At 41.2% G+C, this 131328-nt stretch overlaps 10 protein-coding genes and 1 long non-coding RNA gene across 21 annotated transcripts; 6 read left to right on the forward strand and 5 right to left on the reverse strand.

Moving 5' to 3' along the window:
- Window positions 1–8110: 8110 nt before the first annotated feature.
- LOC135671466 (gibberellin 3-beta-dioxygenase 1-like) lies at window positions 8111–9462 on the forward strand. The gene is made up of 2 exons (XM_065179611.1): window positions 8111–8583; window positions 8684–9462. Exons 1-2 carry the CDS (start codon window positions 8147–8149, stop codon window positions 9318–9320), a joined length of 1074 nt encoding a protein of 357 aa, XP_065035683.1. The 5' UTR covers window positions 8111–8146; the 3' UTR covers window positions 9321–9462.
- LOC135671467 (uncharacterized) lies at window positions 9343–28957 on the reverse strand. 8 transcript variants are annotated; one of them, XR_010512751.1, is made up of 15 exons: window positions 28750–28906; window positions 27549–27686; window positions 20498–20614; window positions 20213–20326; window positions 18894–19046; window positions 18509–18588; window positions 16895–16934; window positions 16694–16801; window positions 15723–15803; window positions 11527–11649; window positions 11307–11377; window positions 11033–11196; window positions 10498–10714; window positions 9643–10419; window positions 9343–9481 (listed from the first exon to the last, which is right to left on the reverse strand). XR_010512751.1 is itself a non-coding variant. In XM_065179616.1 (12 exons), coding segments are annotated over exons 2-12 (978 nt in total). In that variant the 5' UTR covers window positions 27639–27686; window positions 28750–28957; the 3' UTR covers window positions 10794–11187. The 8 variants fall into 8 exon arrangements, 6 of the variants coding, with proteins under 6 accessions (XP_065035688.1, XP_065035684.1, XP_065035685.1 ...); XR_010512752.1 differs by lacking the exon at window positions 9343–9481 and having other exon boundaries at window positions 9522–10419; XM_065179616.1 differs by lacking the exons at window positions 9343–9481; window positions 9643–10419; window positions 10498–10714 and having other exon boundaries at window positions 10794–11188; window positions 28750–28957.
- Window positions 28958–29143: 186 nt separating this feature from the next.
- On the forward strand, window positions 29144–36329 carry LOC135671468 (uncharacterized). 2 transcript variants are annotated; one of them, XR_010512754.1, is made up of 5 exons: window positions 29144–29734; window positions 33756–33875; window positions 33960–35427; window positions 35511–35611; window positions 36192–36329. It is a non-coding gene; the product is annotated as an uncharacterized LOC135671468 (long non-coding RNA). The 2 variants fall into 2 exon arrangements; XR_010512753.1 differs by having other exon boundaries at window positions 33771–33875.
- Window positions 30322–37683, reverse strand: LOC103973062 (ABC transporter G family member 39). Its single transcript, XM_009387529.3, has 24 exons — window positions 37014–37683; window positions 36797–36917; window positions 36615–36703; window positions 36457–36541; window positions 36159–36318; window positions 35992–36068; window positions 35682–35732; window positions 35481–35571; window positions 35096–35397; window positions 34685–34966; window positions 34289–34605; window positions 34026–34186; window positions 33761–33864; window positions 33478–33637; window positions 33266–33391; window positions 33059–33186; window positions 32647–32979; window positions 32266–32556; window positions 32091–32174; window positions 31856–31989; window positions 31523–31750; window positions 31245–31416; window positions 30918–31172; window positions 30322–30825 (listed from the first exon to the last, which is right to left on the reverse strand). Exons 1-24 carry the CDS (start codon window positions 37376–37378, stop codon window positions 30568–30570), a joined length of 4374 nt encoding a protein of 1457 aa, XP_009385804.2. The 5' UTR covers window positions 37379–37683; the 3' UTR covers window positions 30322–30567.
- Window positions 37684–43308: 5625 nt separating this feature from the next.
- Window positions 43309–46578, reverse strand: LOC135671475 (root phototropism protein 3-like). Its single transcript, XM_065179626.1, has 2 exons — window positions 45718–46578; window positions 43309–43924 (listed from the first exon to the last, which is right to left on the reverse strand). Exons 1-2 carry the CDS (start codon window positions 46483–46485, stop codon window positions 43382–43384), a joined length of 1311 nt encoding a protein of 436 aa, XP_065035698.1. The 5' UTR covers window positions 46486–46578; the 3' UTR covers window positions 43309–43381.
- Window positions 46579–47090: 512 nt separating this feature from the next.
- On the reverse strand, window positions 47091–51174 carry LOC135671486 (pentatricopeptide repeat-containing protein At1g31430-like). The gene is made up of 2 exons (XM_065179647.1): window positions 48564–51174; window positions 47091–47803 (listed from the first exon to the last, which is right to left on the reverse strand). The coding sequence occupies exon 1, from the start codon at window positions 51034–51036 to the stop codon at window positions 49093–49095; it is 1944 nt and encodes a 647-aa protein (XP_065035719.1). The 5' UTR covers window positions 51037–51174; the 3' UTR covers window positions 47091–47803; window positions 48564–49092.
- A 54-nt stretch (window positions 51175–51228) lies between these two features.
- On the forward strand, window positions 51229–54921 carry LOC135671489 (uncharacterized). 2 transcript variants are annotated; one of them, XM_065179650.1, is made up of 5 exons: window positions 51229–51471; window positions 51545–51849; window positions 53496–53706; window positions 54076–54553; window positions 54615–54921. In XM_065179650.1, exons 1-5 carry the CDS (start codon window positions 51229–51231, stop codon window positions 54662–54664), a joined length of 1287 nt encoding a protein of 428 aa, XP_065035722.1. In that variant the 3' UTR covers window positions 54665–54921. The 2 variants fall into 2 exon arrangements, with proteins under 2 accessions (XP_065035722.1, XP_065035723.1); XM_065179651.1 differs by lacking the exon at window positions 54615–54921 and adding an exon at window positions 53890–53980 and having other exon boundaries at window positions 54076–54252.
- Window positions 54922–55775: 854 nt separating this feature from the next.
- Window positions 55776–58466, forward strand: LOC135671488 (3-ketoacyl-CoA synthase 11-like). Of its 2 annotated transcripts, none has more exons than XM_065179648.1 (2): window positions 55776–56043; window positions 56560–58466. In XM_065179648.1, exon 2 carries the CDS (start codon window positions 56685–56687, stop codon window positions 58215–58217), a length of 1533 nt encoding a protein of 510 aa, XP_065035720.1. In that variant the 5' UTR covers window positions 55776–56043; window positions 56560–56684; the 3' UTR covers window positions 58218–58466. The 2 variants fall into 2 exon arrangements, with proteins under 2 accessions (XP_065035720.1, XP_065035721.1); XM_065179649.1 differs by lacking the exon at window positions 55776–56043 and adding an exon at window positions 56076–56419.
- Window positions 58467–103818: 45352 nt separating this feature from the next.
- Window positions 103819–108098, forward strand: LOC135671478 (calcium-dependent mitochondrial ATP-magnesium/phosphate carrier protein 2-like). The gene is made up of 4 exons (XM_065179630.1): window positions 103819–105000; window positions 106624–107409; window positions 107502–107592; window positions 107684–108098. Exons 1-4 carry the CDS (start codon window positions 104523–104525, stop codon window positions 107874–107876), a joined length of 1548 nt encoding a protein of 515 aa, XP_065035702.1. The 5' UTR covers window positions 103819–104522; the 3' UTR covers window positions 107877–108098.
- A 2356-nt stretch (window positions 108099–110454) lies between these two features.
- On the forward strand, window positions 110455–113187 carry LOC135671479 (glucan endo-1,3-beta-glucosidase 14-like). The gene is made up of 3 exons (XM_065179631.1): window positions 110455–110944; window positions 111588–112627; window positions 112824–113187. Exons 1-3 carry the CDS (start codon window positions 110743–110745, stop codon window positions 112905–112907), a joined length of 1326 nt encoding a protein of 441 aa, XP_065035703.1. The 5' UTR covers window positions 110455–110742; the 3' UTR covers window positions 112908–113187.
- A 16320-nt stretch (window positions 113188–129507) lies between these two features.
- On the reverse strand, window positions 129508–130041 carry LOC135671409 (uncharacterized). Its single transcript, XM_065179513.1, has one exon. It carries the CDS (start codon window positions 130039–130041, stop codon window positions 129508–129510), a length of 534 nt encoding a protein of 177 aa, XP_065035585.1.
- Between the last annotated feature and the right edge of the window lie 1287 nt (window positions 130042–131328).

The raw sequence follows: 131328 nt of genomic DNA on the forward strand, positions 1-131328 counted from the left end.
TTGCACAAATCCTTGGATATCACAATATATGTATACAACAAGCAATATAAAGTGAAAAAATATCATAATAATAATAAGTAAAAAAACTGCATATTATGTCATACGTGCAATCACTCACGTGATTGGCTTGCAAGGCACCTATGACTAGTACAAATGTGATTGAGTCATAGACCTCAAAGGTAATATTTTAAGCACCTCTATCTTATTTTGGCCTCATATTCTTTACTAACCTAATAACTCATGACACTTTCTCTCTTTTTTTAGCTATTCTCTTAGTTTTTCTCATGAAAGTTAGAAAACCCCAGCTCTAAGGAAGGTTGAGGTAAGAAAAATCTGATTCTTCCCTTGATATAACTAGGAATTTGGTTTTACATATTATAAACTATTTATTTTTTACCTGCTTTTGAGTAACCTAGATTTCAAATAACATTTAACTTTTGGATTTATTTTGTATAAATTTATTATAGTTCTAAGGTCTTTAGTATGACCTTAATTTGAGATCGGTGTATATAGTTATGAATGTCCTAATCTAGATACTTAAATCCTTTATTTTTTTAAGAAAAAAATTATTAGAATTGAATTAACCCTCTTAGGAATAGATTAGGCTTTGCTTTTTTGATATATTTTAAAAGATTCTATTAGAGTTCCATGAGATTTAGATTTGAGTAAATACTACCTCTATGAACTAAGATATAAAATTTATAAATTCAAATAGTCCTAACCTATTTTAAGTAGAATATAATAGGTGTTAGTAGTGAATTAAGAGGGTTGTTTAGCCTCAAATGATTCTGTTTTAAGCTAAAAATTAGTGTATATTTAGTTCTACATATCTCCTAGCTTCCTACAAATTTTCATGATAGTTTAAAATCATCTAGTCAATTAAAATGGTGAAGTAAATTTTTTTCACAAAATTATGTAATAGTTTGAGTGATACTAACTACTTCATTTGATTAGAAGAGTGAATTATTAAAAAATTAATGGTGAAATTTTAATAAATTTTTAGATTGAGTATAGTCTAATTTATTAGCAATTTTATCAAAAAATTTCTATGAATTATTATAATGAGTTATTATAAATCAACAATTCAAGATATAAGATTCTTAATTAAGGTGTTTCATGACTCTATTGCTCCCAATTTGATAGGTGTACCACTCCATAGCAATCATTAAAAAACATAATATTTCATTGTTATCTTCATTTTTGAGTTAATTCAAATAATTATCACTTTAATTTATTATAAAATAGTGGTCGTATGAATTATCATATTTATAATGCATTTCATAAAGCATGTTTTGAATAATATAATTGTCATGAGCTAAATATGAATGTATATATTTTATAAGTATAAAAATATATGAATTATGATAAAAATATCTTATATACATATTGTTAGGATCAAGAGCACTAAGAGGGGGGGGGGGTGAATTAGTATAGCGAAAAACTTTTGACGTTTAAAACTGCGTTCGTACGATGTAATCGTTTCCGACGTAAAACCGTTTTTGGAAACTTAACTTGAAAGCGAGTTCGTAAAGGAGTGCAGCAAAAGTAAAGAGGAAGTAAAACACATATGGAGGTTTGCAGTAAGGTAAGCAGCAAGAATAAATGCAAACCAGAGAGCATCGTAATTTTAGAGTGGTTCGATCAATCTTGACTTACATTCACTTTTGGCTTCCTCCTCCGACGAGGTCACCGACGTCCACTAGAGGCCTTCCTTCAATAAGCGAAGGCCAACCACCCTTTTACAGTTTCACTCCTTTTGACGGGTTAGGAGACAACCCTTACAGAATTTTCTTTCCTCTTTTGACAGATCAAAACTTGGAAGAAAAGAGGAAGGAGAACTTTAAACTCATACAATAATTTTGAGCTCTAAAAATCATAGAGTAAGATTAGATTTTCGGTGCCCTTTCATGCAGGAAAGGGTGGGGTATATATAGGCCCCAAACTGGTTTGAATTTGGAGCTCAAAAATATCATTTCCTGGATTTTCGGGGTCTTGGCGGTGCTACCTCCTGACTGGGGCGGTACAACCGCTTGGCAGCTCGGAGACTGAGCCTCTGGGCGGTGCCACCGCCTGACAGGGGCGGTTGCACCGCCCAGTCTCCCTCGGAGACTGAGCCCAGGCAGTGCCACCGCCTGATTGGGGCGGTTGCACCGCTTGGCAGAGCTCGGAGACCGAGCTCAAGCGGTTCCACCGCTTGTCAGGGGCGGTTGCACCGCCCAGCCTAGCTCGGAGACTGAGCCCTGGGTGGTGCCACCGCTGGCCAAGAAATCTGGGTCCGAATGGGCTGTTCCATTCGGCCCAATTTGGGTCTGTCAAGGGCCCAATTGCCCCAAGATTAAGTTAATGGGATCACCTCCCATTTCTAACTTAATCATTGTGCTAACTACGATATTTCTTAAGACATTTACTGCAACTTGCTCCGGTGCGTCAATCGCTTCTTTCGGTGAGCTTTCGGCGAACTTCCGTCGATCATCCAATGAACCCTCGGTGATGCTCCTGCGGACTTCCGACAAACTCCTGGACTTGTGACGATCCACTTGGCGAGTTCCGACGAGCTTCTTTTGGCAAGCTCCTAGACTTCTCGGATTTGTTCCCGCAGAACCTCCGACGACCGTCCGGACTTCCGTCGAACTCTCGAACTCCCAATGTGATCATAGTCTTGACTCCGGTGTAACTCCTGCTGCATGTCTTACTTTCATCGTAGTTAATCCTGCACACTTATCTCAACATATGGATTAGATAACAAATGACAATTGACTTCATCATCAAAATATGAGATTCAACACATATAAATATGATGACATGTGATGTAGGAGTGTACATATTTTCTATGATGTGCGGTGTGAGTGCACGGATATGTTATGACGTGCAATGCACTTGTATACTATGACGTGCAGTGTGGGCATATACATATGTATTATAACGTGTGGTATGAGAGTGTACATATATATTTTGATATGTAGTGTGGGAGTGCATATATATATTATGATGTGTAGTGTGAGATTGTATGTATGTATTGTGACATATGATATTGGAGTATATATATATATTATGATATGAGATGTAGAAGTTTATGAATTTACTATGTTTTCTATATGTGCGTATAAGCATTTTGAATTATTTCGATATAGAATTTTACTTTTTTATTTTGCATATGCTATGTTATAGGGTTATGCTTGCTAAAGAAGTCATATGATGAGGGGTTTACTATTAAATGTCTTATGCTAATGATTTTGAAATATTATATACATGACATAATACATACTTAATTATATAAATTTATAAAGGCTTATGCTTAATGAGTGATTACTCACCCTATTTTATAAGTAAAGATACTATCCTACCTAAGTAATTGGGCATGGAAGTGAGCACGTGCAAATCTATACTAGTGTAGATATAGATGATGACCTATGGATATTTGTATATATATATAAATTTTATATATATTGTGTAGGTGTATTTTTCTTTTGGTTAGATATTATAGTTATGTACAAGTGTCAAAATCACCGTATAGCCAAATTCCATCATTTTTTTTAGCAAATTATCATATTTTATTTTTAAGATCGTCTATTTTTTTCACTATACTCCTATTAATCATAATAAAAAAGTTAAAAATAATATCCTATTTTAATCATGTATGTAGGGTTTGGATGTGACTATGAGTAGAGTGTTATATATTCTGAGTTTATGAAAGAAATTATATGCTTAAATCAAGCACATAAAACTTGATATAGTCAAGTAGATGCATGAAGCACATGGATATGAAAAATATTTATACAAGTATATTTAATTTAAAAAATGAAACGATAGGAAGGATATTAATTATTTTTATTAAGGATAATTAGTAGAGATATTAATTTTTACTAAAAAAATATTTGAAGTGCATTGTAGATGTATGAAAATTTGTTTAAGTTGACTTGACATATGCCAATAATAAAGTTGCACTGACCATAAACCTGAGGAGCTGATCACAAATGTAAGATTTTTCGTATCTACATCTCCTCCAAGGTATTGTTGATGTATGAAAATTTGTTTAAGTTGACTTGACATACCCCAATAATAAAGATGCAATGAACATAAACCTGAGGAGCCAAATAAATATGTCAGATTATTTTTATCTACATCTCCTCCAAAGTATTGTTGATGTACGAAAATTTGTTTAAATTGACTTGATATATGCTAATAATAAAGATGCATTGAACACAAACCTGAGGAGCCAAGTACATCTATAAGATTCTTCCGAACTAAACCTTCTCCAAGGGAACCCACTTTAAGTGAATCTTGCATGAAAATTTATATAAAAAAAAGAAAAAAAGAGCAATCATTTGAGTTTATGAAAAAAGGCTTTCAAAACAAATTATTTGGTTCAAACCAAGCACCTAAAGCTTGGTACAGTCACATACATGCATATCTTAAAGCACACAAATTTGAAAATTTTTTTTTGTTTTAAAACATGGAGAGACAAAAAGGATATTAATTATATTTATTGAAGATAATTAGTAAAGATATTATTCTTACTGAGAAATATTTTAAATGTATTGTAGATGCATAAAAATTTGTTCTAGTTGACTTTCACATATGCTGATAATAAAAATACAAATGAATAATAACGTAAGGGTAATTATAGATTATCCCCTATAGTTAACTATGATTAGTATCCCGATTTCTATCATTTAAAAAGTAGCATTAGGGTTCCTGCACTTATGAAAGTGAAACATTTAACCTTAATTCTTTTTACGTTATTAACTACGTCAAAGGAAAAAATCGCATGTATTGTCACATGCAAAAATAGCATGAGAAAAAGGATAAAAATATAATTTTATTATTTTTAAATTATTAAATTTATATCACCTTCTCGTCCTAACCGATTTTCTCTTCCTCTCCTCTTTCCAACCTACTCTCATTTGCCACACTCGCTTAATCGTCGCACCTGCACTACTCGACTGCTGCACTCACTTGATTGCAGTTCGTCCGTTGCACGTGCTTGCCTACCGCTCGTCCGCCGCACTTGCTCAACCACCGCACCTACTCGCCCATTGCTCGCCCGCTGCACCCTACTCGCTCGCCCCTCGATCGTAGCACTTTATCGCCCATCGAACCCTCGCTCGCCCACCGCTCACCCGTTGCACCTATTCCAACCTACTCATCATCGCTTCGTCATCCCTGCCCTGGCCAATGGTGGCCTCGTCATCGTTAGAGAAGCTTGCTGCCTATGCGTCTCCACTTCTATCGTGATGCTCCTACTATTCACCAAGATCGACGAGTTCTTGGACCTCGTTGGGTACAACACGACGAGAATCAAGGATCGGAGGATTGCAATGGCCCCAAGCAACAACAATAGTACTAGGTACTACCATGAGAAGAGTGAGAATGAGACATAAAGGTCAAGATCCTATTATTAAATTATCAAATGATAAAACCTTTAGTAAATATTTAAATTTTTTTTTTATTTTGAGTCAATATTGAATGCATATTTATTGAATCATAATATATCTCCGGCTTTCACAAGTGGCTAAGAGATGAGAAGCTTATTTACCAAAAAGACAAAGTTGGGTTGTGCTAAAAGGCTGCCTGATGACCAATTTGATATTTTCTTAATCATCCATTGAACTATACGTAATGATCAGAAATGAACAGTCTTCTGTCGGCAGAGTGATGGATGCTTATGATGTTATTTTTATGGATCTATACTTGCATACTGCACTAATTTTTTTTATTATTATGAAGCTTTCCTAAAAATAGACAAATTCATCAATCTCCTTCATGTAGTGAAAGCTCCAAAATTATCAGAATTAAGTGAAATGTTCTCAATATATTCTGTTATGTGATTTGGAATAATAAATAAAATGTTTTTGGCAGATTATTAGGTTTCTCGATACGCAGTTTGCATGCTTGTAGTCGAATGGTTGACACTCTCACGGAGTTGGCGGGCAGCTGCGTGTTGGGTAACTCGAGGAATATCTCTTTCCCCACAGCGTAGAGTGGTTCTTCGCGATAGAAGATAAGATTTCCTCAACTGGAAATCTTTCTATTCTGTTGAGAAAAATCCTCTAAGAAAAGCTGAGAAAAGCGAAGCTTTGCCCTTGTCGTATTGATGTATTTTTTACTTCTTCAATAAAATTTTTACAATAATTGTTCTTATCTTTTAGGCCGTGGGTTGAATCCCTAGAAACACTGACAAGCAGGTTGCAATGGGGGCCATGGCTGCTGCACTATTGGCTGGTCATAGCATTTTTATTAAAGCATGATTTCAATATGATAGTTCCTGGACGCATGAATGTAAATGAAATTGACAATATAACACATTATGGGTCCATTTATTTTATAGTTGGCAGCTATCCAAGCATACATAATGAGTGCAAGTAGGGGTGGAGTTGGGTTCGGTGCGAGGAGTAGTAGGCATCGGCAGGCATCGGCGGAGGAGGACAAGGAAGCCTTGGATTGGAGAGAGGAGGGATCCATGGAGGATGGGGATCAAAGTGTGGGTGGGATTATACCGAGTTCCATCTGCTAGGGTTTTCTCTCCTACTCTTCCTTCTTGTCGATCAAGGAAGACGGTGAAGCAAGACCACAGTTATTTGTTAAGATAAGGTTGAGCGGGTGACAACATGTGAGATTTTTTCATCGATAAAGTTAACGACATAAGAAGAATTGAGATTATACGTTTCACCTTCGTATGTGTAGGAATCTCAATACTACTTTGTAAAGTATAGAGATAGAAATGTTAATCATAGTTAAATATGAGAGGTAATATATAATTACCCCAATAACCTAAGGAGTTAAGTACTCTATCTTTTTCATGGAACCCACTTTAAGTGAATCTTGCATCAAATATTACAAGAAAAAGGTTTAAATTGAACAATCATTTGAGTTTATATAAAAAGTCCATGAAAAAGATATATATATATATATATATATATATATATATATATATATATATATATATATATATATATATATAGTCACATGGATGCATATCAGGAAGCACACAGATTTGAAAAATGTTTATCTGAGCATATTTTATTTTAAAACATGGAGAGACATTAATTATCTATTTATATATGAATGATTTAATTTTTACTAGTAATGGTATGATGATACATGAGTTATAATTTTTCATGAATAATTCGAAATGATTCATTTCAATTTGTTGAGATATTATCAAGTCAATTTGAACAACAGGATGCATAAATTTTTATTTTACAGAAAAAGCATATATAGAGTTGGCTTGGTAAGCAGATACATAAAGAACTCAATAGAAATTTTTATGTCATTTGAACAGAACTTGGGATTTTGATGTATTTTATAGTATGAAAAATTGTTATTTAGTTAGGCTGACCGATAGTGATTATGCATATGATGTTGTGGAAGGAGACATATCGATATACTTTCTTCTTAAAAAGATGGAGCAATATCATGATCTTGCAAGAAGCAATCAAATATATCATTGCCAACAATATATGTTGAATTTATGGTAGCATGAAAGTGTGTATCAAAAGTTATTTGGTTTAACACTTTACTAGAAACCTTTGGATTTTTTCAATAATTCAAGATTTATCCAAGAATTCAGTCAAGCATGATAAAACTAAAATTAGAAGTATATTCATGTGAGATATCCTTCTCTAAACATCAAATAAATTTAAAAAAAAGAGAGATAAGTATTATAGAAATAGAGATCATAAAGATCTTCCTATAAAAATCTTCAAAGAACCATTGAAGGCATTTGGAAATCGATGAACTTTGCTTAGCATCCCAAAGATTTAGACTAAGGGAGGAGAATGTTTCGAAATAACTTTGATATTGAATTGTTAAGTGACACTATTCCAAGTATATTAGGAAAGCATTTGGTGAGGATATACTGTGAAAACAACATTTCCTTTTTTTTCCATGATTGACATTCGATGGTTCTCTCTTTCTAAACCGAAATGCATGGTTGTAGAAAAAACACAGATACATTCGACCGAGAGAACCATCCTCATCTATTATCTTTGTTTTTTTGTCTCCATTCTAATAGCCTTTAAGGTTTTCAAAAGCTTATATAGTTTCTTTTAGAGTTATTATATATATATATATATATATATACACACACACACACATAGGGAGTCACCCTCGCTCCCCTCAACCATCTCTAACACAAAGCCAAGCCATGGCGTCTCTCACCGCCCGACCCCTCCACCAGTTGGAGTTGAATACCCTATCCCATGTCCCGGACGCTTATGCATGGTCCGCCCTGAACGACCTTCCTTACGGAGACGACGTCGTCCCCGTCGTCGACCTCGCGAGTCCCGACACCGTCGGTCTCATCGGCCGGGCATGCGAGGAGTGGGGCGCGTTCCAGATCACCGGGCACGGCATCCCGCTCCATCTGCTGGACCGCGTCGAGGCACAGACGCGCCTCCTCTTCTCCCTCCCCACCGCCCAGAAGCTCAAGGCCGCTCGAGGCCCCGGTAGCCTCAGCGGCTACGGCCTCGCCAACACCTCCTCCTTCTACTCCAATATCTTCTGGTCCGAGGGCTTCACCATCATAGGATCTCCCTACGACGACGCCCGCAAGCTCTGGCCCGAAGACTACGAAGAGTACTGGTACGTCCATCCCCCACGCGTGCGTGCGTGCGTGCGTGCGTGCATGCAGGCTTTCTAATTCATACGCGGATGGCTGATCACATCGTGCTGTTTCATGCAGTTGCGTGATGGAAGAATACAACAGGCTGATAAAGCTTCTGAGCGGGAGGCTGCTGCGGTCGATGATGCTTTCGTTGGGCCTCCACGAGGAAGACATGGACTGGGCCGGACTTCTTAGCAAGGCCGATCCTGTGCTCCAGCTAAACTACTACCCGGTCTGCCCCGAGCCCGACAGGGCCATCGGCATCGCCCACCACACCGACTCCAGCTTCATCACCATCCTCTACCAGAGCAGCGGCGAGAGCGGGCTTCAGCTCGTGCACCGGGAAGACGCAGCGGGCCCCGCTCGGTGGGTGACGGTGCCGCCGCGTCGTGGAGCCCTGGTCGTGAACGTCGGAGATCTGTGTGAGATCGTATTCAACGGCCGGATCCGAAGCGTGATGCACCGGGCCATCGTCAACCGTTCCCAGACTCGCGTCTCGGTGGCGTACTTTTGTGGGCCTCCGCGCCAGTTCAATGTTGCGCCCATCGGGAAGCTGGTTGGCCCAAACGAGCGCCCGGCATATCGAGCCATGTCGTGGCCCGAGTTCCTGAGCTTGAAGAGGAAACTCTACAACAAGACGCTGGAATACTTGAGATCGCCGGAGGAGGAAGCGGAGGATCACAAGAACACCTCCGAGATGGCCAATCAGAAGTAATCAAGGATGATGAAAGGGGAAGCAAAGGTGGCAGTTTGGTCTTATGAACGAGGGGTTTTTCGTGTCAAAGTCCTCAGGTGTTCCCCGGAAAGCGTGCAAATAAAGCTAATCCTCGTCGTACAAGATATAAACTATGAAGACGTGTCTGCATTGTCCCGTCCCTGCAGAAATCAGACAAACATTTCTGAAACGAAAAAAAGAGAAGAAAAATAATAATAATAATAATAATAGAGAGATACTGGAATTATTAGTCAATAAGCCAAACGAGTAGTGGAAAGAAAGTAGAGGAGAACCCAGAAAACAAAAACAAAAAAAATCGTACCATTCCCGGCCTCGCCTCGGAGATGCTTCCTTCCTTATTAGATCCAACTGGTACCGTTTTGATCACGAAGAAGGGACGTAACTCGGGCGATGCACTGCGACGGTCTTGTGACTGACATGGTGATGCATACAAGGACGGCCATGATCACCGAGTGGGTCGCATGTCGAAGGCGATGGCACGGCCGCGGTTGGTGCGCAGGACTAGTTTGTCCTCGAGTCGCGTGACAGTCGCTGCTGCATGCAGCCAATTAAGTCGAATTGGTGGTCTCTTTCTTCTCCGGACATGCAACCAGTGCACCGCTCGTATCCATGTCTCCTCCATCTCTCCTGTCCTCCAAAGGCCATATACGACCGTGAAGCTTCGTCTACCCAATGGGCGTCGAATCGCCCTTCTCTCTCAAGACGACAAGGGGTGCCCATGAACCACCAACCAGTCCGCCAACGACCACCACGGGGTCCCAACCATCAGTTCAGATCATGTTGATGAGCTTACCGTCCCAGATGTCATCGTCGTCGTCTCCTCGATCGGGCAATTTATGGTCCCTTCCTCCGCTCCTGCATCACGTTAAGAGATGCGATGCATCGAATCGACAAGAACATCGTGTTCAGATCACACGCGATACGAGCAGGCGTCATCTTAGCCAATAGCCCCCTCTCCTCTCCTCTCCTCTCCTCTCACGAGAACATCGCAACCTTACCGCTCCCCGTCTTTCTTCTTCTTTCCATCCATCCCCTCGTGTGACTCCAAGCCTTTCGAATCGTAATCCTCCGATTGGCTCTGCGGTCACAACATGGATAGACGTAAGATGCACCGCAGGCTACGGGGAGACAGATAATAAAGAAAATGAAATCGAACCAAATCGTGCAGTGGCCGATGCAGATTCTTCTCCCAACATACCGACGACCACATTAACTATTCGTTATGCAATCAATCAAAAGTTCATTCAAAGAACATAAGAAAGCAACATCATCATACACCTATGCCAAACCCTTGAAAGATGTCTCCAAAGAGAGATTCAAATTATAGTCCATCGCGTGCCTCCCTCACCACGACCGGAAAGTCCACCTAATCACTGCAATTAGACAATAAATCACATCTCCAGCTCAGTCCTACACCTGGAATATGCATAAATGAACATAATGAAGCATTCAGGCAGGCAACACGAGACAAGTTTCTCTATTGTAGTAGTGACGGGTTTCCTTTAGGTGAAAATGAACTGGATGGGGAATATTCGTAATACACACATGTACGCCGGATGATGCCTCAGTCAATCTATGACTTAATCATGCGACAGGACCACGAAACTCACTCTTATGGTCTCCACAAACACATCAAATGATACTATTGATTTATTGCCGGTTGGTCTGCCTGAAAAACAAATTGCACCTACCTGCAATCAGTTTGGAGGACACCAGAACCTTTCCTTTAAACAAACCTCAGACAGATTTTGAGACTGGTGCAGTTCCATCTTTATCACATCTGATGAAGCACCGGGATGGGCTTACCACGGAGTCAGAAACATATCCTAGCCCCGGTTCAAAGATTTCTGCAAATCTATACGTCAGTAACAGAGAAATCACCTTGATTAGACCATGGGCATGAAGCATTAAATGCTGCAGTGCAGAAAGAATGGAGAAAAAAGAAGAATCTAATTGAAAAGGTACCAGAGGGATGCACTTGATGACATGCGATTTTGAACTAACTGGCTGAGCCTTTCATTTTTTGTGCACTCATCCTGTGACACCACATATTTCAGGAAATCTTTATGGTCAGAAACATGGAATCCTGTCTATTTGCAAGTCTAGGATATAAGAAGGCTGCACTAGGCAGAGGAACAACATACCGGAAAGAGTTTGCAAGGTAATTACTGAATGTGGTGCTTACCTGGAAAGCCTTTAGAAGCGATGAAAAATGCCGCTGGTCTGCTATAGCTGCTGTGTACTTCTCCCTCAGAAAGTCAGAATGTTTCTTTTCAGCCAGTAGCCTAAGCTGTACCTTTTCCAGTTTCTGAAAGAAAAAAAATTAGTAAAAAGGTGTGATTGTGTATGACCTAAAGACTCGGTAACTTCCAGCAAATTCTCCTGACTAAGAACAAGCAAAACTGATTTAAGTAGTACCTGATTGCAAACAGACCTCGAAAAAAGAGAACACTTGATTAATCAGATAATAAAGTGATGTTTCTAACGCATTATGCTGTATGACAACTCAACAGACACAAGATGCTCTACCGTTCCAAGAATCCAACCGGCTGAAAAAGCCACTTGAAAATAAACATCTCTTGCCAACTTATGAGTTATGTAATGACAACCCTTAATGCTGAAAATAACATACTATGTATAAGTTTTCAGTTTCATGGCTCGAGGTGTGAAGGTCATCAGTCTGCATGTATATATGTCAGTTGGTTCAAGTCAAATTGGCTCCATCAGCAAAATCGGGAGCAACACTAGGGTAAATAGTACATCAGCTTACCCCAAGCATTGCATGGAACCACTTGTCAGGACTGGCATAGCTGGCATGTACAGGCCATGATATTAAGAGAGATAAAACAGGTACCATCATTCTGCTCTCACCTACAACAAAAATTGCAGTGATTTAGATCACCCCAAGTAAGAGACACTAGCATTCTTGATCCTGTGGTATCCTTTTTTATTCTCCAATGCAGCACACAATACTGAGGACTTTTTTCCTTAGAAAAACCACCTAAAAATGATTTAGCATAGTTTGAACTATTTGAAAAAAAAAAAGTTTTGCCCTTTTGTCCATCCACATGTCTCATCAAACTCTAAGCACCAAATGCCCCCTTTTCACTCTCTTCTTAGACAGTAGATCTTTGGCCAAAAGTCTTCTCCAGCAGTGGAGATTGTATGAAAGTAAGGTCCACTCACAATCGACTTCAACAACACCAACAACAAAAGTATAAAGCAGGGTTTACCATACCGACTTGTATCACTCGGTACGGGCGGTATATACCGAGGGGGGACGCGGACTGTCCTCTATCGGGTGGTACCATAACTTGACCCTATATCGAGCAATACAGGATCTGTATTGAACGGTAACGATCGAAATCCAACCGTTAGCGACTTGTACCGGGCGATAACGGTCAAATTTCGACCATTACCGATCAAGGGCTTAGACCACCCTATTTCAAACAATCAAATTGATCATTTGAACCATACTCTTTCAACTCATATCACTCTCTCAATCTCTTCAACTCTTTCAAACCCATTCTCACTCATATCTCTCTCTCATTCTCGCATTTTCACTCTCCTAAACTCAACAAAGCTACGATTTGTAGATTGGATCAAATTTGGGAGGATTAAGAGGAAGATCCCCCTCAGTTAAAACATGGCGGAAGGAGTCGAGCAACATCGAGTCAGACTGCTCGAGGAACTAGAAACACCCAACCATCATAGTCCTCCACCCAGTGTGCAAAGGCAATGGGGAAGGCAATAGCATCAGTCACACCGTTGGAAAGAATCGAGTCGGGCGACGAAACACCTTCTCAATCGTACTCAACAACTTGCTCAATCCAGAGACATGGAAGCGATGTTGACAACAATGCCTCAATAGATAATGGTGGCGACGTTGGAGAGTCGATAGTCCTATCTATACAATTTGAGGGTGGTGCATGGATCGAGAAGCAATATTTTACACGTCACTCAATATTCGGATCATAGAACTCGACGAGGTACTAATCAAATTTATACAAAGAAAGGGAAGGGGCAAATAGTGAATGATTTTGAGCAGATATGACAAAGCCTACACGATGTAAACACAGAGCAAAGCTCATCGTATTCACAGACATCCTATCATGAAGAATCTTATTGCCAACAATAGTACGGTGATAGTTGGTCATACTTCTCTGAGTAGTAATACGATGATCGATTTTATGATACAAAACAACAGATCAGTGGCGAAAGTAGAAGTTCTGACATTCTCCATACTCTGCACCAATATATGCTACAATCGTACTTGCCTCAAGAGCCGCCTACTACGACCATCACTATATTGATGCACTAATAGCATACAGTGTATCAGTATACTATGTCGTGGGATCAATTTTACGATTGAGTCCGACAAATATATCAAATTGATACATATATACATAGAATCGAGGACCCCAATCCATCGCTCGTGGAGTCCTATTATTCTTTTTGGTGGTAGAACCAAGTATATTCATCGATCAATTACTTGATTCATTTGAATTTTAAAGTTTAAGTTGTTTAAGAAAAAATCTAACAATCTAAATAATTTCTTTGTAGATAATTCAATATTAATGGAAGGATGATTCAAAACATACCACAAAGTTACTCCTCAAAGCTCGAAAAAGATATCTATCACTGTTCTTTCCTAATTTAGATTCTTTTCACTAAAACTATACTAAATTTATATTTATTTTCAACTTAAAAACCCTAATCTATTTTTTTTTATTTTTAAAAAAATTTTAGAGCTATTTTTGATTTTTTTGGGCATACCGTCGGGATGCCTTAGTGTATCATCAATACACCTTGGTATGTACCATACCGATCATTTGTCAATACATCGGTACAGACCAAAATTATGAACCTTGCCGTAAAGTATCAACTATTTTAGATCAGCCACATAGATCTCTTGCCACCATTGATCTATGAAAAAAGGCATATCCATTAGTTAGAGTATCAAAGTTAAGAGTATCACTTCAAATTATGGTAGATATTCCTTTAATATTTGATCTCATTTCACCCCTTGGTCATTCTGACCACACCTTCCTAGTAGTTGTTTTCTCTAACAGGATGAACCACCTCAAATAAATGCTTGATTGGTTATCATAAAAGAATAACCTTGAACTTCGTTGTGTGTTTATTTATATTCTTCTCTTCAAATTCCTACAATGTAGTTTCTATAGACAAGGAGAATGACACGAAATGGAGTCTGAATATTGAAAAATAGTAAATGGAGTCTGAATATTGAAAAATAGTAGTTATTAGCAAAACTTCTTTTGGAACTGGTACTGCAGTGGGACATCAGTTGGATTCCTTGCTAAGTTTAATAGCATTCCATATTGGTGGCCTATAATTTTCTTTTGCATCTAGACCATTTTTCTCCTTGATCATAATGGAATATTTGTTTAAAGTTAAAACGATCTCAGAGCCATTTCTATGCTAGCTTAAGGTTCTGGATTATGTGTAAAAGAATCAATATATGCAATTATTTACACCCAATAAGTAGGTGAAGATAGCATAGACAGCACATATATATGTCTATGACCCATGGCCTAATGACTCCAAAATAATGGAGGACTTGAATCAACAGTCAGAGTGAAGATCTAAGCTCTCCAGCTCCAGAAATGGTGTGAAGTCTATGGATGCATCAGAAGGCCCTTAAGCAAAAGTTTGTTTCATTAATATCTTGCTATTCTACTAAATGACTTCAAGATGCTATCATGTTTTTCTCTTATTATCCTTTCACATGCCTTTTCCTCAGTGTTAAATGCTTTAGCATCACTGAAAGAGCTCCTTTTTATTCATTTCCTCCTAACTAGAACAATTATTAATATCTTGCTATTCTACAATAATGACTTCAAAATGCTGTCATATTTCATCCTTCTACATAACTTTATTTCTTGTCGAATGTTCTTAGCATCATTGAAAGAAAATCTATTTTTTCTTGACTTTATTTTGCTAAGCATGGTTCTATTTATTTCTCTACTTTATTTTGCTAAGCATGGTTTTTATTTATTTCTAAATTGGTGGAAGTCGAGCAACCCTTACAATATATATGTGAAACATAAGATGCATCTTAATTCCTATTGGTACTGACCAAAGAAGAAATCATGTGTGATTGTTGAGGTAAAAGGCCTTAGTAGATGAGAAGCAGCATATTTTTAGTCTCTCATTTTCCCGCCGTGGTAAATAATGAGAGAAGATAATTTTCAATGTAAATCAGCAGTGTCCAAGTTAACTTCAGGAATCTTAAAGCCATCACTTTCCACTCAAATGATAAGTTTAGTGGGGCCATCAATACTTCATAAATGTTGTTACCACCTGCTTATAGAACATGTATATCATATCATCTAAGAAGGGAGAGGTAATAATGCTTACTTGTTGAGCTCCCTTCACTATAACCTCCATGGAGTCCACGAGTTTAGAAGAACCAATGCTGCTAGTCAAGGCATCTTGAAGCTAACAAAGTGAAATAAAAAAGCTGAAGATTATTGTTATAGATCAAAAACAATACTAATACTATACAGGAATGTATCATAGAACTCCACAATATATGAACTCATGCAGATATGGTAACATTTTAAAAACAAAAAAAGAAGAAAAAAAAGATAAAGAGTAATATGGCTAACTGGAAATCAACAAAATAAATCGAGGCTATCTAAACTCTAATGAGTATCTTACACTAACTCCATTACTCATCATCATTTAACATCTTAAATACATGTGTGTATATATATAAGATGCAAAATCTTTTTTTTTTATGTCATTTTACTGTTCACAAGGCATAATAAAATTTGGTATACCATGGGCAAAACACATCATAACCACCGCAAAGAGTCTAGACTATTGATTGTGCTACTTATCCTATATGAGAACTAATAGATTTGGTTCATTAATGAAGATGAAGAATAACTTTTTTAAGAGACAAAGTTACCTGCATGATCAATTGATGCATTTGTGTATGTGCCCCAAAAGTTAATTGTACAATATATGTCTAAACTTATAATATTTCAATCACTTTTCTCAGTGTGAACAACAAATTTACTTGTTCTATGATCAATCTTTTGACCTGCGAAATAACAAGTTAGCCAAATTGTAAAATTATATTTTAAGGCTAAATTGTAAAATTAGATTTTAAGCTCACACATACAAACCTACAAAAATACCTGTCTGTATTCATCTACACAAAAAGATTGGTCCATTGTAGTCAAATAAAATTTTTGCCGAGAAACTAGTTTGACAAATCAATTCTACAAGAATTTATAGCACAAATAAATTTAATGTAAACCAATTAGTAATTTGACAGATATCCAAAATACTGGCTGATAATAGCATGATTTTAAACTGACCTGCGAATTTATTGAGTTCAACAGGGATGTTTCTTTTAGCATCAGTTCCTTTATCTCCAATAGTGCATTATAAGTATCATAGTATTTAGAAGTTTGTCTATGCTTTTCCTGCAAACAATCAATCCAAGTCACACTCAGACCATTTAAAGTATCTCATCCAAAACCTTCATCTTTCACAACTCACTGCAAATAATTTCATACCTGAATCTGGGAATAAAGTTCTGAAAATCGCCGTTCATATCTAATGAATTCAAAATAAACAACTGAGTCTTTTAATAGCACTCTTAGACACAATTAACAATATTGAAGAAAAAGCAAATTTCTCCATGTACAACTGTACATAATCTTGGTGTATCTATCCAAAAAACATACGATATTTGTAAAAGCAAAAGAATGTACAACTTAGTCTATGTCAAATTTAGACTAATTGTTTCAATCAGGGATTAAAATTTCGTACCATACCGATGTATCGAGTTTTGCTCGGTATGATATGGTACGACGTATTGAGCAGTACACCTAAAAAAAAATATATATATATATATATATATAATTAATATATAAATATATATATATTTTATATAAAAATATAAAAATCAATATATAAAAATATAAAAATAATATTAAAAAATTTAAAAAAAAGGCGTACGCAGCCTTGACGATGTCGCCTCCTCCTCTTCTCGTTGCCTCGTCTACGGCATTTGACAAAGAAAGCGACGAAGACGTTGAAGGCCGCAGACGTCTACGACCTTCAGCAAAGAATGCGACGAAGAAGAAGACCGCAGACGAGGCGATGAAGGAGACTGCCTCTTCCGCTGCTCTAGCCACCGCCTCCCTTGATCCCCACGCCTCCAGATCCTCTTTACAATTCTCCTCGCCGTTACCTCCTGGATTGGGATCGTCAAGGGAGAGCGGCACCAAATCGGGATCAAGAAAGGGCGTGGAAACAAGTTCGCGCCGAGGTTCTCCTTATTCTCCCTCTTCATTAAACGCCCTCTCCTTCTTCCTTCTTTGATGCTTCTCTCTCAGCCTTGCCATAGCTAGGCCGCAGCTAGGCTGATACTGTCTGGCAACAGACGGTAACAGTCGAAATTTCAACCGTTATCACCCGAAACAGTTCCCTATCGTCCGATACGGGCTATAGCGAGTGGATTGCCCAATAGCAGGTGGTTTGCATACCGATTCACGGGCAGACCGACACGAGCGGTACGATTCGAAATCGGAAACCTTGGTTTCAATAACATTTTCAAAATCACATCTTCAAGTCATATTAGATGACCTGATCTGGTTAGAGCATTTTTGTTTCGTTCTCATTCTCCTTTGTTTCCCATTCCACCCTACAAAAACTAAGTAATCATTCCATCGTCAATTCCACGAACAAAATGTTTCCATAAAATTGCTAAAAACCTCTGTTTTTCCACCCTTAAAAACTAACAAAATGTTTCCAGAACAAAGACACCCTAAAAGTAAAACAAAATAATATTTGCCACGACATATAAATGTGTATATTACAATATTTTTACCACTGTTTTGTAGCTGTACCATACTTTTTTCCATAAATATCTGATGTACTATTAGTAGAAAAGTTTTGTGGCTGCTTCAATCACTTAGTCTCAAGTTATCCATGGAAAACAATTGCAGAAATTAGGATCAAAGTTTCCGATTGCACACTTAAGATCCTTAGTTCACTTTTCTATTTGGCTAAAGGCTTTGAGACACATACTTGGAACAGCTGTCATTTGAAATTGACAGGAAAAATAACTAGATAATTATGAGGAAACAACATATAGTACTAGTCTACAGAATAAAGAAACATACTGAATCAGCTCGACTTGTGTGGGCACATCACCAATCTTTCGTTTTACTGACAAAATTGCCCTTAATTTAGCAGCAAATTCCTAAACATATCACATACAAAGAGAGTATCAACGTTCTTCTCGACAAAACCAAGTATAACATATAATGTAGAGATCCACCAAAATAAAAGTAGTTTTATCTTTTATGGAACATGGAAAAAAAGATTTCAACATCTTTTTAATGTCTCTAACTGTCTTCAGCTTTTGAACTATGCTGATACCAACTATAAACTCAAGAAAGTATGTGAGGCACAATAAGTGCTAAATAAGTGACTCAAATTATCGCATGGATAACTTGACCAAATATTCCATTTCAAGAAAGAACAGCATTGATAAATTGAGCATACCCTTTTAGCTGAAGTAAGTTTCTCCATTGATTGGCTCAGTGCTTCATCAAATTCAGCAAACTCCAGTTGTCCTCCATAGGTAAATGATTCTTTCACATCCGCATGTATTAGTTTACATGAAGACAACAGATCAGATTCTTTCCTTTCAAGATCCTACAGAGTTCATTCACTTTAAAATCAAGTTTGACTTCTCTGTTGTATGTTATGAAACCTTATATGGATCTAAGTCCAGTGGTAACAAATAAATCGATTAATATAAAATTTTACATAAACTCAAAATACACAGGAAATAAATATACATGGATTATACATTCTTAATTAAGTTATTAAAAACTGCAGAATCTTATCAATGATGTTTTTATGCCATTCTCCCTGGAGTCAGCATAGGTAGTTGGCTTGATTTCTTCCAATTTAGTACTACAAATACAGAAAATATGATATTCAAGAGAGTGCAAATTTGTCCATCCAAGGATTGTTTACTGTGTTTAACATAACCACCTAGAGACTAGCATTCACAAGTGTGACTACTCACTCAGGGATGGAACTGGTAGGATGGGTTTTTTGTTCTATGATCATTTTAGTCTCCCTAATTATCAGTTGCAAGGGGTCTGAATCTGAACTAATGACTCTCCTATGTAAGCTGTGAGTAAAGCTAAGAAGCCTAATTAAAGTGAAGAATAAAGGAAACATGAACATATTGTTTGAGATAATTATGAATTTGCCAGAGACTACAAATAGAAGTGCATAAGCCCATTCATTACCTTGCTGATTTTTACTAGCTGAAGTTAAACAAATTGACTCAAAATAACTGAATTTCAGATTTGCAATCGTAACATAGGCACTTATTCATATATGCAATGATCATTTAAGTATGTTTTACTGCAAATTGATCTTCCACACGGGTTGGTACATGTAGGTGATGATGAAAAAGAACATATTTGATATAGAAAGTAACTTTTTAGTTTTATTAAAGAGCTTGCCACAAGTTACGAGAATATTATGTGTGTTCCAACTTTCGAATATTCTATCAATGCTTGCTCAAGCTATTACCAATTTCTGCTTTTCCCGACAAACTCCTTTTTGTCCCCTCAATCACTGCTCTATCTAGATAGCAACTTCCCTGGAGAAGGTTTTTCTTTAGTTCATTTAGGACTAATGGTTTCCTTGATGCACCCTGAACATATTGTCAATGAAATGTAAGACGATAATGAATATTCATTCTTATCAATTTATAGATAGCATACTACAGTAACCATGTCAAGATAAAATTACCAAAAGATGGAGCTATCTTCCTAAGATTATTCTGAAAAATCATATACCTTAACTATTTTCAACATTCTGATCATATCCTGGACAGCATCACCCCAGTTTCTTTCATCAATCCTCTGATGCAGCAGCTTTGTTTCATTTAGAACATCTGTCTTTCTCTTGTCCTGGAGAAGTGACATGAAAACAGTAAGAAACCACATATTCAAGCAAGGCACAAAGAACAGCAAAACATAAATCCATAACGAAGCAAGGCAAACAAAAACTAACTGAAAATTACTAGGACTTTGAGCATTATACATAATGGTTATTAGTAAGCATATCAGATATTTACTAACCAACTCACTCATTTGACAGGACAGCATCTTAATAGAATTTTCCACCTTGCCATGTTCAGTCTGAAGCTGTTGAACATTATTCTTAGACTCTTTAATCTCAAGAAGAAGATAAGCAACCTATTCAGGATATCAATTTAAGAAAAACATAAATCAGGTAAGTGAGCACAAACATATATGCTTGCAATAATCAAGTGATGTTTCCATTAATAGCTCGGACCATTTTTGTGAAAGTAACATTATCAGCATAGAGAATGTTAATCAATATAAATACAAAAAATTCTGTCACAACTTTGTCGAGAATCAAAACACAAAATAGTTCAACTGACACCAAGCAAGAATTGCAGAACATATGGTGTGATGCTATTTCAAAATGAGAATTAAGATTGAGGGTCACTTACAAAAATAGAACAAAAGAAGTTTGCATCCATGAACAAATAGTAGTATCAGATTCAGAATAAAATAATGAGAAGAAGTTTAAGATTGTTCAGATCAAGGTTTGTCATATTGCATCATATTGCCAAGTTTAAGATTGTTCAGATCAAGGTTTGTCATACCGCATCATACTGCCCGATATGGGCGGTATGTATTGGTCCGACAAGGGACTGGTATGGGTGGTACATACTGGTCTGTCAGTATGCCCCACCATACCATGTGTTGGTATGTCAGTACATCGGTACGGATTGGTATGTACCATACTGATGGTCGATCAGTATACCAGTACGGACCGATAAGACGAACCATGGTTCAAATACCTCTAAAAGCATCATATAAATGCAGTGGTCAGATATGTTAATTTAATTTAGACTAATGGTTGGAGGAAAGATAAAGGACAAGTTAAAAGGATGCTGCCAGGAAATTAAAAGTACTCTGATGTTCCTTAAGATGAACATTGATATTGTCCTCAATAAAGTCCAGGCCTGCAAAGTTACCATCCATGTAACTAATCCAAAATGGTACAAAACTAAAACTTGCCAATGTTGTATTTGAAATTCATATAGGAACTAGCTTGTCTTTCTTTACAACCCTGAGATAAAAGAAAAACATGAGTCAACCAATAAACATAAACTGCCTCCAACAGCTGGTGCTAGTGCATCATATTCCATGTGAATGGACCTGAGATTAAAGAAATAACAACTGCCTACAACAGCTGATGCTAGTGCATCATCTTCTGTGTGATTGGACTCAAAACTATTTTAAACAAAGAAGGACCTAATGTAGTATGAAAAAAGAACCTTTAGAATTCATCATCTGGTTCTTATCTAAGATACACTGTGCCCTCTTTTGTTCTTGATACTTATAGTCAAAACGGCTCAGTTTGAAACTTCAGACCATGGTATGCAATTTTGAATGATACCGCCTGGTACAGGTGGTATGTACCGGTCCGACGATATACCGGTACGCGGACCGCCCGCTACCGGACGGAACGTGCTACAGTGCTATAGTAAGAGGAAAAAATATTTAAAACCACTCGGTACGCCCTGGTGACACGGACTTAGCTGGTTTTGCCTAAGTCGTGCGGCACCCTTGCGTGTCCGTCCGCAAGGGTCAGCCTCCCCGAAGACTCCCATTGTCCCTTAGGACCAACAAAAGAGAGAACGGGCAAGAGAGAACGCCTCAATCGGGATCCACAAGCAAACATCTCCGAAAAACACTTCATAGACAATGCAAATTACAAACAGACTTTACAAGCTCTGAACAGTGGCACAACAAAGGGTAAAATGGTCCATTACAGACCGAGAAGCTCTCGCACGTGTCCACATGACACGACCTTTATTTACAAGCCTAAAGAGGCCACCAACCCAACTAAAATGGGACTATTAAGCCTTCGGCCGCCCCTTTACATTCTGTACAAGGCATAAACATGCCAACAGACACGGACAGATATAAGCATTACATCAAACACCTTGTTTAGAAGTTTGTCCGTGACATTCTCCCCCACTTATCCCTTCGACGTCCTCGTCGAAGCCTTTGTGAACACTGCAACTCTTCGCCTTTGCTGAGTCTTCAATCTTCTGCTCCAGCTGCAATGCGCCTCCTGGCTCCCAGCTGCTCTCCGCTGCTGTTTTTGAGTAGTCGAACTTTAATCCGCCATGCTGCTTCAACTCACCAATGACTCTGACTCTGGTGTGGGGTTGGCTGAGTTGTATTGATCCTCGTTGATTCTTGCGGATCCACCAAATGAAGGAAAAGACCATTCTTACTGCGCCAGTTTCTCAAAATTTTCACATGCTGCTTGAACTGGGTGGATGCTTGTTGGAGCTTTAACGAGCATCGCCTCGCAAACTTCTGAAGTTTTGGGTCCTTCCTCCACAAAATCTGCTCATTGACTCTTCTTTCAGTTAGTTGTCACATCCAAGTAGGTTCGCATCACTTCCGCTTTCGATTGGCATTTCGTTGGGAAATGAAGCGGACAATCTACTCTCAGTAGCACTGATCACCGTTGGTGAGGATTTGACAACTATTGTCTTCCTTTATCTTCGAAGGGTCTTTGAACTTGTGCAGAGCTCCTCTGTTGGATAGATAAGAGAACTGGGGTACTCGGTTTCGCCCATTCTCTTAAGAGTTGAGAAGGCAAAGGTTACTTGACTTCGCCCGCCTCCTCGAGGTTGTACTTCATGCATCGAGCTGGTTACTGGCCTTCGCCTACTCTTTGCTCACACTTCTGAAGCACTTGAAGTGTTTGCACTCCTTGCGTTGAGTTAGCTACTGTGATTCACCTTCTCAATGCCATTGAACTTCTGGAATGCAGGAAGTTTTCACCCCAACTTGGAGTAATTCTCTGATAGATGAGGTCGCCTCTGGGATTGTACCGTCTTCTCCATCAACCCTGCCGCCTACTCCACTAAGTAGCGAAGGTACAGCACCGCGTACTGCCTGCTTCGTTCCTTGGTCGTGCACTCTTGCATGACCCGAAGTCCTTCACTTACGGCTATCTTGATGAGAAACTTGTTGACACCGGTCTTACGAAGTTTCTTGGCCTCTGCCCTTCAGCCTTGTCTCGGTACTTGGAGATTGCCTCTGCATGCTCCACCTCCTCGGCCCCTTTCACGACCAAGCGCTCTCCCTCCGTGAGAGCAAGGGATCAATGACTTTGACGGAAGTCCCGCCTCTACGGTACCATGGCGCTGCCATGCCCATGGCCCTACTATCCGTCGCCTCGCATCTACATCCCTTTTCTTCACGATCAGTAGATATGTCTCCGTGGCACTCCTCTGAGTCCACCTCCATTCTAACTGATGCTTGATTTTGGGTAGCTAAGTCCCTCTGGACTCGTCGTCGCTTCCTCGCCCCTTTCGACCCCCTGCTTCAACACCTCTGTGTTCTCCAAGCAGTCTGTTTGGTCGATGGAAAGAAAGACTGCAACTCCCATGCATGGCCTCTGCCATCGCGTTGTAGGGTTTGCACCAATTCTGTTCTCCTTAGCTTCCTTGGTAGCAACGTTCGCTTACTCGACCTTGTCCTCTGACTTGTCGGGCTCCCTTAAGCGAATATGAGCTCTGGAGCAGTCCAACTCTCCAGCTGCTTCGATCATACCTCTGCATGATCAAGTTCCTCCCATGGAACTCACTGGTACTTGCATTCGAACTTTTCCCTTGGTGGAACCCAGCCCCCATATGCTGATGACCAAGGTTTTCATCCGATGCAAAATTCGGTGCACGCCCGGAAGACCCGCCTCTGCGGTACCATGGCCTTCACTCCTTGAATCCATAGCCCTTCTTGCCGTCGTGTTGTTCACCAAAGCGGAGCTCCCAGTATCTCCCGATCATACCTCCATATGATCTCATCCCTCACGGGACCCAGTCGTGTGTATCGCATTGCCACGAACTGTTCCACCACGATCCGCTGCACCATGTCGCCTCCTGGTGACATCTCCATTGCATTCTGATCCTTGGGGAATAAACTCGAATTGTGAACCCTCCATGTGTGGCCTCTGCCAATACATCGCCGAGTCTCTTCCACCTTCGATTTTGTTCGCTCCTTTTGCTATCGACCTTCATCCACCCACTCTTGGGTCACACCTAGATGAAGCACCGCTCTAGGACAGTCCGTCGCCTAGTAGCTCCCGAAGTCCACCGACTTCACTGTAATTTGTGCACCATTGTCTGGATCCTGGGTCTCTGCCCCTACCAGCACAATCTCCGCTGCACACCGCTTCCTTCATAGCAACTCGAATGGCAACACTGTGGCATATTCTTCAAGAGTACCCGCCTCTGCGTCCTCTTGCCCCGTGCTAAGGCCTTCTGAACCCAACTTCGCCTCCGCAAATTGAGTCGCCTTAGTTCCTCCATCAAATGCTTCTCCGAGATAAGGTGCATGTGCCCCGAAGCTCCCTTCGTCTTTGGCACCATGCAAGATGAGTCCACTCCGTCAGAATGAAGGACCCATGGAACAACATGATCCTGCTCTTGCCTCTGCAAGAGCTCATGTCCTTGACCTCTGTCTAAGAAAAGCACTGTGCCTCTGCTCCATGTTCCAACTTCTCTGCTGGCTCCCTTCATGCGGCTTGGGTACTTCACCAAGTTACACCCAAGTTGCTCCGCTCCTCGTTTTTGCATTGAGTCGATGGTGGCCCTCGTGCCCACCATTCCACGGGTCAGCCCTCCCTTGAGTCCGATCTTATATCGACTCCAAGTGTGCCTTCATTTAAGTTGCTTTAGGTCGCTCCCCCACTTGATCTCGCAATGCATCCACCAATGCATTCTCTCGGGCGAGATCATACGGCAACTCCTCGCTGCTTGCTCGGTCCATTGAGCTTCGTGGAGTTGTTGTTTGTGAGGTACTCCTCCACAACATGTGAAGTCCGTCTCACATGATTCTCCCTCTGGAGTGCCAAGACTTATCCCTCCTGGATAACTATCCCGTTGGAGCAACATCTCTCTTCGTTTCGGAGACCACCATCCCCTTGGACTACTCCGATCTGCTGAACAAACTGTGCATTGTTCTGTCTCTTGCAAACGCACTTGCTAGATTGCGCCTCCACGTCAATACAGCCACCGCTGCACCCCTCAAGGCCTAGCAACATGCTGAACTCGTTGCACACTTCAGCCTCCTCCGGACGTATCCTTCGCATGCCGAAGAGAAAGTTTCAATGCTCCATGGCGCCGAGTCTCGACCGCCTTGGGATGGCCACGAACATTCCATCGTCCGCATACAAGCCCATGCATGAGTACCAAATTCTTCGAGTTAGCAATTCCCCTCACCTTTGTGAGCTTTGCATAACTCTTTTGATCGCTGAACAACTAATTCCACCTTGCATGGTCTCATTCTTGCCAAGCGCCTCGCTTGCCTAGAGCACCATCAAGTATAGTTGTCAACGTTGAGCCGTAGCTCAAACTCAGCCATCCCAACCTTTGTGCGCTCCAAATTCTTCCAAGCTTGCCTGTTCTCGTGGTGCCTCTTGCGCGAAGGGTTGGCCATTCCTCTAAATGCCAATCTCAGATGCCCGCTCCTCTGAGCGACTCTTTTCCCTACATCTCCATGCCCGTTTTCCCTCAAACGGTCGCGCGTGTGCTGACTGCCCTCAACGCAGCCCCGCTAGGTCCCCCACGTTTGCATGTCAAGTGTTTCTATGAGTACTTGTCCCGCTCTGATACCATATGACACGGACTTAGCTGGTTTTGCCTAAGTCGTGCGGCACCCTTGCGTGTCCGTCCGCAAGGGTCAGCCTCCCCGAAGACTCCCATTATCCCTTAGGACCAACAAAAGAGAGAACGGGCAAGAGAGAACGCCTCAATCGGGATCCACAAGCAAACATCTCCGAAAAACACTTCATAGACAATGCAAATTACAAACAGACTTTACAAGCTCTGAACAGTGGCACAACAAAGGGTAAAATGGTCCATTACAGACCGAGAAGCTCTCGCACGTGTCCACATGACACGACCTTTATTTACAAGCCTAAAGAGGCCACCAACCCAACTAAAATGGGACTATTAAGCCTTCGGCCGCCCCTTTACATTCTGTACAAGGCATGAACATGCCAACAGACACGGACAGATATAAGCATTACATCAAACACCTTGTTTAGAAGTTTGTCCGTGACACTGGTGTACCACTCGGTACGCCCTGGTGTACCACTCGGTACGCCCTGATGTACCACTCGGTACATGGTACCGTATTGTACCGAGCCAATCTCGAAACACCGATACGGTACGGTATTGCATACCTTGCTTCAGACCACCCTGATCTATGAAGAAAGGGCTAAGATTTCTTATCAAGGAATTGTTTGAAACTTCATACATACCACTCTGATCTATAAGGCTACAATTTCTTATGGAGGAATTGTTTTTCATTAAATAGGTTGGAGATTGATCTCCACTTGTAATGTTTCTGGCTTTGCAATAGTTGCAAAGATGCAGTCCAGATAAATGTTTTTCTTTGACAAATGGGTGAATCTAGTGCATTAGACTCCCGCCAGTGCAGGGTTTAGAGAGGGTCAATGTATGCAGCCTTATCTCTATATTTAAAGAACTGTTACTGAAACATGAACCTTAATCTCTCATGTTATTAAGAAGAAACCTTATCATTTTACCGAGGTCCACCCACTACTTTCTTCAATCCTCAAATATAGTAACGTAAAAGAAAAACAGGATATTTAGTTTATGACCAGGTCTATTTGCACTTGGTAATACCTTATTGAACAGTTTGCATGCCATTAATATAAGCCCCTTAACTTCAGAAAAAATATATAGTTTTGCTTTTAATCCCTATGGTGGAACATTTTAATAAATCAACTTTAACTCATCTCAGCATTGCTGTATTACTTAACTAGCCATCATAAATACACCCTTGGTTTTCTGATAACTATAGGCAAGAAGTAGATGATTTTTCTGGTACCACCACCAGAAACAGTATGATGTCATAAAATTGCAAGATGACAAAAGTTAAAATGCTCGAGTGATGATTATAAAACACCAAAGTAATCAAAATTGCAGCATTCATACATCTGTAAATGAAAACAGACACTTATATAATATAATATTTAGTTCAATAAAAAAATCAAACACTAATGTATTCTAGGAAGAAAAATACAAATATCTTAGATGAGCACCTTCTTTTGCAACTGATTTTCTTCCTCGAGATTTAGAGGAAGAAGCTTATCAGCTAATTCGGATGGTGACTCAACAACCAATTTGTCCATATACTGCTGGATAGTATGCTTTGTCACTGTTTATCCAATTCCAGAAACCTAAGAGGGAAAAAAGGTACAGCAGGAAAATAATAAATGAAAATTGACTAAATTATAAATGACTGAAGAGAGTGTAAACTTCTTAAATGTAACTAAAAGCTTATGGAACTTAAAATAAATAACAGACAAGAAAAAAGACAACACCATTGTCAATGTCTAGAAGCACTTCAATAATCTTGCTTGAACTTCTGATGACATCAAGAATGGTTCACTGGTCAAATGTTACGACGATACGTCATCAAGAATGGGCTAGCTACAACCAGTTTCCATATTATGTATCCTTACTATGCATCTTTGTTCATCCTGTCTAATCTAGTTGAAATTCATGCTTTCAAGAAGTTTAACCAATTATAGGGATGCCATCTCTATAACTATAACCTACAAGAACCAACTCAAAATAGGCATGGTGGAGTGGTCAGTGCAAGAAGGCAACTGTCACCAAAATCACGCCATTACATCACCCAATGATACATAGAGATTTAACAATTTTGTTAGAACAATTATACGTTGCTATTTATTACATGATTGGAAGTGGACAGTTTTCGTTGCTTTGAACGCACCAGATCTTCAAGAGTCAAATCAAGCTCACAACCGACGCATGCAAAGCAAGGCACCTGAATCGAAGTCTAAGTGCGGCGAAGAAACCATATAGGCTTCGCAGGGCGTTCATTTGAATAAATCGAAACACTGGATGATCATGATATATACAAAAGACCGAATTCTCTGATAAATGGAGGAACGGGTATCATATCTTCTGTGGCCATTACTGGATTTGCCTATTGCAAGATGTTGAGACAATAACTTCAAATTTTGGAATCTGTTAATCAGAAACCCTAAACTGGAGTATAAAATAAGAATTGAAAGCCAGATTCATCTGACGAACCGCTCGATCGGTATTCTAAAGGATATACAAGCATCGATCGATTGGTAATCACCTACTTGCATCGTTCGATTCCGTGGTCTAAGTGAAATTTGCTAAAGAAAGATGGCCACAATCGACGAAAATAACAGGCAGCAGCAGCAGCAGAGAAGATGAGGGAGGCAGAGACGCCAAGAAACTTACTGAAAATGCGACGATTTAGGAGAAACGCAAGCCCTCGCGGAGAGAAAGGGACCGGCCGTATCCTGGACTGCCACCGAGTAACGCTAGCCGTAAGCATTGGCCTGAAATGATACCGCCATGGGCGAGGGATTCCGTTACGACGACGACTCGCGAGGGATTCAAGCCAAACCCGCCTGCCCAATTTGGCACGAACCAGAGCCAACTCGATTAAGTAAAACTGCTCGGCTTCGGATCAGAGGGACCTCATCGCATCATGCTGGGCTCAGCCTTGTAGCGGCGTTGGATGAGATGATGGATCTCGCAGTAAAACTTAGATGTTGAAATCCAAAGAACCTAGTCGACGCCCCGTGCCTTCTTCTCCCTCGTCCAAAAGGTCCCTTTCCTTTGTACTACAACCATCTCTCAGGCTCTCAACATCGTCGACATCCGACGCCCCATGGCATCGTCAACGTTGGCACCACCATTCTCGTGATATTGCCTCCCGGACGCTCGTACGCCGTCCAGCGATCGGATACCACAGCCTCATCATGGCGCCGCGCCCAGCCCAAGCAATATCTTCTCCCAGCTCATCCTTTTTATCACCGCTCGTGAATTCTCGAGCATCGTGGCCTCCTCCTCCTCCAAAGAAGGTGCTCCTCCACTTCCTACCTATGTTGCGGAGAGGCTCAATATCCGTAGCAAGGAAGAAAGTCTCACTGAGGGCGTCGTCGAGCCGCATGGTCATCGGATGGTTATCATTTGGGGCCTGAGCCGAGCCGAGCCGACCAATAACTGCGTTTAATATCGGTCCATTACCAGCATATCAAAGACGCCAGCGACAGCGCTGAGGCCTTGGCGCTTACGGCGTCGAGAAGGGTGGTGGCTGCCGGAGCGAACTGGAACTACTCCCACTTCAACCATCACGCTTAGTGCTTTCGATCCATCCATTCTGCTCCGATGTCACATCTCTGGCCGCAGGCTACTGCTTCTTCGCCTCAACTCTCGAGTGAGTCTTCTGTTCTTTCCTTTCAGTGTATGCCGAATATTGACTTTGCCTTTTCTTTCTTCCCCACGCTTCGAAGGTTTACCTCTTTGTTGTTGTTGTTGATGATGTTGCTATTGTTATGCTAAAAATCCAAGCTTTGACTGCGTGGGCATCGACACAACAAGTACCTTACAATAGTTATACATGTGACTGTGTTACACATTTGTAGTATTTGGGTTAATCAACCTTTGTGTGGACTAACCTAGTACAAATTGGTCATTATGTTAATTCATGGCAGATATAATTTTGTAGGTCCGTGAAGCTCATCCTGGCATGTTTATAGAGTTATATTGTTAGCCATTGGCTTCACTTATTGCTTCAGAGATTTATGATTGTGAGTCGTCCACCTTAAGGAGTTGGTAGTAAAACTATCATCTCATTAGTAATTATCGTTTTCTATACAACTTCCCTTTTTCTTTTCCATTTAATCTTTCTTTCAGTTTGTATACAAGTTAGCAATTTTGCTCTAGGATTTAGGTTCTTAAGGCATGTTCTAAATTGATCATATTTCCTTGAGACAATGAAGACATGTTATCGACTCCGATTAGTAGGAAACAACAGAATCTGAAATTTTGTTGATAAGAAAAGTTACAAGATTAGGACTTAGCTGCTCCTTCACAGACCAAGTAGCCTAGCACAAGATATCTAATGGACAAAGAAAGGGAACATATAGAAAGAATAATGGCCCTGTGCACTACTATACAGAAGACGTGCATACAAATTATTTAATATCGATCTCATAATATAGACATTTTTTAGCATCCTTGGGATCAAAAAATTGCTTTGTATCCTTCTCATCTTCTTTGGAAGTTGAACACCCTGATTGAAAAGGCGAAGACGAAAGCAAATAACACAGTGAACCCGACCACTGCAACAGCTACAACACCCAAGAAGTCATGCCGGAACCCAAAGAATCTCCTGATGAAGTCCTGCACGGTCTCATCGTTGTCCATCTTATATGTGTAGTCACCAAACTGAGAAGCAACCAGTCCGTACAATGTCCACGCCACCGGGCAAGCCCAAGAATACCATCTCCACCACACAGGAATTTTCTGTAACAAGCAAACGACAGTTTTAGCACCTCAGTTCTTGAGAGGACATTTAGCCAACCGATTTTGATAGCATAGAGTTCAGTATAACTTACAGGTCGAGGAACTAGAAAACCAGCAAATATGTTCCAGATTGCATAGAATGCTGTTGAGACTATGGCCGCAATGTCACTGTTTGGTGTCATGGCAACTGCCATCATCCCATAGTATGTGAAGTACATGAAAGTGAAGAACATGAAGAAAAGATACCAAAAGAACTTTTCTACTGTCCAGTCGAAACCAATCAGGCTGTAGACTATGAGTCCATAGATTACAGTCTGTAGGAAGATGTGTGGAATCTCAATCAGAACCTGCATGGATTGGATTAAGGTTAAAAGTGAACCTAGGAAGGCATGTTGGAGTTCATTTAAGAAGAACCATACCTGTGAAAATGCATAAGGAAGAGCAGAATACATTCCGGCAGCCTTTTCTCTGTAGAAGACAGTTCGCTCTACATCAACAATTGGTTGCACGGTTTGGCCATTCTGTATTCCAATGAAGAGAACTGCAGCGTACATGGAGCCCAAGGAGTTGAATAGGTCCTGGCTTGTTGTCCTGCACAATTTTTAGCCATCAAGAAGGGCTCTTGTATTGTTAAATCCAACAACATAAATATAAATCTATGTAGGATTCTACACCTAAACTTGTGCTGATGACTTACACTTTTTTTCCGAGTCTCCAAAAGATTGTTCCAAATATGAATGCAATGACGGTGGTAAAGAAAATTCTAGTGGCAGTATAAGATGGATTTCGCCAGTATGACTTGTGCTGCTTCCACAAGCAAGCCATGCACTGTGTGAGGAAAGATTGCGAGTACTTGGTGGGGAAGAATAGGTCATTTGAACCAGGAGGAGGTGCACTAAGCTCACTGATCAAAGTTTTGTTTCTCCTGCAGCAAGTTGGACGAGGGAGTAAGCACTACAAGTACCACAGCATGACAGTGCTAAATACTAATTACTTTTTGCTTCAGTTTAGGTATGTAGGTTAGGTCTACCTGTACAAGTCAGAGTGTCTGTATATTTCAGCAAAATCAACACCTAAAATTTCCTCCTGTGCCAGGGTGGTGACCTCCAACATCCATGTTGCAGGATTATAACCATCTCTTATTTTTCTTACTCCCTCGATTCCCTAGATAAGATAAAACAACATCGCCATGAGTGTTAATGATGCAGAAGATCATAAAGAAAGCAGCTGCTTTGTTCACTATGGTTAGATTAAGCAGGTCTCACCTCAAAGTACTTGATTAGATGACATGAGTTACATCCCAAGGGACCAACATATATCTCTTCTCCTCCTCTTTTCATCAAGAAGAGCTGCAATTTTATGAAAAAGAGATGTCAACTTTCACACACAAACATATGGAGAACTTTGACTGAAATGCAGTTGATTTCAGTTATATCGCACCTCATCAAAAGCTTCAAAAATATCAATGCTAGGCTGGTGAATGGTGCACACGACCGTCCTTCCTGTATCCACAGTATTCCTCACTGTTCTCATCACAATGGCTGCTGCCCTTGCATCTAGCCCAGAAGTTGGCTCATCCATAAATATGATAGAAGGGTTGGCAACAAGCTCAACGGCAATTGTAAGCCTCTTGCGTTGTTCAGTCGATAGGCCATTAACTCCAGGCAGTCCAACCAGTGCGCCCCTCAGTGAAGTCAGCTCTACCAATTCCATGACCTCCTCGATGAACATCTGTACCAGAATTTTTTTTTTTTTACCATCCGAGAATTCAGTGAGGAACAGAAGCAGACAAATGGATTATTGTAAGACAGAGGCACCAACCTTTCTTGTTTCGGAGTCTACTTCAGGAGGCAACCGAAGCCAGGCAGAGTAGAGAAGAGATTCATAGACTGTAACATGCGGAGAGTGAATGTCATTCTGTTCACAGTAGCCTGAGATTCGAGCAAATGTTTCTTGTTTCTTGGGGTAGCCAGATATGCAGATGTTTCCATCAATGTATCCACCAGTTTTTCTGCCAGCCAGCACATCCATGAGAGTTGTTTTTCCTGCTCCGCTTACACCCATCAGTGCTGTAAGAACTCCTGGCCTAAATGCTCCACTAACACCCTTCAGTAGCACTAAACGATCATCTTCGATGCCCTTATCTTTCATTTCCTGTGAGGATAAATATTTAGGTCCGGTTGCGTTTGCATGAATATGTTTACAGGATTTGCATAATTGGAAGAAAATCAACCTGTGGCATGTCAACAGAGTATCTGACATTGTCAAAGGTGATCGAAAGAGGAGCAAAAGGAAGCATCATTCCCTTCCTTTTGTTCTGTGTGGAAATTTCATTTTGTCTGGCCCTTCCACCCTCTCTTCCTGCATTGAGAGATTGATTTTAGAACATTAATTGCCATTCTTGCTTGATGAGCCATTCAATCAATAGCTTGTGACTGACCTTTGGTGGTTCCATGCTTCGGAGAGTTAGTTCCTGCGAGCGACGGCTCAACACCTTCACCTGTCCTGTTTGCTTGTTTCTCTCTTAGGGCCTCTTCAGAGATGACTGCCTGACCTTTCCCTAATGCTGGAGACATCAAGTTAGGAATAAGTATGATAAAAATTGTTTTGAGTTGAAGCAAGTTGAATCTGTTTTAGCTTATTAATACTCACGGTCAAGCCAGTCAAGAAAGAAAACAAAGAGGATGTTGAACATGAAGATGTAGCCAAGCAATGCACCCACACCAATCCAGTACCAGTTTGAGTCAACAAATATTCCACGTTTTTTGAGGATTTGGACTCCTAGAGTATCATTGCTTCCTGTTGGAATAACCTGTGCCAAATAGAAAATTTGATTTGAAGGAATTACCTAGACGAGTGATGAAAATTGTTGTTTAATTCATAAATAACACTGTTTTTATCATGCACAACAAGAATAAAAGAGTTGTCAGATTACTTTTTGCCAGCTATGCCCTAGGAATTCATTCACTGCGATGGCATTTTGAGCATACATCAGAGGAGATGACCAGTAGCCCCAGATCCACCATTTCTTGATATTCTCTGTAAGGAAGGTGAGAAATAGTTTAGTAATATTGTTGTCAAATCGAGACTGAGATATTGTATTGTCAAATTGGAATTAATAATTTTATTGTCAGATCGGAACCGAGGTATTGTCATTGTGCTGATGAGGCTGTCTGGCTTTGGTATGGGAAGTTATATACCTCGAGAAATTAGGAATCCACCGAGAATCAAAAGAACGAGCTGTGCAAAGGAACCAAAAGTATCTGCGACAACCATCTCCCTCCCAACAGCAGCAAGGAGCCGGAAGAGTCCAGATGCCATCTGACTGATCAAGACTAGCAGCAGGTAATGCCGAAAAAACCTGCACGATGATAATGTCTGTGGTTACTTTTCCGATGATATGAGGAGATGCAGCAAAGAAATTCCTGGAGAAAATGTGCAGATTTGTTTCAAGCCCTCTAACCTTTCAATGTTTGGATCGAAACCAATGACATAATATGTCATGCCTATCCAGACCGCACACTCCAGAAAGGATATGGGAATTTTCAGAATCCATGTTGGCAGTGCGTATGCCCATGATGGATAGAAGCGAAGGTCTCTTTGTTTGTAAAATATGGGAAGCTTCGCGATGCTCATAGCAAGCTCAGCAAACCCATTGAACAGATGAGTTACTAGCCCGAGAAACATGGCACCTAGGAAGATCACTCCATCCTCCACCGAATTCCGATGCATCTTTGTGCGAAGGAAGACCGTCATTGCAATGGCCCCAAGAATTATAAGCTGATAATGTGCCAAAAAGGATCATGTAAGGCATCATCATATTAGAATTGTCGTGTCAAGAGAGCTGCGGTTTACTCACTTGGACAACTTTGAAGATGTAAACAAAGGAATTCCGCTTCATCAGCAACCACTCCCTTGAAATGCAAGCTTTCAACAATTCCATCTTGCTAATCCCGTACGTTGTGGTGGTCAATGCAGCAGGATGATTCCGTCTCCTATCAAATGGAATGCTGAGCTCTTCTCCTAGTTTACAGCCAGCATGGAACGACTGGAAGGCTTCTGCAAACTCATTGACTGAAATATACCTATATGGCTCATCTTTGTTTGCCCAATATTGGTGCTGATCCTTCCTTGATGTAACCTATTCATGCATAGAGATGACAGTATCGAGTTATGGAAGCATTCACAAACAAAAGAATCCATGCAAGAGACAGGAAAAGGATTTTCATGTGCAATCGCAAAAGATGTTTCATTCATCTTTGACACTTACTTCTTGCAAGAAGTCCGCAGCACCTTTCCTTTCAGGACACTTGAAACCCATTGCTTCGAAGAATTGTAGAACATTCTCTCGTGGACCCTGATAGACAATTTGCCCATCTGAGAGTAGAACAATGTCATCGAACAGCTCATATGTCTCTGGAGCTGGCTGAAGCAATGCAATGAGTGCAGTTCCACCGAGGATATGGACCGATTGACGAAGGGAATTGACAATCTGGTAGGTTGTGGAGCTGTCAAGTCCCGTAGAGATTTCATCCATGAAAAGTGCCTTAGCTGGCCCAACAAGCATCTCACCTGCATAGAACCATGGGATGCTTTCAACAGGTATAGTGACGTGCTTTCTCTTAGTCATGTTTAATTCTTTTAATTATAATTACCTGTCGTAACGCGCTTCTTCTGTCCACCAGATATCCCCCTTATCATTGCGTCTCCTACCATTGTATCAGCACATATGTCCAGACCCAAGATCTGCGAAAGAAGAAATTAACAATTGTCATTTGTCTCGATGGTAATTTTTTTTATTTGCACTTTGCAACAATTTTATCGTATTTTCTCTTGTTTTTCATGGCTGAACTTACCTTCAGAATGTAATCCGTAACCACACTTTCCTGGCCTTCTACGGATATTGCCTGTAGGTGTACCATAAGGGAGAAAAGGTTTTAACTATTAGTATAAAACAGTTCTTCTTGTTAGAAAATCCGAAATGATGCCTAGTAAAGAAAAGATTTGATGTTGCAAATTATGTTTCAAAAAATCTCTGGCAAAATGAAACGACGCTGATCTAATTTCTAAACAGATGTAGATTTTTAATTTTTCTTTTTTTCTGTCACCATTTCAGGATTATCTTCCCATAGTCATAATGCAAAAAAGTTAGAGCAGGTTCGATACCTTCATGTAGACATCTATGTCAGGGTCTGGCTTGATATTTGCTTCCTTTTCTCTTCTCGATAGCTCCGTCAGCATATCTGCATCGCATCGCATAACTTGTGAATTCTCTGAGCTTTAGATTTATTTTAGCTAAAATTTATTTGTGAAATAATTCCTTCTCGACCTACCATAACGTGTTCCGACTCCTTGGCATCTTGCAGAGAAAGCCAAAGTCTCTCTCACTGTCATTTCCCCGATGTGAAGATCATGCTGCCCGATATAAGCCGAGGTCCTCTGAGGGACGAACTCATCCATGTCATGACCATTGTAAGTCACTCTTCCGGATACCTGACATCGATAGATAGATAGATGCTTTTCTATTTAATACTCGTCCATATCACCATATCCATTTGCAATTTTGCTTCACTTTTATGAGGAAATCAAACCATAAAGCATCAGACAGAAAACATGGTTTTGCTATGTTACCTTGAGGGTTGAGTCGAGCTTTCCTGCTAAGGCTAGCAGTAAGGTGGTTTTCCCAGAGCCTGGGGGCCCTAGAAGCAGTGTCATTCTGCATTGTGGGGAAGCAAATCAGACTTCTGTCAAGCTGTAGGAAAACCATAAGCCTTTCTTTTTTACCCTACCTGCATGGTCTAATGATCCCACTAATGTCATGAAGGATGGATAGGGGTTGCTTTCCGCTCGGAAGGATGTGAAGGTAGCTCAGCACACCCTGGATCACATCAACAATAGAAAACACGGCTTAGTCAAGGTTTTGCTCCCCCCACCTCCGAGAGTTGGGAGTCGAATGTTGAACGTGAATTACCATGATCTTGTTGTAGAAGAAATTGACAAAGGTGGGAACTCCACGATTCCCGACATAAGCTTCTGCATCGACGTTCAGGTGCTCGAACCTGACCTCGATGGTTGGGTTGTCGATTCCGACCCTGCAGGAGATGAGTTGTGTTGAGCTTAGCACCACCCAGTAGGCTGGCTGATAGAGGAGGAGGGGTAGAGTAAAACCGAAGCAGACGGAAGCACACCGTTCCATTCGATTCCTTAGTTTCAGAAGAAACCTCTCGTTGTCCTCCTCGGCGGTCTTCACCAACCTTACCAACAATTTCTTCCTGTCCTGAATGCCCAGGTCCTGAATGTCCACTTCCTGTCTTTCCCCGGCTTCTCCCGTCGTCATCATCCCTTTCCTCATGCGGTCGTAGGTGGGCAGTTTCTCGAGGGCAGCCCACTTCAACGCCTCCTCATCGTCTTCTTCTCGACCGGATCTACCGAAGACGTCGGTGGAAGAAGCCCGCCACGACGAAACCGTCCGTCGAATGCTTCCTCGCATGCTCCCTCCGAAGCTTTCGCGGGTGCTTCCCCGGACGCTTCCCAATCTGTAGCTACTATCCATTCTTCTGGCCGCCGAAGCCGGAGCTCGATCTCCTTGTTCCTTCTTCTCCGGGGAGAGAATTTGATGAATGCAGATGGGTCGATGAGTGAAGACTTTGGCCGTGGGGATGGGTGTTTATATACTGGTGTCGTCGTTATAGCGATTCTGAGAGGAAGGGTTCGCCCTTTGCTGTGACATGCCTTTGTTGACCGTCGGGGTTTTGGGCTCCGTAGGGAGAACTCCGGGTGGTGCGACCGGTAGCGTGGGAGAGCCGCGACGACTACAGCAGCCATTTATCCTAAACTTCCCTTAATAAGCTCATTCTACTCTCTCCATGACTCCAAAGTTGACTTGGTGTTCGAGGCCGGTCGACGTGCCTCCTACTCCGAAACGTAGCTGTCGATGACGGCCATCGAAATCCAATCTGTGACTCGCTTTACCCGCTTCTGCACGTCCGATGTGAGCGATGGGTCTTCTCTCCCTCGAAACTCCGGAAGTCAAGTCGCGGGAAGCTTTTGACTTGATCACATGCATCCGATCCAAAACAGACGGCTCTAATTGCGTCCTTCGAATGGACGCACCGAGACTTGGGTGTCCACGTGATCACAGTCATCTTGACTTGGTCCGAAGCCGACAAATTCGGTCTGCGTTGACTTCGTTTAAGTGAAAATAAAGAAAGCGCATCTTCCGCCCACCATAATGACTCGTGGAAGCCAGCTAACAAAGCCTGCGTTGACTTCGTTGTGAGGGATGGCTAATGACATATTGCTTACTTATTAGGTATTGTACTTTGATCCTATTAACTTAGGATTTCAAAAATTATATTAAAATTTTTATATTTTTAAATAATTATATTTATCCTAATGTCATCAGTTATATCGATGAAAAATATGTATGTAGCAAGCTATACTTGTGCTTTAAACAGAGAGAAACTTATAAAATTCTTTAGGAATAATAAGAAAAGATAAAGGATAAAACCAAAAGAAAAACTAAAAATCAGAATTACATATAATATATTTGTTAAGATTTAAAATATTATCTTTCAAAGGATTTTAATATTTTTATCTTTTATCTTTTAAATAAATTGAATAGATAGAATTTTATAGATAAGAGTCTCTTAGTTCAAACTATTATTCTACACCTATAAATAGATAACATTTATATGTATAAATCCATCCAAGTTTCAAGTGTTTAGGGCTTTGTTTTTTTTTTTTTTTTTTTTGAGAAGTTTAATATAGTTTTTCATTTTTTTTACTTCTGTCTTGGTTTCTTCTTTTTCTAATTGGTTTAATCTTGGACTAGTAGTACCTTGGTACTATTATTTGATAAAGAGTTACACTTCTATGTTTTAATATTTCTTTGGTGAAAAAGATAATCTCTTTCAACTATTGATTATAATAGTCATGTTGATGGGTTTGATATTAAACTTCTCAATCAATCTAACTACAAGATCTAGAATACTCATTTGAAATAATATCTCATTGGGGAAGAACTAGAGGATGTAGTTGGTGGTAATACAATAACGATACCAAATGTTATAGCAATGTCATAAAAAGATGAAGAATATTAAATGCAAAAGTTAATTTGTGTCAAAAAGATCTCTCTTAGGATCTCTTTGAACACATTATTGATTACAAATTAACTTCAGATATTTTAATTACTCTTAATGTATTACTTAATAAAAATAATATAGTTCGACTTTAATGTTTAAAGAATGATTTGACAAATATTATCCAAAATGATCTCTCAATTTTTTAGCATTTTTTAAAATTAAAAATTTATGTTTAGAGATATCACTCTTAGATCGAAATGAGTCTATTTTTTATGCATGAATTAAATATAATATTATTCATAGTCTTCCAAAAAGAATATATTCCTTATGTTACGTTTATTCAAGGATGAGTTCAATAACCATTCTTAGTAGGGCTGAAAAATCTTTTTCCGAATCCCTAGCTCAACAAATGGTGAAAGTTTCCACTTTAAGAGAGATAAAAATATCTTTTTTATAAATATGAAAAAAGATAATGATAAAGATAAAGAGAAAAAGATGATACTAATAGTAAGCTAGAGTCTTCTTCAAATAATGGTATAAATCGAAAGAAGATAAAGTGTTATTGGTGTGGCAAGTTAGGTCATATAAAGAAAAATTATCGTATGAAAATTAAAGAAGGAAATATTACAAATCAAGAAGATTATTCCAAGCTATTGATAAAGATTGTGATATATGTTTTATGGCTAAAACTGCTATAGTAGAGGCTATAAAATCGATTAACTTTGATTGGATAGTTGATTCAGGATGTCCTCATCATCTCACTAGTGATGGTCTCAAATTCATCGATCTTCATCGATACGAAGGTAATGATATAATTATCATGGTAAATAACATCGTTCATCAAGTGAAAAAGAAAAAACACTCATAATCTCAAATAAAGATAATGATCCTATTATATTGAAGAGTGTATATTATATTCAAAGTATGTAGAAAAATATTTTTTTATTACAAATATCGTTGATGCTAAAAATTATGTTCTCTTTGGTCTTAAGGAAGTCAATCAAATACATATGTAATACATATTGGTAAAAGAGTAATTTATATATTTTGTCAGCATCTAACTTTCATGTTGATAGGATGAGTATAAATAATAGTGTATCAATCTGGCATATTGGATTTGGTCATATAAAGTTTCTCAAATTAAAGATTATGATATAGAAAAATCTAGTTAATGATTTTCCTAATTACTAGTTTTAATAGCAATAAAGTTCTTAAAGATTATCAATATGGCAAAACACACAAGCAACATTTTGATAAATCGCTTTTAAAGAACAAATTTCTCTTGGAGCTTATTACATAAAAAGAGATGAACTAGGTGAATAATCTTGATCCATAACATAGAAGCTTAAATTTTTAGGTTAAATTATATTTGACATGAATTTGACTCAAATTTATCACTATAAGATTTTAGATATGCTATTAGAGCTAGTTGAATAAATTTGATTTGAATGAATAAAAAATAAAAAATAAAAATAAAAAAAGATTGAGGTAATGAAGTTACACTTTGACTAAATAAAGATGAGCAATAATGTGATAAGACAAGTAAACGTAGATGAGTGAACGGTTAGGATCAAGAGCGGGGTCGACACTAAGAGGGAGCATAAATACTATTAATTGGTTTCATCATCAAAATCCGAGATTTAACATGAACCATCCTATAGCATAAAAAAAGATATGAAGTATGAAAAAGTTTAAACCTTCAAGAGTAATAGAGGAAGACGTTAAAAATATGTGAGATAAAAAAAAAAAAAGATAGACTCAGACAATAGTTCCATATGACTAAAGACTAAAAGAGTCAGACTACATATAATAGTTTTAGCTCATAATCTAGAAATTCAAGCTTTTGTGTTGAATTAGTGTATGACCTAATATATGTTAACCCTAATCAATTGGGCTCATACTCTTCATTACAAGATTTCTCATAAAAAAGATCAATTTCATTGATAATCAATAATAACTTTAATATCATGAATATGATTGTACATAGACATCATCTTTTTACAATTTGGTTGAATAAATATAATTGTGGGACCTCTTGTGAAATAGTTTTGTCAATTTTAATCAAGTTTCTAAAGATGATGGACATAATAGAAATTCGTCAATATATCTAAAAAGATCGTAACAAAAAGCTTGCTTGAGGCATAATTAGAGGGTAGCATTTAAAGTAATGTGGTGGGTCTTAAGAAGGAATCAAAACAACAAGAGCATTTTATGAGATTTCTTCCGTCATGACAAAGAATAAACCAAAGCAAATAATGAAAAATAGAAAAAGAGAGATGAATAAAACTCATAGGAGTGTTGAATGCTCTTAAGTTCCAAGTTAATAAATTTTAAGAAAATAGTTTATATCTTGAGATAATTATACAAAATTCAAAACTAATGCATCATGATGTTCTTCAATCTTTGAAGAAGGAGATCTTACTTACTTGGGTCATTTTGAAATAAGAATGTTTTCCAACAGGAATTTACAATAAACTTAAAGAGAAAGTAAATTGGTCTCAATCAAATTCTCAAGAGAATTAATGATAATACTTACAAAATTGAACTTTCTCCTAATGTTCATACTCACTCCACATTTATAACCTTCAAGATTTGTTAGTTTACCATGACAATAACAATAACTCATGGACAAGTTATTTCTCCCATGGAGGTGTAGTGCATGGTGAGCATTGAATGCTTCTAAGTTCCAAGATAATAAATTTAAGCTTAATCTTATCAAATTTTAAGAAACTGATTCATATTTATGATATAATTATAAAAAATTTAAAACCACTCAAGTATAATGTACCATGAAATTAATATATATTATAATTTATACTTGACTTCAATGTATAAGGGATCCATAAAAAGGGGAGAAAGGAAGATTGGTGAGGTATTTTTTTTTTTCTGAAACCTTATCAAATTTTTATATTTGAGGTATTAGCTCTTACAGAGTTCTTTTTTTGTTTTTCCCATATCTTACTTTTTTTTTTTTTTTCTATCCTCTTCTTTTCTCTTCATCTTATTTCATATCAAGTATTAAGGCTTATGTTATTATGAACGATCTAAAATAATATGAAATACTTATGGAGAATAAAAAAATTACTATTCACTCATGTATTTTATTTTACATGACCATACACTTATATACATTAAAATAAATAACAAAAGATAAAAATCTATAAAATAACAAGTATATTATACATGATAAAATACATGGGTTGAGTACAATAATAAAGATTCACATATCAATACGTAAATGATCTATTATAATATCGAAAAATATCTATTTACATGATTTCTTTAGACATGATTTATGTTGACAATAGTTACAAGATTGAATTTCCTCCTAATGTTGGTACTCACTTAACAGTTAATATTCAAAATTTATCGGTTTACCATGACAATAATGATGCTAACTCATGGATGAGAGATTGCATGCATGAGCATTTAATGCTCTCAAGTTTTAAGATAATAAATTTTAAGCTCAACCTTATCAAATTTTAAGAAAATATTTCATATTTCTGAGATAATTATGAAAAATTTAAAACCACCAAAGTAGAATGCATCATGAATTTAATATGTACTATAGTTTATGCTTCATCTTTAGTAAATTATGTTTCATTAATTAGGTGGTTGAGAGATTTAATGGATAAAGGATCTATAAAAAGGGGAGGAAGGAAGATGAGTGAAGTATTCTTATTTTTGAAACCTTATCAAACTTTTTATATTTTGAGCTACTAGTTCTTAGTTATATCTCGAAAAGGATAAAGTTCTTTTTTTTTCTCCCATATCTCACTTTTTTTTCTCATCATGTTTTTCTTTCTCCATCTTATTTTATACTAAGCATTTAGGCTTATTATATCGTGAAAGATCTAAAATAATATAAAATACTTACGGAGAATACAAAAATGGCTATTTACTCATGTATTTTATGTTGCATGACCATACACTTATGTAGGCATTAAAATAAATAATAAAAGATAAAATAAATAGAAATAACTAGTATATTATACATGATAAAATACATGGGTTGATTACATCCATAAAGAATCACATATTAATATGTGAATGTTTATATGATTTTCTTTGGATATGATTTAACTTGATCAAACATCTTTTAAATTTCTAACCAATATTTTGTTATTTAAAGGTATATGTTTCTTCATAGGCTCAACGTTTTAAATCTAAACTCTGGAATCCGAGTATGCGATAGTCGATGATGATGATGATGATGATGATGATTGAACTCTGGAATCCGAGTATGCGATAGTCGATGATGATGATGATAATGATTGAACTCTGGAATCCGAGTATGCGATGATGATGATGATGATGATGCTAGTGGACATGGATACGATACATATTAGCATCTATCTGCGCTCACTCCAATCATGAGATCATCAACATATATGACGCATTTAAGTTGGAAAGTGGTGCAGACAACCGACATTACAAGACATTAATCGTGCGTCGAGGCCATGATGCCATCCTCAAGACAAGGAGTTGCGCCACTTGGCCGGCGTGCCCTTGCCCTGCGCCAACCTCCCCTTCTTGGTGCGCATGGGCGTCGGCCGCTCGGCGCCCAGCTCGTACTCCTCCACCTTCTCCACGACATCAGAAGTAGTCCTAAACAACAACAAGAAAGAAGCCCACCGGAAGAACCCCCTCTTTTTCTTCACACAAGTGAGCTTATCGATTTGAGCTTGCAAGGCATGGCAGTGCACTTGGAGCCTGGCAACGTCATCTCGTAGTCGACGCATCTCCTGCTGCTGGACCAAGACCTCCCTCTTGGACGGGCACCGCCCCGGCGGCTCAAGCGCCGCAGGGTTGGGGCTCCTGGATCCACTGAAAGACCCGCTCCAGTCGGTCAAGCGATTAACCTTGGTGTGCTCGGAGAAGAGGACTTGAATCACCGATCGGACGGGCAGGCGCTCGTTCTGGGCGGCATGGAGGGAGGCCTCTGCTGATAGTTTCCGAGCGTCGATGAGCCTGCACAGGGTCTTCCTCTCTTGCTTGCTGGTGCTCGGATGGGCCTGGGTGTACATATATATACGTCGGAACCAACATATATGATTAGGCTCATGTGACCACATATTTCAAATCTGAACTGGCAATATGCATGCATAGATAGCTCTGATGAGATCGTAGTGTGGTCCGCTATTAAATGAAGTCATCCGTGTGCATGAGGCACTCGGTCGATGGAAACTCCAGTGCAAGCTCGCTGGTCCCTTCCCTCGTGAGTTTTCACCTCTACCTGCTCACGAGCTCACAGTAATTCTTAGGCTGAGAGGCCAGGAGGACGGTCACCGAGGGTTCCCTGCCCTACATGCCCAACCTCTCTCTATCTACATTCGTGCACTATAATCTCCCCTCGCGCAACAAAAGGACAAACGATAAAAGACAATCGTTCCCGTGGTCGTCACGGAGTGAAACGTTCGGAACAAGGATGACCGGTCAAGGGTTATCGCTTCGAGGAGTACGGACGACGGCAAGCAGAGATGAGGAACGGAGTCCGTCCTCTCTACGGTTGGATCCACATAATTTATAGCTTAAGTACCTAAACACTGATTACAACTACTCGAGAGCTTAAACACGACGACAAAGATGGGCCCAAAAAGGATGACCTAATGCAAACACGAAAGCTCCACGCGGTGGCCTTCATGAAACTCGGAAGCAATCAGACAGCGGCGAGAATATACATGGAGATGAAATCCGTATCCCTTCTGGCTTTGCTTGTCGGGGGTGTCGTCACGGGAGGGAGGGAGGGAGGGAGGGAGACACAACGGAAGCCTCTCTATCTAGCGCAGGTTGGTAGGTGGGAATGTGAAGAAAATGATGGCTCTGTACATGTCTCTTGGAATGGTTCTGCAGAATTAATGGCTACCTCAACAGTTATGCTTTCCCCTCCGCTCGTTCGATACCAATCGCATACCGCTTTAAGACCATTAACTTCGGCGGATTCTTGCTCTAAAGCTTAGTAAATAGATTTGTGTTTGATATATATACACGAAAGAACACCGCTTCCACTAAACCTAATTTGATCTCCCACGTAAACAAACATCGTCCTAATGCAAGATGTTAGAACCGCCTGAGATGAGAGATCATACCAAGCACCCGACCCAAGGAAGATGCTGGCTGTAAAGAAAGCCTGATCCGTTAAATTGCTCCTCTGTGCAAAGCAGGAACACATCACATGCACCGGTGGCCCGCCTTTGCCTAAAAGCCGAAATAGAAAGGTCAACAGAGGGGTACCTCCTCTGCCACTGCATGCATGAGCATGGCGGAGAGGCAGGTACCAACAGAGGCGATGGTTTCGGAGTGATAATAGTTGGGAAGTTAACAGCATTTCTTGACTCCATCCTTTTGCTGTTTTTGGGCCGAACTCTTTGACTCTCGACTCCCACATTAAACACCTAGAAAGTGCAAGACGCTGATGGTTAAAGGAGCGATCTGTCGCTCTTTCACAGACGCACGAGTAATTGATCGATGGACGTCCTCGCAAGAATTTTCCTTGTAATTTTGAGTGATCGAATCATATGGAAGACATGATGGTCCAGTGCACCTAACCAGCTTTTTTCCGATGAGGGTACGTCAAACATATGGCCCGGCCGCTATGGGTGGGAACAGAGACACACACCAAGCCGTGGATCTCGAGTGATACTGTGTGGTCGACCTAGCTACTCGCATTTTGATCATCAGGTCGGTGAGATGAAGGACAAAGTGAAGACAGAGGTTTCGTGTGATATGGTCGGATGATTTATCCTGAGTGGCGTCGATGGCTTAACTCGTCATCGCTAGAATGCGAAGTTGGAGGGAAGCCACTAACCTTGATGTATGTGTCGATGGCCCGATAGAGCCCATCGTCCATGGCGCGCGCGTGGGCCGGCAGCGAGCTTGCGAGCTCCTCGAACTCAGCGACGGTGAGCCCAGCGTCGAGAGCGACCTCTGCCAGGTACGAGTCCACCAGCTTCGCCACCCTCGCAAGGGCGGCGCCACTCTTCGCCGCCGCACCGCCGTCGTCAGTCCCTGCGAACCTCTGTACCAGTCTCAGCACCAGGCCGACGTCCAGAAGCGTACCGCACGTGTGGCTGAAGGCGGGAATCATCAGCTCCTTGAGCGAGGCTTCGTCCAGCTGAGCGGCGGCACGCGCCTCGAGCTCCCGCACGCACGACGGCTCCGCGCCGACCATGCTCGCCGTGCGTAGCAGCTTCAGCAGAAAATCGCATGGGATGGAGCCCTTCTCGGTTGGGAGGACGGAGGCCAGGGTCTCGATGAAGAAGCGCTTCTTTAGCCAGGCAGCGGTGGGGCTCTCCGGCGTGGGGCCCGCGGATGCGCGGCCAAAAAGCTCCGGGAGCCAGCGGGAGGCGTAGTGGGAGAGAATGGAGCCGAGGAGCTCGGGGCGGACGCCTTTGGCTTTGATGCCGGTGAGGGTCTTGGCGAAGTGGTCCAGGTCTTGGACGCAGGAGTTGTCAAGCCAACTTAGTTCGCCCGGGGCCGAATGGTGGCTGTGGCGGTCGTCGTGAGACGGCGGCGGAGGCAGGGGTGACGGAAGTTTCTCCTTCCTGCTGCTGCAGTTGGGAGAGGCTGAAGACATTGTTATCGTTTTGGTTTGGAGGGAGAGAAGGAGGTGGTGCTGGTGGTGGAACTGGAACGCTACTAGCTTCTTGTAGGGTGGTGGTATGGGCTCCGTTCGTGAGGAGGGAACAGTGTTCAGGATTCACGAGAGGTACTATATATATGTATATATCGTAGAAAGTGGAGATGAGTGCGACCTTCGATGCTTCGCCTGTCTAAATGATAAGCTGGTTCTGTAAAGGTGAAAGAAGTTGCATCAAAGACTACCTTCACATTTCGTGATTTCTGCTCGTTACCATTTCCAAAACTCTACTTTATCTTCACCCGATGACCGCTCCCCCGCTCGTACATGTAGCTAAAGAAAAAGGCACTGCTCGAGATGAATTCATAGGCGAACCGTATGCTTTTTGTGTTCTAACTGGTCGGGAAGAAATCCATCGGTTAAGGCAGAAGTGTGATGCCGTCGACTATTTTGGTACAGAACCAACAGGAACATGCTGATAGTATAGTTTGGCAGAGTGAGTACATACACTTAATAATTCAAGTGTTGTCCGGGACAGGGCATCTATGCTAAGCAGTAGTTCTCCCAAAAAGAATATTTTTCTTACGGTACAGCTCGGAATCTTAAAAATGGCTCACCAATTCCATGACCGATACGTGAATTACAGAGTCTCCACAGGCCAACAGGCTACCGATTGTTTTATACTGTTGGAAATATAACATGCAAATAAAGATCAGCATACGAACAGACGGGGACCGAAAAGGTTTGTTTGCAGGTGGGACAGATGATAGAAGACGACAAATGAGGACCAATTTACGCAGTATTACCTTTGTGTACGAAAACACATTTACAAGGTTAACGATGACCACAGGCAAAGGATATGCGGCAATGCTACGTCTCTAACACTCACACGGTCACTGGGCTTCTCCCCTTCCCTCCGCCCTGTTTTACGCAACTTGGGACTTGAATGTTCCTTCAGCTCAAACCAACCAAGTGGAGCGGATCAACATTCCGATACCTGAGCTGGACTTCCAAGTACAGATGTGCAGAAGCTACAGAAGTCATGTTAGCTGATTCCCTTCATAATTAGATAGAGAAGGCCAAATAGCGACTGAAATTTTGGAAGTTGTTCACCTCATCATGCATCATGAAATGCCCATGTCTTGGCTTCGATGCGGACTCAATGTTTCAGCTCACAGTGCAGGCCGGAGTAATTTGATACAGAAACGCACCGCCTCGAGAGAAATCTACTGAATTATTGTGTATCTTGTCAAACTCTTCTATTCGCCGCATGCCCGAAGTAGATAATTTCCAACTGCGCATCCTCTATATTTACCTGCAGAAGAAGAAGATAGGCTGTGAAAGAAAAATTCATTTGCATTCACGCTTGTTCCAGCACCACAGCAAATATGCTTTCAGGGACCACGGAAACCCCAAGAAGCCCCACATCACTTTGGAAAGGAAGGGAAAAGTCGTGCTCACCGAAACGAACATATTGTTTGGATGCCAAAGACATCAAAACTGTGAAAAAATACTACCAGTTCTAACGAATGAAGTTCTAACCGATTGTATCTGCAACAGAACAAGCTGATATTTTACCAAATAAAGAAGCTAACTTTACAGCTCAAATTACATTTTAACCAAAAATCATTTGAAACCAAAAATCATTTGAAACCAAAAACCATGGAGCTCAATCCGAGTGCCTTAAAGAAGCACAGAGGCTTGCTAGATTGTTGAAAGGAAATCATTCTGCAAACACATTTGGAAGACAAATAAAGAAAAACAAAATTAGAGTGAGCTCTCTTATTAATAAAACCTAAACAAGCTTCTTCGCCCACGAAGAGGATCGTCAAAATTTGTTAACTGCCTAATAACATATTCCAATATAATATATTTAAAGCATAATTATTAAAAATATACAGTATCTGCATAAGAAGAAATTCTTCTTCTCCTCCTCGACATTAAGGTAATACTAGAAGATAAAGGAAACTAGAGCTTGTCAGAGAACTGAACTGATGAATATAAGCTTTGTAACCACTTTCCTGAACTAATGAAAGAATATGCATGATAGGACAACAAAATGGTTGGGAATTAACCTAGTTTATCATGGCGCAGATAAGGCATCCAATAAAGTTTTCAATGTTGGCCAGCATCCAACACCCAGCTGCATAATCCACTTGCAGGAAGATTATTATGTATAACAGCTGAACAAGTCGCTGTGGCTTGTACTCCATTTAATAGTTCAACAGGTACAGATGGAACCGACATGGTTTTACTAACTTGCCTACACCACATCCGATCTGATCTCATCCGCCACCAAACTAGGCTGATAATATTATCTTCAAAAATGACAAGGACAAAGTTTGCTTCCATGATTACTTGGTTGTCAGGGACTTAGTTCTCTGACAGCCTCCCTGAAATGAGCAAGAAATACCATAGATGCCTTTCCATAGGAATATTCGATCAGGAGTCCACTAACCTTCTCATCGTTCCTATGAAATGTATCCATAAAATGGTAAATCATGAGTTACCTAGGACAATCAGCATATGGGATCAAATTATCTATCTCAACTTTTTTTTTTCCAGATCCATCAATCTGCTTATACTGTGCAATGCCAAGTAAATCTACCCAGTTTCAGGGAACGAAGAATCACCAACAAGAAACTCATGTGTAGCACCAGTCACCTCAACTGAGCTGCACCCTGGTGTCTTCTTGATGCCCCAATCCTTCATCTTCCTTCTTATCTTTTTCACATCCTCCCACCTTTCTGCAGCCGCATATATATTCGCAATTAATGCATGTGCACCAGAGTTTCTAGATTCCAGTTCAAGCATCTGTTTGGCTAGCCGATCTCCCATCTCAACATTGCCATGGATTCTACAAGCCCCTAGCAAAGAACCCCACAAGGGTAGGACATCTTTAACATTGCCTTTAGGTATATTTCGTATTAACCCCTCTGCTTCATCCAACAAACCAGCTCGACCAAGAAGGTCAATAAAACAACCATAATGTTCCAATTTAGGTTCCATTCGATACATCTCTTTCATGGCATGGAAGAATCGACGACCCTCGTTCACCAATCCTCCGTGACTGCAAGCACTCAAAACACTGATGAATGTGATGTCATCTGGTTTTGCTCCAGCTCTCCTCATCTCCGAGAATAACTCAAGTGCTTTGCCACTTTCACCATTCGTCGCTAAACCATAGATGATCGAAGTCCATATCGTTGTGTCTCGTCTCTCCACAATGCTAAATACTTCCAAGGACTTATCTATGCATCCACATTTCGCATACATGTCTATCAGTGCTGTGCCAACCACTGCATCCAGTTGTATCCTGTTATCTTGAATATATCCATGGATCAATCTCCCTTGCTCTAATGCTCCCAATCTAGCGCAGGCAGTCAGAAGAGACACAACCATGAACTTATCAGGCTTGATTCCTTTCGATTGCATCTCTCTGAACGTAGCCAGAGCTTCATCGAAACGATTACACTGCACATATCCATTAATCAAAGCAGTCCAGAGAACCACATCCCTCCCAGGGCTTCGATCAAACAGCTGCCTAGCTTTATCCAATTCACCACATTTCACATAGCCTGAGACCATGCTAGTCCAAGAAACCACATTCTTAGTGGGCATGCTGTCAAAGAACCTCCGAGCCACGTCTACAGGTCCACATTTGGTGTACATGTCCAACAAAGCATTCCCAAGAGTAACGCTGAACCAAAGTTCCTTGTGCATGCGAACGTGAAGTTTTGTCCCCAACTCCAAATTCCCCAATGCGTTGCAAGCAGAAACAGTGCTTACAAGGGTAGCTTCGTCGGGCTTGACGCCCTCCCGCACCATTTTCTGGTAAACGGAAATGGCATCTTCAAACTTGCGGCACTTGACATACGCACCGATCATAACATTCCAAGAAATCACGCACATCTCTGGCGTTTCGTCGAACAAAGTCCGTGACATCTCGACGTGGCCCATCTCGGAGTACACGTCCATGAGGGAAATTCTCGTGAAGCGATCAAACACGAATCCGGATTTGACGATGAGCACGTGAGTCTTTTGCACATCAGAGGCCATGCTCAGGCCAGCCATGGACTTGAGAACGAGCGGGTAGGTGAAGTTGTCCGGGGAGACGTCTTGGCTCCGCATTCTGTAGAACAACATTAGGGCATAATCGAAACGATTCTTCTTAGTAAATGCTTTGATCATCAGGTTGTATAGGAAAAGAGACGGATCGCCCTCGAGGTTTTCGAAGACCATCGCGGCGTAGTTGAGGTCGCCGGAATCGGGGTGGGTGCAAAAGACGAGAAGGTCTTCCACGACGTCTCTGCTTCGGTGGAGGGATGTGGCCAGCATTTGGCAGTGAACTTGTTTCAGCTGTTTCATGGAGCTGCAGCGTTGGAGGAGAGAGAAGCATGATTTCTTGGTCAGTCTTCTCGTATGAGTTGAGGTGGAGGTGAAGGAGGTCAAGGAATGGCGGGCGAGCTTTGAGAGGACGGGAGTAGCCACCAGCCGTTTTTGAGTCTTGTGCAGCATGTGGGAAGAGTCCGGGGGTCCTCTTGACATCGGAGGCAAGGGGAGACTCCCACTGGATAACGGCCCACGAGTCCGGCTCAGGAGTGATGGGTCTTTTATAAGGCCTTCTTTTTCGCCAACCTAATGGGCGGACGGATGGACGGAGCGAGAGAGAGAGAGAGAGAGAGAGAGAGAGATAGCATCAGTTGAGCTCGTGTGGGCTCGATCCGTGGAAAGGCAATAATGGGGGCAAAGAAACCAGTGGCTGTGGTGGTAGGCGGGAGCATAGCGGGGCTATCGTGCGCTCACGCCCTCATCTCTGCCGGCTGGCGAGCCACCGTCATCGAGAAGAGCGCTGGTCCGCAGTCCGGGAGCCCCACCGGCGCCGGCCTCGGCCTCGATCCGCAGTCCCTTCGCCTCGTCTGCCGCTGGACCTCCGACCCCAACTTCCTCCATGCCGCCACCGTCCCCCTGTCCATCGATATCGTATGCACACTCCTCTCTTCCTTTCCCCTCACATCCTCCTTCCCGTCCTCTCTAATTTACTTGTTCGATACAGAATCGCGTAACGGATAGCAAGAGGAAGGTCAGCCGGACGCTGACGAGGGATGAGGGTTTCAACTTCAGAGCAGCCCATTGGGCGGATCTCCACTCCATTTTACTCCAGGCGTTGCCGCCGGGGACCGTCGTATGGGGTCACCAATTCCTGTCCTTCGATGTGTCAAACGACAAATCGTTTGTTGTTACCAAATCCAGAGTGCTGCTCACGGATGAGGTCGTCGAGATTGCTGGCGATCTGCTTGTCGCCGCCGATGGATGCCTGTCCTCAATCCGTCGTCATTTCCTTCCTGACTTCAAATTAAGGTATGTGAAGCAAACAATTGATTTCCCTACTGTAGGTCACGTTGCCTGTCGAATAGTCTTTTTGGTATTTGCTTCTACCTCCGAGTTGCATTACCTGTTAACAATTAAGTGATTGCTTGGAGGATCAAATCTTTCTGTTATATGTAGTGGTTTCTCAGTTCTTGAATGCATAAGATAAAATGAACTTGTTGTAACAAAGTGACAGGGGAAATATGACATTGCCGGCATATCACCCCTATCCCACACACCATCTCTGCTTAGCCGACATGCTGACCCATTCGGCTGACATATCATGTAGGGCTTGATTCTATGAGACAGATAGAGCGATGCCAGTAAGGATTTTGGCTCAGCTCCAGGTGGTTGGCCATGTAGCATCAACGGAAAGCTGAGTTGTGTAGCCATTACTCCATGTCCTCAAGTTCGACACAACGCAACTCCATGACCCCATTTAGGGCTGGACGGTGCGCATAACCACGTTCTCGCGAGAACCACCACCTCAACCTAAACCTAACTGTCGCTTTTCACACTATAAGAAGGCCCCAGATATATTGATGGCTTCTCTGGCTTTCTCTGTCTCCTTCGAATTAATTGTCTTGTAGACACGGTAGTTGGTTGAACAATTCAAACTAACTTAAGCATCGGAGGGATCATATACCCCTAAAACAGTTCTGATAAGGTCTTAGCCCGGATCATTCTCTCTTCTGACACCGCAACTTGTGACGGATTCGAAAGTGGACTTCGGCTGGCTTCAAATTTCTTCCATGTTGGTCAATCCAAAATATGTCATAACACAAGGGCCCTTGATTTATTTGCAAGTCTAAGTATGAAAATAGAAATCATGGAGTAACATTTTACTGCGAGAGTATCAATTTGCTTTTATGGTTTCCATCAGATATAAGCTAGCTGGGTATATCATTTCTTTAAATAGTAGCCTGAGTTTTTTTATATTAAAAGATGCAAAATTGCAAATTGGTTCACATACAAACGTTTTGAAAGATGGGCACAAAGTTTCTTACCTGCTAAAGATTATTGGAATATTCTCATGATATTTTCCCCATAATTTGAATTCCTGCTTTCTCTTACTCGGATGAGAAAAAAAAAACTATATTGTTGTTATATCTGACACATGTTGTGTGTCAACATGCATTATAAGCATTGCCGTGTCCAAATGTGTTGTCAAGCTATTCCTTCTCTTTTGATAACAGAACAAACATTACAAATAACTGGCAGAAGTACTAGAGTTTAGGCTTTTGGAAGGTTGAAATTTTAGATTCCTACATCTCTTGTTTACTCGCTTTCTGCTTTTTTCACTGAACAATCCGTTCGGATTGGATTTCTGATTTTCATTCTGCAATAAGCTGAAGGAGGCGATGCTTAATCTCTTTTGATTTAGCAATCCACATTGAGTTTGCAATTTACTTTTTTCTGGTCCATTGGACTATTCATTCTGAACACACAGAATTCTGAAGTGATTTGGAGTCCTGCTCTTCATTGCTTCTACAATCAAAACTAGTTATGCACAATTTTATCATGCAATTGCTTCAAACAGAACAATGAACAAGCAGAAATCTGATATTCTACCGTACTGTCTGTACTACTTGTCTGTGTACTTCCACCAACATGTTTGTGTTCTTCAAACATGGCAGGTATTCAGGCTACACTGCATGGAGAGGGATTTTAGATTTTACAGGTAAAGAAAGTTCTGACATCATCCTTGGTGTTCGTCGTGGTTATCCGGAATTGGGAGATTGTTTGTATTTTGATCTAGCCACTGGAACACATTCCGTTCTTTATGAACTGAAATGCAAGAGGTTGAACTGGCTTTGGTACGTGAATGGCCCAGAACCTGAACACAAGGTAACACACCCTTGTTTGAGGAAAAATTACTAAATTGTTTATACCGAAAATTGCAATATAGGCATTTGAATCACCTGATTGATTGTCCTCCACATTGCAAACCATCCATGTCAAAATGGTACAAATATAACCAAGTCATTCGCTGCATCAATGATTTGATGGAGTTGATACTGATATCTGCAGCCCATGCTTCATGCAATTCTGTTAAGCATCAAAGCTTTCTTCCGTCGATCTGCTATATCTTTCATGAATTGTTCTTCAAAGGCGTCGCAAAGTAAAATCCCATTAATCATTCATTTTGTTATTAGAACCCAAGTTTTTTTTTATCAAGGCCCATATGTTTCCTAGACTGACTTGAGATCTTTTCAGGGAAGCTCGGTAACGATCAAAGCTAGCAACGACATGATTCAGAAGATGCATGAAGAAGCAGAGAAGGTTTGGGTTCCTGAACTTTCCAGGATCATGAAAGAAACAGAAGAACCTTTCGTCAATATAATATACGACAGTGACCCACTACCACGGCTCTACTGGGACAACGTGGTATTAATTGGAGATGCAGCCCATCCAACCACTCCTCATGGCTTGAGAAGTACCAACATGTCAATTCAAGACGCAGGAATCTTGGGCTATTGCCTTGAGAAATGGGGGCTGGAACACTTAAGTATGGCTCTAGAGGAGTTCCAGACAACCCGACTTCCAGTGGTTTCGAAGCAAGTACTGCATTCACGCAAGTTGGGACGTCTAAAGCAAGGTTTGGTTGTTGACGGCCAGGAGACTTTCGACCCCATGACAGCCACCCCAGAAGACTGTCTACAGCTCCAGCAAAGAAGGGTCCCTTACTTTGAGGGTAAGTCCTGCACCATTTAGATTGTTAATTCAATACATTTGTATTAATTCAATACGACCAGAGTGTGCGATATACTCCCTACGGAAGCCATGGCCACGCTTCGATGCGTAGCGGATAGCTGGCTCTGACGTGGTGTCAGGCAAGGAGTTAATGTGGTGGATCCCCACGAATCAACAGCTTGTCATTTGACAGTTGGCAGATCTCCATAATTCAATCCAGGCTGGCAAATTACTTGATTTGGCGACACACGTGGCCACGTTATCCCACGTCGAACCAGGTTCTGCTCGATCATCACCTTATCCTATCAGCACATGTTAACTTTGTGATGGTCGAATAAGCGACAACCCTTGTGAGCTGTCTCCATTTTCTTTTTTGATTTTACTTCTTAATCCCAACTCGATTGATTGTTCGAAGGAACATCAATCCGAGCGTAGCCTTTTCCAAGAAAACCGTTGCCCTTTCTCCTCACACAGACTGTATTATGATCCGACAACGTTGCGTGCGTAACTTTCCAAATAGATAACGGGAACTCATGCATTAAACGCTCGATTTGTGTCCATGAGGCATGCATGCACATCTGATGCTCGATTTGTCACAGCGGTGCCGACGATCACGCACATGATCACGAGCAAGGATATTGCTGCCAAACAAAAGGCACAGTCATTGCCAGCTACGTCTGTACAGCCACCAGTGTTTCTCGCTGCATCATGTCCCGCTCGGGCCCAACTGTGGAAAGGTTGCGCGCCCTAAGCCACCCCCGGTGGTCCAAGCTAAGCCTCGTCCTTGTTCCTCTTATTGTAACGAATGGCTTGGTCGATCGATAATGGCATGACGATCCTCACAAAAGAATAATGTCACATCCTGAGACCAAGGTTTAGGGTTGAATTCGAGCTCGATGAGGTAAGGGATGAACCAGGCCAGAAAGAGGCCAAGGTTTGCCTCTGAATCGCGACATCTAACGTTGAATACGTCGTACTGGTGGACTATTTTCTTCTCCGACGAGAACGGATTTCAACGTTCCGTTGATGATAATTCCTATTTCCCCATGATGTGACGGAGAAAACCTGGACTTACTCATGTGCACCCGCGCTGGCCTCACCTGCGTCTGCTGCAGGAAGGAGGAGTGAAAGGCGCTCTCACACAAGTGTGGGAATCTGGGCATTGAAAGCCCCCGTTTCACTCCCGACATCCCTCCTTGTCCGTTCCGATTAGGAGCGTACCTTTCCTTCCCCTCAGTGGCGCTCTCACAAGTGCTGCAAAGGACGGTACACAAGCGGGTATGCCGTAAAGAGTTGCAAACTTTTATTCTTGATCATTCAAAAGAGAGAGAGAGAGAGAGAGAGAGAGAGAGAGAGAGAGCACACCTCTTTCTCGTGTGTCGCTTCTCCTCCGCCTCCTCCTCGGTGCCCACCTCCTGTCTTATGAACCAGGGGGGAGCGGTCCGGATTAGGCTTCTTCCGGCTGTTCCTTGAGCGGATTCGGCGCTCGAGGTCAGTTCAGATTTTTTCCTTCTTCCGATCTGGATTATCATTCATGTCTTCACTCTTTTGCCATGAAATGAACGAAGAAAACCATAAAAACGTTGGACTTCCCCTCGTTTTGATCTTCGGTCGGCACATTCCTGTTTCGTGCTTCTCGAGATGAACTGTTTGCAAGGGGAACGAAAAAGAATTTGGCGATTCATTCTGCTGATCGTGTGTTATTTAGAGATTTATGGTCGAGATCCGATAGTTCTCACATGAATTTTCCGCAACACGCGAAATTTCTGCTAAAGACGACTCCTTTTGTCGGAAAAATCGAGTTTCCGCGTCGATTTTGAGGCGTGAAGAAGGAACTTTGCTTCCTCGGGGGAGAAACTCCTTTAAAGTTTGGGTTTTCTGCGTCACACTTCCGTTTCCCTCTTGAATCTTGTTAAATTTGTGGCGCATTGGCTTTCGGTCTTTGGATTTCTGGCCTCCTCGTTTTTCGTCGATTTGTCATGACATTTCTCCTTTTGTTTCACGCAGGTTGTCTAATCACTGATCACCGGAATACTTGTTGTGTCTGAGGTTTAGGGGAAAGTCGAACCTGAGAATCCCTGTCCTTCTTCCTCCTCCATCCCCTCCGGATCAGAATTTTGGTTGGTCGGAACATGGCGGAGCAAAGGTCGGACGCTCCACTGCTCGGATCACCTTCCGGCCGACTCCCTGATTTCAAGCAGTCCGTCAAGCTCAAGTACGTCAAACTTGGCTACCACTACCTCATCACCCATGGGATGTACCTCTTCCTCACACCCCTCGTCTTCCTCGTCGCCGCCCAGCTGTCCACCTTCTCCCTCGACGACCTCCATGACCTCTGGGACCATCTCCGCTTCAACCTCGTTTCCGTCATCCTCTGCTCCACCCTCCTCGTGTTCCTCTCCACCGTCTACTTCCTCACCCGTCCCCGCCCCGTTTATCTCCTCGACTTCGCTTGCTACAAACCCGAAGACGCCCGGAAATGCACCAGGCAGCTCTTCATGGAGCGTTCCAGGACGACGGGCTCGTTCACGGAAGAGAACCTTGATTTCCAGCGGAGGATCCTGGAGAGATCTGGACTTGGCGAAGACACCTACCTCCCAGAGGCCGTCCTCTGCGACCCGCCTAATCCCTGTATGGCGGAGGCAAGGAAGGAAGCCAGGGATGTCATGTTCGGAGCCATCGACGAGCTGCTAGCCAAGACCGACGTGAAGCCCAAGGACATCGGGATCTTGATCGTGAATTGTAGCTTGTTCAATCCGACACCCTCTCTCTCTGCCATGGTCGTGAACCATTACAAGCTCCGGGGAAACGTCGTCAGCTATAATCTAGGTGGGATGGGGTGCAGTGCTGGGCTCATCTCCATGGATCTGGCCAAGAATCTACTTCAGGTCTACCCCAGTTCCTATGCCTTGGTGATCAGCATGGAGAACATCACCTTGAACTGGTACTTCGGCAACAACCGCTCCATGCTCGTTTCCAACTGCTTGTTCCGTATGGGTGGAGCCGCGATTCTTCTCTCCAACAAGAGGTCCGATCGTGGACGGTCCAAGTACCAACTGGTGCACACCTTTCGAACCCACAAAGGTGCCGACGACAAGTGCTTCGGCTGTGTGACCCAGGAGGAGGATGGGAACGGAAAAATTGGTGTTTCTCTCTCGAAAGATCTAATGGGAGTCGCCGGTGATGCACTGAAGACCAACATAACGACGTTGGGCCCTCTTGTCTTGCCCATGTCCGAGCATTTGATCTTCCTGGCTACCTTGGTGGCGAAGAAGGTTTTCAAGATGAAGATAAAGCCTTACATTCCGGATTTCAAGCTGGCCTTCGAGCACTTCTGCATTCACGCCGGAGGAAGGGCCGTCTTGGACGAGCTGGAGAAGAACCTGCAGCTTTCCGAGTGGCACATGGAGCCTTCGAGGATGACGCTCTACAGGTTTGGGAACACCTCCAGCAGCTCTCTCTGGTACGAATTGGCATATGCGGAAGGGAAAGGGAGGATCAAGAAGAGGGACCGAATCTGGCAAATAGCATTTGGTTCCGGGTTCAAGTGTAACAGCGCCGTGTGGAGGGCTTTAAGAACGGTGAATCCTGGCAAGGAGAAGAATCCCTGGATGGATGAAATCGACGCGTTCCCAGTCTCGGTGCCCAAGGTGGCGGCCCTTTGAATCCGCATCTCAGGTCGATGGGGGCGTGAAGTTTAGAATCTGCAAGAGACGGTGGTAAACTGGGAAGGCGCTTTTCATCGGAGAAGATGCCCGCTTGCGTGCGTCGTGATTATGGATGGTTTCAAGATTAGTGTTGTCGGTATTTGCCATTGTTTTACGTTGATCATGTTGGCTTTTGGTACTGAATCTTGTCAAATCACAAAATGGTCCGACGAGCATCTCTGGTTGACCACTTTATTCTCTCTTTCACCGATGTGATGTTGCACTTTGACGCAACGCCGCCACCTGCCGAGATCGTTGACTTGTTACGGAGCAGACAGACTTTCCCGTGAACTACTGCAACACCTTCTATTATCTGTGAAGCTTAACATAGTAACATTCTATTTGAATATTTTTTATTTTTTATAATAAATAAAATGATAATAATCAATAACTCATGTGATAATAACCTCAACAACAACCAAGATGTCGTTAACTACATAAGAAAATATTATAAATCTTTTGAAAACTATCCTTCCATGTTGAGAAAAATTTTTCCTATTAACATGTATAAATTTTCTCTACTAACATGTCTAGTTCCTAACTATGGTACTTTTAGACCATCGCTCCTTATCTTTCGTAGCTAGTCCAAATGACACAATAGGAGTCATACCCAACTCCACTCACTCCCCTTTTCCTTGTTCCAACCCCCAGCCTAATGGTAGAGTCACATCTTCTCATGATTGATTTGCCCCAAGAGAATAATTTTTTCCCAAATCTCCTACCTCAGGTCCACTCAACAATCTTCCTCGGGAGCTAGAGGGACTAAAGGAGTTGGTCGCTCAATCAATCAAACTCCCTCCAATAGCTCTTCAAGATAGATAAGTGGCTAGAGGACATAAAAAAAGAGATCAAATAGGGGAAACAACCTAAAGCTAAGCTATTCCTAAAGTCTCCCTTTGTCAAAAAAGTATTATGGAGGAGCCAATCTTGCAAGGATTCCAAATACCAACTTTAGACCTATACACTTCGTCTGATCCCACTGAACATATAGCTACATTCACCTCTCAAATGACATTATTCAGGATGATATATTCTCTCATGTGCTGCACTTTCTTGATAACTCTCAAAACGACAGCAAGGGAATAATTCTCTAAACTATCTCTAGAATCAATCTCTTTTTTCTGCAGTTTGAGCTCAATTTTATTAGCAACATGTTGCCCAAAAAACCTATAACATCCCTCCTAGTCATACGACATATGGACAAGAAATCCCTAGCAAGTTATACTAAGTAATACAATGCTGAAGTAAGGCCAGTGGCTGACTCGAGCTCATCCATCCTAATTAATGCTTGCATCGATGGCCTCCAACCCTTAAAATTCTTTTACTTGGTTATTACATGACCTCCCGTCACATTCCTTAAATTGCTATAAGAGACCAATTAACATATAGTGGTAGATGTTGGGCTGATGGCCCATATTCAGCCCATGTGGGCTTTATCAGCCCACACCCTCTCTTAACCTAACCCTAATTAAGATTAGGGAGGTGTGGTGGCTGCGTTTTAGAGGCAGATTAAGGCTATAAAAAGGCAGCAACGAGGCAGATCTTTGAGGAAGCGGGATTCCAAAGAGAAGAAGGAGAACAAGGCAGAAAAGGAAGAGAAAGAAAGGGAAGAAGACAAGGACAACGCAGAGAGACTGTTCACAATCATCTAGCAGTGTTCTCATCTCAGGTTAGATCAAATCTATAGTAGACTCTTGCTGTGATTACTTGGGGAGGTTTTAGATATTGTGGGCAGTGACATGATCCTTGTATCCCAGTTATTCTCTTGTGGTTGTTGCTAGGGTTTTGGGCAAGAGATTGAGATTTGTATATTCATTATTCTCATAGTGGATTATCTCTAGTTTGCCCCGTGGTTTTTACCCTTCACATTGAAGGAGTTTTCCACGTATATCTTGGTGTTCTGTTTGATTGTGTTTCCATTTTATTCCGCTGCGTATTTTGGTCTTCTAGTATTTGTTCCTATACAAAGGTTATTCCTCTTTTTATCCCCATCAACTGGTATCAGAGCGGGGTTTTGGTGATTTAATTTTTGTATTTGAACATGGAGGCCAGTAATATTTCTCGCATGATTAGTTTAAATGGAAATAATTGGATGATATGGAAACCAAGAATGGAAGATCTCTTGTATTGCAAAGATTTGTATGGACCTTTGCAGGGGGATAGTGCAAAACCTACAACTATGACACATGATGAGTGGAAGAGGTTAGATCGAAAAACAATTGGGTTTATTAGACAGTGGCTTGATGATAATGTCTTTCACCATGTTTCTACTGAAATTTCTGCATATTCTCTTTGGAAAAAATTGGAAAGTCTCTATGAGAGAAAAACAGCTGGCAACAAAGCTTTTTTGATCAGAAAACTTGTGAACCTAAAATATAGAGAAGGTGCTTCTATTGCTGAGCATTTGAATGAAATGCAGAGTATTACTAACCAGTTATCCTCTATGAAAATATCTCTTGATGATGAGTTGCAGACATTGTTACTTCTCAGTTCATTACCAGAAAGTTGGGAGACACTGGTGGTTTCCCTCAGTAATTCTGCGCCAGATGGTATTGTCACTATGAGTCAAGTAACAAGCAGTTTGTTGAATGAGGAGTTGAGAAGAAAGAGTTCAGCAACATCTCAGAATGATTCACAGTCACTTATCTCAGAGAACAGAGGAAGGTCAAAGTTCAGAAGCAGTTCACGTATGGGTAGGAGCAAGTCAAGATCAAGAAAAGATATTGTTTGCTATAACTGTGGTGAGAAAGGACATTACAAGAACCAATGTAAGCAACCTAAGAAGAACAAGAAAAAGGGAAAAGAAGTGGAGTCTACAGAATCAAAGGATAATACTACAACTACAGTGCAGGGTGGTGATTATTTGATTTTGTCTCCTTCTGATGATATTTTTTCTTGTGTGTGTCAGGATCTTGAGTGGGTGATTGACACAGGTGCTTCTTATCATGCTACACCTCGGAGGGAGTTTTTTGCTACATACAGGTCTGGAAACTTTGGTGTTGTCAAGATGGGCAACTATGGCACAGCAGACATCATTGGCATGGGTGATATCCATTTAAAGACCAACCTTGGCTGCAAGTTGGTACTTAAGGATGTGAGACATGTGGTTGACTTGAGGCTGAATTTAATTTCAGTTGGAAGACTAGATGATGAAGACTATGAAAGCAGATTTCACAGAGGGCAATGGAAACTCAGTAAGGGTTCTCTTGTTATAGCTAATGGAAAGAAATGTCATACTTTGTACAGGTTGCAGGCTAAAGCTTATGGTGAGCAGTTAAATGCTACAGAGAAAGACTTCAGTATGGAGTTGTGGCATAGGCGATTGGGACACATGAGCGAGAAGGGGCTACAAACTCTTTCCAAGAGAGAGGTATTACCAGATCTCAGAGGTATACATCTGAACCCTTGTATTGATTGTTTAGCTAGTAAACAACATAGAGTTTCATTTGCTAGTGCTGCTTTGTCTAGAAAAATGCATGCCTTAGACTGTGTTTATACAGATGTATGTGGTCCTTTGAGGACAAAAACTCCTGGTGGATCTGTTGATGTTCTTGGTATAAGTGGTGCACTTTATTTTGTCACTTTTATAGATGATTTTTCTAGGAAAGTTTGGGCCTATGCTTTGAAGACCAAAGATCAGGTTATTAATGTCTTTAAAGAGTTTCATGCTAGGGTTGAAAGGGAGATAGAAAGGAAATTGAAATGCATAAGATCAGATAATGGTGGTGAGTATACAGGATTGTTTAATGACTATTGCAGGTCACATGGAATCCAACATGAGATGACAGTTCCTGGTACACCTCAGCATAATGCAATTGCAGAGAGGATGAACCGCACCATCATGGAAAAGATCAGATGTATGCTTTCACAGGCCAAGCTACCCAAAAGGTTTTGGGATGAGGCTTTGAGGACTGCAGTTGATGTGATCAACTTATCACCATGTACAGCCCTAGATGGTGATGTTGCAGAGCATGTATGGTCAGGGAAAGATGTTTCCTACAAGCATTTGAAAGTGTTTGGTTGTCGTGCATTTGCACATGTTCCAGATAATGAGAGGTCCAAGCTGGATGGTAAGTCTAAAGAATGTATTTTTCTTGGTTACTCACATGATCAGTTTGGTTACAGGCTTTGGGATCCAGAAAAGCAGAAGGTGTTCAGGAGCAGAGATGTGATCTTCTTTGAGGATCAAACCTTTGAGGATTTGAAGAAGAAGGCACCAGCCAAGACTTCTGCAGAAGGATTAGCAGATTGTGACCCAATTACTCCTCCAGTATATCATGGTGATGGGGGAGATATGCAGGAAGATGGTGTAGAACCTGATATTGATCTACCTGTAGGACATGTTGAGCAAGAAGAAGTAGGAGAGCAAGTTCCAATAGAACCTCAGTTGAGAAGATCTTCTAGACAACGTCAACCTTCCAGAAGATACTCTACAGATGAGTATGTGATGCTTACTGATGCAGGTGAACCAGAGAGTTACCAGGAAGCAGTTGAGAGTGAGCAGAAAGAGAAGTGGTTAGCTGCTATGCAGGAAGAGATGGATGCTCTTCAGAAGAACCACACTTATGATTTGGTGCTGCTACCAAATGGAATGAAGGCCTTGAAGAACAAGTGGGTTTTTAGGTTGAAGACTCAAGAATATTGTTCTCAACCAAAGTGCAAAGCTAGATTGGTTGTGAAAGGCTTTGGTCAAAAGAAAGGTATTGACTTTGAAGAGATATTTTCTCCTGTTGTTAAAATGTCTTCTATTCGTATTGCTCTTGGTATTGCTGCTAGCCAGGACTTGGAGGTTGAGCAGTTAGATGTGAAGACAGCTTTCTTTCATGGTGATTTGGAGGAGGAAATTTATATGGAGCAACCAGAAGGCTTCAAAGTCAAAGGTAAAGATAATTTTGTCTACAAGTTGAAGAAGAGCTTGTATGGGCTAAAGCAAGCTCCAAGACAGTGGTACAGAAAGTTTGATTCATTTATGACAGAAAATGGATACAAAAGAACGGCTTCAGATCATTGTGTGTACATCAAATGGTTTGGTGAGGATTTTATTATTCTCTTACTTTATGTTGATGACATGCTTATTCTTGGGAAAGATATGTCTAAAATTGACAGGTTGAAGAAGGAAATGAGTGAGTCTTTTGCAATGAAGGACATGGGGCCAGCAAAGCAAATACTAGGCATGCAGATTTCTCGTGACAGGAAAAACAAGAAGATTTGGTTGTCACAGGAGAAATACATCGAGAAGGTATTGGAAAGATTCAGTATGAGCAATGCTAAGCCAGTTGGCTCTCCTCTTGCAGGTCACTTCAAGTTGTGCTCAGAACAGAGTCTGTCAAGTGATGAGGAGAAGGAGAAAATGCAAAAGGTTCCTTATGCTTCAGCAGTTGGAAGTTTAATGTATGCAATGGTATGTACGAGGCCAGACATCGCATATGTAGTGGGTGTTACTAGCAGATTTCTTGCAAATCCAGGCAAAGAGCACTGGGCAGCGGTGAAGTGGATTTTTAGATATCTCAGAGGGAGCTCTAAGGTTTGTTTAAGCTTTGGAGGTGGACCACCTGTGTTGACAGGTTACACAGATGCAGATATGGCCAGAGATATAGATACGAGGAAGTCTACTTCAGGTTATGTACTTACTTTTGCAGGGGGAGCTGTGTCATGGCAATCCAGGTTACAAAGGTGTATTGCTCTCTCCACCACAGAAGCAGAATATATTGCTGCTACAGAGGTATGCAAAGAAATGTTATGGATGAAAGAATTCTTACAAGAATTGGGGCTGAAACAGGAAAATTATGTGGTGCATTGTGACAGCCAGAGTGCCATCCATTTGTGTAAGAACCCAATGTTTCATTCCAAGTCAAAGCATATAGATGTCAGATACCACTGGATTCGAAATGTATTTGAAGAGAAGCAGTTGCAGCTTCAGAAAATTCATACAGATGACAACGGAGCAGACATGTTGACGAAGACCTTACCAAAAGAAAGACAGGAGATATGCCGACAGTTGGTCGGCATGGCTTCACATTGAGGAGTCATGGGACAGCCTCCCTTATGGGCTGAAGGGGGAGGTTGTTGGGCTGATGGCCCATATTCAGCCCATGTGGGCTTTATCAGCCCACACCCTCTCTTAACCTAACCCTAATTAAGATTAGGGAGGTGTGGTGGCTGCGTTTTAGAGGCAGATTAAGGCTATAAAAAGGCAGCAACGAGGCAGATCTTTGAGGAAGCGGGATTCCAAAGAGAAGAAGGAGAACAAGGCAGAAAAGGAAGAGAAAGAAAGGGAAGAAGACAAGGACAACGCAGAGAGACTGTTCACAATCATCTAGCAGTGTTCTCATCTCAGGTTAGATCAAATCTATAGTAGACTCTTGCTGTGATTACTTGGGGAGGTTTTAGATATTGTGGCAGTGACATGATCCTTGTATCCCAGTTATTCTCTTGTGGTTGTTGCTAGGGTTTTGGGCAAGAGATTGAGATTTGTATATTCATTATTCTCATAGTGGATTATCTCTAGTTTGCCCCGTGGTTTTTACCCTTCACATTGAAGGGGTTTTCCACGTATATCTTGGTGTTCTGTTTGATTGTGTTTCCATTTTATTCCGCTGCGTATTTTGGTCTTCTAGTATTTGTTCCTATACAAAGGTTATTCCTCTTTTTATCCCCATCAGTAGAGTCTATGATCACAAAAAAGAGGAGCTTTGAGCCTAAAAAGATAATAAAAAAGGAAAGGGGTTTACGACCAAATAATTTGGAGCGATCGTGTAATGACAAGCCATGAGGAGATCAAGTTTCCCCTCATCGGGAGTTCACTTAATTAAATACCTACTATACTAAAGAATTTATGCAAATAAGGGAAAATGGTCTCCTTCCTATGCCTTAGCCCTTACCGCCTCCGACCACCAAATGGTGATGCTCAATTTTACCGCTTCCACCAAGATCATGAGCATGATATGGAAGACTACTACGACCTAAAACAACAAATAGAGGAGCTCATTCATAAAGGGCACTCCAATCACTACCTCTATATGGTCTAAGAAACGCCCCTAAGATCACGAGAGCCTTTCAAAGAATAAGTAGATGTGATTGTTGGGGGGACCCATATTAGGAGGAACTAGAGCATCATCCGATAAGAATTATGTAAGGGAGCCTCAAGACAAAGGGTTTTATCCCTCTAAAGATCCTCCTATTGTGTTCAGATAAGAAGAGGCAGAGCATTTGGACCTTGATCATGACGATGCACTTGTCGTCTCACTTAGAAATGTTAATACATTATTAAAAATGATCCTAATAGATACAATGAGCTTTGTTAATATCTTATACTATGATGTGTTTTAGAAGATTAGTCTAAGTGCTAAAGATCTACAACTAATCTCCTTTACACTTATCAGCTTCATTGAAGACTCGATCATCCCTTGGGAATTGCATACTTGTATGTCACATTTGGGTCAAACAATTGCTCAAAGATAATTAAGACCAAGTTTGTGGTGGTTGATGTCACGTTCATTTACAATGCCATCATCAATGATCCAACCCTCAACTAACTATGTGCGGTCATCTCAACCTACCATATGAGCTTGAAGTTCTCAACTAACCTTGGTGTTAGACAACTTAGGTGCAATTCATGAAAATCCCACCAATGCTACCCCACGTCGATCACGCTCCTAAAGAATACATCCCTCCTCATACAACAACTAGACTCAAGAGGTCTCATTGGACCCCACCAGGTCGAATCAAACTATTAAACTTGGCTTAGGCTTAACAAAGTGAACAAGATCGAACTCATCAACTTCCTATGCCAAGACACTAAGGTTTTTGCATGCACCCCTAGAGATATGCTTGGAATTGATCGAGTTGTGGCCTAACAATGACTCAATATCAACCCGAAGAAATTTGCTAGAAGCCCGAGAGATTTGCCCTTGATTGACAAGCAACAATTAAAGAGGAAGTCAATAAGTTATTGTATATTGATTTCATCTACAAAGTCAACTATTTAAAGTGGCTTGTTAATGTAGTTCTTGCTAACGTGTTGACCACTAATTTTAACAAAGCTTGTCCAAAGGGTAGCTACCTTTTGTCTTAGATTGATTAGTTGATCGATGTGACCTCTGACCATGAGCTGCTTAGCTTTATGAATGTATTTTTAGGATATAACCAAATCAAGATGGTGCCTAAAAATGAAAAGAATACATACTTTATCATTGACTAGGTACAGTATTTCCATATGATCATGTCTTTCGGGCTCAAGAACATAGATGCAACATATCATAGGATAGCTAATAGGATATTTCAACCTTAGATAAAGAGAAACAAAGAGGTGTATGTTGAAGACATGCTGGTCAAAAGTCAATCTGCTGACACCCATATGGTCGACTTGGATGAAACTTTCACTATGCTCAAGAAATTCCAAATGTAGCTAAATCAGCAAAATACACCTTCGACGTTGGTTTCAAAAAGTTCTTTGGTTTTATGGTCTATCGGACTGAAATCGATGTTAATCCCAAGAAGGTGCAAGCCATCCTCAACATGAAACCCTCAACTTCCATAAAGGAGATACAATAGTTAACCGGGTGAATCATAGCTCTAAGTCGCTTCCTTTCCGGAATGAGTGATTGATGCTTATCATTTTTCAAGATTTTTAAATGACCAAAAGATTTTCAATGGACAAAACAGTGTCAAACGATATTCGTTTTGCGCTACCATAACATCTCCTACTAATAGGTGAGGAAGCTTCATCTTGACCGATTTCATCATAGAGATGATTGCTAGTTATAAGTGCCTTGTAAGCCAATCATGTGAGTAATAACACGTGTAATCCATTGTACAATCTCTTTTGGTTAATATTAATAATGATATTTTTCTCACTTTATTTTATATGATGAATATATTATGATTTCCTTAAATTTGTACAATGAGAATTAGATCATGATATGATCATGATAATGAGACCAATTCGCCTTTAAATATTTATAGTCATAGGTTACTCGAAAATGATATCAAGCTAACCAAATAAATTGGTGTACTATAAATATGTCCATATGATTGAGGTAGCTAGTCTCATAGTTGCTTGTGTGGGTATATTATGGATATAGTGTAGGTGCTCATTAAAGAATGAGTTTACTGAATTATCCGCTTATGTAATGATGGATGGTTAATGATATCTCATCGTCAAATAGCGATTCCGTAGTCCTAGTTATGTATCTAGTTTTTAGATTTGAGATACCAAGTGTTAGGATCGAGAGCACTAAGAGGGGGGGGGGGGGGTTGGTGTTAGGATCGAGAGCACTAAGAGGGGGGGGGGGGTGAATTAGTGCAACGAAAATCTTTCGACGATAAAAACAAAACTGCGATAAAACGATAAAAATGATTTCTGTGTGAAAGCCGATTCTAAGATTACTTTAACTTAAGATCAAGCAAGATGATGTTAAAGTCAATCTATGAAGGCAGTTTGCAGTTATTATGAAAACCAGAATATAAGCGCAAACTGAAATACGACGTTCGTACGAAGAAACTGATTAACGTCTAAATGTTGCTTCGTAAATCACTTGATTTGGTGAGATGCAGTTTAAGCAAGGGTATAAAGGTAGTTTGCAGTTATGGTAGAAATCAAAACGTAAACGCGATCTGAAATATGATGATCATATGAAAAAGCAGATTTACATCTAAACGCTGATTCGGAAAGTGAAAGGCTTGAAACTCGATCGTATATGCGCAGAAAGCAGTAAGCTTCAGAGGAGGTTTGCAGTAAAGATAATATGCTCAAAGTAAATGCAAACCGAGATTTAGAGTGGTTCAGTCAATCTTGACCTACTCCACTTTTGGCTTCCTCCACCGACGAGGTCACCGACGTCAACTAGAGGTCTTCCTTCAATAGGCGAAGGCCAACTACCCTTTTACAGTTTCACTCCTTTTGACGGGCTTAGGAGACAACCCTTACAGAATTTTCTCTCCTCTCTTTACAACTCAAAACTTGGAAGAAAAGAGGGAGAAGAACTTTTGGCCTTTACAACAATTTTGAGCTCTAAGAATCATAGAAAAAGATCAAGATTTCGGTGTATGTCTGTGCTCTTTCAGTGCTGAATGGGTGGGATATTTATAGGCCCCAACCCAGTTCAAATTTGGAGCTCAAAACTGTCAATTCCCTGAATTCCGGGATCAGGCGGTTGCACCTCCTGACTGGAGCGGTTGCACTGCTTGGCAGAGCTCGAAGACTGAGCCTCTGGGCGGTGCTACCTCCTGTCAGGGGCGGTTGCACCTCTTGCCAGAGCTTGAAGACCGAGCTCAGGCGGTTGCACCTCCTGACTGAGGCGGTTGCATCGCTTGGCAGAGCTCGAAGACTGAGCTCAGGCGGTGCCACCTCCTGTCAAGGGAGGTTGCACCGCCCAGTCTCGCTCGGAGACTGAGCCCCAAGCGATGCCACCTCCTGGCTAGGGTGATTGCATCGCCCAGTCTCGCTCGGAGACTTAGCCTAGGCGGTGCTACCTCCTGGCTTGGGCGGTTGCACCTCCCGCCAAAAATCAGGGTCCGAATGGGTTGATCCATTCGGCCCAATTTGGGTTTTCAGGGGCCCAATTGCCCCAAGATTAAGTTAATGGGATCACCTCCCATTTCCAACTTAATCAATGTGCTAACTATGATTTTTCCTAAGACATTTACTGCAACTTGCTCCAATGCGTCAATCGCTTCTTCCGGCGAGCTTTCGGCGAACTTTCGTCGATCATCCAATGAACCCTCGGTGATGCTCCTGCGGACTTCCGGCAAACTCCTGGACTTGCGACGATTCACTTGGCGAGTTCCGACGAGCTTCTTTGGCAAGCTTATGGACTTCTCGGATTTGTTCCCGCAGAACCTCCGACGACTGTCCGAACTTCCGTCGAACTCTCGAACTCCCAACGTGATCATTGTCTTGACTCCGGCGCAACTCCTGCTGCATGTCTTTCTTCCATCGTAGTTAATCCTACACACTTAAAACAAAACTTCGATCGAGACAATTAATCCTAAGCAATTAACCAAGTTGTCTGGCATGTCATTGGTCCCTCGACGCTTCGTCCGATTCTTCGGCGCATCATCCTCTCCTGCAGCCTATTGCCCAATCGGCCAGTTGACTCCTCAACTCCGATATCCTTGGCACAATACCCGCTCTTCTTGGCCCGATGCCCGAGTCCACGGCCCGAAGCCTTCTGTCGATACGTCGACCGATCCACCGGCCCGACGTCCAATCTTCTGACATGTTCCTCCGGCACAATATGATTTTCCTGCTTTAATTGTCTCATCCTGATCGAAGCATCCTGTATCACTCAAAATACAAATTAAATCATAAACATATATCAAATAGTTTCATCATCAAAATACGAGATTCAACAATCTCCCCCTTTTTGATGATGACAACTACTTGATGACGGAGTTAAACTTAACTCCCGGAGTTTAAACAAACTCCCCCTATCAATATGCCATATTGATAGAAACTCTTGGATTCAACAATCCAAGCAACATGTAATCATAAACTTATGCATAAACTTATGCATAACGTGTCATGTCATCAACATACTTCTCCCCCTTTGTCATCAACAAAAAGGAGAAGTACCACAATCAAGTGTTTGTGATATTGGTTCAACTTATTGCATGAAAAACATAATATCAAGTTTTATCATCATGCAGTTTTGAAGCCAGAAAATTTAGTAAATGTTACATCATGCTTAGAACATTCAAGCTATCAAGTTTTAGATATGCAAGTTTTACAGCATACAAGATAGCACTTTTAGAACATGCAAGCTAGCAATGTTACAACATTTTAGAACTTGCAAGCTAGCAATTTAGAGATGTTCAAGAAGGCAACTCTTGCTTCTTGAAATATGCAAGTTGCAAGCTAGCAAATTTTTACGATATGCAAGTTTTGCTTCTTGAGATAGGCAAGATAGCACTTTTGCAATTTTTGTTTGGCAAGCTTGTGATGTTCAAGATAACAAGCTCTTTCTTCTCTTTTGAGAAGTGTCATTTTTGCTTTCTTTGCAAAGTGCAAGCTAGCAAAATGCCAAACTAGCAAGAGATAATGTTTTACATGAGGCAAGCAAACAATTTGGCAAGTGTTACATTTGCATCTTCTCTTTAGAGGAGTGTAATTTTTGCTTTTATCTTGAATTGCGTAAGCTAGCTAGTTTGCCTCTTTTCATGATGTCCACACTAGAAATTCTTGCTCCCCCTTTGTCATTGTCAAAAAGAAGGGAAGACCTTTTTTCAATTTTCAGATTATGACAAAGGTAAGTATCAATTTTATTTGTGCATCATTATATATTCAAATTAAAACATACACAATTTCAAAAGCCTTATTTTTCATGCACGATACCGAAAAATAAATCAATCATCATTAATGGGTACATCATACATGATACTCAAACATTAAAATTTTTAAGCATTTATCCACATGTTCGTCATGATACCAAACATTCATCATTTAAAGCATTCATGATACATATCATATGCAATATATCATGTACATCATTGTCATAAGTATTGCATGCATCATTTCAAATTCATGAATATTTCATCATTGCTTGCATCTTGCCAAATCATAAAATATACAATCATCATTAATGCATGATTCCTAATCATCATTTATTTTGCAACATGATGGTACCAAATTTGTCAAATTACATCCTACCATACATGATCGAAACTTCTTATTTGTATACATCAAAACAAATTAATGAATATTTCATGTATTCTTCTCATCACATAAGGAATATCAAGAAGAATTATTAGGTGATGAGATAAACATTTCATGAATACAAGGAATTGCATAAAAATCATATCATAAGTGTTTCATGTATTCATATTATCACATGAAGCATACAAGACAATAATGCAAAGAAATCTTGTTATATGATATCAAGGCTCATGATTCATTTGAAAAGATATAGTACAAAGAGCAACTTGAAACATTCTTATCAAGATCACATTTTAAAATATTCCAAGTATCAAGATATCAATATGACACTTCATTGAATTATGAGAAATCAAAAGACAAGTTACATTTCATTTGAAGAACTCCTTTTGATAAATGTAGGGAGCATAATGAACGATCTTGATTTATAAAGAGCTTCATGTTATAATTATCAAGATCATTATTTTAATTATTTTTTTTTAGCAAAGAATCACAAAAGTACTTTATTTTTGCATAAGAAATCTCATTGTATTATGATTTATAAATTCTTTTTCTGCACATGAATCATAGGAGATATGTATGTGAAACAAATCTTTGCAAGCAACAACACTATCATTCATATTTCAAGATGGAATTTATAAGCAGGAATCATTTCATCAAATCTATTTCAGAAAAATATTTTTCATATAATAAGTGTATGAGAAAATCCGATTGTTAGGATACCAATTGTTAAGCGAATCCGAAAATGAAATTAACACTTTCATGCATTCGGACAAGATTTTGCTATAGATTTTCAAGTTCAATCATGAAGATAAAACATGCTCATGATCATAAAAATTTATGTATCCAAAACATATAATTTCCAACATGTTATTAAGGCATGTAATAGTGTAAAATCATCATGGCAATTAAGTGATTTGAACTTTGAATCAAGAAAGTCCGAAAAATAATCTTAACACGTTCATGCATTCGATCACATTTTTGCCATAGTTTTTCAAATATACTCATGAAAATAACACATGCTTATCATCAGCTTAAAATTTCATGCATAAAATTGTTAATCAAAATATTTAATTTCATCATTATGCATTTCTTCAAATCAAACATGATTTTTAATCAAAATCGAGAAATAACAATGGAAATCAACGTAATACACATTATTACTTTTTAACCATGATTTCATATTTTCAATCAAGATCATTTTATTTGTTTATAATAAAATATGCAATATTATCATTTTCAAAATTACTTAGCATGATCATAATTTTTTTTTTAACATGTAATTTTTAAGAAAATTAATTCTAAACTAAAAGAAAAAATACATCATGAAAGCATCAAGTAATTTCAAAATAAATTAGGGGGATTTCGATTACCTCATCATTGAAAGCGTAGTTTGCTACCTTGCCTTTCTTGATTTTCTCCTCGTCTTCGGAGGAGCTCGATTCATCCCACTTTGTTTTCTTCTTCTTTGGCCTCTTTCTTCATTCATGTTCATTGTCTATTTTAGATTTTTGTTTAATAAACTTATTAAGATTTAGTGTTCGAAGTTCAAGTTCATCAATGTCCTCATCACTTGAATCATCGCTCAAGTGGTATTCATTTGTCCGGAGTTCCAAATCCTTCCTATTCTTTGGAAGGTGATTTTGTCCATCATGTTCATCATGTGCATTGTGCGCCATTTCATATGTTATCAACGAACCAATTAGTTCTTCAAGTGGTAAGTTGTTTAGGTTTTTAGCTTCTTATATTGCAGTTACTTTTGAATCCCACTTCTTAGAAAGAGAACGCAAAATCTTGTTTACGAGTTCCAAATCCGAAAAACATTTTCCAAGAGCTCTTAAACTATTGACGACATCCGTGAAATGGGTGTACATGTCGCCTATAGTCTCGCTTTGTTACATTCGAAAAAGCTCAAAATCATGCAATAAAATATTAACTTTCGAGTCTTTGACTCTACTAGTTCCCTCGTGCGTGATTTCAAGTGTTCGCCAAATATCAAAAGCCGTTTCGCACGTAGAAATCCGATTGAACTCATTTTTGTCCAAAGCGCAAAATAAGGCATTCATAGCCTTTGCGTTTAAAGAAAAATACTTCTTCTCCAAATCCGACCATTCATTCATCAGTTTAGAGGGAAGTTGAAAATCATTTTCAATGATGTTCCATAAATCCAAATTCATAGAAATCAAGAAAACTCTCATTCGAGTTTTCCAAAAAGTGTAGTCCAATCCGTTAAACAACGGTGGACGAAAAACTGATAAGCCCTCTTGAAAGCCATGAAGAGCCATTTCTCTCGGGTGTAAATCCAAAATGAGAAATACCGGGCTCTGATACCAATTGTTAGGATTGAGAGCACTAAGAGGGGGGGGGGAGTGAATTAGTGCAGCGGAAATCTTTCGACGATAAAAACAAAACTGTGATAAAACAATAAAAATGATTTCTGTGTGAAAGTCGATTCTAAGATTACTTTAACTTAAGATCAAGCAAGATGATGTTAAAGTCAATCTATGAAGGCATTTTGCAGCTATGATGAAAACCAGAATATAAGCGCAAACTGAAATACGACGTTCGTACGAAGAAACTGATTTACGTCTAAATGCTGATTCATAAATCACTTGATTAGGCGAGATGCAGTTTAAACAAGGGTATAAAGGCAGTTTGCAGTTATGGTAGAAATCAAAACGTAAACGCGATCTGAAATATGATGATCGTACGAAAAAGCAGATTTATGTATAAACGCTGATTAGAAAAGTGAAAGGATTGAAACCCGATCGTATATGCGCAGAAAGCAGTAAGCTTCAGAGGAGGTTTGCAGTAAAGATAATATGCTCAAAGTAAATGCAAACCGAGATTTAGAGTGGTTCGGTCAATCTTGACCTACTCCACTTTTGGCTTCCTCCACCGATGAGGTCACCGACGTCAACTAGAGGCCTTCCTTCAATAGGCGAAGGCCAACTACCCTTTTACAGTTTCACTCCTTTTGACGGGCTTAGGAGACAACCCTTACAGAATTTTCTCTCCTCTCTTTACAACTCAGAACTTGGAAGAAAAGAAGGAGAAGAACTTTTGACCTTTACAACAATTTTGAGCTCTAAGAATCACAGAAAAAGATCAAGATTTCGGTGTATGTCTGTGCTCTTTCAGTGCTGAATGGGTGGGGTATTTATAGGCCCCAACCCAGTTCAAATTTGGAGCTCAAAACTGTCAATTCCCTGAATTCCGGGATCAGGCGGTTGCACCTCCTGACTGGAGCGGTTGCACCGCTTGGCAGAGCTCGAAGACTGAGCCTCTGGGCGGTGCTACCTCCTGTCAGGGGCGGTTGCACCTCTTGCCAGAGCTTGAAGACCGAGCTCAGGCGATTGCACCTCCTGACTGAGGCGGTTGCACCGCCTGGCAGAGCTCGAAGACTGAGCTCAGGCGGTGCCACCTCCTGTCAGGGGAGGTTGCACCGCCCAGTCTTGCTCGGAGACTAAGCCCCAGGCGGTGCCACCTCCTGGCTGGGGCGGTTGCACCGCCTAGTCTCGGTTGGAGACTTAGCCTAGGCGGTGCTACCTCCTAGCTTGGGCGGTTGCACCTCCCGCCAGAAATCAGGGTCCAAATGGGTTGATCCATTCGGCCCAATTTGGGTTTTTCAGGGGCCCAATTGCCCCAAGATTTAGTTAATGGGATCACCTCCCATTTCCAACTTAATCAATGTGCTAACTACGTTTTTTCCTAAGACATTTACTGCAACTTGCTCCGGTGCGTCAATCGATTCTTCCGGCGAACTTCCGTCGATCATCCGATGAACCCTCGGTGATGCTCCTGCGGACTTCCGGCAAACTCCTAGACTTGCGACGATTCACTTGGCGAGTTCCAACGAGCTTCTTTGGCAAGCTTATGGACTTCTCGGATTTGTTCCCGTAGAACCTCCGACGACTGTTCGAACTTCCGTTGAACTCTCGAACTCCCAACGTGATCATTGTCTTGAATCTGGTGCAACTCCTGCTGCATGTCTTTCTTCCATTGTAGTTAATCCTGCACACATAAAATAAAACTTCGATCGAGACAATTAATCCTAAGGAATTAACCAAGTTATTCGGCATGTCATTGGTCCCTCGACGCTTCGTCCGATTCTTCGGCGTATCGTCCTCTCCTGCAGCCTATTGCCCAATCGGCCAATTGACTCCGCAACTCCGATATCCTTGGCACATTACCCGCTCTTCTTGGCCCGATGCCCGAGTCCACGGCCTGAAGCCTTCTGTCGATACGTCGACCGATACACCGGCCCGACGTCCAATCTTCTGACATGTTCCTCCAGCACAACATGATTTTCCTGCTTTAATTGTCTCATCCTGATCGATGCATCCTGCGTCACTCAAAACACAGTTTAAATCATAAACATATATCGAGTAGTTTCATCATCAAAATACGAGATTCAACACCAAGAATGTCTTATTTGAGTACTTCATTTTTTGATACCAAACTTATAGGTTTAGAAGTTTCAAACCAAGAATAAACAATCAGTGGGAATGACAACCAACCTTACGAAGGTAATTGAGTATTAATAAAGTATCATCTACTCTTACTATCATTAGAGGAATATTCCGTATGTTCTCACTTAGGCAGATCCCTAGCCAGGGTCACTCAGATTGAGAGAGGAGTTCTCTGGGAGAATCCGATAAGAGTGAGACTTAAATGGATTCCATATGAGCTTGACAACCCCATGCATGGTGTATGATCTCTAGGATATTAGATGAATAAGAGATTATAGATATATGGTAACTAAGAGTAGATAGTTCTAATAGATTAGATCCTTCAATACCATTTGAGGATTATGACATAATGGTTTAATACATCTATAGCCAATGAGTTGAGTGAATTATTATTGTTAGGATCGAGAGCACTAAGAGGGGGGGGGGGTGAATTAGTGCAGCGGAAATTTTACAGCGATTAAAACCGAAAGCTGCGTTCGTTCGATAGAAACTATTATGATGCAAAAGCCGATTCACAGTTTGTATCTAAGTGCAGTTTGCGTCTAAGCGCAGATTGCGTCTAAGCGCAGTTTGCGTCTAAACACAGTTTGCGTCTAAGCGCAGTTTGCGTCTAAACACAGTTTGCGTCTAAGCGCAGTTTACGTCTAAACGCAGTTTACGTCTAAACGCAGTTTGCGTCTAAACGCAGTTTGCGTCTAAGCGCAGTTTACGTCTAAACGCAGTTTGCGTCTAAACGCAGTTTGCGTCTAAACGCAGATGACAGTTTGCAGTTCTAAATGAAATCAAGACGTAAACGTAAACTGCACAGAACCTTGTTCGTAAAAGCGCAGAAGACAGTTTGCAGTTGTAAATGAAATCAAAAGACGTAAACGTAAACTGAACAGAACCTTGTTCGTAAAAAAGCGCAGAAGAAAGTTTGCAGTTGTAAGTGAAATCAAGACGTAAACGTAAACTGCACATAACTCATTTGTAAAAGCGCAGAGAGACAGTTTGCAGTTTGTAGATGGAATCAAGACGTAAACGTAAACTGCACAGAATTCGTTCGTAAAAGCACAAAGAGCAGTTTGCAGTTTGTAAATGGAATTAAGACGTGAACGTAAACTGCACAGAACTCGTTCGTAAAAGCGCAGAGAGCAGTAGCTATGTAGGAGGTTTGCAGTAATGATAAAGTGCTCAAAATAAACGCAAACCAGAGATTTAGAGTGGTTCGGTCAGTCTTGACCTACTCCACTTTTGGCTTCCTCCACCGATGAGGTTACCGACGTCAACTAGAGGCCTTCCTTCAATAGGCGAAGGCCAACTACCCTCTTACAGATTCACTCCTTTTGACGGGCTTAGGAGACAACCCTTACAGATGTTTTCTCTCCTCTCTTCACAACTCAAACTCGAAGAACAGAAGGAGGAGGAAAACTAGCAGTTTTGAGCTCTAAGAACCACTGAAAAGATCAAGATTTCGGGTAAGTTCTTGCTGTCTCAGTGCTGAATGGGTGGGGTATTTATAGGCCCCAACCCAATTCAAATTTGGAGCTCAAAACGATCAAATCCCGGAATTCCGGGATCAGGCGGTTGCACCTCCTGACTGGAGAGGTTGCACCGCCTGGCAGAGCTCGAAGACTGAGCCCAGGCGGTGCCACCTCTTGACTGAGGCGGTTGCACCTCTCTGCCAGAGCTCGAAGACCGAGCTCAGGCGGTGCCACCTCTCTGTCAGGGAGGTTGCACCGCCCAGTCTTGCTCGAAGACTGAGCTCAGGCGGTGCCACCTCCTGGCTGGGGAGGTTGCACCGCCCAGTCTCGCTGGGAGGCTTAGCCCAGGCGGTGCCACCTCCTGGCTGGGGCTGTGCCACCTCTTTCACTATTTCAGCTCACTTGGTTTGGCTCCAAACTTGGCCCAAACTAGTCCGAACTTGGGCCTAATTGGCCCCTACTTGGGTTATAGGATTAACACCTAATCCTAACCCTAATTAACATGCTAACTATGATTTTAAAGACATTTTCTAAGCTATTACAAAGTCCGCAAGTCAAGACTTCTTCTGGCGAGCTTCCGGCAAACTTCCGGCGGTCTTCCGATGAACTCTCGGAAACCATTCTGCGGACTCCCGGCAAGCTCCTAGACTTCACGATTTGATCTTAGCGAGTTCCAACGAGCTTCTTCAGCAAGCTCCGATCTTTCTCGGCGAGCTCCGCGAACTTCCAACGAACCTTCCGGCGAGCTTCCGAAAATCCTTCGGCAAGCTCCCAACTCATTCTCGGCTAGTTCCGGTAGCATTCCCGATGAACCTTCAGACTTCCGTCGAACTCTCGAACTTGCAACAAATCCTTCGCGCTTGACTCCGACACTTTGTTTCGCTTTATGTCTTCATCGTTATCATAGTTAATCCTGCACAATTAAAGCAAAACTTCGATCGAGATAATTAATCCTAAGCAATTAACCAAGTTGTCCGGCATGTCATTGGTCCCTCGACGCTTCGTCCGATTCTTCGGCGCATCGTCCTTTCCTGCAGCCTATTGCCCAATCGGCCAGTTGACTCCGCAACTCCGATATCCTTGGCACAATACCCGCTCTTCTTGGCCCGATGCCCGAGTCCACGGCCCGAAGCCTTCTGTCGATACGTCGACCGATCCACCGGCCCGACGTCCAATCTTCTGACATGTTCCTCCGGCACAACATGATGTTCCTGCTTTAATTGTTTCATCTTAATCGAAACACCCTGCGTCACTCAAAAGGCAGATTAAATCATAAACATATATCAAGTAGTTTCATCATCAAAATACGAGATTCAACAATCTCCCCCTTTTTGATGATGACAACCACTTTATGACGGAGTTAAACTTAACTCCTGGAGTTTAAACAAACTCCCCTATCAATATGCCATCTTGATAGAACCTTGAATTCAAACTGAATTCAAGTCATTGCAATATTCATCATGAATACTTGCAACACGTCAACATGAACATATGCAGAAACTTATGCATCACATGTCATGTCATCAACATACTTTCATCAACATACTTCTCCCTCTTTGTCATCAACAAAAAGGAGAAGTATCACAATCAAGTGTTTGTGATATTGGTTCAACTCATTGCATGAAAAACATAATATCAAGTTTTATTATTATGCAATTTTGCTAGGACATATAGCAAGTGTTGAATCATGCTTAGAATATTCAAGCTATCAAGTTTTAGATATGCAAGTTTTACAGCATACAAGATAGCACTTTTAGAACATGCAAGCTAGCAGTTTTGAGATGTTCAAGAAAGCAACTCTTGCTTCTTGAGATATGCAAATTTGTCAAGTTTTGCTAGATGTGCAAGTTAGCATTTTTGCCTCTTGAGATAGGCAAGATAGCACATATGCTTCTTTTGAGATAGCAACTTTTCGCTTCTCTTTAGACTACAAGCTAGCAATTTTTACGATATACAAGTTTCGCAATATACAGGCTAGCAAAAACTTCGAAAGCAAATGCAAGATAACTTCCTTGTGTAGGCTCATGATTATTGCTTCCTATTGTAATGTGCAGGTTGCAAGTCTTGCTTCTTGAGATATTCAAGATAGTGATTTTCAAGAAGACAATTTTTGCTTCTTGAAATAAGCAAGTTAGTAATCAAGTTTTTGCATCTTCTTGACTTGTGCAAGCTAGCTATCTCCCCCTTTGTCATTGTCAAAAAGAAAGAAAGAATACAGTTTTGTAGTTCTTTTTCCTTTTACAACGATTTCAAAATCATGACAAAGGATGAATAATCAAGTTATGAATGTCAAGACAATTTTTCATCATGAATATTTTATCATTGCATGCATCGTTATCATAGGTTGAAGTATTACATGCATAATTTCATATCACCATTCATAATTACATTAATGTTTCAATATAGCAATTTCTTCTCAAAGTGTGTAACTTAGCACTCATAGCATTTTAAATCATGATTTATATCATATGCAACACATCACATCATAATTAGAAAGCACAAGTATTGCATGCATAATTGCACATCATAAATGTTTCATATCATGATGGTATCAATTTTGTCAAATTATATCCTACCATGCATGATCAAAACTTCTCCCCATTTTATCATTGAAAACAAGAAGAAAGTAGGGGGTAGAGCATAAAAGTGTTAAATATTTTAATCATTTCAAGGCATCATAGATCAAGTTATGATTCGTGATTCATCATAAAGCAAGTTAGTTTTCAATCATCACATAAGGCATTTAAGGAATTTTTGAAACATAGGAGAATGATTAATTTAAGCATACAATGTTTCAATCCAATTCAAGTCATGAATATCAATGCTTTCATATTGTGAGTATCAATTCATGAATACCACAGGATATTATTTGTGACTTCAATTTTGCAAGATCAAGATTATGATTTAGATAAAACTTATTCAAATCAAATCATTAACTTGAAATTCATAATCAAGTCATTAAAATTAATTTCGAGATTCACAAAATATCATGAAATCATTAATCTCGATCAGATGGGAAAAGTATTTTTTAAGAGATTCTTTTTCATCTAATCATGCCTTAGTTTTTATATGCCAAATTAAGATAAGCATGAAGGTTCAAGACAAAAGGCAAAGAAATCTTGTTATTTCTATATTATGAAATATATGATATCAAGGCTCATGATTCATTTGAAAAGATATAGTACAAAGAGCAACTTGAAACATTATTATCAAGATCACATTTTAAAATATTCCAAGTTTTAAGATATTAATATGACACTTCATTGAATTCTAAGAAATCAAAAGACAAGTTGCATTTCATTTGAAGAACTCCTTTTTGATAAGCATAATGAACGATCTTGATTTATAACGAGCTTCATGTTATAATTATCAAGATCATGATTTTAATAATTATTCTCTTTAGCAATGAATCACAAAAGCACTTTATTTTTGCATAAGAAATCTCATTATATTATGATTTATAAATTCTTTTTCTGCACATGAATCATAGGAGATATGTATGTGAAACAAATCTTTGCAAGCAAAAATACTATCATTCATATTTCAAGATGGAATTTATAAGCAGGGATCATTTCATCAAATCTATTTTAGAAAATTATTTTTCATAAGTGTATGAGTAAATCCGATTGTTAGGATACCACTTTTTAAGTGAATCCGAAAATGAAATTAACACTTTCATATATTCAGACATGATTTTTGCTATAGATTTTGAATTTAAATCATGAAGATCAAACAAGCTCATGATCATGAATAACTTAAAATCTCATGCATAAAATTGTTAATCATTGTATCATAACCATTTAATATTATTATGCATTACTTTAAAACAAACGTGATTTCATTCAACAATGTTAATCAAACATGATACACATTATTACTTCTTAACCATGATTTCATATTTTCAATCAAAATAATTTTGTTTGTTTATCATAAAATATGCAATATTATCATTTTCGAAATTACTAGCATGATCATAATTTTGTAATTTTTTTTTAACATGTAATTTTCAAGAAAATTAATTCTAAACTAAAAAAGAAAACTACATCATGAAAGCATCAAGTAATTTCAAAATAAACCAAAGGCATTACCTCAACGTTGTAGGCTGTTAAGGCGTAGTTTACCGCCTCGCTTTTGTTGATTTTTTCTTCGTCTTCGGAGGAGCTCGATTCATCCCAATTTTTGTTCTTCTTCTTGCGTTTAAAGCAAGTAGTTCCATTCTTTTTGCTTTTTAATTTTCGTTTCATTTGTAGTTTAAGTTCACCATCACTTGAGCTTATGCTCGAGTGGTCTTCAAATGTTCTATGTCCCAAATCCTTCCTGTTCTTTGGAAGGTTGTTTTGTTCATCATTGTCCTCATCACTTGAGTCATCGCTCAAGTGGCATTCATTTGTCCAGAGTTCCAAATCCTTCCTGTTCTTTGGAAGGTGATTGTGTTCAACATGTTCATCATGTGCATTGTGCACCATTTCATATGTCATCAATGAACCAATTAGTTCTTCAAGTGGTAAGTTGTTTAGGTTTTTAGCTTCTTGAATAGCAGTTACTTTTGAATCCCAAGTTTTAGAAAGTGAGCGCAAAACTTTGTTAACGAGTTCAAAATCCGAAAAGCTTTTACCAAGTGATTTTAAACCATTGACGACATCCGTAAAACGAGTGTACATGTCAACAACGGTTTCCCTAGGTTTCATATGAAAAAGCTCGAAATCATGTAGTAAAATATTAACTTTCGAGTCTTTGACTCTACTAGTTCCCTCGTGCGTGATTTCAAGAGTGCGCCAAATATCGAAAGCCGTTTCGCACAAAGAAACCCGATTGAACTCATTTTTGTCCAAAGCGCAAAATAAGGCATTCATAGCCTTTGCGTTTAAAGAAAAATACTTCTTCTCTAAATCCGACCATTCGTTCATCGGTTTAGAGGGAAGTTGAAAACTGTTTTCAACGATATTCCATAAATCCATATTTAGAGAAATCAAGAAAACTCTCATTCGAGTTTTCCAACAAGTGTAGTCCAATCCGTTAAAGAACGGTGGACGAAAGACCGAAAAGCCCTCTTGAAGAGCCATTTCTTTCGGGTGTAAATCCGAAATGAGAAATACCCCGCTCTGATACCAATTGTTAGGATCGAGAGCACTAAGAGGGGGGGGTGAATTAGTGCAGCGGAAATTTTACAGCGATTAAAACCGAAAGTTGCGTTCGTTCGATAGAAACTATTATGATGCAAAAGCTAATTCACAGTTTGTATCTAAGTGCAGTTTGCGTCTAAGCGCAGATTGCGTCTAAGCACAGTTTGCGTCTAAACACAGTTTGCGTCTAAGCGCAGTTTGCGTCTAAACACAGTTTGCGTCTAAGCGCAGTTTATGTCTAAACGCAGTTTACGTCTAAACGCAATTTGTGTCTAAACGCAGTTTGCATCTAAGCACAGTTTACGTCTAAACACAGTTTGCGTCTAAACTCAGTTTGCGTCTAAACGCAGTTTGCGTCTAAACGCAGATGACAGTTTGCAGTTCTAAATGAAATCAAGACGTAAACGTAAACTGCACAGAACCTTGTTCGTAAAAGCACAGAAGACAGTTTGCAGTTGTAAATGAAATCAAAAGACGTAAACGTAAAATGCACAGAACCTTGTTCGTAAAAAAGCGCAGAAGACAGTTTACAGTTGTAAGTGAAATCAAGACGTAAACGTAAACTGCATAGAACTCATTTGTAAAAGCACAGAGAGACAGTTTGTGGTTTGTAGATGGAATCAAGACGTAAACGTAAACTGCACAGAATTCGTTCGTAAAAGCGCAAAGAGCAGTTTGCAGTTTGTAAATGGAATTAAGACGTGAACGTAAACTGCACAGAACTCGTTCGTAAAAGCGCAGAGAGCAGTAGCTATGTAGGAGGTTTGCAGTAATGATAAAGTGCTCAAAATAAACGCAAACCAGAGATTTAGAGTGGTTCGGTCAGTCTTGACCTACTCCACTTTTGGCTTCCTCCACCGATGAGGTTACCGACGTCAACTAGAGGCCTTCCTTCAATAGGCGAAGGCCAACTACCCTCTTACAGATTCACTCCTTTTGACGGGCTTAGGAGACAACCCTTACAGATGTTTTCTCTCCTCTCTTCACAACTCAAACTTGAAGAATAGAAGGAGGAGGAAAACTAGCAGTTTTGAGCTCTAAGAACCACTGAAAAGATCAAGATTTCGGGTAAGTTCTTGCTGTCTCAGTGCTGAATGGGTGGGGTATTTATAGGCCCCAACCCAATTCAAATTTGGAGCTCAAAACGATCAAATCCCGGAATTTCGGGATCAGGCGGTTGCACCTCCTGACTGGAGAGGTTGCACCGCCTGGCAGAGCTCGAAGACTGAGCCCAGGCGGTGCCACCTCTTGACTGAGGCGGTTGCACCTCTCTGCCAGAGCTCGAAGACCGAGCTTAGGCGGTGCCACCTCTCTGTCAGGGAGGTTGCACCGCCCAGTCTTGCTCGAAGACTAAGCTCAGGCGGTGCCACCTCCTGGCTGGGGAGGTTGCACCGCCCAGTCTCGCTGGGAGGCTTAGCCCAGGCGGTGCCACCTCCTGGCTGGGGCGGTGCCACCTCTTTCACTATTTTAGCTCACTTGGTTTGGCTCCAAACTTGGCCCAAACCAGTCCGAACTTGGGCCTAATTGGCCCCTACTTGGGTTATAGGATTAACACCTAATCCTAACCCTAATTAACGTGCTAACTATGATTTTAAAGACATTTTCTAAGCTATTACAAAGTCCGCAAGTCAAGACTTCTTCTGGCGAGCTTCCGGCAAACTTCCGGCGGTCTTCCGATGAACTCTCGGAAACCATTCTGCGGACTCCCGGCAAGCTCCTAGACTTCACGATTTGATCTTAGCGAGTTCCAAGGAGCTTCTTCAGCAAGCTCCGATCTTTCTCGGCGAGCTCCGCGAACTTCCAACGAACCTTCCGGCGAGCTTCCGAAAATCCTTCGGCAAGCTCCCAACTCATTCTCGGCTAGTTCCGGTAGCATTCCCGATGAACCTTCGGACTTCCGTCGAACTCTCGAACTTGCAACAAATCCTTCGCGCTTGACTCCGACACTTTGTTTCGCTTTATGTCTTCATCGTTATCATAGTTAATCCTGCACAATTAAAGCAAAACTTCGATCGAGACAATTAATCCTAAGCAATTAACCAAGTTGTCCGGCATGTCATTGGTCCCTCGACGCTTCGTCCGATTCTTCGGCGCATCGTCCTTTCCTGCAGCCTATTGCCCAATCGGCCAGTTGACTCCGCAACTCCGATATCCTTGGCACAATACCCGCTCTTCTTGGCCCGATGCCCGAGTCCACGGCCCGAAGCCTTCTGTCGATACGTCGACCGATCCACCGGCCCGACGTCCAATCTTCTGACATGTTCCTCCGGCACAACATGATGTTCCTGCTTTAATTGTTTCATCCTGATCGAAGCACCCTGCGTCACTCAAAACTCAGATTAAATCATAAACATATATCAAGTAGTTTCATCATCAAAATACGAGATTCAACAATTATGAGGATAATAATTTACTAAGTCAAAAAAAAGTTCTGAGTCAAAAGTGTTGAATCTCGAATTTTGATGATGAAATCAATTACTAATTATTTGATCTAATCTATATGCTGAGAAAAGTGTATAAGATTAACTACGATAGCAGTAAGATATAAAGCATATGTTGTGCCAGGGTCAAGATTAAGATCTCATTGGAAGTTCATGAGTTTATCGGAAGTCCGGACATTCGTCGGAAGTTCTACCGGAACCAACCGAGAAGTTCAGGAGCTTGCCAAAGAAGCTCTTGGAACTCGCCAAGAAGATCGTCGTAAAGTCTGAGAGTTTGCTGGGAGTCCACCGGAATATTGTCGAGAGTTCATCGGAAGATAGCCGGAAGATCGCCGGAAGAGCAATTGACATACCTGAACAAGAGTGCTTTGATTATGTCTTAGTTATTTTAGTTAGACAGTAGATTGAGTTAGAATTGAAAGGTAATCTCACTAACTTGATTAGGGGCCAATTGGGCCCTTAACAGGGCTGAATTGGGTTGGATTGAACAACCCATTCAGCCCTTGAAAATATGGCCGGTGGTGGCACCGCCTGGGAGACCCGTTCTCCTAGGTGGTATAGGCGATGATACCGCTGGCGGTTAATGCTACCAGCGGTGGTACCATGATAAGATCCTAATATCTTATCGTAAAAGAAATGGAAGAAATGGAGATGCTATAATGATCACTTCGAGGGGATCAGCCTCCTTATGATAATGATCACTTCGAGGGGATCGGCCTCCTTGATCGCTTCGAGGGGATCGGCCTCCTAGGGTTTGTCATAACAAACTTGAATAATATTTTATTGATTATTTGATTACTTTAAAAAAAGGGTTACATCACTATTTATAGAGTTCCACCTAGATTCCATCAGGACTTGGACTCTTAATAATAATTAAATATTAAATAAACTTCTACCCAATTCTAACTGAACTAAATAGACTCAATAAATAACTGAACTAAACTGACTTAATAAACATTATTCAAAAGCTCAAAAAAAGGGTCCTAACAATTCCTCCCTCTTCAAATCCGCCTTGTCCTCAAAGCTGAGCAGCATCAAACTCGAGGAGCTTCTCTTTCAGCACTTCAATCATAGGCTATCTGCAACGCATCATAATCCATTGATCAAGTAAGTATGGTCTCCACTTTTTGACAGTGTAAGAAACAAGTCGGTCTTTCAGTGTAGTAATCGTTGCAAGAAACTCCTGGCCCTATATAATCAATATTATCTTTGAACATTTGCTATCACAAGTTAAAATTCGTCCATCAACGATCTTTACTTCGAATTTGTCATAGCCTTCAATGTGGTAAGCTAATCGGGCTACAACTTTCATGTCCATAAAATTATTAGTGCTACTAGTATCAATCAAAACTATAACAGGCTGATGTTCCAGAGTTGCCAACTTCCATAGTTTGCGGGTTAGAGTAATCGGCTAATGCATGCATTGTATGTATGGTAGGTCCAACATCTTTATTAGAATTTATACCTTCATGATCGGAGTCAACATTCTTAGCTTTTGGTTCCTCTCCAATTGGTTCAATCATAAAAAATTACCCTTGTTTACATCGGTGCTCCATACTCAACTTTTTATCATAGTACAAACCTCTTGCTGATCTTTCCTTGTTAATTTTTCTCTCATGTAGATGTGCAAATGAGATCGCAGCTATCATAGTGTGGGGTTGATGAGCCTTAACTTCACACCAGATCTTTAGAATAAGCCCTTCAATAAATGTACCCAGAAGTTATCGTTCCGATCAATCTCTAGCTTGATTTGATAATCTTTCAAACCTACTCTGATATTCCAACACTGTAGAAGTCTGACGAATTTTGATGAGCTGGCAATCAATATTCTCATATTCAGATGGGCTAAAGCGAACAAGAAGCCCTCTTTTGAACTACTCCCACAAAGGAACTTCGTAGAAAGTTTTATACCAATCGTACCATTGGATTGCATCTCCATCGAGCTAGATTGAGGCCACCTCTACCTTAGATTCTTCTTGGGTTCTGTGAAAACGAAAAAAATTTTCCACCTTAGAGATCCAACTAGTCGGATCCCCATCTTCCTATCTCGAAAATTCCACCTTCATGTGTGAGTAGATTGTGTCACAATCTTGGGGCCCTTTTCCTATATTTTCAGATTCGTGTAATGTAGAACTTGAGCCCCTATCTTGTTGAAATTTGCTAAGGCTCTCCAGTAGGCTCTTTTTGAAATCATTAAGTGTTTTTTGCAACTGATTCTCAATTCTGATTTCCAATGCTTCCATTTGTGCTTCCACTGAGTTATCGATGGCCATTACATAAGATTGCAAATCTGTAATCCCCAGTTCTTATTTCTAATGTCTGGTCATGGGCATCAACACTATCGATGCAAAGCTGCCGAGGAAGCGGACTTCGAGGGTAGTGTAATGATCACGGGGTTGGAGGAAGAGTTGCTGCTTTGTTTCTATTTTTGCATAGGGTGAGAGTGCCGGGGGCTAGAAGGCGACTACGTCAGTGTGGTTGCAATTGCGTGGGGTGAGAGCGTTGGTAGCTGCGATGGAGTGGATGGAAGGCAATGTTGCTTTGTCTTTATCGCACTACAAAAGGAGGTGCTAGTGACGCTAAGGGATCGCGTGCGATTGAGGAAACGATGGTGGTTGCGACGGTCGTGGTTGCCTTGTTTTGATCACCGCGAGGACGATGTTGGGCTGACAGCCCATATTCAACCCAAGGTTGGCTTTATCAGCCCACAGCTCACCCCCTCTTAACCTAACCCTAATTTATATTAGGGAGAGTGTGGTGGCTATAAAAAGAGGCAAAAAAAGGCAACAACGAGGTAGTTTTTTAGTAGCCATGGGATTCCAAAGAAATGGAGGAGAACAAGGCAGAAAAGAAAGAGAAAGAAAGGGAAGAAGATAAGAACAACACAGAGAGACTATTCTCAATCATCTAGCAGTGCTTTCATCTTAGGTTAGATTAGATCTATAGTAGATTCTTACTGTGATTACTTGGGGAGAATTAGGGAGGATTTAGATATTATGCACAGTGACGTGATCCTTGTATCCTAGTTATTCTCTTGTGATTGTTTCAAGGGTTTTGGGCAAGAGATTAAGATTTATATATTTATTGTTATTATAGTGGATAATCTCTAGTTTGCCCTGTGATTTTTACCCTTCACATTGAAGGGGTTTTCCACGTATATCTTAGTGTTCTATTTGATTATGGTTCCATTTAATTCCGCTATGTGTTATGGCCTACTAGTATTTGTTCATATACAAAATTATATTTCTTTTTATATCCCATCAACTAGTATCGAAGCAGGGTTATAGTGATTTAATTTTTGTATTTGAACATGGAGGCCAGTAATGTTTCTCGCATGATTAGTTTAAATGAAAATAATTGGATGATATGGAAACCAAGAATGGAAGATCTCTTGTATTGCAAAGATTTGTATGAAACTTTGCAGGGGGATAGTGCAAAACCCAAAACTATAATAGATAATGAGTGGAAGAGATTAGATCAAAAAATAGTTGGGTTTATTCGATAGTTGATGATAGTGTCTTTCACCATGTTTCTACTGAAAGTTATATATATTCTCTTTGGAAAAAAATTGGAAGGTCTCTATGAAAGAAAAACAACTAGTAACAAAGCTTTTTTGATCAGAAAACTTGTGAACCTAAAATATTGAGAGGGTGCTTCTATTGTTGTGCATTTGAATGAAATACAGAGTATCACTAACCAGTTATCCTCTATGAAAATGTCTCTTGACGATGAGTTGCAGGCATTGTTACTTCTCAGTTCATTACCAGAAAGTTGTGAGACATTGGTGGTTTCCCTTAGTAATTCTGCGCCAGATGGTGTTGTCACCATGAGTCAAGTAACAAGCAATGTTAAATGAGGAGTTGAGAAAAAAGAATTCAGCAACATCTCAGAATGATTCATAGGCACTTATCTCAAAGAACAAAGGAAGGTCAAAGTCTAGAAGCAGTTCATGCACGGATAGGAGCAACTCAAGATCAAGAAAAGATATTATTTGCTATAATTGTAGTGAGAAAGGACATTACAAGAACCAATATAAGCAACCTAAGAAGAATAAGAAAAAGGAAAAATAAGTGGAGTCTACAGAGTCAAAAATAATATCACAGCTACTAGTTATAGGTACCCAGCAAACCAATCACATGAGTGATGACACGTGTGACTTGATACAGAATCTTTTTGCATATTAGATTTTGACATTTATCACTTTATATTGACTATTGCATGTATGCATGTATTGTGATGTCCTTGGATTTATGCAATGAGAATCGGATCGTGATGAGATCATGATAATGAGATCGATTCACCTTTAAACATAGATCCTAAATAATTCCGGTCATAGGTTACTCGAGAGGGACATCGAGATAACCAAATAGACTGGTGTGTTGTATACTCGTCCATATAATGGATGTAGCTGGTCTCATAGTTGCTCGTGTGAGGACACTAGGGATACAATACAGGTGCTCATTGGAGAATGAGTTCACTGATTGATCCGCTTACGGAATGCTGGATGGTTGATGATGCCTTATTGTTAGACAACGATTCTTTAGTCCTAGTGGTGTATCTGGTCCTTAGACTTGAGACACCAAGGATGTCCTGTATGAGTGCTCTACTCTTTGATACCAGACTTATAGGTTTGGATGTCCCAGATCTAGTACAGTTGGTCATTGGGAGTGGTAGTCGACCTTACGAGGGCTATTGAGTGTCGATAGAGGATCATCCACTCTCGACATCATGAGAGGAATATCACATATATTCTTGCTTAGACAAATCCCTAGCCATGGTCATTTGGGTTGAGAGAGAAAGAGTTCTCCGGGAGAATCCGATTAGAGCGAGACTCGAGAAGAAATCGTATGAGAGGATAGATAGGTCCAATGGATTGGATTCCCCTATATCGTCTGGGGACTACGGCGGAGTGGCCTAGTACGTCCGTAGTTGATGAGTCAAGTGAATTATTATAGAGATAATAATTCACTAAGTTAGAAGGAGTTCTAATAAGTATGACTCACGGCCAGCTTGATATTAGGCTTAGAGGGTCACACACATATGGTAGGCATTGCGATGAGTAGAGGTTCGGATATGAGATATCTGCCGAAGCCTCTATCTTATTGGGTATCTAATAAGCCCTTGAATTATTGGATTCTATGGACGAGATCCAATAAGAGCCCATGAGAGATCCACTAATCTAAAAGGCTTGGGTAATTGGATGCAGATCCAATACCCACTAGGGGAGGATCCATTAGGGTTTGATAGGGGACCTCTATAAATAGGAGGGATTTAATGGTTAATAAACTAGAGTCTTTGCTTGCCTCTCCTATTCTCCTCCCCCTCTTCACCTCAAAGCAGGCCTGAAGTTTTGAGGATCGTCGTCGTAGCCTTGCTGTGTAGATCACCATTAGAGAGGAGGACACTTAACCTCCTTCACCCTCTCCTAGAGATCTGTAAGGAAATAGGAATATACGATCTCCCTAGGTAACACAATCTATTCTATACATAGTTTGTTTCACGGATTTTTGCACACCAATCTTCACACGATGACGAACATCTTTTTGAAAAATTGGGGATTTTATTTTCTTGTTCATCCGCTGTGCATGTGATGTCGCTCCCAAGATTTCCCAACAACAGCTACAATGTATGACGGTGATTATTTGATTTTGTCTCCTTCTAATGATATTTTTTTTTATGTGTGTCAGGATCTTGAGTGGGTGATTGACATAGGTGCTTCTTATCATGCTACACCATGGAGGAGTTTTTTGCTATATACAGGTCTGGAAATTTTGGTGTTGTCAAGATGGGCAATTATGGCATGGCAGACATCATTGGCATGGGTGATATCCACATAAAGACCAACCTTGGTTGTAAGTTGGTGCTTAAGGATGTGAGGTGTGTGGTTGACTTGAGGCTGAATTTAATTTTAGTTAGAAGACTAGATGATGAAGACTATGATAGCAGATTTTATAGAGGGCAATGAAAGCTCAGTAAGGGTTCTCTTGTTATAGCTAGTGGAAAGAAATGTTATACTTTATACAGGTTGCAGGCTAAAGCTTATGGTGAGCAGTTAAATGCTACATAGAAAGACTTCAGCATGGAGTTGTGGCATAAGCGATTGGGACACATGAGCAAGAAGGGGCTGCAAGCTCTTTCCAAGAGAGAGGTATTACCAGATCTCAAAGGTACACATTTGAACCCTTGTATTGATTGCTTAGTTGGTAAATAACATAGAGTTTTATTTGCTAATCTTGTTTTGTCTAAAAAAATGCATGCCTTAGACGGTATTTATATCGATGTATATAGTCCTTTGAGGACAAAAACTCCTGGTGGATCTATTGATGTTCCGGGTATAAGTGGTGCACTTTATTTTGTCACTTTTATAGATAGTTTTTTCAGGAAATTTTGAGCCTATGCTTTGAAGACTAAAGATCAGGTTATTAATGTCTTCAAAGAATTTTATGCTAGGGTTGAAAGGGAGACAGAAAGACAATTGAAATACATAAGATTAGATAATGACATCTAACATGAGATGACAGTTCCTAGTACACCTCAATATAATACTATTGTAGAGAGGATGAACCGCACCATCATGGAAAAGATCATATATATGCTTTTACAGGCGAAGCTACCCAAAAGGTTTTGGGATGAGGCTTTGAGAACTGCAGTTGATGTGATCAACTTATCATCATGTACAACCCTAGATGGTGATGTTGCAGAGCATATATGGTCAGGAAAATATGTTTCCTATAGGCATTTGAGAGTGTTTGGTTATCGTGCATTTGCATGTGTTCCAGATATTAAGAGGTCCAAGCTGGATGGTAAGACTAAAGAATATATTTTTCTTGGTTACTCACATGATCATTTTGGTTAAGAAAAGTAGAAGGTGTTCAGAAGCAGAGATGTAGTCTTCTTTGAGGATCAAACCTTTGAAGATTTAAAGAAGAAGACACTGGCCAAGAATTCTGCAGAAGGATTAGTAGATTGTAACCCAGTTACTCCTCTAGTTTATCAAGGTGATGGGAGAGATATGCAGGAAGATAGTGTAGAGCCTAATGTTGATCTACCTATAGGACATGTTGAGCAAGAAGAAGTTGGAGAGCAACTTCCCACAGAACCTCAATTGAGAAGATATTCTAGACAACGTCAACCTTCTAGAAGATACTCTACAGATGAGTATGTGATGCTTACTGATGCAGGTGAATCAGAGAGTTACCAGGAAGCAGTTGAAAGTAAGCAGAAAGAAAAGTGGTTAGTTGCTATGCAGGAAGAGATGAATGCTCTTCAGAAGAACCACACTTATGATTTGACACTACTACCAAATGGAATGAAGGCCTTTAAGAATAAGTGGGTTTTTAAGTTGAAGACTCGAGAATATTATTATCAACCAAAGTACAAAGCTAGATTGGTTGTGAAAGGCTTTGGTCAAAAGAAAGGTATTGACTTTGAAGAGATATTTTCTCCTGTTATTAAAATATCTTATATTCTTGTTGCTCTTGGTATTGCTACTAGCCAAGACTTGGAGGTTGAGCAGTTAGATGTGAAGACAGCTTTCCTTCATGGTGATTTGGATGAGAAAATTTATATGGAGCACCCAGAAGGCTTCAAAGTCAAAGGTAAAGAGAACTTTATCTGCAAGTTAAAGAAGAGCTTGTATGGGCTAAAGTAAACTCCTTGATAGTGGTATAGAAAGTTTGATTTATTTATGATAGAAAATGGATATAAAAGAATAGCTTCAGATCATTGTGTGTACATTAAATGGTTTGGTGAGAATTTTATTATTCTCTTCCTTTATGTTGATGACATGCTTATTCTTGGGAAAGATATGTCTAAATTTGATAGGTTGAAGAAGGAATTAAGTGAGTCTTTTGCAATGAAGGACATAAGGCCAACAAAGTAAATACTAGGCATGCAGATTTCTCGTGACAGGAAAAATAAGAAGATTTGGTTGTCACAAGAGAAGTACATCGAGAAGGTATTGGAAAGATTCAGTATGAGCAATGTAAAACCAGTTGGTTCTCTTCTTGTAGGTCACTTCAAGTTGTGCTCAGAATAGAGTCCGTCAAGTGATGAGGAGAAGGAGAATATGCAAAAGGTTCCTTATGCTTCAGTAGTTAGAAATTTAATGTACGCGATGGTATATACGAGGCCGGACATCGCATATGTAATGGGTGTTACTAGCAGATTTCTTGCAAATCCAGGCAAAGAGCACTGGGCAATAGTGAAGTGGATTTTGAGATATCTCAGAGGGAACTCTAATGTTTGTTTAAGCTTTGGAGGTGGACCACCTGTGTTGTTAGGTTACATAGATGCAGATATGGCAAGAGATATAGATACAAAGAAGTCTACTTCAGGTTATGTACTTACTTTTATAGGGAGAGCTATATCATGACAATCCAGGTTGCAAAGGTGTTTTGCTCTCTCCATCACAAAGGCAGAATATATTGTTGCTACAGAGGTTTGCAAAGAAATGTTATGGATAAAAGAATTCTTACAAGAATTGGGGCTGAAACAAAAAAATTATGTGATGTATTGTGACAATCAGGGTGTCATCCATTTGTGTAAGAACCCAATGTTTCATTCCAAGTCAAAGCATATAGATGTCAGATACCATTGGATTCGAAATGTATTTGAAGAGAAGTAGTTGCAGCTTCAGAAAATTCACACAGATGACAACGGAGCAGACATGTTGATAAAGACCTTACCAAAAGAAACATAGGAGATATGCTAACAGCTGGTCGACATGGCTTCACATTGAGGAGTTATGGGATAGCCTCCTTTATGGGCTGAAGGGGGAGGTTATTGGGCTGACAGCCCATATTTAGCCTAAGGTGGGCTTTATCAGCCCACATCTCACCCCCTCATAACCTAACCCTAATTTATATTAGGGGGTATGGTTGCTATAAAAAGAGACAGAAAAAGATAACAACGAGGTAGTTTTTGGTAGCCATGAGATTCTAAAGAAAAGGAGGAGAACAAGGCAGAAAAGGAAGAAAAAGAAAGAGAAGAAGACAAGGACAAGAGACTGTTCTCAATTATCTAGCAGTGCTTTTATCCCAGGTTAGATCAGATCTATAGTAGATTCTTACTGTGATTACTTAGGGAGAATTAGGGAGGATTTAGATATTATGCATAGTGACGTGATCCTTGTATCCCAGTTATTCTCTTGTGATTGTAGCTAGAGTTTTGGGCAAGAGATTGAGATTTGTATATTCATTATTATTATAGTGGATTATCTCTAGTTTGTCCAGTGGTATTTACCCTTCACATTGAAGGGGTTTTCCATATATATCTTGGTGTTCTATTTGATTGTGGTTCCATTTAATTCCGCTGTGTGTTATGGCCTGCTAGTATTTGTTCATATATAAAAGTTATTTCTCTTTATATCCCATTAGAGGGATGGTCGAGCGACTGAAGTTATTGTTGAATCTCGTATTTTGATGATGAAACTACTTGATATATGTTTATGATTTAATCTGCGTTTTGAGTGACGCAGGGTGCTTCGATTAGGATGAGACAATTAAAGCAGGAAAATCATGTTGTGCCGGAGGAACATGTCAGAAGATTGGACGTCGGGCCGGTGGATCGGTCGACGTATCGATAGAAGGCTTCGGGCCGTGGACTCGGGCATCGGGCCAAGAAGAGCGGGTATTGTGCCAAGGATATCGGAGTTGCGGAGTCAACAGGCCGATTGGGCAATAGGCTGCAGGAAAGGACGATGCGCCGAAGAATCGGACGAAGCGTCGAGGGACCAATGACATGCCGGACAACTTGGTTAATTGCTTAGGATTAATTGTCTCGATCGAAGTTTTGCTTTAATTGTGCAGGATTAACTATGATAACGATGAAGACATAAAGCGAAACAAAGTGTCGGAGTCAAGCGCGAAGGATTTATTGCAAGTTCGAGAGTTCGACGGAAGTCCGAAGGTTCATCGGGAATACTACCGGAACTAGCCAAGAATGAGTTGGGAGCTTGCCGAAGGATTTTCGGAAGCTTGCCGGAAGGTTCGTTGGAAGTTCGCGGAGCTCGCCGAGAAAGATCGGAGCTTGCCGAAGAAGCTCGTTGGAACTCGCTAAGATCAAATCGTGAAGTCTAGGAGCTTGCCGGGAGTCCGCAGAATGGTTTCCGAGAGTTCATCGGAAGACCGCCGGAAGTTTGCCGAAAGCTCGCTAGAAGAAGTCTTGACTTGCGAACTTTGTAATAGCTTAGAAAATGTCTTTAAAATCATAGTTAGCACGTTAATTAGGGTTAGGATTAGGTGTTAATCCTATAACCCAAGTAGGGGTCAATTAGGCCCAAGTTCGGACTGGTTTGGACCAAGTTTGGAGCCAAACCAAGTGAGCTGAAATAGTGAAAGAGGTGGCACCGCTAGGGTTGGAGGTAGCACCGCCCAGGCTATGTCTCCCAGCGAGACTGGGAGGTGCAACAGCCCCAGGCAGGAGGTGGCACCGCCTGAGCTCAGTCTTCGAGCAAGACTGGGCGGTGCAACCTCCCTGACAGAGAGGTGGCACCGCCTGAGCTCGATCTTCGAGCTCTGGTAGAGAGGTGCAACCGCCTCAGTCAAGAGGTGGCACCGCCTAGGGCTCAGTCTCCGAACCAGACTCAGGCGGTGCAACCGCCCCTGACAGAGAGGTGCAACCGCCTGGGCTCAGTCTTCGAGCTCTGCCAGGCGGTGCAACCTCTCCAGTCAAGAGGTGCAACCGCCTGATCCCGGAATTCCGTCATTTGATCGTTTTGAGCTCCAAATTTGAATTGGGTTGGGGCCTATAAATACCCCACCCATTCAGCACTGAAAAGATACAGACCTACACCGAAATCTTGATCTTTTCTGTGATTCTAAGAGCTCAAAAGTGTTGTAAAGCCTTTAAGTCTCCTCCTTCTGTTCTTCAAGTTTTGAGTTGTAAAGTGAGGAGAGAAAGGTCTGTAAAGGTTGTCTCCTGAGCCTGTCAAAAGGAGAGAAACTGTAAAAGGGCAGTTGGCCTTCGCCTATTGAAGGAAGGCCTCTAGTTGACGTCGGTGACCTCGTCGGTGGAGGAAGCCAAAAGTGGAGTAGGTCAAGACTGACCGAACCACTCTAAATCTCTGGTTTGCGTTTATTTTGAGCACTTTATCATTACTGCAAAGCTCCTTCATAACTACTGCTCTCTGCGCTTTTACGAACAAGTTCTAAGTGCTGTTCTTTCCGAATCTGCATTCAGACGTAAATCGGTGTTTTCGTACATTACAGTTTACGTTTATGTTTTGATTCTGCAAAACTGTCTTCTGCGCCTTCACGAACAAGTTTCTAAGTGCTGATCTGTCCGAATCTGCTTTCAGACGTAAACCAGTGTTTTCGTATGATATTTACATTGCAGTTTACGTTTACGCCTTGATTCTGCAAAACTGTCTTCTGCGCTTTTACGAACGAGTTTCTAAGTTCAGATCCCTTTGAAACTGCGTCTAGACGTAAAATTACGTTTAGACGTAAAACTGCCCAAACTGTGTTTAGACGTTTTAGACGTAAACTGAGTTTAGACGTAAATCTGCGTTTAGACGTAAAACTGCGTTTAGACGCAAACTGCATTTAAATGTAAATTGCGCTTAGATGCAAACTGGGTTTAGATGTAAACTGTGTTAAGAAGTAAAACTGCGCTTAATCTTAAGTAATCTTAAAATTGGCTTTTACATCGAAATCGTTTTTATTGAACGAACGCAGCTTTCATTTTTAATCGCTGAAAGATTTCCGCTGCACTAATTCACCCCCCCCCTCTTAGTGCTCTCGATCCTAACAGTTATGACCCAAGGGGAGGCAGCGATGGTGGCGTGATTGGGGGCAGCATCGTCGACGATAGAAGCGATGAGGGGTTTGGTCCACTGGTTGGGAAACAACAGCGAGGGAGGGTGGCGTTGAAGCGGCCAAGGTTGAAAAGAGGAGTCGGTGTGTGCGTTGCCGGGTTTGAGGTAGGGCCGCACAAGAACTTGCTGCGGTTGTTGCATATGCTGTTGGAGGGCAGCTGCAGCAGTGGTGGTCATTGGCCAGAGGGTAGCGGCGATGGTGGTCGCTAGCCGGAAGTAGAGGAAGTAGTGGTGGCATGGCTGGAAATAGGAAACAATGCTCTATTTCTATCGCTGCGAGAAGGGAAGGTTGCTGCTAGGGTTGAGAGGCAACAGTGTCACGGTGTGGTTGGGAGCAAGGTCGTCGAGGGCGAGGAGCAGCAAAGGCAGTTGCTGCGTATGCTGCTGGAGGGCGACTGCAGCAGGGGTGGTCACTGGCCGGAGCGCAGCAGCGATAGGGGTCGCTAGCCGGAAGCAGAGGAAGCAATGGTGGCACGACTGGAAACAAGAAACAATGCTTTGTTTCTATCACTGCGAGAAGGGAAGGTTGCTGCCAGGGTTGAGAGGTAACAGTGGTGGTGCAGCTGGGAGCAAGGTCGTTGAGGGTGAGGAGCAACAAACGGTCATCGAGGCTAGGCGCTGCTAGGGGGTGGTCCACTAGTAGGAATGGCGGTGGTGGCCCTTTCTCGGTTGCCACGAGGAGGGGAGGTTGCTGGTTGGAGAGCAGTGCCGACAATCATTGAGCAGCTAGAAAGCAGCGGTGGTGGTGGAGAAGGAGGCAGCGAGGGTCGCGACTGCGATCGACGAGGGGCTGAGGCAACCGGTGGCTGCGGTTGTGACCCAAGGGAGGGGGGGGGGGGGGGCGGGGGCGGCGGGGGGGGCAGCACGATGGCGGACTAGGGCAGCATCACCGATGGTAGAAGCGGTGATGGGGTGGTCCGCTGGTTGGGATCGATGAGGGGCTGCGGCAACAGAGGAAGCTCTATTTCTGCAACCACTGCAAGGAGGGGCTGCGGCAACCGGCGGTTGTGGCTGCGACCCAAGGGGGGGGGGGCGTGCAGGTGACACGATGGCGGACTAGGGCAGCGTTGTCGACGGTAGAAGCAGTGATGAGGTGGTCCGCTTGCTGGGAAACGACACCGACGGTCCTTCTCGCTCGAGCGAGATGGGGAAGCGAGGAGGAGAGGTCGTTGGCCGGGTGGGGGCAGCGATAGTGGTGGTGGCTGTTAGCTAGGCAATAGCGGCGGCAGTGGTGGTCCCTCGGCCGGGAAGCAACGACGACAGTGATCACTGATCGGAGAGCAGTGACGACGAGTGGGCTAGCCGGAAGCAGGGGTGGCTGTGGCTTCTTCTTCTTCTTCTCTCTTTTTTTATTTTTTGAAGATGAAGGTAACTGCAGCAAGGGGGCAGCAACGGTGGTGGCGGCTGCTAGCTGGGTAGTAGCGACAACGGTGGAGAATGGGCAACAATGGTCACTAACCAAAACGTAGAGGTTCCTTCTTGGTTGAGAAGGATCGATGTTCGTGGCTGCCGGATTCACCCTTCCTCACACAAATTTATCTTTTTTTTATAGCTACGATAATACTACAGTGAGAACGTCAAGGATCGCTACTCTGATACCAAATGATAAGACCCTAAAGTCTTATCGTACCCTGCTCTGATACCAAATGATAAGACCCTAAGGTCTTATCGTTAAAGAAATGGAAAAAATAGGGATGCTATAATGATTACTTTGAGGGGATCAGTCTCCTTATGATAATGATCACTTCGAGAGGATTGGCCTCCTTGATTGCTTCGAGGGGATCAACCTCCTTGATCACTTCGAGGGGATCAACCTCCTTGATCACTTTGAGGTGATCAGTCTCCTAGGGTTTGTCATAACAAACTTGAATAATATTTCATTGATTGCTTGATTGTTTTAAAGAAAGTTACATCACTATTTATAGAGTTTTACCTAAAGTCCATCAAGACTTAGACTCTTAATAATAATTAAATATTAAATAAACTTTTACCCGACTCTAACTGAACTAAACAGACTCAATAAACAACTGAACTAAACTGACTCAATAAACATTATTCAAAAGCTAAAAAAAAGAGTCCTAACATACCGCCCCATTAGGCGATGGTACCACTAGAGCTCGATCTCCGATCTCTTTTAGGCGGTGGTACCGCTTAGTGTCAAACTGCAGGCGGTAGTACCGCCCAATAATGGCGGTGGTACCGCCAGTACCCCGAAAATCCGGGATGAGACACTTTTTGGCTCTATATTTGAAGCCATTAGGGCTTATAAATACCCCACCCTTTTCTGTATGAAAGGGTAATAAAGTGGTATTATATGTGTGAAAAATTCTAAGTGTTTGGGGTATGAAAAGTATTATAAAAGTGAGAAGAGTTCTCCTTCTCCCTCTCTTAGCCTTGTAACCATCCAAGAAAGAGGAGTGAGACTTATAAGGGCTGTCTCCTAAACCCAACAAAAGGAGAAAGAGTTGTAAAAGATGGTTGGTCTTTGCCTATTGAAGGAAGGCCTTTAGTGGACACCGGTGACATTGACGGAGGAAGAATCCGAAGTGGATGTAGGTCTCATTGACCGAACCACTCTAAATTCTGATTTACTTTTCCTTTTGTGAAATTTACTTTACTGCAAATCTCCTTGAGCTTCTCCTTACATTCTTACGAAAGTTTTTAAGTTCAACATCTTTTCGAACAATTTGAATCGAGATGAACTTTATACGAAATCGAAGAATTTTCTACTGCACTAATTCACCCCCCCCCTCTTAGAGCCACTATTGATCCTAACAAAAAGGGGTTTTGATAGGTGTAACTTATGACCAGCTTAGTATTGGGCCTAGAGGGTCACACACATATAGCAGATGACTCGACGAATAGATAATTAAATATAAGATATCCAAGAAGTCTCCTTTATCCCTATTTTAATGGATCCATTAGGTGAGACCCAATATATTGAATCTCAGATTTTGATGATGAAACCAATTGATAGTGTTTATGATTTGATCTGCATTTTGAATGATGCAGGATGCTTCAATCAGAGAGAGACAATTAAAGTAAGAAGAATCATGTTAGGCCGGAGAAAAACATGTCAGAAGATTGGACGTCAAGCCGAAGGATCGGTCGGCATATTAGCAGAAGGCTTTGGGCTATAAGTTCGAGCATCGGGCCAAGAAGAGCGAAAATTGAGTCAAGTAAATCGGAGTTGCAGAGGTCAATTGACCGATTGGGCAATAGGCCGTAAGAGAGGACGATGCGCCGAAGATTCGGACGAAGCACCGATAAACCAATGACATGTCGGACAATACTTGATTTGCTTTATAATAATTGTTTAGATCGAAGTAGGTTTTATGTGTACATGATTAACTACGATAGCAAGGTATAAAGCAAAATGAAGTCCCGGAGTCAAGAGCATGATTTCATTGGGAGTTCGAGAGTTCGTCGGAAGTTCCACCGAAATTGTCTGAGAAGTCCAAGAGCTTGCCAAAGAGGCTCATCAGAACTCGCTAAGAAGATCGTCATGAAGTCCAGGAGCTTACCGGGAGTTCGCTGGAACATTACCGAGAGATTGTTAGAAGTTCGCCAGAAGATCACTAGAAGCTCGCCGGAAGAAACCTAGACTTACGGACTTGTTTAGCTTAGTAAATATCTTAAATTTCATAGTTAGCATATTATTGGAATTGGAATTAGGCCAACCCAATTAGGGGCCATTTGGGCCCATGTATGGACTGTGTTGGGCCTAATGAAATGCCCAAATAGTGACCTAATAGGTGGCACCGTCATGGCACAACCTCCTGTTGGGAAATCTTGGGGGCGATATCACATGCGCAGCGGAAGGACAAGAAAATAAAATCCCCGATTCCCAAAGAGATGTTCGTCGTCGTGCGAAGATTGGTACGCAAAATCCGCGAAACTTAAAACTGCGTATAGAGTATATTGTATTACATAGGGAGATCGTATATCCCTATTTTCTTGCAGATCCTTAGGAGAGAGTGAAGGAGGTTAAGCGTCCTCCTTTCTAGCGGTGATCCACATAGCAGGGCTGCGACGACACTTCTCAAAACTCCAAGCCTGCTCTGAGGTGGAGAGGGAGAGGAGAATAGGAGAGGCAAGCAAAGGCTCTAGCCTATGAGGCTCTAAATCCTTCCTATTTATAGAGGTCCCCTGTCAAACTCTAATGGGTCCTCCTCTAGTGGGTATTGGATCTACATCCAATAAGATAAGGGGTCCGTTGGATATCTCATATCCGAACCTCTACTCATCGCAATGCCTACCATATGTGTGTTGCCCTTTAGGCCCAATATCGAGCTGGCCGTGAGTCGTACCTGTCAGAACTTCTTCTAACTCAGTGAATTATTATCTCTGTAATAATTCACTCGACTCATCGACTATGGACGTACTAGGCCACTACGCCGTAGTCCCTATACGATACAGGGGAATCCAATCCATTGGACATGTCTGTCCTCAGTTACCGTGTACCTATAGTCCCTCATCCATCTAATATCCCAGAGACCGTATATCGAGCATGGTGCTGTCAGACCCATACGGTTTCTACTCGAGTCTCACTCTAATCGAATTCTCCCAGAGAACTCTTTCTCTCTCAACCCGAATGACCCTAGCCAGGGATTTGTCTGAGCAAGAACACATGGGATATTCCTCTCATGATGTCGAGAGTGGATGATCCTCTATCGACACTCAATAGCCCTCGTAAGGTCGACTACCACTCCCAATGACCAGTTGTACTAGATCTGGGACAGTCAAACCTATAAGTCTGGTATCAAAGAATGAAGCACTCATACAGGACATCCTTGGTGTCTCAAGTCTAAGGACCAGATACACCACTAGGATTACGGAATCGTTGTCTGACAATAAGGCATCATCAACCATCCAGCATTCCGTAAGCGGATCAATCAGTGAACTCATTCTCCAATGAGCACCTGTACTGTATTCCTAGTGTCCCTACACGAGCAACTATGAGACCAGTTGCATCCATCAAATGGATGGGTATACAGAACACCAATCTGTCCGGTTATCACGATGTCCCTCTCGAGTAACCTGTGATCGGGATTATTTAGGATATGTGTTTAAAGGTGAATTGATCTCATTATTGTGATCTCATCACGAACCGATTCCTATTGCACAAATCCAAGGACATCACAATATATATATATATATATATATATATATATATATATATATATATATATATATATATATATATATATATATATATATATATATATATATATATATATATATATATATATATATATATATATATAATAGTTATAAAGTGATATACGCTAAAATATAATCAGCAAAAAGATTCTGTATCAAGTCACACGTGCCATCACTCATGTGATTGGCTTGTTGGGCACCTATATCTCCTCGGGTTACGATCTCTCTAATAAGTTGGAATCTCCTCAGAACACTTCTGATGAGACCCGGGTTCCCTTATTTGAGTAATCGCCCCGTTGTTGTTGCAATATAAGGAGATCGGCTCCTCGCTACTTGGCACGACTCTCAAATTTGTGATGAACTTCTTCATCCAAACTCCCTCCTTTGCTGCATCTGATGCAGCAATGTACTCCGCCTATGTGGTCGAGTCAGCAGTAGTATCTTGCTTGGAACTCTTCCAGCACACTGCTCCTCCATTCAAGGTGTACACATACCCTAAATTCGACTTGCTATCATCGACATCAAACTGAAAACTTGAGTCTATGTAGCCTTCAACCTTAAGGCTACTACCTCCATATACTAGTAAAATATCCTTAGTCCTTCTCAAGTACTTAAGGATACACTTTACTGCTTTCCGGTGCTCCAAGCCTGGATCCGCCTGATACCTACTCGTGACACTCAGAGCATGCGCTATATTAGGCCTAGTACATAGCATGTCATACATGATAGACCCTATGCACATAAAATTTCTATTAAAGTCTTAATTTCTCTTACTTAGATTTCAGGTTGCTTTCTTCAATAAGAGTATCAGTCTTACGAGAGCATGATTACATGTATTATAAATATCAAATCATATTTATTAAGATCATACATATCATGAAATTAAATCATATTCAAGAGATCATATATATCAAATCAAATCAGAGATATTTATTTCTTAATACCATAGAGCATTATTTACATATTTATTACATTTGTTCCTGGTTCTAATCATTTTATATATCATACCATCAACTAGCGTAGGATTTGATGTTTCATCATGTACCAAAAATCATTGGAGTGAATAATAATTTTAGTGTTTTTCGTAAGTATCTTTTGGTTCTCTTCAAACTTTGTGACTACATAGATAAAACAGTGGCAGAAAATATCCAGGAGAGGGAGCAATACAACATGCTGCTTGACAACTCAAAACCTTGTCGAAGCATCACGCACCGGCGTGGTAGTTTAACATGATTAGGTGTCATAAATTGTAAATTCGATGGCAGTGGAATGTTGTCTGTAAGATCAAAATGTTTCTAAGATGATTGTTTAAGTTAAGTGTAACGGAGAACTATTTGTGACAGGAGGGTTAGAGATAAAATGTTTAGATAGTTTGGGAATATACATAAAGAAGGATAAAAATCACAAGATAAATCAGAGATAATTCACTATAAAAATAATAAATATATAAATCTTATAATTTTTTATTCAAAATCTAAGTAATAATTTTAAAATAATAATTAGGATACAAGGATTATATCAATAAATTGAGAATAGTCTGCGTTCTCTTTATTTTTTTTTTTCTGTCATTTTTTTTAATAAGTGTGTGTAGTTTTCTGCCCAACACAGAGAGACTGTCTGAGGCGATAGGCCTTATAGTCTGTCAAGTTAAGTTTCTATTTGCAGGCAATGTATCCTTGTTTCCGGTCCCAGTTAACTCAAACCTTTAGCCAAGAAGTAACTTTTAAATGAATATAGTAGCTTAAATAACATAAGCTTTTAAGTTGTGATGATGCCCAATTACTATGCTTTTACCGATGTGATAGTTTGTCGTCCCAATACCTCTGATGCTGATGCTTAATGTGACACGCAGGCACATCAAGTTATTTTAAATAAATTTGGATATTAGATGAAGTGGATTGATATGAATGCACACACCCAAGATTTTTGCTCCATGTTGATTTTTCCAGCGTCAAGAATATCGGAATTGTCACTGTAGATTATGAAAACGATTAATCACCATCAACTCGTTCGAATGGGTTAAACGAACTTAGATAGATGCCATAGATTTTGCGACACGGGAAAGGAGGAACGTGCTTCAAGCCTCCCACTCTGCTCGCTCTAATCAAAGTATAGAACGTGAAATGCATGTCAGTATTTGTGTTTGAAAAGTAAAAGATGACTCTACTTTTTTTTTTTCTTTTTGAATATATTCCCTTGGTGAAAAAGATTAAAAAAAAAAATACTTCGAACACGTTGATTTTTTTTTAAAAAGTATTTTTTATCAAAACTCACTCTAAAAATGCATTTATTTTTGGACAACTAAAAGGAAGAGAAGATGCCACGGAGCCTTACCACACGAGCGATCTGTATTATAGGCTACACGTATGAACTTGAACGAATATATTCCTTCCCCAAACCCCAAAAAGCGGAATGAGAAATCATATTAATATATAAAAATATATTGGAGTGAGTTTCTTATCTCTTTTTTCTTCTCCACTTCCATCTCCTTTCCGTTCTTCTCTTCCTCACCTCCGCCAGTCCCCGTCCGACACTGCACCATCTGGCCGAGTACAGACTGATTCAAGTATCATATTGACACGGGAGAGAGGAGGGAGGGCACTGCTACCATTCGTTACCAACAGGCAATAGGTAGGAGAGAGCCTTCTCTTTCTCCATGTTCCATCTCCCGATCCAATCTCCTCACCTCGTGTTCCGCTTCTGCCGATCGATCGCCAACTTCTCTTTCGTATTACCCTGCCTCTCCGATCCTTGCCGATTCCTTTTGTTCGGCCTTGCCTCCCAACGCCCCAATTTGTGCTCTTTTCTTCCCTTCTGTCCTCCTCCTCTCGAATCCTTCTCCGAGCACGAATAGAATTTGGGCGTGCATTCTGATTCGAACGTATGACCTCCCGTCCATCAATTCGTTAGATGGGCATCCCATCTTACGATTAAAATTGGGGTTATGCATCTGATTCCGACATACTTCCGTTCGTTCATCATTTAGTATTTGTTAGGTAAACTCTCTTCTTCTCCGCCCAATCTCCTCTCCAGCCACCTCCTCCCCCTCCCCGAATTGAGTTAGGGGATGCGGTCCACCACCCCTCCCCGGATCGACCTTATCTACTGATTCCCCAAACTAGTGGCGGCAGATGTCCGGCGCGGCCAAGGCGGTGGAGCACCGAATTGGCTTCCCCACAAAGATGGAGGCGACAGCGCCAGCGGCCGATGGAGAGCAGCAGCGGCGCCCGGGCGGTTGTAATCCTGTGAAGAAGCCGGGGCCAGTGTCCATGGACCACGTTCTCCTGGCTCTGCGCGAGACCAAGGAGGAGAGAGAAGTCCGGATCCGGAGCCTTTTCAACTTTTTCGATGCGGCTGGCGTCGGCCACCTCGACTACGCTCAGATCGAGGCCGGCCTCTCCGCCCTTCGTATCCCTACCGAGTACAAGTACGCCAGGGATCTCCTTAAGGTGTGCGATGCCAACCGGGACGGCCGTGTCGACTACCAGGAGTTCCGGCGCTACATGGACGACAAGGAGCTTGAGCTCTACCGCATCTTCCAGGCCATTGACGTCGAGCATAACGGTTGCATCTTGCCGGAGGAGCTCTGGGATGCACTTATCAAGGCAGGTAAAATTAATTGTCCACTCTGTTGTTCTGCTACATTCTTTTCTTGCCCCCCAAATAAGACAGGAGTCTGCAACGCATGTCGAATGAGCTTTATGGGAAGCATATTATCTGTGCGGTACCAAGATTTCTAGATTCTCGGTTAGTTTACATAACACTGGTGTCAAATATTTCTTCATAAATAGACCAATTTTAGCCATAAGATGTTTGATGACTTTGGCATCCTAAATCTGATGATCATCTTTTTGATATCTGTGGTTCATCATCTTTTTTCTAGACATGTTTTGCGAGCATCTGTTTCGGGCTTTCAATGTCAACAGTGACAATGACATTTCTTCACTTCCCATTTTCTTTCTGTTCCGATTATTGAACTGTTGATTTTGACCTCGATTTCTGTTAATTGTTTTCCCTTGTCCTTTCGCATTTTTTTCACATTGAATCAACGTAGTATAAGGACAGAGGTTTAGCAAACAGATTTTATGTGATATGCATGGTGCCTGTGTCTTTTGTTTGACTTCGACAGATTATTATTGTTATGCTTGGTTGTGAATTATTGTTCCTAGTGGTTGTCATTGCACCTGAAGAAATGCTCATTACATTTTTATGATCGATGGTTCTTCTAGGGCAATACGTGTTGGGATGGGAGATCATTCAAATTGTGGTGCTATATTTTAGTCTGTGTGCATGCTGGTGAGAGAAGACAGATGTCTGGCCTTAATATTCAGGGCCCATGGCTTATTTATCTGAAACTTGTTGTCAGCTGGGATTTCATGATCATATTTGGATTAGATTTGCATTAAACCACTTACATATATCATTTGCGTGCTATCATGACTTCATTAGCAGTTATGAGTGGGCTGCATTGCATGTAATTTGTTGTAGGCTTTCTGCATTGAAACAGGTTTGTAAAAAGCCGTGGAACTTTTAAAAACCTGTAGAAAATCGATAAAGTTGAATGAAAGCAAGGATATGGAATGAATTGGAGGAAGGGGAGCTTCTTGTAGGTAGGTATAAGAAGAAATTACTATCATTAGAAGATTTGGTAACCATGCTTGGAATGTATAAATTCATGAAGTTTTACGAGTTATTTGGAGGAGAAAAATCTGAATTGAGATAAATACAGAGTTCAAGAGTACCAAGATGAGAATGAAGGCAGGGTTTAACTGTAAGTTTACTTGCATTTTTCATTTTCTTCTCTCCAATATCGAAATTGTGCTCTTCTGAAGCAAGACTTATTATTGTGGGTGCATTGGTGGGGAGGTAAAAGAGATCTGCGTAGCTTGTTTACCCACTCCATGTTCAAGCGAATGAGGTTTCTGTTCATTTTTTATTGAGTGAGGTCAAGATAGTTTGCTCCGATATTCCATTAGCAATGTCAATTCTAAGAAAGTTCAGACAGTTTCCTTTGATTTTCATAAACAGAGTTCATTAGTTATCTGATCATGGCTGTCACAGTTTTTCGAATCAGCGGACATGAGCATTTTGACGATTAGAAGCATATAAGATCATCTAGGCATATTTTTCATCTTTCCATTATACTGTGAATGCTTCTTTTGTAATCGCTTTTCTATAATGCGTTCAGCATTTTCTTTTACTATATAAGGCCTGTTCGTTTCTCTTCCTCAGGAATTGAGATTGATGATGAGGAACTTGCCCGTTTTGTGGAGCATGTGGATAAGGATAATAATGGGATTATAACTTTTGAGGAATGGAGAGATTTTCTGCTGCTCTACCCACATGAAGCAACAATTGAGAACATCTATCAGTACTGGGAAAGGGTTTGTCTTGTGGATATTGGTGAACAAGCCGCTATCCCAGAAGGGATAAGTAAACATGTAAATGCAAGCCAATACTTGATTGCAGGAGGGGTAGCTGGAGCAGCTTCTCGTACGGCTACTGCTCCTCTTGATCGTCTTAAGGTAGTTTTGCAAGTACAGACAACACAAGCACGTATTGTGCCTGCAATAAAAGACATATGGAGAGAGGGGCATTTCCTGGGTTTTTTCAGAGGGAATGGTTTAAATGTGATGAAGGTTGCACCTGAAAGTGCAATTAAATTTTATACATTTGAAATGCTAAAAGATTTCATTGTCAAAACCAAAGGTGAAGAGAAGAGTGATATTGGTGCATCTGGGCGTCTGACCGCTGGTGGTTTAGCAGGTGCGGTGGCACAAACTGCTATTTATCCACTAGATCTTGTGAAAACACGGCTGCAGACTTATGCCTGTGAAGGTGGTAAAGTTCCCAATCTTGCTACTTTGACAAAAGACATATGGGTTCATGAAGGGCCTCGAGCTTTCTATAGAGGGCTTGTCCCATCGCTTCTTGGAATTATTCCATATGCTGGTATAGATCTTACTGCATATGAGACATTGAAAGATATGTCTAGAACGTACATTCTGAAGGATAGTGGTAAGCTCTTTTTTAATATTTGGTCTTTTTCACATTTCTCTATAATTTGCTTTCTGCAATCTGACCTAGTAGTCTCAAATGCTATCGTGTAGAGCCTGGTCCGCTTGTGCAACTTGGTTGTGGAACTATCTCAGGGGCTCTTGGAGCAACATGTGTTTACCCTTTGCAGGTTATCAGAACAAGGTAGTTGATGATTACATTGTCGTAGTCTTCTATAGTTAATGCACATTTGTTTATAACTTTAAATAATGTTAAATCTACTATTTACTTGCAGAATGCAAGCCCAGTGCACCAATACATCTACCGCTTATAATGGAATGTCTGATGTGTTCTGGAAAACTCTTCGAAATGAAGGATTTTCAGGATTCTACAAAGGGATTTTTCCGAATCTGCTCAAAGTAGTACCATCTGCTAGTATTACTTATCTAGTTTATGAGACTATGAAAAAGAGTCTAACTCTTGATTAGGCAATTGTTTAGTTTTGCTTAATTTCCGTGATCATTGACATGACTGACTATAAAGTTTATGATGATGATGAAGAGGAGAAGATTACAGATTGAGTAGGTCGAATAATTGTTTCAACTGTGTCATGGTATTTTTTCCTTCACATGGTGAAGATTGTCTGAACAACTCTTTTTAAAATGCTTTTTGGAGTTAATAAGAATGAGCTTCATGAGCTAGCCTGTTCAGGTACTGTTCCTTTCTTTGTAGCTTACATTATTTTTTGACAAAAGTTATTATCAGTACATGCCACTCAATCTTACTTACCTGAAGTGTCAATCTTACTTACCTGAAGTGTTATCTTATCACTGACTTTTAGATGCATGCCTCTGACTGTGTAGAGAGATTAAATTTTTAGACCATCTCTTATCAGTAATACGCTTTTGACATTCTAAATGTCTCTAGTAGGATGGAAAAGTGAGATTCTGAGGGAAACTATTCCCAATTTCATGTGCTTACAAGTCATACTAGAATCGATAGGTCATGCAGCAAATGGATTCAGATTGGTGCTTTGATCTCTTTGGTATTTCAAAAACTTTGACACTAGACTATGCTTCTTTCACATATTGCAGCATAATGCTCATGTAAAACAGACGACATAGCATTAGAATGTGGATTTCATTTTCCCTAAGTTTATGGTGAAAATCTGTAGCTTGACTTTGTTTTCTAATTAATTGCTGTCTTTGATTTTACTATTGTTTAGAAAGGAAACATAACTTTTTATTTTTGGATAAATAGATCTAAATGTTTACAGTGAACCCTTTCGCTCTTGATGGATTTAATCTTCAATGCATCTTCCAATCTTTCTTCAGTTGGTCAGATCATGATATCAGGATATCTTTTGGTATCAGGATGTTCTTCAGTTTATATCACTTTGACAAAAATAACGAGCTCTGAACTTTGTGTTTGCTCAATCAATTTGCATCTCAATGTGTCATGTAGTTTTAATTTAACAATCACCATTTTGAAGACCTCATAGAAGATGACCAATTGGGGTCTCGTGTAGGATTGCCGTGCTATAATGCAATAGCATCATCTAGTGGTTACATTATTTTGATGGATTTCAACTCTTAAGGAACTTGTGACTGACTTCTGATTGAAATTTCTATGGAGAACTATGGCTGAATCATTGTCAAATAGTTATAGACAAAAAGTGATAATTTCATAGGAACAGAAAAAGGGGAGGAGAGAGAAGAAAGGAAGGCTTGTTGCTGAGAAAATATTTCGTCTGGTATTCATAAGTCTAATGGCTAGACAATAACATAGTCATTCTATATTTTATCAAGAGCAACTATTAGAATCTTAGATCTCCTTAATTAGGACACGTGGGATAGAATGGATAGTTTAAAGTCATTCGTTTTGCCGAGGGTCAAATTAACATGTTCATTAAGCATAGCCATCTGTGTGCTTCCAGTTTTCTGTTTGTGGACCTCATTGCCTAAGCATTCTGATAACGTGTTGATGCTGGTATCCGACAGGTTGATATTGGAAATTTTGGCTGGGTCTTTTGTGCACCATATATCACTCCAGAGTTTCTATTCACTTACTGTGTTTTGTTCCACTATGAGAAGAGGCTTATGCATCACTGTGTTTGTCTTGTGGTGTTTGTCTTTAATGCTTAAAAGAAATTTGTTCGATTGATGTTGGTGGTGAAATTTTTACCGTTGAGAGAACCTTTTTTTTGTACACAGTAACCTGAATCCTTGCAACTCCAGTTTCCTTTCTTATTTATGCCTTTGCTAGTCTCCTCATGCAACAAGAAGACCACTTTCAGAAGGACTTCCAAAAGGTCTCAATCATGATTCAAGAAAGATTTTATTATAGTAATGATGCCATCCAAGTGTAGATTCATATTCAAAGGAGTTTATATGTGGCTCCACCGAGGCTGGTTGCTACCATGAAGTTAGATGCAATACTTGCTAACATTTATGATTTAAACCATGGAACCTTTACGATAAATAGTCTCTAAACTCATTTTTTTTGTTTTTGCCCAATTGATGCCAATGAAATTATGTATTTTATTTAGCTGTTGATCACTTTTTTTTTGGTATTATTGCAGCGCAGATTCGCTAGCTGAAAAAGCAAATCCAAGAAGGAAACTGGTTGTCCTTGACAATATAGCTTCCAAGAGTATATTTAACGCTGTTGAATACATGTTTTCCTAATAGATAACTACGTAGATTATGAAAGTTGGATCCTTTGTAACAACATTAACAGTAATGAAACAATCATACATTAATTTTGCAAATGCAATATCCAACTTTTCTTTTACATCTTTGCCCTGAAGAACACATTCGATGGACGGTTGAGCTCCGGATTTAGTCATCTAGGCTCAAAACGAAAAAAAATTCCAATAGATACTCTACTTTGTGATTGACATCTTGTAACGACAACTTTTTTTTCCTTTACTAACAGTGGGAGTTAAAGGAGATGCACAATGTAACCATAAGTAATATAATAATAGATCCACAAAATCCTCAGCAACATGCTGCAGCCATATGAGGAAGGCAAGGGAACGAGGGCTGGTGACTCGTAGAAGATAGCGTGGCCCCGATGGTCTGTGGGGCATCCCCTCCTCCTGTGACGGTTGGTAGTTACCTCCCTTGCTCCGAAGTGGGAATCAAAGGAAGAGAGACATGCCGAGAGATTGGTTAGGCCCAAGGAATCGATTCCTTTGGTCGGATTGCTTCAGTCGCGATCTCTCTCCTTCTACCTTCTACTTCTCTCCATCCATCCATCCATCAATCCCTGCTGCTTTTGGTTCTTTGCTTTCCTTTCGACGGCGTATCGTGGTGCTGGTGGCGGCTGGAGGCCAAGAATCTGATCTATGGCATGCCCCCAGATAAAGCAAGCATCCCATTGTTGCTACACATGGCATCCTCCTCCGAAACCTCTGCAGTTCTCATCGCCGTCTCCTCCTCGTCCTCGTGCGGCTACGACGCCCCTCCGCTGCCTATTGCTAAGGAAAGCATGCGGGATTCTCGATCTCCGCTCTTCTTCTGGTGCCTCGTCTTCTTCTCCCTTTCGCATCATGGTAAGCTTTTGCACCTCCCGTGCCCACTCCCAAGCTACCCTCTCTTCGGTTGGTTAAAGGCGATTGCATCCCCCAGTTTTGATCGATCAGGACTTTTTAATTTGCTATAAACAATTGATTTTTTTTCTCTTTTGTTTCGATTGTACAACTTGCTCCGTTAAATCCTCATGATCCCGTCACTCCTTGAAACCTCTTATCAATCCTTGTTGAATTCTGCCTTATTATTTTCCATCGTACTAGACAATCATAAAAGCTTCCATTCTTTCTTCTCCTGCTCTTCTCCTTTATTATACCTTTCATCTGACATCACTCTTTCCATGTTAACGCTGATTGCTTTTTGATCATATTAGGAACCGTTTAATCTTCTCTCATGACAGTTTGCATTTTATTTTTGGTTTATCATTCATTTTCCAATTATTCCTTTTGGTACTTTTGATATTTTAAAACACCAAAATGTAATTTTATTTGTTTTTTCATCCAACCGAAATTTATAAAAGTCCGCTAATGAATTTAATAACATGATTCTATCGAGGGTTGAAATATGAGAGTCATACAATAATAATAATAATAATAATAATAATAATAATAATATAGGCACAAAAAATGTTGTGTTAGTAAGCATGCTGTTTCTGTTGATATGAAGGCCCACTGAAGGTTGAGGCATTTACTGGAACCTATGGGATAAACTATGGCAGGATTGCTGACAATCTTCCTCCACCTGAAAGCGTCGTCACACTTTTGAAATTAGCAAAGATAAGGAATGTGAGAATCTACGATGCGGATCACAGCGTGCTCAATGCATTCAAGGGGTCTGGGCTCGAACTGATCGTGGCCATCGGCAATGAGTATCTAAAAGACATTAGTGTGTACGAAGATCATGCTATGAGTTGGATCAAGGAAAATGTGCAGCCATTTCTGCCGGACACCCACATCACAGGAATTGCAATCGGGAACGAAGTTTTAGGAGGCACAGATGAAGAACTGGCAGGAGCTCTTTTGGGTGCCGCAAAAAATGTGTACAATGCCCTCGACAGGCTTAAATTGGCGGGTGATATCGAGGTGTCAACGCCACATTCCGCGGCTGTGTTCGCTAATTCCTTCCCTCCCTCATCTTGCATTTTCAGAGAAGATGTCCTCGTCTACATGAGGCCCATCTTGGATTTCTTTTCGCAGATCGGTAGTCCGTTCTATATCAATGCATATCCATTTTTAGCTTACAAAAGTGATCCTGAGCATATCGATATCAATTATGCTCTTTTCCGGTCGAACGCCGGAATCCATGATGCGAAGACTGGCCTGCACTATGACAACATGTTCGATGCTCAAATAGATGCAGCTTATGCTGCTCTCGAAGCCGCCGGTTATGACAAGATGGAAGTCCGGGTTTCGGAGACAGGTTGGGCATCCGGTGGGGATGAAAATGAAGCTGGAGCCACTCTTCAGAATGCAAGGACTTACAATTTTAATCTCCGGAAACGACTTTTCAAGAAGAAAGGAACTCCACGGAGGCCAAAGATGGTGGTTAAGGCTTATGTTTTTGCTTTGTTTAATGAGGATTTAAAGCCAGGACCGAGTTCTGAGAAGCACTACGGGCTATTCAAGGCCGACGGGAGCATATCCTACAATATTGGCTTACATGGCCTGAAGCCTTCCAGTGCATCTCCATCTCTCTTGTCACTCACGGTATCAGTTTCTTGGATTCTTCTTAGTAATATGCTTCTGCTTTTTGGAACTGAGAATAAACAATATTGTATTAATTAGTATAAACGATAACTGAGGCATGATTAATTTAGCAGTATTTTTTTTCCCTGTGAATTCATTAATTAGAAGCTGCTGGCTTGAATCGACTAACATTCTACTTTGGGTGGCACGATCGCAGAGAATTCGTACACGAAGTTGCCTAGGACCATCTGCCATGGTTCTCACATGTTACGTAATGGTTATTCTAGCTCTGATGATTTAGTTTGACAAGACAAGAAGAAGACTGGACTTGGACAGCGTTTGTTGGATCCTCTTACCTCCTGTACTATCTACCATGTGCATTTCCTGCTCACGAGAATTGTGTAGGTACAAAGTCTCTAAATGATTTAGGACATGAAGTAGCTGGTTTCCATTGATATTCCAATGCCGTTCATTAGTTGGATCAAGTATCTCAGTGCGCTCTTTAGTTCTATACTAATAGACACAAGTTTTTTTATGAACATTGTAAGATGAGAAATAAGTAATTGTTTCATTGTTTTCAATCAATGTCGGCAATCATATTCGCTGAAGCTCTTCACTCACTATTGGGATGCTTATGATAACGCTTTTATAATAACTCTTTCATTGATCGTTCATTGATCATCTGAAGTGAGCGATAAATTGAATGGCATAAAGAAAAGGATATTGGCCACATACATTGGAGGAGATTCTACAAGCATACCCGACAAAATTCAGCCAAATACCCCTATGTCGCATGATATATATATATATAACACCAAAGGCTAATCAACAGCTAATGATGTTATGTTGATCGTATGATGATGAACGAAAGGTTAATCAGTAATCAGTTAAACTAATAGAGTTCTAACGATAAATGAAAATTAAATTTATGTACATGAAAATTAAAGATTCTATTGACACATTGAAATTAGCTATGCATATTTTCTTGGGCATTCATGGATCCACGCTTTCCAAAAAATTCTCTAGTCTTTACATAGAATATAAAATTAGGATACCTTATTTTTATTTGAGGCTTCATGCGAAAGAAAATAGAGATGATGGTTAAATACAACTCTTTTGGCAGATTATAAAAGTTCCATATGATGTCATATATTATTACTCGATATAATTGTTCAAAGCTTGCGGGTAAACTCGATCAGTCATTGATCATCTGACATGCATAAAGCCAAATGTAAAATTAGAGGTCCTATTAAACGCTTCTTAAGCGATTCTAGCACTGTACGAAAGTTAAAACTTGGTCATACATGCAGGTCCAAAACACCGTTTTGTATTTCAGATACATACTTTAAAATTTTCCTCGATGATAGTTAAGATTTTCGAAATATCATAATTATTTCGAAATTAAATGATGGGATATAAGACAGAAGTATATGAACAAATACTAGCAGGTCATAACACGCAGCGAAATTAAATGGAATCATAATCAAATAAAATACCAAGATTTACGTAGAAAAACCTTCCAACGTGAAAGGTAAAAATCATGAGGTAAACTAGAGATAATCCACTATAAGAATAATGAATATATAAACATGGAAGATTATGTTTGGGATCCCACTTCACCTTATATCTGTTTGATATGATATCTAAAGCTTTGGTTATATGCTTCTATATGTGCTTTGGATAAGAATGAAATGTATGCAACATCAAATGCGATGTTTGAGCTTCTATTTTGTATTTGTTCTTTGATATGTTCTGAAATACTTCTTATGCTTCTGATGATGGGGATATAAACAGGAATAACCTTTGTATAGGAACAAATACTAGAAGACCAAAATACGCAGCGGAATAAAATGGAAATACAATCAAACAGAACACCAAGATATACGTGGAAAACCCCTTCAATGTGAAGGGTAAAAACCACGGGGCAAACTAGAGATAATCCACTATGAGAATAATGAATGTACAAATCTCAATCTCTTGCCCAAAACCCTAGCGACAACCACAAGAGAATAACTGGGATACAAGGATCACGTCACTGCCCACAATATCTAAAACTCCCAAGTAATCACAGCAAGAGCCTACTGTAGATTTGATCTAACCTGAGATGAGAACACTGCTAGATGATTGAGAACAGTCTCTCTGCGTTGTCCTTGTCTTCTTCCCTTTCTTTCTCTTCCTTTTCTGCCTTGTTCTCCTTCTTCTCTTTGGAATCTCGTGGCTCCAAAGATCTGCCTCGTTGTTGCCTTTTTATAGCTTTAATCTGCCTCTAAAACGTAGCCACCACACCCCCTTAATCTTAATTCGGGTTAGGTTAAGAGGGGGTGTGGGCTGTGGGCTGATAAAGCCCACATGGGCTGAATATGGGCCATCAGCCCAACAACCTCCCCCTTCAGCCCATAAGGGAGGCTGTCCCATGACTCCTCAATGTGAAGCCATGCCGACCAACTGTCGGCATATCTCCTGTCTTTCTTTTGGTAAGGTCTTCGTCAACATGTCTACTCCTTTGTCATCTGTATGAATTTTCTGAAGCTGCAACTGCTTCTCTTCAAATACATTTCGAATCCAGTGGTATCTGACATCTATATGCTTTGACTTGGAATGAAACATTGGGTTCTTACACAAATGGATGGCACTTTGGCTGTCACAATGCACCACATAATTTTCCTGTTTCAGCCCCAATTCTTGTAAGAATTCTTTCATCCATAACATTTCTTTGCATACCTCTGTAGCAGCAATATATTCTGCTTCTGTGGTAGAGAGAGCAATACACCTTTGCAACCTGGATTGCCATGACACAGCTCCCCCTGCAAAAGTAAGTACATAACCTGAAGTAGATTTCCTCGTATCTATATCTCTTGCCATATCTGCATCTGTGTAACCTATTAACACAGGTGGTCCACCTCCAAAGCTTAAACAATCCTTAGAGCTCCCTCTGAGATATCTAAAAATCCACTTCACTGCTGCCCAATGCTCTTTGCCTGGATTTGCAAGAAATCTGCTAGTAACACCCACTGCATATGCGATGTCTGGCCTCGTACATACCATTGCATACATTAAACTTCCAATTGCTGAAGCATAAGGAACCTTTTGCATTTTCTCCTTCTCCTCATCACTTGACGGACTCTGTTCTGAGCACAACTTAAAGTGACCTGCAAGAGGAGAACCAACTGGCTTAGCATTGCTCATACTAAATCTTTTCAATACCTTCTCGATGTATTTCTCCTGTGACAACCAAATCTTCTTGTTTTTCCTGTCACGGGAAATCTGCATGCCTAGTATTTGTTTTGCTGGCCCCATGTCCTTCATTGCAAAAGACTCACTCAGTTCCTTCTTCAACCTGTCAATTTTAGACATATCTTTCTCAAGAATAAGCATGTCATCAACATAAAGTAAGAGAATAATAAAATCCTCACTAAACCATTTGATGTACACACAATGATCTGAAGCCGTTCTTTTGTATCCATTTTCTGTCATAAATGAATCAAACTTTCTGTACCACTGTCTTGGAGCTTGCTTTAGCCCATACAAGCTCTTCTTCAACTTACAGACAAAATTATCTTTACCTTTGACTTTGAAGCCTTCTGGTTGCTCCATATAAATTTCCTCCTCCAAATCACCATGAAGGAAAGTTGTCTTCACATCTAACTGCTCAACCTCCAAGTCCTGGCTAGCAGCAATACCAAGAGCAACACGAATAGAAGACATTTTAACAACAGGAGAAAATATCTCTTCAAAGTCAATACCTTTCTTTTGACCAAAGCCTTTCACAACCAATCTAGCTTTGTACTTTGGTTGAGAACAATATTCTTGAGTCTTCAACCTAAAAACTCACTTGTTCTTCAAGGCCTTCATTCCATTTAGTAGCAGCACCAAATCATAAGTGTGGTTCTTCTGAAGAGCATCCATCTCTTCCTGCATAGCAACTAACCACTTCTCTTTCTGCTCACTCTCAACTGCTTCCTGGTAACTCTCTGGTTCACCTGCATCAGTAAGCATCACATACTCATCTGTAGAGTATCTTCTGGAAGGTTGACATTGTCTAGAAGATCTTCTCAACTGAGGTTCTGCGGGAACTTGCTCTCCTACTTCTTCTTGCTCAACATGTCCTGCAGGTAAATCAACATTAGGCTCTACACTATTTTCCTGTACATCTCCCCCATCACCCTGATATACTGGAGGAATAACTGGGTCACAATCTGCTAATCCTTCTACAGAAGTCTTGGCTGGTGCCTTCTTCTTCAAATCTTCAAAGGTTTGATCCTCAAAGAAGACCACATCTCTGCTCCTGAACACCTTCTGCTTTTCTGGATCCCAAAGCCTGTAACCAAACTGATCATGTGAGTAACCAAGAAAAATACATTCTTTAGACTTACCATCCAGCTTGGACCTCTCATTATCTGGAACATGTGCAAATGCGCGACAACCAAACACTCTCAAATGCCTGTAGGAAACATCCTTCCCTGACCATACATGCTCTGCAACATCACCATCTAGGGCTGTACATGGTGATAAGTTGATCACATCAACTGTAGTCCTCAAAGCCTCATCCCAAAACCTTTTGGGTAGCTTGGCTTGTGAAAGCATACATCTGATCTTTTCCATGATGGTGCGATTCATCCTCTCTGCAATTGCATTATGCTGAGGTGTACCAGGAACTGTCATCTCATGTTGGATCCCATGTGACCTGCAATAGTCATTAAACAATCCTATATACTCACCACCATTATCTGATCTTATGCATTTCAATTTCCTTTCTGTCTCCCTTTCAACCCTGGCATGAAACTCTTTGAAGACATTAATAACCTGATCTTTGGTCTTCAAAGCATAAGCCCAAACTTTCCTGGAAAAATCATCTATAAAAGTAACAAAATAAAGTGCACAACTTATACCAAGAACATCAACAGATCCACCAGGAGTTTTTGTCCTCAAAGGACCATATACATCTGTATAAACACGGTCCAAGGCATGCATTTTTCTAGACAAAGCAGCACTAGCAAATGAAACTCTATGTTGTTTACCAGCCAAACAATCAATACAAGGGTTCAGATGTATACCTCTGAGATCTGGTAATACCTCTCTCTTGGAAAGAGCTTGCAGTCCCTTCTCGCTCATGTGTCCCAATCGCCTATGCCACAACTCCATACTGAAGTCTTTCTCTATAGCATTTAACTGCTCACCATAAGCTTTAGCCTGCAACCTGTACAAAGTATGACATTTCTTTCCACTAGCTATAACAAGAGAACCCTTACTGAGCTTCCATTGCCCTCTGTGAAATCTGCTTTCATACTCTTCATCATCTAGTCTTCCAACTGAAATTAAATTCAGCCTCAAGTCAACCACATGCCTCACATCCTTAAGTACCAACTTGCAACCAAGGTTGGTCTTTAAATGGATATCACCCATGCCAATGATGTCTGCTGTGTCATAATTGCCCATCTTGACAACACCAAAGTTTCCAGACCTGTATGTAGCAAAAAACTCTCTCCGAGGTGTAGCATGATAAGAAGCACCTGTGTCAATCACCCACTCAAGATTCTGACACACACAAGAAAAAATATCATCAGAAGGAGACAAAATCAAATAATCACCACCCTGCACTATAGCTGTAGTATTATCCTTTGACTCCGTAGACTCCACTTCTTTTCCCTTTTTCTTGTTCTTCTTAGGTTGCTTACATTGGTTCTTGTAATGTCCTTTCTCACCACAGTTATAGCAAACAATATCTTTTCTTGATCTTGACTTGCTCCTACCCATACGTGAACTGCTTCTGGACTTTGACCTTCCTCTGTTCTCTGAGATAAGTGCCTGTGAATCATTCTGAGATGTTGCTGAACTCTTTCTTTTCAACTCCTCATTCAACAAACTGTTTGTTACTTGACTCATAGTGACAATACCATCTGGTGCAGAATTACTGAGGGAAACCACCAGTGTCTCCCAACTTTCTGGTAATGAACTGAGAAGTAACAATGCCTGCAACTCATCATCAAGAGACATTTTCATAGAGGATAACTGGTTAGTAATACTCTGCATTTCATTCAAATGCTCAGCAATAGAAGCACCCTCTCTATATTTTAGGTTCACAAGTTTTCTGATCAAAAAAGCTTTGTTGCCAGCTGTTTTCTTTCATAGAGACTTTCCAATTTTTTCCAAAGAGAATATGCAGAAATTTCAGTAGAAACATTGTGAAAGACACTATCATCAAGCCACTGTCTAATAAACCCAATTATTTTTCGATCTAACCTCTTCCACTCATCTTCTGTCATAGTTGTAGGTTTTGCACTATTCCCTTGCAAAGGTCCATACAAATCTTTGCAATACAAGAGATCTTCCATTCTTGGTTTCTATATCATCAAGTTATTTCCATTCAAACTAATCATGCGAGAAATATTACTGGCCTCCATGTTCAAATACAAAAAATTAAATCACCAAAACCCCGCTCTCATACCAGTTGATGGGGATATAAACAGGAATAACCTTTGTATAGGAACAAATACTAGAAGACCAAAATATGCAGCGGAATAAAATGGAAACACAATCAAACAGAACACCAAGATATACGTGGAAAACCCCTTCAATGTGAAGGGTAAAAACCACGGGGCAAACTAGAGATAATCCACTATGAGAATAATGAATGTACAAATCTCAATCTCTTGCCCAAAACCCTAGCAACAACCACAAGAGAATAACTGGGATACAAGGATCACGTCACTGCCCACAATATCTAAAACTCCCAAGTAATCACAGCAAGAGCCTACTGTAGATTTGATCTAACCTGAGATGAGAACACTGCTAGATGATTGAGAACAGTCTCTCTGCGTTGTCCTTGTCTTCTTCCCTTTCTTTCTCTTCCTTTTTTGTCTTGTTCTCCTTCTTCTCTTTGGAATCTCGTGGCTCCAAAGATCTGCCTCGTTGCTGCCTTTTTATAGTTTTAATCTGCCTCTAAAACGTAGCCACCACACCCCCCTAATCTTAATTAGGGTTAGGTTAAGAGGAGGTGTGGGCTGTGGGCTGATAAAGCCCACATGGGCTGAATATGGGCCATCAGCCCAACATCTGAAACATTCCATATGCCATTGATACGTTCCAAAGTATTGCATCTGCCATTAATATATTCCGAAATATTTCATATGTCATTGATATCCGAAATACTCTTTATGATATACTTTGAAATATACCATATGCTATGGATATACTTCTTCTGCCACTGATATGCACCAATTAGCCCTTACTTCATTATTATGAACAAAACATACATCGAATGAAATGACATTGTAACTCTGCATTTGTCGAGTGGCATCTTTGAATTCTTGTATCTCGGCATTGTATTTTGAAATCTTATTTGTTCGAAATGATCCTATTTGTTATGGATATGTTAGTCACTTACTAAGCTTTATATGCTCACTTTGTTGCTATATAATTTTTTTCAGGATAGCTTATCGCTCGCTAAAATATATAAATTGGGTTGAGGCAGTGGAAAGCTAGAAGGTTTTGAGGCAAACCTTTCATACTTGATAAGTTGATGTTGTTGGGAAATCATTGGGGGGCGACATCATATGCGCAGCGGAAGAACAAGAAAACAAAAATCCCCGATTCCCAAAAAGATGTTCGTCGTCGTGCGAAGATTGGTGCGCAAAATTCCGTAAAACACAAAACTGCGTATAGAGATTGTGTTACCTAGGGAGATCGTATATCCCTGTTTCCTTGCAGATCCTTAGGAGAGGGTGAAGGAGGTCAAGCGTCCTCCTCTCTAGCGGTGATCCACACAGCAGGGTTGCGACGACGCTCCTCAAAACTCCAGGCCTACTCTGAGGTGGAGAGAGAGAGGAGAATAGGAAAGGCAAGCAAAGACTCTAGCCTATGAGGCTGTGAATCCCTCCTATTTATAGAGATCCCGTGTCAAACCCTAATGGGTCCTTCCCTAATGGGTATTGGATCTGCATCCAATAAGACAAGGGCTCCGTCAGATATCTCATATCCGAACCTCTACTCATCGAAATGTCTACCATATATGTGTGACCCTCTAGGCCCAATATCGAGCTGGCCGTGAGTCATACCTGTCAGAACTCCTTCTAACTCAGTGAATTATTATCTCTGTAATAATTCACTCGACTCATCGACTACGGACGTACTATGTCACTACGCCATAGTCCCCAGACGATACAGGGGAATCCAATCCATTGGACCTGTCTGTCCTCAGTTACCATATACCTATAGTCCCTCATCCATCTAATATCCTAGAGACCGTATATCGAGCATGGTGTTGTCAGACCCATACGGTTTCTACTCGAGTCTCGCTCTAATCGGATTCTCCCGGAGAACTCTTTCTCTCTCAACCCGAATGACCTTGGCCAGGGATTTGTCTGAGCAAGAACACATAGGATATTCCTCTCATGACGCCGAGAGTGGATGATCCTTTATTGACACTCAATAGCCCTCGTAAGGTCGACTACCACTCCCAATGACCAGTTGTACTAGATCTGGGGATAGCCAAACCTATAAGTCTGGTATCAAAGAGTGGAGCACTCATACAGGACATCCTTGGTGTCTCAAGTCTAAGGACCAGATACACCACTAGGACTACGGAATCGATGTCTGACAATAAGGCATCATCAACCATCCAGCATTCCGTAAGCGGATCAATCAGTGAACTCATTCTCCAATGAGCATATGTACTGTATCCCTAGTGTCCCTACACGAGCAGCTATGAGACTAGCTGCATCCATCATATGGACGGGTATACAACACACCAGTCTATCCGGTTATCACGATGTCCCTCTCGAGTAACCTATGACCGGGATTATTTAGGATATGTGTTTAAAGGTGAATCGATCTCATTATCGTGATCTCATCACGATCCGATTCCCATTGCACAAATCCAAGGACATCACAATATATATATGCATTTATGCAATAGTTATAAAGTGATATACACCAAAATATAATAAGCAAAAAGATTCTGTATCAAGTCACACGTGCCATCACTCACGTGATTGGCTTGCTGGGCACCTATGACTAGCAATCTCCCACTTGACCTAAAGCCAATCACCTATGTGTCTGATCCCCATCAGACTCCTGTGACGCTCAAAGATAATCTGAGACAACGGCTTTGTTAGTGGATCTGCAATGTTATCTTCGGATGGAACTCTTTCCACTGCTACATCTCCTCGGGTTACGATCTCTCTGATAAGTTGGAACCTCCTCAGAACACTTCTGATGAGACCCGGGTTCCCTTATTTGAGTAATCACCCCATAGTTGTCGCAATATAAGGAAGTCGACTTGTCGCTATCTGTATCGACTCCCAAATCTGTGATGAACTTCTTCACCCAAACTCCCTCCTTTGCTGCATCTGATGCAGCAATATACTCCGCCTCTATGGTCGAGTCAGCAGTGGTATTTTGTTTGGAACTCTTCCAACACACTGCTCCTCCATTCAAGGTGTACACATACCCTGAATTCGACTTGCTATCATCGACATCAGACTGAAAACTTGAGTCAGTGAAGCCTTCAACCTTAAGGCTATTACCTCCATATACTAGTAAAAGATCCTTAGTCCTTCTCAAGTACTTAAGGATACACTTTACTGCTTTCCAGTGCTCCAAGCCTGGATCCGCCTGATACCTGCTCGTGACACTCAGAGCATGCGCTATATCAGGCCTAGTACATAGCATGGCATACATGATAGACCGTATTGCTGAGGCATAAGGTATCATATTCATGTTTGCCCTTTGAAATTTTCCATGCCAAACCTTTTGACAATGGTTTCTATGTACCTGGACTGGGACAAGCCAAGCATCCTCTTGGATCTATCTCTATAGATTCTAATCCCCAAGATATAGGATGCTTCCCCTAAGTTCTTTATGGAGAAGTGTCTATATAACCAAGTCTTTACTGTGGATAGCATTCCTACATCATTCCCAATGATGAGGATGTCATCCACATATAACACCAAAAAGGTGATAGCGCTCCCACTTACCTTCCTGTACACACAAGGCTCATCTTCGTTCTTAACGAAGTTATAAGATCTGATTGACTTACCAAATCTTATGTTCCAACTTCGGGAAGCTTGCTTTAGTCCATAAATGGATTTAAGCAACCTACACACCTTATCTGGGCAGTTCTTGGACATGAATCCGTCAGGTTGCATCATATACACCTCCTCCTCGAGGTTCCCATTGAGGAATGCGGTTTTCACATCCATCTGCCAGATCTCATAATCATAGTGTGCTGCAATAGCCAATAGAATTCTGATGGATTTTAGCATTGCTACGGGTGAGAAGGTTTCGTCGTAGTCAACACCTTGCCTTTGACGATACCCCTTAGCCACTAGCCTTGCTTTATAGGTCTCTACCTTTCCATCTACTCCGATCTTTTTCTTAAAGATCCACTTGCAACCGATGGGTACAATACCTTCGGGCACATCAACTAGGTTCCAAACCTTATTGGAGTACATAGAATCCATCTCAGAATTCATGGCTTCTTGCCACTTCTCGGAGTCTATACTCATAATAGCCTCCTCGTAGGTCTGAGGATCAATATCCTCTGCATCCTCTCCTCTAATATGTCCCACATATCTCTCAGGAGGATGAGATACTCTATCAGACCTGCGTAAAGTTGAAACTTGTGTATTAGGTACCTGAACAGACTCAGGCTGTAGAGTGGTGCTTGAGCTTGGTTCTCTAACTTCGCTCAACTCTATCATTCTCCCACTGTCTCCGCCAAGAATGTGTTCCTTCTCAAGGAACACTGCTCTCTTAGCTACAAAGACCTTTTTGTCCTCGAGATGATAGAAATAATACCCACAAGTTTCCTTGGGGTATCCCACAAATATGCATCGCTCTGTCCTTGATTCTAACTTATCGGGGTTGTGTCTTTTAACGTGGGCAAGGCAGCCCCAAATCTTAACAACCTTAAGATCAGGCTTCTTCCCTTTCCATATCTCATATGGTGTAGACACTACCGACTTAGTTGAAACTCTGTTCAGAAGGTAAGCTACGGTTTCTAGGGCATATCCCTAGAAGTAGGTCAGCGAAACTCATCATGGACCGTACCATATCTAATAACGTACGATTTCTCCTTTCAGAGACACCATTGAGCTGAGGTGTGTAAGGAGGTGTCCATTGGGATAATATCTCATGGTCCTTGAGGAACTGAGTAAACTCTGTACTTAAGTACTCACCTCCTCGATCTGATCGAAGAGTTTTGATACTCTTTCTAGTCTGGTTCTCCACCTCATTCTTATACTCTCTGAATTTCTCAAAGGCCTCGGATTTGTACTTCATTAAGTACACATATCCTATACCTTGAGAAATCATCAGTAAATATAATGAAGTAGGAGTAACCTCCAATGGCATGAGTTGATATGAGTCCACATACATCACTATGTATGAGTTCCAACAACTCAGTGGCTCTCTCTCCAGTTCCACTAAATGGAAAGTTGGTCAGTTTTTCACCAAGGCAAGGCTCGCAAGTTGCATATGACACATAGTCGAATGGATCTTGATATCCATCATTTAGCAACTTTTGAATCCTTCTTTCATGGATGTGACCTAGCCTACAATGCCACAGGTATGCACTGTTCAACTCATCTCGTTTCCTTTTGGACACATTTACATTCATGATATGTGGAGTGGTGTCTAACATAAATAAACCATTATGCAATGTTCCTTTCATTATGATCTTATCATCTAATAATATTGAACAATCATTGTTCTAAAAAACAAATTTATATCCACTAACTGTTAAACATGAAGTGGAGATAATGTTTTTGATAATAGAAGGAACAAAATAACATGCATCTAATGCAATAAAAGCTCCACTAGGCAGATGTAGGGCGACCTCGCCAATAGCTAATACAGCAACTTTTGCTCCATTACCCATCTTGAGGTCCATCTCGCCTCTCTCTAGTCTCCTAGGCCTTGCCAGAACCTGCAACGAATTGCATATATGATAAGCACTACCGGTATCCAATACCCATGTGTTATCATAAGAGTCTGACAAATAGAGACTGATCATGAATGTACCTGAAGCTTCATCAAGCTTTTGTTTCGCCCTTTCTGCAAGGTACTCTTTGCAGTTTCTCTTCCAGTGCCCATCTTTACCACAGTGGAAGCACTGGCCTTTGTCCTTTGTTGGGTCTTTCTTAGCAACCTTTGCTTTACCTTGTTTGCCCTTGCCCTTTCCCTTCTTAAGGGACCTTTTTGCTTTCCTTTTCTTTCTGGTCTCACCAGTGTAGAGAACTGGCTTCTCTTTCTTAATAGTACTCTCTGCCTCCCTCAACATATTGAGGAGCTCTGGGAGAGTCACCTTAAGCTTGTTCATATTAAAATTCATTATGAACTGTGAAAAGGAATCTGGTAGGGACTGAAGCACAATGTCCACACACAAGTTATCCTCTAGGACAATTCCTAGACCTGTGAGTTTCTCTATCCACTCAATCATCTTTAGGACATGGTTCTGAACCGGTGTCCCCTCAGTCATCCTAGCGCGGAAAAGGCTCTTGGATATCTCATATCGTTGAGTCCTTCCCTGTTCCTTAAATAATTTGCGGACATGTAGGAGAATGGATCTGGCATCCATCTTTTCATGTTGTCTCTGTAACTCTGGAGTCATAGAGCCCAACATATAGCACTGAGCAAGAGTGGAGTCATCAATGTACTTCACGTAGCGAGCGATCTCATCCTCGCTTGCCCCTTCTTCGGGCGTAGGCATCACTGTATCAAGGACGTACACGATTTTCTCCGCTGTGAGAACAATTCTCAAGTTACGAAGCCAATCCGTATAATTTGGACCAGTGAGGCGGTTGACATCAAGTATGCCACGTAAGGGATTTGAAAGCGACATTTTCTGAAAATAAAGATGTAGCAGAAATGAATAACATGCAGATTTTGCAAGAAATAAACTATCAAGATATGGACTTCTATCTTAATATGCTCACACTATTTTACTAACGAGTCACGCGACACCCTCAGCACGTGAAACGGAAGTCTCCGGCAGACTTCTAGTGGGGATCAGGATCCAATCAGCGTCTTAGTGTAACCTCGAGGGACTCGACCAATCACACTAAGCCTAAAAGGTAGGCAACTCTTGCCGATCACAACTCCTTGTGATTCCCGTCCTATTCGGCCTCCGAATCACCATGGCCTCGAGGGACTCGACCAACCATGATGCTTGGTTAAGTCAACACCTTCGTTACAAGATGATTCTGATTTGATGATATACCCTCGAGGGACTCGACCAAGCATACCATGTCCTCAGGTCACCGGTGACATCTCTATGTCGTAAGCAAGATAGCAAATCGCGATATAGGTGAGTCTCGAGGGACTCAACCAACTCAACCTACACCGGAAATCGGTTCCTACTCATAACGATGGAAGGCCACGTGGGTCAATCTAATTGTCTCACATTTACCGACTTAATATTATCGAGAGATGTTTCTATAATTTGGTCTCCTAATATGACATGTCACACATATACATATTTAATATATATCTACATCGCATGCAAATATATATACATATCTAGTATGTGTATAAGCAATCACACCAGATGATCATGGACCACAATCTAATATGATTAGGCACGAGCCAGTAGGCCTAATCACTCACATCAAGATCTATGTGTGCAACGGTGCATCTCCATGCCCTGTGATCGTCCATCTCGTCCTCGTCGATTTCGTCGACATCTTGATGCATCTCCATACATCACAATCGTCCGTCTCGTGGGTCCCGCTATCGCATCCACGCTCCCGCTGCACCTCCTCATATGATTACAACTTAATCATAGGCACGCAGGCCCGACAATAAACGAGAAATATAATGGAGGTTCGCAGACCTCAATAATAATAATCACAAGTACACACATCACACGGTCTATGATCATCCGTCCACACATCATACATCACATGTATAAATAATCATCATCATGTAGGACTACTAGATAATAAAAAAAATAATAATCAACTAAACCTTTTAATTAATTAATATTTTTCTGAAATCAGGGACATGTAGGGAATTTCTCAATTCCTAAGGGTATTTTTGTAATTTGGACAAAAGATAGAAACTGGAATTTCTCAAATTCCGAGGGGCAAAACTATCTTTTGCCCAGAAAACCCTAATACCCTTTCCCCTTTTCGCTGCTCCCACCGCCGCCACCCTGCCGGTGCGCCTGTGCGGTGGGGCGAGGGCATTGCCTTAGCCTGCAGGCGGCACGCCCGCTGGCGGCGATGCCGCTGCGGGTGGGCGCCCCCTTCGGGCGCCGCTGCCTCCGCAGGCGGTGCTGTACCGTCGGGCGGCCGCCCTTGTGGGGGGGGGGTTTCGCCCGCGGGTGCTGCGGTGGCAAGCGTCGCGCGTCGCTGCCCTGCGGCGCCTCTGCCCGTGGGTTGCCAGCCCCGCCGGCAGCAAGCCTGCTGCAAGCAGGCCGTCGGCCGGCTGCTGCAGACGCAGCCCCTGCGCTGCCCGCCTTCGGCTGCGCTGCACGCACGCAGATCGAGGGCAGCAACTATTGCTGCCCTTTCTCGCTAAACACAACACACGCAGTTCAAAACCATTCATTCGCACGAACAACTTGACTCTGATACCACTGTTGGGAAATCATTGGGGAACAAAAATCCCCGATTCCCAAAAAGATGTTCGTCGTCGTGCGAAGATTGGTGCGCAAAATTCTGCAAAACACAAAACTGCGTATAGAGATTGTGTTACCTAGGGAGATCGTATATCCCTGTTTCCTTGCATATCCTTAGGAGTGGGTGAAGGAGGTCAAGCGTCCTCCTCTCTAGCGGTGATCCACACAGTAGGGTTGCGACGACGCTCCTCAAAACTCCAGGCCTACTCTAAGGTGGAGAGGGAGAGGAGAATAGGAAAGGCAAGCAAAGACTCTAGCCTATGAGGCTGTGAATCCCTCCTATTTATAGAGATCCCGTGTCAAACCCTAATGGGTCCTTCCCTAATGGGTATTGGATCTGCATCCAATAAGACAAGGGCTCCGTCAGATATCTCATATCCGAACCTCTACTCATCGCAATGCCTACCATATGTGTGTGACCCTCTAGGCCCAATATCGAGCTGGCCGTGAGTCATACCTGTCAGAACTCCTTCTAACTCAGTGAATTATTATCTCTGTAATAATTCACTCGACTCATCGACTACGGACGTACTAGGCCACTACGCCATAGTCCCCAAACGATACAGGGGAATCCAATCCATTGGACCTGTCTGTCCTCAGTTACCATGTACCTATAGTCCCTCATCCATCTAATATCCCAGAGACCGTATATCGAGCATGGTGTTGTCAGACCCATATGGTTTCTACTCGAGTCTCGCTCTAATCGGATTCTCCCGGAGAACTCTTTCTCTCTCAACCCGAATGACCTTGGCCAGGGATTTGTCTGAGCAAGAACACATAGGATATTTCTCTCATGACGCCGAGAGTAGATGATCCTCTATTGACACTCAATAGCCCTCGTAAGGTCGACTACCACTCCCAATGACCACCTGTACTAGATCTGGGGACAGCCAAACCTATAAGTCTGGTATCAAAGAGTGGAGCACTCATACAGGACATCCTTGGTGTCTCAAGTCTAAGGACCAGATACACCACTAGGACTACGGAATCGCTGTCTGACAATAAGGCATCATCAACCATCCAGCATTCCATAAGCGGATCAATCAGTGAACTCATTCTCCAATGAGCACCTGTACTGTATCCCTAGTGTCCCTACACGAGCAGCTATGAGACCAGCTGCATCCATCATATGGACGGGTATACAGCACACCAGTCTATCCGGTTATCACGATGTCCCTCTCGAGTAACCTATGACCGGGATTATTTAGGATATGTGTTTAAAGGTGAATCGATCTCATTATCGTGATCTCATCACGATCCGATTCCCATTGCACAAATCCAAGGACATCACAATATATATATGCATTTATGCAATAGTTATAAAGTGATATACGCCAAAATATAATAAGCAAAAAGATTCTGTATCAAGTCACACGTGCCATCACTCATGTGATTGGCTTGCTGGGCACCTATGACTAGCAGATGTTGTATAAGTTCCTTTTGTGTGTATCAATGACGAATCTAGATTGATGTATTTTGAAAATATTTGAAAAGTACCATTCATATAGAGATTCTGGGAATGCTAAGTTTAAATTATGTAATGATATAAATATATGATATATGTTGGTTTTATGATTGTATAAATTATCATGCTTATGGATTTATGATGTGGTTATGGTTTAGTTGAGTTGGCATTGGATTTTGTGAATCGTTAAGTGATATGATGGTATGATAATAAACTACATAGGTTTTATAAACAGTGGATTATAAAGGTGAATTATGACTTGAACGTTTTCTCAATGTCCTCAAATGTGTGATTGGATCTTGAAATGTATTGTTGTTGATTAAAAAATTCGAAGGGCGTGACAAGTTCGTAGCTCGCGGTGGCATCTACCAACTGATCTATCCTCGAGAGTGGATAGGGGTATGCTCAGTTGAGATCGGTGTAGTCAACACACATCCTCTATCTTCTATTGTGTTTTTTAACGAGGACTACATTTGATAACCACCGAGGGTATTTCACCTCAGCTATGAACTCGGCCTCTCTAAGGCAGTCGACCTCATCACTTATCACCTTTTGCTGGTTGGGGGCGAACTTCCTCGGCTTTTGTTTCATTGGTCGAGCCTTAGGGTGGATGTTGAGGTGGTGTTGGGTCAACCCCTGGGTTGATCCCGAGCATATCTCTTGAGGACCATGCGAACACATCAACATTTCTCTTTAGGAAATCGATGAGTTGGAGCTAGTTTGCTTCAGGGAGTGTTGTCCCAACTTTCATGGTCATGTCGGGTAGGTCCCTCTTCAAGGGTACCACAGCGAGTTGTTCGGGCGGCTCTAGGTGCATCAGTGTCCTGGCTTCCTCACGGGGATCCGAGGCTTGCTGGGGTCGCGACTTCTCGGAAGGGTGACTACTGTAAGGTAGCACCGCCTTGACTCTCTAGGATCTCTTCGGGATTCCCCGATCCCTACTGAAGTCAAAAATTTGACGGCCCAGTGGTAAGTGGAAACCATCGCTTTTAGTTTGTTGAGTGTCGGGCGACCGAGGATGACGTTGTAGGCCGAGGGAAGGTTGACTACCATGAAGGTAGTCATCATTGTCTTGGCCCTCGATTCTTCCCTGATGGTAATGGGGAGGATGGTGGTCTCGAGTGGGGAGATGGAATCCCCCATGAAGGCGTTGAGGTATAGTACGTCGACAGAGCTCCCGATGTCGACCATCACTCTTTTCACCCAAGCATTGGCGATCGGGATGGAGATCACCAAAGCATCATCGTGATGGGAGCGTTCGACCTCTTCGGCTCCATAGGTGATTTTGGGTTCGAACTTGGGTCTAAGATGCTTTTCCACCATGCTGCGGGCGTAGACCTTCCTTATCATCATGCTATTGCCACTAGTAGCCGATCCATCGGTGATGACATCGATTTGTTTCTCGATGGGACCCCTGGGGTGCAGGGATGCCTCTCTTGGTTCCTTAAGGTAGCGCCCGAGGTGACCTCTCCGGATCAACTCCTCAATCTGGTTTCGGAGGTCATGGCAGTCTTCTGTATCATGGTCATAATCTCAATGGAACCTGCAATATTTAGATCGATCCTTGTGAGTAGCCTTTAAGGGATTGGGTTGTCGCGAGAGGCCTTTCTCCCTGATCTGGAGAAAGATCTCGATACAAGAAGTGTTTAGAGGTAGAGGTGAGGGCCTCGGGAGTAGTTGCTCGGGTCGATCGGGCCTCCTGTGAGGTTACGCTGGTGGTGCCGAAGTTATTCCTCGGGCCTGTTCCATCCTCGGCCTCTTGCTATCCTCGCACCTTCCCACCATCAGGGCTTCGGCGGCAATGTACCAGTTGGTGCGTTGGAGCATCTCGGGGATGGTTGCAGGCGGCTTCTCAATCAACAACCAGAAGAACCTCGAGGGTCTTAGGCTCATAAAAAATGCTTGCATGATCAGAGAGGGATGAGTGTTCGGGAACCCCCGGATTTTGACGGCAAAGCACGCCACAAATTTGGAGAGTGACTCATCTTCGCGTTGGGATAACACGAGCAGTGTGGCCATGGAAGGCCTGGTTCGTACACTAGCTTGGAAGTTTTACTCAAACTCCCTTGCGAGCTAATCAAAGGAAGAGATCGAGGACGGTCGTAATCGGTTGAACCATGCCCATGCTAGTCCTCTGAAGGTAGTCGGGAATGCCTGACACATCAGGGCGTCAAAGGTGCCATAAAGGGTCATTTGAGCTCGAAACGCGGTGACATGCTCCGTGGGGTCGGAGCCGCCGTCATATGTCTCCAACGCTGGGAGTCTGAAGTTGAGTGGCATAGGCTTATCCTGGATTTCCTGGGCGAATGGGAATCCACCTGAGCTGCTTTTGCCCGTCTCGCCGCAAGACTTGTGGAATTTTCACTGGAACTCATCTAAGCGATGGTTAACTACGGATAGCTAGACCCCGAATGAGTCATCCGTCGAGTCCAATGACAAGGTGTCAGGCTCTGGGAGGGATGTAACATGTGTATGTGTGTTGTTTGTGTGATGTGTGTGTGTTGTATTGTGTTGTGTTATGTGTGTTGTGTGTGTGTGTGTTTTGTGTGTGTGTTATGCGTGTGAGTGTTGTGTGTGTTATGCGTGTGAGTGTTGTGTGTGTTATAAGTTCTATGTGTTTGTTGTGTGTTGTGTATG

The sequence above is a fragment of the Musa acuminata genome, unplaced genomic scaffold (assembly GCF_036884655.1).
Source record: "Musa acuminata AAA Group cultivar baxijiao unplaced genomic scaffold, Cavendish_Baxijiao_AAA HiC_scaffold_1139, whole genome shotgun sequence".
NCBI classification, from domain to species: Eukaryota; Viridiplantae; Streptophyta; class Magnoliopsida; order Zingiberales; family Musaceae; genus Musa; species Musa acuminata.

What these genes read in the sequence shown, in the direction of transcription:
- LOC135671409 (XM_065179513.1), bottom strand. Translation starts at nt 130,041, where the DNA reads ATGATAAGGAAGGTCTACGCCCGCAGCATGGTGGAAAAGCATCTTAGA.
- LOC135671466 (XM_065179611.1), top strand. Translation starts at nt 8,147, where the DNA reads ATGGCGTCTCTCACCGCCCGACCCCTCCACCAGTTGGAGTTGAATACC. An exon ending in GAAGACTACGAAGAGTACTG is followed by an intron (nt 8,584 to 8,683) that starts GTACGTCCATCC and finishes TGTTTCATGCAG; the next exon opens with TTGCGTGATGGAAGAATACA.
- LOC135671489 (XM_065179650.1), top strand. Translation starts at nt 51,229, where the DNA reads ATGGGGGCAAAGAAACCAGTGGCTGTGGTGGTAGGCGGGAGCATAGCG. An exon ending in TCCCCCTGTCCATCGATATC is followed by an intron (nt 51,472 to 51,544) that starts GTATGCACACTC and finishes TGTTCGATACAG; the next exon opens with AATCGCGTAACGGATAGCAA. An exon ending in AAGGGTCCCTTACTTTGAGG is followed by an intron (nt 54,554 to 54,614) that starts GTAAGTCCTGCA and finishes CAATACGACCAG; the next exon opens with AGTGTGCGATATACTCCCTA.
- LOC135671467 (XM_065179616.1), bottom strand. Translation starts at nt 27,638, where the DNA reads ATGGACAAATTGGTTGTTGAGTCACCATCCGAATTAGCTGATAAGCTT. An exon ending in CCTGTCAAATGAGTGAGTTG is followed by an intron (nt 20,327 to 20,497) that starts GTTAGTAAATAT and finishes TCACTTCTCCAG; the next exon opens with GACAAGAGAAAGACAGATGT. An exon ending in TAGTGAAGGGAGCTCAACAA is followed by an intron (nt 11,650 to 15,722) that starts GTAAGCATTATT and finishes TTTTTCTTTCAG; the next exon opens with AAACTGGAAAAGGTACAGCT.
- LOC135671478 (XM_065179630.1), top strand. Translation starts at nt 104,523, where the DNA reads ATGTCCGGCGCGGCCAAGGCGGTGGAGCACCGAATTGGCTTCCCCACA. An exon ending in GGATGCACTTATCAAGGCAG is followed by an intron (nt 105,001 to 106,623) that starts GTAAAATTAATT and finishes TCTCTTCCTCAG; the next exon opens with GAATTGAGATTGATGATGAG. An exon ending in TTGCAGGTTATCAGAACAAG is followed by an intron (nt 107,593 to 107,683) that starts GTAGTTGATGAT and finishes ATTTACTTGCAG; the next exon opens with AATGCAAGCCCAGTGCACCA.
- LOC103973062 (XM_009387529.3), bottom strand. Translation starts at nt 37,378, where the DNA reads ATGGATAGTAGCTACAGATTGGGAAGCGTCCGGGGAAGCACCCGCGAA. An exon ending in GAAGAAGCGCGTTACGACAG is followed by an intron (nt 35,398 to 35,480) that starts GTAATTATAATT and finishes GGTTCTATGCAG; the next exon opens with GTGAGATGCTTGTTGGGCCA. An exon ending in TGGATTCCTAATTTCTCGAG is followed by an intron (nt 33,865 to 34,025) that starts GTATATAACTTC and finishes CCTTCCTTACAG; the next exon opens with AGAATATCAAGAAATGGTGG.
- LOC135671479 (XM_065179631.1), top strand. Translation starts at nt 110,743, where the DNA reads ATGCCCCCAGATAAAGCAAGCATCCCATTGTTGCTACACATGGCATCC. An exon ending in CTTCTCCCTTTCGCATCATG is followed by an intron (nt 110,945 to 111,587) that starts GTAAGCTTTTGC and finishes GTTGATATGAAG; the next exon opens with GCCCACTGAAGGTTGAGGCA. An exon ending in CATCTCTCTTGTCACTCACG is followed by an intron (nt 112,628 to 112,823) that starts GTATCAGTTTCT and finishes GCACGATCGCAG; the next exon opens with AGAATTCGTACACGAAGTTG.
- LOC135671475 (XM_065179626.1), bottom strand. Translation starts at nt 46,485, where the DNA reads ATGTCTTCAGCCTCTCCCAACTGCAGCAGCAGGAAGGAGAAACTTCCG. An exon ending in CCATCGACACATACATCAAG is followed by an intron (nt 43,925 to 45,717) that starts GTTAGTGGCTTC and finishes ATGTACACCCAG; the next exon opens with GCCCATCCGAGCACCAGCAA.
- LOC135671488 (XM_065179648.1), top strand. Translation starts at nt 56,685, where the DNA reads ATGGCGGAGCAAAGGTCGGACGCTCCACTGCTCGGATCACCTTCCGGC.
- LOC135671486 (XM_065179647.1), bottom strand. Translation starts at nt 51,036, where the DNA reads ATGTCAAGAGGACCCCCGGACTCTTCCCACATGCTGCACAAGACTCAA.